The sequence below is a fragment of the Schistocerca gregaria genome, chromosome 4 (genome assembly GCF_023897955.1).
Source record: "Schistocerca gregaria isolate iqSchGreg1 chromosome 4, iqSchGreg1.2, whole genome shotgun sequence".
Classification (NCBI taxonomy): Eukaryota; Metazoa; Arthropoda; class Insecta; order Orthoptera; family Acrididae; genus Schistocerca; species Schistocerca gregaria.
In genome coordinates this window covers 304222025-304366203 of record NC_064923.1, presented here as the reverse complement: position 1 = coordinate 304366203, position 144179 = coordinate 304222025, and the positions used below count along the sequence as shown (strand labels likewise).

The 144179-nt window shown below is 39.8% G+C and overlaps 1 protein-coding gene across 1 annotated transcript; it reads right to left on the bottom strand.

Annotated features, from left to right (window-relative positions):
• Positions 1-46013: 46013 nt before the first annotated feature.
• On the bottom strand, positions 46014-141535 carry LOC126266932 (pyruvate dehydrogenase phosphatase regulatory subunit, mitochondrial). The gene is made up of 15 exons (XM_049971624.1): positions 140329-141535; positions 129896-130108; positions 106301-106464; positions 105889-106125; positions 89601-89711; positions 86211-86380; positions 81428-81620; positions 75184-75348; positions 72165-72340; positions 62484-62632; positions 61199-61406; positions 59723-59812; positions 59198-59377; positions 58761-58961; positions 46014-46354 (listed from the first exon to the last, which is right to left on the bottom strand). The coding sequence occupies exons 1-15, from the start codon at positions 140565-140567 to the stop codon at positions 46142-46144; spliced, it is 2709 nt and encodes a 902-aa protein (XP_049827581.1). The 5' UTR covers positions 140568-141535; the 3' UTR covers positions 46014-46141.
• Between the last annotated feature and the right edge of the window lie 2644 nt (positions 141536-144179).

Genomic DNA, 144179 nt, shown 5'->3' with positions numbered 1-144179 from the left:
TGTTGCAGAATCTTAGAACATATTAATGAGATGTGTTAAACAGAAAGACGTCCTCAACATCAGCCGGCATGGATTCCAAAAAAATTGATAATCTGAATCCTAACTAGCACTTTTCTCACATGACATACTGAAAGCTTGTGATCAAGGCAGTCAGATAGATGCAGTATTTCTTGATTTCTGTCAAGCATTTAACTCAGTAATGCAACAACGCTTATTATGAAAAGTTCGATCATATGTAGTACCAAATGAAATTTGTGATTGGACTGAGAACTCTATGGTAGGGAGGACACAGCATTTTATTTTCGATGATGTATAAGTAACTTTGGGTGTACCGCAGGCAAGTGTGCTGGGATCGTTGCTGTTCATGTTAAATATTAATTACCTTGCAGACAATACTAATGGCAACCTCTGACTTTTTGCAGATGATGCAAGTATCTATAATTAAGTACTGTCTGAAAGAAGCTGCATAAATTTTCAGTCAGATGTTGATAAAATTTCAAAGTGATACAAAGATTGCCAACTTGCTTTAAATGTTCAGAGAGTAAAATAGTGCACTTCACAAAGAAAAAAAACGTAGTATCCTATGACTATAGATTAATGAGCCACAGCTGAAATCCACCAACTCTTACAAAGTCCTGGCTGTAGCACTTTGTAGATGTATGAAATGGAATGATACCATAGGCTTAGAAGTGGGTAAAGTAAGTGGTTGACTTCATTTTACTGGTAGAATACGGGGGAAATGCAATTAGCCTACAATGGAGATTGCTTACAAATCACTTATTGCTCATGTATGTGGGACCCGTACCAAACAAGACTAACAGGGTTCAAATGGTTCAAATGGCTCTGAGCACTATGGGACTCAACTGCTGTGGTCATCAGTCCCCTAGAACTTAGAACTACTTAAACCTAACTAACCTAAGGACATCACACACAGCCATGCCCGAGGCAGGATTCGAACCTGCGACCGTAGCAGTCTCACGGTTCCGGACTGCGTGCCTGACTAACAGGGGATATTGAACGTACACAGAGTAAGGCAGCACGAATGGTCACAGGTTTCTCTGACCTATGGGAGAGTGTTACATAGATACTGATGAAACTGGACTGGCAGACCTTTGAAGATAGATGAAAACTATTTCAACAAAGCCTACTAACAAATTTTCAAGAATCTGCGTTAAATGGTGACTCTACAAATATACTACAATCCCCTATGTATCGTACACATAGGGATCATGATGACAAGATTAAAATGATTACAGCATGTGCAGAGACATTCAAACAATCATTCTTCCCATTCTCCATACGCGAAGGGAACAGGAAGAAATTCTAATAACAGATACAGTTGGATGTACCCTACGCCATGCACTTCAAGATGGTTTGCAGAACACAGATGGATATTTGGACGAAGAGACATTGGAGGTCCTTGCTAAAGGACTAAATTTCGCACCCACTCCAAAAATACTACCAATAGCAGATTACATTAGCTCTCTGGATCCTGGTGTAACTTCTCTCCCAGTGGAACCAGCAGAAGAAGCTTACAGCGAAACCTGTAGAGCACTTACCAAGGTGACAATGCTAAGATCAAACCTCTGCAAGCGAGAAAGAGTAGCACTGAGAAATCTGGTGAGTACAAGGAAACTGTAGTTCTGCCAGCCGACGGGGCAATGATGTGATCCTAATGTTACAAGCGGACTGCAATAAGATGATTTTCGATCTTTGGAATGACTTTGCTTACCGACAAATAGATGTTAGTCCTACGAACAAAATCGAGAGGAAGATGACGACTCTTCTCAATGAGTCAGGCTTGCCATGTATCATCAATAACGTTCTTATAATTACGAGCAGCAGTGCCATCACCGCTACATTGCCTTCCCAAGCTACATAAGGAAAGAGTGCTTCTACTCTCCATAGTTAGTAATATTGGCACACCTACATACCAGCTGATAATACACCTGGAATGCATTCTCAGTGAATATGTGGGAAAGTGCGCGTATCACATCAGCAACTCAGCTGACTTTGTACTCCGTTTCAGTCGACTGCAGTTCCAGGACACAGAGCGTCCCTCTTTACAAGAGTTCCTCTTTTTGATTCCTTGGAACTAATTGCAGCAACATTCGATGACTGTTTCTAGAAGAGTTTAATCACGTTCTGACATCTACTTATGCCTTATTTGACGAAAAATATTATGAACAAACACATCCCATGGTGATGGGTAGTTCGTTATCACCAGACCTGATGAATCTTTATATGTAATACTTTGAAGCAAAGGCACTGGAATACGCCAAGCTGAAAGCAACATGTTACTGTAAGTACATGAAAAACATATTTATAGTGTGGCGCTGTTTAGCGCCCGTAAACCTCAAACACACACACACACACACACCTATAGTGTGGCCACATGGAGTATAAAAGTATCAAAAGTTTCTCGAACATTTAAACCCCACCCATTGTAATAAAAAATTTACGATGAAACCTGAAAATAGCAAGCAACTACATTTCCTCGATATGTTAGTTAAGAGGAGAACAGACGGATCTCTAAGTCACGTTTACACAAAAAACGTGATCTCTATCTCCACACCATGAGTCATCACCATCCGTCACAAAGAAATTCGGTGCTAAAGCCTCTGGTCCATAGAGCTCGAACATCTCGCCAAAGAATTACAACATCTACTAATGGTGTTCCGAATGAATGAGTATTCTGATCAGAAAACTAAACGGTCGATTCAGTCAAAATGAAAATCGCCTGAGAAAGAGGTTGAAATTGAGGACGAGAAAGAGAACAAAAAAATCTCTTATCTACCTTATGACGGCCCAATGTGAGGAAAGATCAGTAATCTCCTATGGAAGCATGGCATCAAGTGCATTTCGCTGCTTCAAATAAGATAAAAAGTGTTCTTTGTAACGTTAGGTACCCGAAAGCCGCATGTGTATCACATTCCATGCATGTGTGGCATGTCTTATGTGGGCCAGACTGTAAGAACTGTCAAGGAGAGATCCAACGAACATGGGAGACATACCCAACTAAAGAAACCGAGCAAATCAGCTGTCAAAGAGGAACAGCACAATTAAGGTGTCTATCGAAACAAAGATGTCAGAAAAGCTAATAAACAGGGACAGTAGGTTCAATTTAAGCAATGTTTGGGGTCCGGCACACAATTTATTAAAATCTCGTCACTCTTCCCATACACTATAGTGGAAAAAGCAAAGAGAATTTGCGTTTCACGGAATGTCAGAGCACGCTCTGAAAAACAAAAGAGCATCAAATGGTGTAGTGGGTGTCGGGGCTCGAATGCGGCTACAAATAGCAGCGTGAGGCCAACAATAGTTCACACTGTGAACTTCACATTCTGGTTGGAGTCCAAGCACTGAATACACATGACACTGTTATGATAACAGCAAAACTCGCAGCAATTGAAGAAAGTAGTTGGGTCGGTTGTCGAAATGTGCATAAACTTTAAAAAGCAACTCTGCAGAACATCTGGAAGCACTTTGGTAATTAAGAAAACCTGAAAGATCACATTACTTTTTGGATGATGGTTTTTCATTAAGCATGAAAAAGTAATAATAAAATGTGCAATCGCTAAGAAATTGTTGCAAGTTAGCGTTGAGCTCAAATTGTGCCCTAAATTTGCTTCTCACCCTCCAGTAGTTCCAGGAAGAGATAGACATCTTTTTGGTTCAAATGGTTCAAATGGCCCTGAGCACTATGAGACTTAACATCTGAGGTCATCAGTCCCCTAGAACTTAGAACTACTTAAACCTAACTAACCTAAGGACATCACATACATCCATGCCCGAGGCAGGATCCGAACTTGTGACTGTAGTTGTCTCGCAGTTCCCGACTGGAGTGCCTAGAACCGCTCGGCCACACCGGCCGGTAGACATTGTTTTCATGCTGTCTGCTACCTCTCTTCCAACATTGTATTGAGACTAATTTCTTTTGTAATGCCGGAAGAAAAAGACGTTGTAGAATTTTTAAAGTTGGTAAACTCTACTTTGGATGTTATGAATGTGAGCCTACTTCTTGGCAAACGAGCTAGGTTAAGTGGTTTAAGAATGCATCTGGAGACACAAGAGGAAGTTCTTTGTACATTCTACTCCATCTTTTAGAAAATTAGGGTAAAAAAGAGCTATCTTCTTTTTATGCCAGTGACCACAAGGGAAATAGCACACTTATTGGTATACCACCAGTAATGATGGCAATAATTTATTACATCACTGACTATAGAACTTGGATAATTGAAAAATAAAGAGTCACTGCTTGGCGATGAGAAAATAAGAGTCACTGCTTGACAGTGAGAAATAAAGTTGACCTAGTATCCACCACTAGAAAGTTCACACAGAGTCTTTGTTTTATCGCTGAAATAGGAATGTCTCACAACATAAATGTCAAGTCGAACGAGGAAGTGGTTCATTGTGAGAATGGCTGCACCTGATGACTGCTGAGCAAGTTGAAGAATGTAGGGAAGCCAGTGTTTAGTGAACTCGTGGCAGCTTGTGAAGCATGTGGAGCTGGACCCACAAGGCTGAGGTTGGTGGCAGCAGTAACTACTTGGGGTGATAGCTAAGCGATTTGGGAGCATATTGCAGAGAGAGCCCTTCAGCTACAGTTGGCAGTGTTATCTGCATAGCTACTCATGGAGACAGTTGGTGGCCAGGACTAATATCCTGCTGATTGTTCATTAGGCAGCTGTTTATAAACACACCCAGCAGAAGGGTACACAATCAGTTTCTAGTTGGCATGTGACCAGTGTAAGAAAATAATTCAGTGATTGCGACGCTGCCTAGAGTGGTGGCGATACTGCTGTATTGTGTGGAGCTTTCCATAAGTCCGCCGGTAAATATGCTTATGTTTATCAACAGTGAGAATCTTTAGTGTTTGTTACTGGCAGTAACTTGTGGCGAGATTGTTGCTAATGGGTGAATGTGTTGTGGTACAGCTAAATTTCTAAGGGTACCACACAAAAGTAAAACATCACTCTCCATTAAAGGAATCACCTCGAGGAGGTGAGGCAAGGGGGGTGAGGATGCATGATGGCGATAAATATACCCTGTGGTACTTCAGCAGAGAAGCTAGTGTGTCTGTGGGACAAGGCACTATGGCAGCTGTCATCATCATGAAGGACAGTGGCAGAGGTGGGTGGGCTGGTGGTAGTCACCCATTGGGAGGCTGCATTGAAGATGTGTCAAGCACCGATTGTGGTGTCATGGTGAGGGTATGAAGCAACACTCTCTCAAGGAAGGAGAGCTATAGTTGCCGTCTGGAGTGGAAGGTAAAGCATTGATCACAATCAGAGGAGGACACGCTGTTGGTAAGGGAGAAGGTAACCATGGAGGAGCACATTTAAGGAGGAGACCAGTGCAAGGCAGGGTCAATGCTGTGCAGAACTCTCTCCCTGAATACCGTACAGGTATACGATGCACTGCGCTGGAATGCCATGTGGTGTCTGCCCTTGGTGCATGACTGAGTGGTTGTGATGCCCTAACAAGGGAAGCCAGCAACAGCTGCCCAGTAGTGGCAGATAGGGCTGGTGGGGGGTAGAGGCTAGGTGCTAGAAGAGAACTTGTGCAGGAAAAACAGGACTGGAACCCATTTGGAAGCCCATAGCAATGCCACCCTCGGGAGGCAGCCAGCCATAGCTGCAACATATGGAGGACAGCATGAGTGTGGGGAAGAGGGTGGCCAATTGACAATAGGCGGGATGTGATGCTGCTGGGAGTGGGACCTCAAGGACAATGGAGCCTCCAGCACATATGGCGTTTGCAGCCAATGGGAGCATTGCCTGACCTATGGTGGATGCTTGGGGGTGGGGGCGCAATACAAGATAGTCCAGCAAGGTAGGTAGCTGGAAGCCAGCCACCAGTGAGAGCTCTGAGAGGTGAGCCACAGGAGTGGCTGGTGCTTGCCTGGAACAGAACCGACTGAGGAATGTACTGCAAGTGGGTGCTGAAGAACTGGGAGAAAGTTTGAGAATGGTGGCAGTGATCGAAAACAAGGTGGACAAACATCGAGAAATGTAAGGAAATACAGGAGGCATAAAGGTGGACCAGTAATTGATTGGGCACAGAAGCACCATGGAAGATGAGAGTGCTCATGCCTGAGGGCTTCCTTGGGCATGGGTACCATTGTGTGTTGGCGCATGTTGGAGTGTGGAGGCGTATGTTGAAGTGTGTCAGAGTGTGGTGGCTCACAATGGAGCATGTCAGAGTATGGTAGCGAGCATTTGAGTGTGTCAGTACACGTTTAAACGTACCTGAGCTTGGTATTATGCTTCAGAGCATGGAGGTGAGCGTTCGAGCATGGTGGTGTATGTTGGAACACATCAGAGTGTGGCAGTGTTTACAGGAAAGCAGTGGAATTCATTGGAGAACATAGGAGAGTGTTGATGTGCACTGGAAGACAGTGAGGGAAACAAAGAAAGAAGATGGCTTGCAGTGATAGAGAGAAAGCCAGGGCCTGGAGTGAGTAAAGAGTAAAGAGAGCAACAGAAGATGGGAGACAGCAACGAAATGAGGGAGACAGCAAGAAAGGTCAATGGTATGATGATGTCGATGGGTAGAGGAAGGTTGGCAGTCTAGGAAGCTGGCACTGTGAGGGCCTGTGTTGTGAGGGCTGGGATCGTGAAGGTTGATGGTTGGTATGCCAGTGGCACTGCAGTTAGCTGATGGAGCAGGCCACACTGGGGTAGGTAGTGCTGGAGCAGGTGGCACTGGTGTGAATGGCGTCAGAGTGGGCGACACCAGAGTGGGTGGTGCCGGAATGGGTGGTGACAGAATGGGTGGTGCCAGAGTAGATGGCACTGGAGCAGGTGGCGCTGGACACAGTGAGAACATGGTGCAAGGCTTAGCAGTGGAGGCAGCGAAGGAAGATGCATCTCCACAGGTTCCTGACAAGCTCCTGTTGTGAGATTCACTGTTGTTCCCAGCACTGCAGAAAAGCTGAGGCCATGGTGTTCAAGGGGATAAGGAGGGCGAGAATCAAGAAAATATTACACACATTAGACTGTCCCTTGTATCCACTTTCTTGTTCATGATCGCAAGGGTGAAAGCACATTTATTTACATGTCACTGTTAGCGACGAACAATACTTTATTATTATCCTGAATTCCATGAGGCATTGGTATGTGGTAAGCTATGGCTGCATGTGGTGATGGCTGACTGGGATGAAGAATGTAGTGCAGGTGGTGTCCAATGAAGTCATGGTTGGCAAGCGAGCAACAGCCATATACTGACAGCACAACAGTTTGTGGAGCGTGCGGACCTGAACCTATGAGGGTGAGGTCAGTGACAGACAGTGACCACTAAGCATGACAGTGAGGCTGTGGTCGGCAGTGCTAACTGCTTGGCTGCACACTAAGAAGGCTGGTGTCCAGGACTGTATCTCCATGTGAACACACACACAGGAACTTGATGGAATGCTGATGGCTATGCGACGAGCAGATGGTTATATGCATACCAGGTGGAAGAGTAGATCAGTTTACAGGCAACATATTACCAGTGTAGGAAATTAATTCTGTGATTGTGGCACCACACAGTGTGATGCTGGGAAGCTGTATTGTGCTGAGTTTTCCGTAAGTCTGCCATAAATATGCTGATGTTTATAAAATGTTCAAACGTGTGTGAAATCTTATGGGACTTAACTGCTGAGGTCACCAGTCCCTAAGCTTACACACTACTTAACCCAAAATTATCCAAAGGACAAACACACACACTCATGCCAGAGGGAGGACTCGAACCTCCGCTGGGACCAGCCGCACAGTCCATGACTGCAGCGCCCTAAACCGCTGATGTTTATAATCAGCGTATGTTGAGTGTCTTGTGTTTATTATAGCATTTGTGTTAACAGCGAAACAGACACCAGTGGGCTCAATCTGTTGCAGTACAGCCGAATTTCTAAGTGGGCACGACCACCGGGATACCTCACTTTCCAATATGTTATACTCATCTCAATACAGTCATTGCTAAGTTATTTTTATGATTTAAAACCTGACTACAATTTGAAATATGTATTAATCTCAATGTTCAACCAGGACTACATTGAAAACTTACTTTCCCAGATAGCAGAGTTTATGACAATCCCTGACAGGCGGAATTCAAAAGCCATTTTTTTATGGTACCTTCATTATGACATTCAGTTACACCATTTTTCACCAGTCATGGCAAAAAGTGATGCAAATTACCTGACTTCCAAGTTGCTTGCAAGATATGGGAATGGCACTGAGAAAGCATTGTCAATGGTATAAGGCAAGCAACAAATGAAAGGGATCACATTACATGATTTAATCGCTTTACCTTTGACAGAGGCTTCAAAGTGTTCTCTAGAGGGTCTCCACTACATCGCTGGATCCACAGACAAATCACTTAGACATCCTAGTGGCAAGACAACAGACGATCAAAAAACGCTACAAGTTCTAGATTCAATGAGAAACAATCTTTTGGTGACTTCGCTCTTTTAGAGTACCGGTAGGTGGTAGAGGTGCTGACTCATCCAGCATGACGGAATGTTTGTCGAACCATCTGCTGAATGCAATGACGTACTTCCGACTACAACCTCGAGAGGTCGGAAGTCTGTGGCGATTGTTATTTGTCTCGGTGTGCACAGTGTTGCTCGTCTTCGGCTACTGCGAACGAATTTGTAATTATTTCCGTCTTTATGTGATATGTTCTTCGTTCTGCTTTTTACTACAGGTAAGATAATGTCTTATATACATTCAGAATCACTGTAGAATCCACGGTTCTTAGATATATTCTGCAGTAAACGATTATTTCACGAATAACTCTGAGTTCGAAATATATACCAGCATACATCAATGTTCCTCCACTATGTTAGATATTGCGTAAACAATGGAAGATTATTAAGTATTTGGTGCATCGTTTGTAGTGTAAAACTGCATGAGAGCATAAATGAACTTCATGTATGTAATTCGAGACATTACTTTCAATTTTAGTTTGTAGTGAATCGCTGTAGGGAAGTACTGAAAGACGAGACAATGGCAATACTCCAGCTAACTGTTCATCAGACGAAGATGCAGATTGTAGTGATGACAACCCACGTGCCAGATGCATACCAAATCAGGGTGGGAAGAGTTATGATAAGCTATACAACTTACAACGATTTTTGTCTATGGTGGGTGACAATTTCAGAATTCCCTATCCTACAAGTGGATGTTTTACGTACCAGGTACTTCTTTAATAATTTTTTTTCATAATGCAGAGCCACAGTCATACAGTAACATATTTCTTTAAAGTCAGTACCACCATTAGACTGCCGGCCTGGGTGGCCGATCGGTTATAGGCGCTACAGTCTGTAACCGTGCGACCGCTACGGTCGCAGGTTCGAATCCTGCCTCAGGTATGGATGAGGGTAATGTTTTTAGGTTAGTTAGGTTTAAGTAGTTCTTAGTTCTAGGGGAGTTAAGTCCCATTTTTGAACCATTAGACTCTTGTTTATTTATAGTGTTACATTTACATCTCCACAATCAGGATTTCAGCTTCAAAGTGCCATTCTCAAGTTTTTTATGCGTTATAAATTGCCTAAGATGGCATACTGTCATATTAAATACACTATTAGACATATTGGCTAAGAGTAATGAGTACACCATTTTAGACAATATGTTTGATAGAGGAATTTAATACGACATTATGACATCTTAGGCTATTTATAACACATAAAACACCTGATAATGGCCCTTTGAAGCCGAAATCATGATTGTATAAGTGTAAATTTAACATTGTAAATAAACAACAGTGTAATGCCGGCACTGACTTTGAAGAGGTACTTCTTTGTTTAGAAAAAAACAAATCTTCCTTCTAAGAACCCGATGCTCATGTGTTGCCAACTCTCCAAAACAAAATAAGCTAAGAAAAGCCAAAAAGGCTGAAAAAAACAAGATGTATTATTGAGCAGTTTTATTTTTGCAACACTTATACAGTATGCGCTATTTAAGTGGAGAGGGGGGGGTATGTATACAAAAATATCTAGTAAGCTAGATATTTCCAGATAGTTCCAACTCTATGAAGAACAATTAGATCAAATTTTACTACTAATCAACTCTGATATTATTTTATTTTTCACTTTGGCTTCAAATTCTTGAAAAATAACTTACTCATATCAGGTGTGAAATTCAGTTTAAAACAAATTCAGGGAATAACTATTCCACAGGACCTTGGATCATACCTTAAGTGTGTATACAACGTTTAATTTTAATGGCTTTAATAGCTGCAGAGAAAAGTGCAAAAGAATTAAAGTTTTGAGCTGTGTCTCTTGCACCTCATGAGAGAAATGATTTGTAGATGCACTAGTACTTCGAATGCAGATATGTCTATAACAATTTGATATTTTATTTCTGTGATAATATCAGCCCATTTCTAAAATGTCGATATTTTGACGAAAAATGAATTTAAATAAAACATCTTTGTGTCAGTTTCTTTCACATAACTTTCTACTCTCATTAAAAATATAAATAATGTTTCTGCTTTGTACTGACAGGACAAACTTCAGCGTACCTGCACTTTAATATTACATTATTTCGCACACACAGCAAACTACTGTATTGAACAAGAGTTTGCTGTTCGTCTCCTCAATTCAGTCGCCGGCACATTTTTTAATACAACTATGAAGCGCACCACTATGACTTCTGATTCATCCTGCATAAATCAAAGTTTTCTGTTCCTGAAACAGCTTCCTTCGTTATTGTGAAGTTGCGATACTTTATTGATTTCAGCTGTGCTCCATCAGCGTTTCCAGTAAATCTCTCAGCTGTATTTTGGAATTACGTTTTTGGTCATATGTAAGTACATGCTGATGAGCCCAGAACACACCAACAAAGCTTTAGCTACTTTTGCTGTGCTTTTTAATTCAGTCTATAGTACATTTTTGCAGAATATTGAAGATAGTTATTAAATCTAAGTTCTGTGTAAATAATTAGGAAATCAGTGTTGTTTGTAATTATTTCCTACTGTCAAGGAAAAAAAGATAGAAAAGAAGCCAAATAATTGTGAAAACGCCATGTCCCCATCTAAATCACTCTTTTGCCACCGAAAAGGTATTAAAGAGGAGCCAGAGTTAGCTCTAAAAAAAAGTTGATTTGCAACACTGAATATGCAGCTTGAAGTGCTGCTCATGGCAGATCCCTCTATTTCTGCAAAAATATATTTTTCATCCAGTACTGCTATGTAACTTGCTGAGTGGTTGTGCAAGTAATGTATGACCACTGTTTTCGAAAAGCTGTTTCGAAAAGCTGTATCGAAAAACATCACAATGTCTGTTAAATATTCTCATTCTAATGTAATTGTGTAATCTTTCATCAGTTTCTTACAAAATTGTTCTACAAATAAAACCCTTGTACAACAAGTAGCGAAATTCATTTCATATCCCTGTATCTGAAAGAGTTAATCACTACTTCACATTAGTCACTTTGAAGTTGTTAAACAGTTGCAGGTGCTATTTTTAAAATTTCCTTTCAGTGATTTGTGTGAAGTTGCTAATGTGATTGAAAGCTGGGCGAGAATTTTAAATGGGAAGTGCTCAACTGTTTCTCAAGAGGTCATTATAATGCACGCCAAGATCAAAACCTTCATCAGGATAAGGTACCCGAATGCAAACTGCACAGGATTAAACAACAGCAGAAAAAAATCACCGGATGGAAAGCTCCTACAGCCACACCATATCAAATTAAAGTATTTTATTTCTTCCTGAAAAATGCTGGAAATAAAACAATCAGTCCTCAACCTTCTGTATCTTCAAGCATAGTAATGTCTCAAGTAAGTGGAATTATAGCGTTTTCTTATTGCTTAATAACTACACGAATAGATGTTACTCACTATTGCCGATTGTGAGGGCACATAATGTTTTTATGAAACTGAAAGTTCCTGTAATTGTGATGTCTTTAGTACTATAGAAAATTGTATAATATTTTAAAACTGGCTGAAGAACATCAGGTCATGAGTTATATTACAGAAAATATTGAGTAGCAGTAGGAGAAGGTGGGGTAAAGTGCGCACTCTAGTTGAAATTGAATTTTCATAAAACCACAGCTAACAGGAGCATCTGCATATACATCTCGAATCTACATAATATAAGGTATCACCTCAAATATTTAGAGCTAAGGTAAAAGTATATTTTATTACATATACAAAAGTTTTTCAGAATGATTACATTGTGGCCACTTTTCCCTACCCAGCGGCGCGAAGTGCCCAGTCCTTGGCCACCATTCCCAAACAGACTATTTAGTTTTAAAAAAATGGGCAGGCTTATAGTTTTTATTTCACAATTGATTATTATTAGGAGAACAATAATACAGTAGAGAAAAAAATGTGTTGCAATACATTGTTTGTACGAAAATGTCAACAAATGAGAAAGATTAATTATTCCTAATGGTGTAAATAGAGAAATTAATGACTGACTATGGGTTACTATTTTGGCCTAATTCATTCACAATTTATCCATGTAGAAACAACATTAAATAATGTACAAAATTTGCACGTGAAGTTGTCATCATCTTCATCACATCCAGCACACAGCTCATGAGCCGAACATTTAACATCTCTGACATTTTATCCATCCTTCATTTTCCTTAGATCTAGAAAACGCTTCCTTTCAGTAAAAGCAATCTGTGTCACTGTCCTCATCAGTAGGATTTATTCCTTCCAGTTCGTCTTGAAAAAGTTTCTTTTCAGGAGAAACTCTTTTAACATTTGGTTCCACTTTTAGCTTTTTACCTCTATTTTGTGTTGTCTTACACAGTAGAATATTGGCCTTATTTGTTTGCTTTTCTTCGAATTTACTTATTTCATCAAAAGCTCTTTATCTTTCTTTCTCTCTTATAGCTTTAGCCAACACATTTGTTTAATGGCTTGAAGTGATTATGGCAGTCTTTCCTTCCTTGTTCCTAGTTTGTCTTTCATTCACTCTATGTTCTACATCATTTGGGCTTACATAGAACCCACCTGTTAGATAATCAGGAGGACGGTATTTAGTGGTCGAATGCTGAGGGGTACCTTACCTTGGAGAAGGATTATCACCTATAATCCGAAGGCAGCTTGCACTTGAAGACAGCTCATAAGTTGGTTCCAGAAATAACCCGGTAGGCCTTGTTGAAGAAGCCACAGCAGTTTTGCGTTCAGAGGGACTAGCACTCACAGAAGACTTAGTAGTTTTGCAATGAGAAGAACCAATATTTGAACATGGCAAAATATTAGAATCCCTACCCAAAGGGATGTCAGTAACTTCAGCTGCAGTATAGTCTTCATCGGTACACACATTAGGGTCTACAGGAAAAATTCCACACTTTCTAAAGCGATTGATTACTATCATTGGAACGTCTGCATAAAGAAATGCTTCACCCAATACTGCATTTATTTGAGCTGTGTAATAGTTGTTCCTGGACTATTGCAAAGAAATTTTTTGCAAGCTTGTGTGTAGAAGGTTTCAAAAACAGACATAAATGCACATGCAAAGGTTGGAGCTTGTGGCTACAGTGTGGGGACAAGCACACAACAGTTGTATGATTTTCTCTCTCCTTCTCAATGAAAGATATGTTCTTAGTATGGTTAGAGAACATCTAATATTAGTAGATCTGGATCCTGAGCAGCTGGTTTTGCATATTTATAAAAATATTCAAACCAACCCAAAAAACTTTCATTCTGGTACCACCCACTAAGGTGGTATATAAATTCAGTTCCCGACAGGGCCCATTTTTACGTTTAATCTTCATTCTTCGCTCAGGGAAGATCAGAGAAGTGGAATGAAATTTCCTCCTGAAGATATGCACACTAAAAAAGTCGACACAAACCTCTATCAGCTGAATTAGCGGCTCCAACTTGTTGTCTCCCTTTGAGTTCAAACACTTTGCTGTTCTTGGACTGAACTGCCAGAAGACCGGTTTCACGTACATTATAAATGCAACGAGCAAGATGAAATCTTTTATCTTGCAGTGTTTTAATGGTATCAAAGAACTTGTCCCAAGATTAATATTAGGATGGCGTTCTCTAAAGCCTGCCATCCAGACTTTGCCTGTCATTTAAAACTCTTTGTTGAAATGATATATTTCGTTACACTCTGCCAACCGAAATGCTAATCACTGCGCATCATTCATTGTAATTCCATATAATCGCTTTTCCATTCAAAAATGTAATTGGATTTCTTGTTCTTGTTCTTCACTCAACACTACCCATAAACTACCCATAATCTTATTACTGTCAACTTCACCTCTGTTTTTCCCTAGTATTCTTCGTTTTAACTTATTACGCGGAATATGAATTGTTTTGATGCTGCTGAAAAGGGCATGCTATCATTCTCTACTACTTCAATAGCCTTTTGCATCGCAACAGTGTCACATGTTTGTTCCTCTGTTTTCCGGATGTATTTTCTTGGCCTCTGGAAGCTCTTGCAAATTATCAGCATAATGAATATTAGTTTTGTGTATAAAACGATTTTTAACGTTTTAATTTCAGTTGTTATACTATGCATAAATTTGGAATTAGTTAATCACTTTGGGATAAACAGATTGAAAATGAACTGTCGGGAATAGTCGGCATCATTTGGGAAAAAGGCCACTTCTTCTAGTGTGTAGCGTGACCAATTTTCCCCATTGGACGCCTTGTCTGTGTCGGTGGTTCACACATGTAACAATACAACCGAAGGAAACGACAGTGACATATATTTATAAGCTAAAAGGCATTGTGTGGCCTGTGATATCGCAAAAACCTATTACTCCACATAAAAGTGAAGCATCTAAAGTAATATAAGTGACTTAAATCAAACGATCGAAAAACCTAAACGTTTTCGCAAAATGATAGTGGAGCAAGCTTGCTTTGTCAACGTCACTGACAACACTAATGGTGTTGATTACATCTACTTTACGAAGCACATGAGTAAGACAGGCCACGCCGCATACATCACAGCATGTGACACTGTAGGTCTTACAAGTGCCAGCACCCATCTCAGGCGGGTAGCGAGTAACTGTTTCAGAGGAATTGAAATTCTTAACTGTGATTTTAAATGCGCTCAAGTTCTCGATAAAAATGACAAAATTAAGACCTTTTGTGAGTACCTTTTCAAATAAATGTTGATTTCCGGTTGATCCTGCATGGAGGCGAACGATCTTGAAGTGTGCATGACACGCCTACTAGCGAGACGTCACAGGTACATTGCAGGTCCCTTATCCCTTGTTGGCCCGGTAGTCTGGCCACTTCTCCGTAGTAGGAAGCATTGTTGACGACATCAGATACGCAGTGGCCACTTTCCCCAACCTGGCCAATTTACCATCCTTTCCCCAATATGTCAACCAGAGCCACAGTATACAGCTTTACTCTTGTCATTCTGCACTAAATAGACAATGAAGTTTTATAGCCAGAGTATAGGGTGACCAAACGACCCCTTTTTCCGTTCTGGTCCCTTTATCTTGCGAGACACTCAACAGGATGTCAAATGTCCCGTTTTTTCGTAATCATAAGAACATAACCTGTTTTAGTTTCATTTTGTGTTTTTATATATTTTTTACGTCGATTGAATGTCATAGACAAAATTTTTACATTTCCTTGAGTCTTGCTTAGTTTTGATCGCAAAGATAGAATAAAGAAGCAATGGATTGGTCAAAGAATGAGAAGAGGTATGAACAGATTTTCCGCCATCGTGCTCAGTGCATGACTTATGCGTGAGTTACGAGATTCATATCGATTATTTGCTACTGGAGAAATTACAGACGAATGTAACAAATTCTCTTTAAAGAACGTTATACGACTATCATTGTTCTACTGTATTTGTAGTTACGAATTAGTAATTTTTCACTGTTAGATGACATAAATTTGCAGTAGATGCAACCAACACGATCTATTTGGACTGTTATAGAGAACAATGTCAAGTATGCGCCAGTTTTAATTCTGGATTAGTTTTGCGCATAATATTCGCGACTGGGAACGTTCAGTTTTGTTTGCGATTCCGTCTCGAACTAGGTCGCTCTTTTAGTTCGTTAGCTCCCATCTCGATTTCCAGAAAGACAGTTCGCTCGCTTTGCTACCGCTACTATACACGCTCTTCTATTCGTTGTGCTAGTCTTTTAAATAATGCCCGTATTATTACAGTTTTATGTCGAGGAATTAGACTTCGAAAGGGCAAATAAACCAGTTATTTACACAAATGGGTAAAATGGGGTAGGCAACTACTGTACATACAGTGCACTAGCATTTTAATTTTAAAATATATTTATTTATTTATTAGTTCATTGTAGGAATATTACTTACAGAAGAAAAATACACTTTCATAAATAATCGACTTTTTTAAAGTTTTGGAAATAACCAACCAAAAGTATTTCTGCTTTAGGTACAGGTTGAGTACTATATGGCACAAACAATTAATACCTTTATCATTTACGGAAGAAACAGTAACACTTATAATTTGTTACCAAACAATTAGATGACTGAGTGAGATCGTATTCTACAGCATACTTTTTGTGCTTTGCATTATCATTCTTTAAATAATCAGTCTTCTAATTTTCAAGTGAAATAATACAAAAATTTACATATTATTATGTAAAAACATTAATTTGGAAACTTTGTTCGTTGATAACAGTGTTCTTCAGTCATTAAGGATTTGTCCCGTCGCCGAAAAAAACGCGTTCGCAGGGCACTGATGTCGCTACTACGCAAAATCTCTTTAACACATATGCATATACATGAGGAAATAACTGACGGCGATCGTGCCACCATTCAAGCGGATCTTCTCGATCTAAATACTCTTCATTGAGGTGTTTATTGAGTTCGGGAATACCGGCAGCAAGTTGGTTATCTGGTCTAGTGATTTTTCTTCTTTCTTGGTCATACTCGTCGCATATAGTCATTTTTATTTTCATTACTGCTTCTACTAGAACAAGACGCCGAAGAGTCGCTAACAGTAGGTTCAGCCACTAAAATGTCTCGATTCTCCCTCTGAAGTAACTGCACTCTGCCAACTTTATTCTTGAGGCGTTGTATTACAACTTCACAAGCTTTTTGATTTCTAAATTATCTCTCTCTAAATCGGGGGTCCAGAATAGTACACTCAGCGTATAGAATGTTATTCTCTAAATCTTTAAAACGGTCTTCCATGCCTTTCTTGAGCACGGATTTCACAGCGACGATTTTTTTATTGTTAGAAGCATTCGTCTGCAGAAAACTGTTGAGCAGGTTACAAAACACAATAACTTTTGGCAAAGTCACATTTCTTTCGGCGCTTATTTCTACCGTTATTTTAAAGCCTACTGCGGGCTCTCGCTCCGTCTCGCTATTGTCCGTCGGTCTTCGGAAAAGAGCGAACGAACTAAGTAGCGAGGTTATCCGTGAATTAGTTCGCCTGTGGGACTGCTCTCCCGAACTAGTTCGTTCGCAAACTACACAAGACTATTCTGGATTTGGCAAGCTTGCTTCAGTGCGCTCCATTGTTTGTTGTTTGCTATGTAAGAAACTAACTCTTGTCCATTAATATGGGGAAAATAAAGTGTTCTTTCTTGAAAACCACGAAAGAAGAGTCCCCTTTCTTTACGGAAACCAAGAGTACGAAGGCAGAACACATAATACGTTAGTCGTTTCTTCCATTAAAATGGGGGGCGTGACGACATAACCCAGCACATACAGAAATAAGCAGCACTTTTTGCCAGTTTCTGCGAGTAGCAGCATAATTTCTTTGTAAGTACGAATAAAGTACAAACACAGGAAGATAAACGTATCGCTGCGGAAAAAGGGCTGTTTGCGTTACATACCACAAAACACATTCATCCTTTCTGTTCAACAGACTGCACGGCTCTTCTCATCAGACACCTATATGAGTAGAAATTCACGTGTACCTAGACAAAATGCGAGTCGATTTTAGTGAATGTTTTATGGCTGTACGCAACGCATGAAGTTATGTGAGAATTCAAAAGATGCTAAGTATGTATGTGTGATGCAGAGGTATAGCTAGGGGATGGCCGAAGGCGCCCCGAGTGCCACCCGTATGGAAGTAATACTTTTATTATTAAATGTCGTTGTTCGTTTATTTTCGTTGAAATTCTGTTGGTGATCTCGAGATTAGGTAGAATACTGACAAGTATATATTGTCTACCCCTCTACTACTACTACTATGTAATGAGCTCACCCCATTCAAGTTTGCGGAAATACACTCCTGGAAATTGAAATAAGAACACCGTGAATTCATTGTCCCAGGAAGGAGCAACTTTATTGACACATTCCTGGGGTCAGATACATCACATGATCACACTGACAGAACCACAGGCACATAGACACAGGAGACACAGGCAACAGAGCATGCACAATGTCGGCACTAGTACAGTGTATATCCACCTTTCGCAGCAATGCAGGCTGCTATTCTCCCATGGAGACGATCGTAGAGATGCTGGATGTAGTCCTGTGGAACGGCTTGCCATGCCATTTCCACCTGGCGCCTCAGTTGGACCAGAGTTCGTGCTGGACGTGCAGACCGCGTGAGACGACGCTTCATCCAGTCCCAAATATGCTCAATGGGGGACAGATCCGGAGATCTTGCTGGCCAGGGTAGTTGACTTACACCTTCTAGAGCACATTGGGTGGCACGGGATACATGCGGACGTGCATTGTCCTGTTGGAACAACAAGTTCCCTTGCCGGTCTAGGAATGGTACAACAATGGGTTCGATGACGTTTTGGATGTACCATGCACTATTCAGTGTCCCCTCGAAGATCACCAGAGGTGTACGGCCAGTGTAGGAGATCGCTCCCCACACCATGATGCCGGGTGTTGGGCCTGTGTGCCTCGGTCGTATGCAGTCCTGATTGTGGCGCTCACCTGCACGGCACCAAACACGCATACGACCATCATTGGCACCAAGGCAGAAGCGACTCTCATCGCTGAAGATGACACGTCTCCATTCGTCCCTCCATTCACGCCTGTCGCGACACCACTGGAGGCGGGCTGCACGATGTTGGGGCGTGAGCAGAAGACAGCCTAACGGTGTGCAGGATCGTAGCCCAGCTTCATGGAGACGGTTGCGAATGGTCCTTGCCGATACCCCAGGAGCAACAGTGTCCCTAATTTGCTGGGAAGTGGTGGTGCGGTCCCCTACGGCACTGCGTAGGATCCTACAGTCTTGGCGTGCATCCGTGCGTCGCTGCGGTCCGGTCCCAGGTCGACGGGCACGTGCACCTTCCGCCGACCACTGGCGACAACATCGATGTACTGTGGAGACCTCACACCCCACGTGTTGAGCAATTCGGCGGTACGTCCACCCGGCCTCCCGCATGCCCACTATACGCCCTCGCTCAAAGTCCGTCAACTGCACATACAGTTCACGTTTCCAGGAGTGTATATTGTGATCTGAGTCTATATCTGCTCCTAGGTACGCCTTACAATCCAGTATCTGATTTCGGAATCTCTGTCTGACCATGATGTAATCTAATTGAAATCTTCCCATATCTCCCAGCCTTTTCCAAGTATACCTCCCCCTCTTGTGATTCTTGAACAGGGTATTCGCTATTACTAGCTGAAACTTGTTACAGAACTCAATTAGTCTTTCTCCTCTTTCATTCCTTGCCCCAAGCCCATATTCTCCTGCAACCTTTTCTTCTACTCCTTCCCCTACAGCTGCATTCCAGTCGCCCATGACTATTAGATTTTCGTCCCCCTTTACAAACTGTATTACCCTTTCAATATTGTCATACACTTTCTCTATCTGTTCATCTTCAGCTTGCGACATCGGCATGTATACCTGAACTATCGTTGTCGGTGTTGGTCTGCTGTCGATTCTGATTAGAACAACCCAGTCACTGAACTGTTCACATTAACACACTCTCTGCCCTACCTTCCTATTCATAACGAATCCTACACCTGTTATACTATTTTCTGCTGCTGTTGATATTACCCGATACTCATCTGACCAGAAATCCTTGTCTTCCTTCCACTTCACTTCACTGACCCCTACTATATGTAGATTGAGCCTTTGAATTTCCCCTTTTCAGATTTTCTAGTTTCCCTACCACGTTCAAGCTTCTGACATTCCACGTCCCGACTCGTAGAACATTATCCTTTCGTTGATTATTCAATATTTTTCTCATGGTAACCTCCCCCTTGGCAGTCCCCTCCTGGGGATCCGAATGGGGGACTATTCCGGAATCTTTTGCCAATGGAGAGATCATCATGACACTTCTTGAACTACAGGCCACATGTCCTGTGGATACACATTACGTGTCTTTAATGCAGTGGTTTCCATTGCCTTCAGCATCCTCATGTCGTTGATCATTGCCGATTCTTGCGCCTTTAGGGGCAATTTCCCACCCCTAGGACAAGAGAGTGCCCTGAACCTCTATCCACTCCTCCGCCCTCTTTGACAAGGCCGTTGGCAGAATGAGGCTGACTTCTTATGCCGGAAGTCTTCGGCCACCAATGCTAATTATTTATCAACATTGTGGCACTGGCGGGGATCGAACCCAGGACCGAAGACGTTTTGATTATGAATCAAAGACGCTACCCCTAGACCACGGGTACAGATACTATTACCACAGCAAATAATCAGCACGAAGCACCGCCAATCCTCGCCCCGGATAATACACTCCTGGAAATGGAAAAAAGAACACATTGACACCGGTGTGTCAGACCCACCATACTTGCTCCGGACACTGCGAGAGGGCTGTACAAGCAATGATCACACGCACAACACAGCGGACACACCAGCAACCGCGGTGTTGGCCGTCGAATGGCGCTAGCTGCGCAGCATTTGTGCACCGCCGCCGTCAGTGTCAGCCAGTTTGCCGTGGCATACGGAGCTCCATCGCAGTCTTTAACACTGGTAGATTGCCGCGACAGCGTGGACGTGAACCGTATGTGCAGTTGACGGACTTTGAGCGAGGGCGTATAGTGGGCATGCGGGAGGCCGGGTGGACGTACCGCCAAATTGCTCAACACGTGGGGCGTGAGGTCTCCACAGTACATCGATGTTGTCGCCAGTGGTCGGCGGAAGGTGCACGTGCCCGTCGACCTGGGACCGGACCGCAGCGACGCACGGATGCACGCCAAGACCGTAGGATCCTACGCAGTGCCGTAGGGGACCGCACCGCCACTTCCCAGCAAATTAGGGACACTGTTGCTCCTGGGGTATCGGCGAGGACCATTCGCAACCATCTCCATGAAGCTGGGCTATGGTTCCGCACACCGTTAGGCCGTCTTCCGCTCACGCCCCCACATCGTGCAGCCCGCCTCCAGTGGTGTCGCGACAGGTGTGAATGGAGGGACGAATGGAGACGTGTCGTCTTCAGCGATGAGAGTCGCTTCTGCCTTGGTGCCAATGATGGTCGTATGCGTGTTTGGCGCCGTGCAGATGAGCGCCACAATCAGGACTGCATGCAACCGAGGCACACAGGGCCAACACCCGGCATCATGGTGTGGGAAACTATCTCCTACACTGGCCGTACACCTCTGGTGATCGTCGAGGGGACACTGAATAGTGCACGGTACATCCAAACCGTCATCGAACCCATCGTTCTACCATTCCTAGACCGGCAAGAGAACTTGCTGAAGCGTCGTCTCACGCGGTCTGCACGTCCAGCACGAACGCTGGTCCAACTGAGGCGCCAGGTGGAAATGGCATGGCAAGCCGTTCCACAGGACTACATCCAGCATCTCTACGATCATCTCCATGGGAGAATAGCAGCTTGCATTGCTGCGAAAGGTGGATATACACTGTACTAGTGCCGACATTGTGCATGCTCTGTTGCCTGTGTCTATGTGCCTGTGGTTCTGTCAGTGTGATCATGTGATGTATCTGACCCCAGGAATGTGTCAATAAAGTTTCCCCTTCCTGGGACAATGAATTCACGGTGTTCTTATTTCAATTTCCAGGAGTGTAGCAGTGATGAAGAGTACGCTGAAGTTCAAGACATTAGTCAGGAAGAATCAATACGCAAAGAAGTGGGATACGGAAGTTCTAAGGAATGACGAGATACGTTTGAAGTTCTCTAACGCTATAGATACAGCAATAAGGAATAGTGCAGTAGGCAACACAGTTGAAGAGGAATGGACGTCTCTAAAAAGGGTCATCACAGAAGTCGGGAAGGAAAACATAGGTACAAAGAAGGTAGCTGAGAAGAAACCATGGGTAACAGAAGAAATACTTCAGTTGATTGATGAAAGCTATCCATTAAGTACTGTTTCGATAAATGTAACTCTGTTTCATGCACACAGATCATATCAAGACGTTTACCATCGCCCACAGTAACTTTCATTGAGCTTTGCACACTGTCCAGTTTCATAAACAGTTTTCTCTTATTGCACATATGCTTGCTAGCACTTGTATCCATGTTTCAGTAATCCTCTAGTTCAACTCCACGATTCATACACATGAAGGCATTCACGTCCTGAGCCTTTTCACCTTCCATCAATTTCAAAAGTCTGCAATCTTTCAGATGACCTCTTTTCTTACTAAAATTGCAGCATTGTGTTTCTCTCTTCATTTTACTTTTAGTCCTTTGCATAATGGCCCTCCTTACCACAAGCATAACAGGTAATTTTTTGCTGCCTGCTTACACTGGCCAAAGCTACCTCCAGCTGATCAGACTGGTTATTTCTTTCTTTCTTTCTTTCTCAATGAGCTATCTTGAAGTTATCTCATTAAGCATTTGCTTCTCAAAGCGAACAGGCTCCCATGCTGAATGGAAATGTTTACATTGCTCTGGCAATGACATTAACACTTTAGTTATTATCTTTTTACCTGAACGTGGTTCACCACCTTGCTTCAGTTTTGTGTTGATTTCTTCTATTTTCAACATAACAGTAACCACTGAGTCATCACCAAACTGGGGCAAGAAAACGTTCTGCTGAAGTAGGTGAATACTCACTGCGGACTCTTTTTAATACACAGTCTTCCATGTCCTGGCTGACATTGGACACAAAAGCAGATGAGTGATTGGTGCTACCTCCACCAGCATCACAAGTTCCTGTGCTTTTGTGTCCTTTCCCAGGCATGTTTTTACTTCAGTTTCTTTCTCCTGTGGTGGTATAATAACAATGAGTTGACAATATCTAAAAGACCTTTTTCTCTGAACATCACTTCCATTTGGAATTTCCACACTGCCCAGTTGTCACCTCCAGACAACTTTAAACACTGAAACTGATGCATAGTTTCTCTATTGCACCACACCAACACTACGCCGATAACATCAAATTTAGCTGTTGCGCATGACACCCCAAACAAATCTCTGCCACTACAGTGAAAAAGAGGCTTATGCACTTGGTCCAATAACCTGTGATCAGGTGCAGTAACTGAAGCACGAAAATAAGCCTGTTTGTGTAGAGTTTATGGCAATGTGTAACAGCTTACAAGTAATAGCAGACAACAACACACACACAGAATTAACAGGAAAAGCCAAAGCATCTAAAGACAGAAGATAAAACAAATCAAAGAAAAACATTGTTGCTTCTTTAAGAAAACATTAACATTGTATCATTAACACAAACTCAAGGGACTTGCCACCCTACGGCATTTCTCTGGCAGGCAGTGCAGCCCATTTAAATTGGGACAGGGTCGAGTACTGGGCTGTCTGTAGCACATGATAGTTATGCGGTGACTTCACTGCGTGCTGTAGTCAACTAGAAACAGTCCCAAACACTCCACAAGGTGGCACCACTCTATGGAGAACACTTCTCCCTACATTCTCTCCTCCCAGAACATTAATTTTGTATCCTAGCTTCTAGGATACGCCATTCACAATGTGACCAATATTGATATTTCAGCAGCAATCATAATGCTTTTGCTTCATTCACATATTTGTTTTAAGGGTAATTGGGAGGAAACGACTTCTCATTGGCATAACTGCATTTTATATGTCTTGCATGTTGTGAATTCTGATTGACGTGAAGTAATTCATTGTTACTTCAATGTGTTCTAAAAGAGCTGAAGAGATTGTAAGAAACTAAAACCAAGTTAAGTGGATAGGATGGTTTAATAATTTGTAACAAAATATATCAATTATGTATACATGTTTGCAATTGCTTTAGGAACTATGATGTAATTCAGGCTGAAAAATACAGCGGCCAGTTGAGTTTGAAAAAAAAAAATTATTATTATTATTATTATTATTATTGCTGGTTTCAGTTAGCATCAAGCTATCTATTTTCAAAAGCTGCATCAGAAATATTTCTGACATGTCTGTGTGAGGGCAGCATGTCACATACCTAAATCATAACAGAAGTGATAATAATCATTTGTCAATTAACTGTAGTATGGTCAGCTTGTCTGTGCTGACAATACCACTTCTGTTAGGGTTTATGTATGCGATTTATGCTACCCAGGCACAAATAAATCATCTATGTAGCTGTAGAAAATGGATGGCTTATGCTAACCCAAAGTGGCTGTCATGTTAACGTATTATTTTCAGTATTTAACATTGCACTTTGCAAACAAAAGTAGCAAGCAATTTTCATTTCATTCTATGAAAATAAGCTGTTAGAGGAACAAACTTTCTGCTGACTAAGTATGGTAGAGCATCGATTATCTGAACTAATTAGGGGAAATGGGTGTTCGGAAAACTAGTTTACGTGGCGGACAGTCAAACCGTATACAGTAGAACTTCGTTTATATAGTTTTGAAGGGAGATGATAAAATAAATGTACAAGTGAGATTAGTAATGTTAAAATGAAACTTCTTAATATACCTATTTGTATTAACTTTAAATCCATGAAAATGGAAGATACATTTATTGTACAGTAGTAGGCAGGCAGTTCTTAGGAGAGGCCAGTGTCTAGCAGTTAGGAAGCTTTAATGATGCACCATGATAATACTTCTCTTGAAACTAAAATATATTATATAGAATCTGTTTGTCACTCACCTTCAGCATGTTTTATTCACAGACTAACATATACAGGGTGAAACAAAATTCGCCCACCTGGGCTTCGCTGCGAGACTCCTCACATGCCAGCGATAAAAAAATGTTTGTCCCAAAATTTTGTCTGGTGAGTACATCCAGCAGAAAAAGGACGTTAAAGAGTGGCAATCTGGCAACACTGTAATGGCATGTATGGTGACTACTTCTGTCAGCACATATTGGTTGTACTGTGCAGTTGGCGCAGTATATAAAGTTTTGAGTTAGCGTGCAGGTGGCGAGGGTTTGACCCTGTGTTGGGGCGCGTTTTTTTTATTTGCTAATTTCATTCTGACATTTTATTCTGTAATATACACCATTTCTTAGGTCACACTTACGCTAAATTTACAACATTTTGTGACACTGAACATATTAAATACATGGTTAGACAAATAAGAAATAGACAGTTGAAACAAATAACCTGTCATAGGTCAGAATGACTATGAAAACAATATCAGTTTCAAAATGATAAAGACGACAGCACAGTACACTTGTAATTTATACTACATGTAATATGAGTGCTCAGACGTCGCACATTAGCACCATTGACAATAATAATGTCCATATTAACGACCACATGACCTTCACAATAGAATACGTTGTCCTCAGAACAACAGATGCTCAAAGCGACCTCCCTCCACGTCCAAACATTGCACAACTCGCCGGATCATACTGCTCTGATCCCTTCGCACCAAAAGTGCATCCACAGTAACAAGGGCAGCATGAACACGCGCTACCAATTCTTCCACATTCGTCGGCGGAGTAGAGTACATGTGCCCCTTCAAGTGTCCATACAGGAAGAAATCCAAGGGATTTAAGTCAGGTGAAAGCAGTGGCCATACAACTGGACCTCCACATCTGAGCCATTTCCCTGGAAATGTTCTGTCCAAATACTGTCGCGCATTAATTCCAGAGTGTGGAGGTGCACCGTCACATTGGAACCATACCCTCTGCTGAACATGTAGTGGAAAATCTTCCAGCGCATCAGGCAGATAGTTCGAGAGGAATGCATGATACCTTCGTGCAGTCAACCGGTCCGGCAACACATGTAGGGCCCAACCATCTGTCACCCAATATTGTGGCCCAGACGTTGATACCAAAGTGAACTCGGTATCCACGGTCATGGGTGATGTGTGGGTTAACCTCACACCAATGGTGGGCATTGTGCATATTGAAGACACTCTCACGAGTGAATGCTGGTTCATCTGAACAAATTACGATGTTCCGAAAGTCATCGTTGGCTTCCTGTTGTTTTTGGAACCGTGCTTCGCAAGACACGCAGCTGCCTTGCTATGCTACGTGTACGTCACTGAGGTTCTTGGTGTATGACCTCCAGAACAGCCTCCTCAGTAGATGTGATACAGCGAGTCTGTGGATGACCTCTGTCATGTGATGGTGGAAGGACACAACCTGACTCCCGAAGGCGTAGCTCCAGATGACAAAACACATTTTTTCTGGATGGAGTTGACGAAGATATCTAGCAGCATATTCATGAGTGCCAACACCAGGTCGGTTATCAGACGCACCAAGGACCAGAAGCATATCCACATATACATCGTTTTTCTATGCCATATGTCTGCCACATTGATTTAGTGATTTACAATGAGAAAATTCGATATGTGTACGCTTGTACATTGGAGTCTGCCACGGGCACGTTACTCCTCTCGCAACTAGTCCCAGTCTGGTGGACGGCGCATACATATAAACATACCGTCAGTCCTGTGCACTGTTCCACCTAATGCACATTACCTTTCTGACAGATATTGTTCTGCATGATTCATCCCGACATGGCTAATTGTGAAATGTTCAGTTTTGAATTACAAGTGTTTCCCAAACAGTAATAGATGTGATGTTTCCACAAGATAGAATAATAATAATAATAATGTGCCATGCAGGGTAACCGCGTGGCCTAGGGCACCTTGTCTCGGTCCGTGCGGCTGCCCCCATTGGAGGTTCGAGTCCTCCCTCGGGTGTGTGTGTGTGTGTGTGTGTGTGTGTGTGTGTGTGTGTGTGTGTGTGTGTGTGTGTTGTCCATAGCATAAGTTAGTTTATATTACATTAATAGTGTGTAGGCTTAGGGACCGATGACCTTAGCAGTTTGGTCCCACGAGACCTTGCCACAAATTTCCATTTCCAATAATAATGCATTGAGATACGTACTAAATAGCATGTGGTTACCGGACTCAATGTTGAAAGGCATAATTAATGGGACTGTGGTGATAATACATAAAAAACAGTAACCGAGTTTGGATATTATTTGCAAAACTCGTTGCTAGTCCTACTGGTAACTTAAGACCCTAACGAAATGTAATGTACCTGAACGAGGCAAGAATGATAATTGGTACTAATCTGTGGGACCATTGGAGGAAGGTTAAAAGAGGTACATCTAGTAGATGAAGTGGTGTGAATAATTCCAAGACCACAATGTGGAAAGGGCTTCTTCCAAAGCTGACCAGTCTTCCATTTCTACGATTGTAGTATGTAAGTGCAAATATTTTATAGAGGACCCGCTGCAATCGCTGTTTATGATTAAGATACCAGCTGCCGTACCATCTAGACTACATTTACCAAATAAAAAATGTATGCCTCAACCCAGGATCAAACCCTCGACCTCCTGCATGCTAACCCAAAGCTTTATAAACTGCACCAACTGCACAGTACAACCAATATGTGCTGACAGAGGTAGTGGCCATACATGTGGTTACAGTGTTGCCAGATTCCCACTGTTTAACGTCTTTTTCTGCCGGATATACTTGCCAGACAAAATTTTGGGAAAGACATTTTTTTATCGCTGGCATGCGAGGTGTCGTGCTGCGAAGCCCGAGTGCACGAATTTCACTTCACCCTGTAAATGAGGTCGGCAATACTAATTAACAATAAATTTTTTAGTTACCTGTACTAAAGATCTAATAAAATAAATATGCCTCAAGGAGTTTATACATCTAAAAGAAAAAGTGGATTTCAGCAGAGAAAAGCAAAACAGGCAAAAACTGATGCACTTCAGAGCATGTCTGGCATCATCATCAAATATATTACAGAAACTGATGATAGCCAAAGTTCATCAAAAGAAACTCATTCTCACATTGATGCTATGGAATGATTCGGATAATATCAGCTATCTTCAGAGAGCAACAGCAACAATACACATGTAATGATAACCCATGAAGGAGATGAATTAGAAAAAAATGCTGAAAATTACTATGATAATACTGATAATGTCATTACTGTGATAATACTGATAATGTCATTACTATTTAATATTGTACTATTATAAATGAATCATTGCAGGACAGATGTCTCTCATTGGAGCATACCTGTTCCTGATAGTATTTGCATTTCGGTCACAAAAAAAGGAAGTAACATTTCCAAAACATAGGAGGAGTATTTTGCACTGTATCTAGGCACAGATCAAAAACAAAATGTGATGTGCGGTACCTCTCAAAGAAGTGGTTTTACAAGGTGATACCTACTGGTGAACAAATTCTGTAGTTTTGGATGGTTTACTCTCCAACTACTAACAATCCCTACAGCTTCTGCTATCATTTGTTTGCTGCCATAAGTAGTAATAACGCAAGATCTGCAGTGTTGACAGTGGCCGACCATGACACTACAAATGAACACCTGGAAAGTCTTGAAAAGTGGAAAAGTTTGGAAGCGAGGCTAAAACTGCATAAACAATGTAGGAAAAGGTAGATTGCTACTTACCGTAAAGAAGACAAGTAAAGTTGCAGACAGGCATGATTAAAAGACACTCACTCACAGCTTTCAGCCACAGTCTTTGTCAGTAAAGAGACGCACGCACACACACACGGGCGCGCGCCACACACACACACACACACACACACACACACACACACACACACACACACACACACACACACCTGGAAGGGTGGGGAAGGGGAAGGGATAGTAGTGTACGGGCGGGGAGAGAGACAAACACTGTCTAATAGAGTGTGAGGTGCAGTGTCAGGAGGTTGTGTGGCAGGGAGGTGGGGAGAAAGGAAAAAAAGAAAAAAATAGAAGAGCGGGCAAAGACGGCTGGATGCGTTGGTAGAGGGCTGCAAATAAACAGGATGGGAGACGAGAATGGGGAGGAGATGACAGGACAGAGGGGGTGTAAACTGTTGCTTGGAGGCTATGGGGACAGTATGTTACCGTAGGTTGAGGCCGGGATAAGTATGGGACCGGAGAATGTTTTGTAAGGATAACTCCTTTCTGCACAGATCAGAAAAGTTGGTGATGGAGGGTAGCATCCAGAAGGCTCGGGTAGTGAAGCAGCCATTGAAATTAAACATGTTATGTTCAGACATATTTTGTGCCACAGGATGTCTTACTCTGCTCTTGGCCAGTTTGGTGGTAGACATTTATCCTGGTAGACAGCTGGTTGATAGTCATACCAATACAAAAAGCTGTACAATGATTGCAGCAGAGCTGGTAAATGACATGGCTGCTTTCACAGGTGGCCTGTCCCTGGTGGGGTAGGATAAACCTGTGACAGGAGTGGAATAGGAAGTGCTCGGTGGGTGGATTGGGCAGATTTTGCACCTGGGCCTTCAACAGGGATATGATCCTTGTGGCTCAGGTTGGGACTGGGAGTGGCATAGGGATGGACTAGGATGTTGTGAAGGTTGGGTGGGTGATTGAACACCACTTAGGCGGGGTGGGAAGTATCTCGGGTAGTATGTCCCTCATTTCAGGGCATGATGACAGGTAATCAAAGCCCTGGCGAAGGACATGGTTCAGTTGTTCCAGTCCAGGGTGGTACTGGATGACAAGGAGACACTCTTTTGTGGCCAGTTTTTGGGGATTGTGGGAGGATTGGAGTTGTGAGGAGCAAATGGCATGCAAGATCTATTTGCAGACTAGGTCTGTCTGTGAAGGCGATTGTGAGACCCTCAGCTTACTGAGTGAGGGGGTTTGGGGGTTTCTGTCACTGCACATATGCTGCCCCTGGGTAGCCAGGCCATATGGGGGGCTGGGTGGGGGTGGGGGTAAAAGGTATGGCAGCTGTTAAAATACTGGTACTGTTGGTTGTTGGTAGGATTACTGTGGACAGAGGTGTGGGTGGAGTCATCTGAGAGGAGAAGGTCAACGTCTAGGAAGGTGGCACACTGGGTTGAGGAGGACCACATGAAGTGGATGAGAGAGAAGGTGTTAATGTTTTGAAGGAATGAAGATGGGATACCTTGGCCCTGAGTGCAAATCTTGAAGATACCGTCAGTGAACTTGAACCAGACTAGGGGTTTGGTGTTTTTGGAGGTTACATAGGTCTCCTCTAAATGGCCCATAAAAAGGTTGCCATAGGAGGTTGCCATGCTTGTGTCCATGGCCGTACTGTGGATTGGTTTATATACCTTCCCTTCAAATGAGAAACAGTTCTGGGTTCGGATAACATTAGTAAGGTGTATGAGGAATGAGGTAGTGGGTTTGGGGTCTGTTCAATACCGGTATGACTTTCCATACCAAAAAATCCCTTCCATATGGCCTGGGTACCTGCAGACAGTGTACCTGCAATGACAAGAACTCCCTGGCTCAGTATGTGGAGGGTCTCATAATGGCCTTCACAGACAGACACTATCCCCCCAGACCTAGTACACAAACAGATCTCCCATGCCATTTCGTCTCACAGCCATAATCCTTCCACCATGCCCAAAAAATCAGCCACAAAGGAGTGTCTCCTTTTCACCCAGTACCACATTGGACTGGAACAACTGAACTACATCCTTTGCCAGGGCTCTGCTTGATTACCTCCTGCCCTGAAATGAGGGATATATCCTACCTGAGATACTTCCCACCCCTATTTAAGTGGTGTTCAGTTGCTCACCCAACTTCCACAACATCCTAGTCCATCCCTATGCCAATCTCAATCTCAACCCCTTGCTACAAGGATCATATCCCTGTGGAAGACCCAGGTGCAAAACCTGCCCAAATCACCCACCCAACACTTCCTATTTCAGTCATGTTACAGGTTTACCCTACCCCATCAGGGATCGGGCCACCTGTGAAAGTAGCCATGCTATTTACCAGCTCTGCTGCAATTGTTGCACAGCTTTTTGTATTGGTATGATGACTACCAACCAGCTGTCCACCAGCATGAATGGCCACCACCAAGCTGTAGCTAGAGCAAAGTAGACTCCCCTGTGGTACAACATGCAGCTGAACATAACACACTTGATTCCAATGATTGCTTCACTACCCTCCACCAGCAGCTTTCTGAGCTGCACAGATGGGAGTAATTACGCCGGTGTCAATCTATAGTAACATACTGTCCCTGCAGCCTCCATCCAACAGTTTCCACCCCCTATGTCCTACCATCTCCTCCCCAGTCCTGCCTCCCACCCTGTTTATTTGCAGCCCTCTGCCAATGCATCCATCTGTCTTTCCCTGCTCCTCCCTTTTTTTCCCCCTACCTCTCTGTCTCACAACCTCCTGATGCTGTGTCTGTTGGCAGTCTAGTCCCTACACACTGCACCAGACAGTGGGCATCCCTTCCCTTTAGCTTTCCCTTTCCCTTTCCCATTCCCCATTCCCACCAGATTGCTGCCTACATCCCACATAATGTTGCATTCCGGCCGGAGATGCTGGAGTTGGCAGTCGTGTGCATGAGGTGTGCTTGCCTGTGTGTGGTTGTGAACATACTGTGTGTGTGTGTGTGTGTGTGGTGTGTGTGTGTGTGTGTGTGTGTGTGTTTACTGACGAAGGCTGTGGCAAAGCTATATGTGAGTCTCTTTTAATAGTGCCTGTCTACAACTTGACGTGTCTTCTTTACAGTAAGTAGCAACCTATTGTTTCTACATTGTTGATATTCCTACCTAGAGTTTCCATTGTAAAATTGAATAAAGCAATAGATGACACAGTCTTGCAATTAATGGATGCTGAAATACTGAAGTGGAAGCATCTTTTATCAAGATTATTGGATATAACTTTCTTTCTAGCTAAGCAAAACCTACCATTTTTTGGACCTGATGAAGTACAAGGCTCTACACATGAAGGCAATTTCTTAGAACTAGTGAAACTACTATCAAAGTATGATGTAGTGTTGAAAGAACACGTCTTGAACTTGGAACATGGTAAATCACAAAAAGTATCTTATTTTCACTAAAAGTACAGAATGAATTTATAAATGTTTGAGCAAACCTCTTAATATCAAAGGCTGTCAACAAAAAAATTTTTAATCATCTAAATGTTTTGGTATTATGTTTGATAGCACAGCTGACATTTCACATATTGATCTGAAGTGATTCATTTCATGAAAATTGATAATAGAAAAGACGAAGTACAAGAAATATTCCTTGGATTGTTTCCTCTAAAAGGATAACATGTGGCTGATCTAAGTGATGAAATTCTTAAGAAGAATAAAGCCATTGTTGTTGGATGTATTGATCATTCACTTAATTTATGTGAACAATATTCCTTTGCAGAAAGTGTATCTTGTGTAACATTTTTTGGAACAGTAGAGACCATAAACATTTTTTTCCTGCTTCCACTATCAAAGAAGCATCTGTTAAAACACTTTCAACAATGTGTTGGAGTGCTCATTGTGCTGCAGAAAAAGTGCTGGCAGAAAATTTTGATGGGTTTGTCAGTGCAATTGATGAATTATGTGACAAACAAGAAAATTTGTACATCAGAGGTGCTGCACAAAATCTTATGCCAGCTGTACGTAATTTCACATTTCTTTGCTATCTTTATTTTTGGAATGATGTGATGAGGGAACTAAATTGTACTCAAGTGCACTGCAAAGTAAAGGCTTTAGTCTTAATTGATTAGTTATAAAAATAGAGGCACTTTGTCTTTATACTGAACAAAAACAAAGTCATAATGCAGAAGAGGCAATATGCCTTGCTGTGAAAAAGTCAGAAGTACAACATTCCAACAGAAAGAAGAATTTGTTATAAAAAACGAATGGCTGGTGACTTGGCCACTGATACAGGAATCAGCCTAAGAGCAGAGCATCAAGAGGATATGTTGGAATATTCTCACCTATTGAACTCCAAACCAGATCGAAGTCCATTCAAGATGTCGTCTCATTGCGTGAGGTTGCACTACTTTTGGCCAACAATGAGGAGTTGAAAGTAGCTGTTTAAAAATGCATTGGTTTTTATGATGAAGTATCAGATGGAGAACTCCATGAGATTCTAAGGCTGACAAGACATTTAAAAGTGGCAAATATTATAGTTTCTGATTGGGCATGCATTAACCTTTCGAATTTATCGTGGAATGGGATTCTAAAGACACTTTTCCAAACCTTACAATCACTCTAAAGTTATTTATGATGATTTGCATATCAGTTTCTTAATGTGCGAGGAGCTTTAGTAAATTAAAATTAATTAAACAATGAGCAACAGAAGGCTAAATAATCTTGCCATGTTAACTATTGAACATGAAGAAACACAGAATATTAATTTTGAAGATCTGATATCAGAGTTTGTAGCTCCTAAAGCTAGAAAGAAATTTTTAGTGTTTTTTTCTTGCTTTAGAAAATAGGTTTTGAAGGCTGTATGTTAATGTATAGAGTAAAATATGATATATTAATTTAGTGTATAATACTATAATTATGCAAATGTATAATGCTTAATAAAATATACTATTACATATTGCAGTTTGATGATTAATGACTCTAAGGCCTTTATTGGTCTTATTTACATTTATACTTAACATCTATCCAATTTTACTGATTTTATGAATTTTCTCTACGTGGTCAACACCACCAATAACCCGGGTGCCACACTTACTAGCTACACTGTTGCTGCGATGGTTAATGTATTAAATCACAAAAGATTAAAGCTAGTGCCAGTTCTATCTAGGTATTACATTCCTATCAAAGGTGTTCAGTGCAAAGTAATCTGTCTTCAGAACACTGGTGGAGAAATAGCAGAATTATTCGCTATGTACTAGACATTTTAAGAAATAAAAATACAGATTGTCCCATACTGTGCAGATAACTGTAGTACCAACTTTGCAGCTAACTGTAGTACCAACTTTGGTGGGTACAAGAGGACACGAACAAACAGTGGTTATTCCAAACTGAATAGTGTTCTCAAGATGAACATTCAAGGCAACAGTTGTGCAGCCCATGTAGTACAAATGGAGTTCAAACAAGTGCAGACATTCTTCCCATTGACACAGAAACAATAGGGAATAAAAATTTTCATTGTTTTCACATTTACACTCTGCATGTGGAGGAAATGAAACCATTCTGTGATTTCGTTGATACTGAATACAACTAAGTTCTAGGTAGTATTAAAACTAGATGGTTGTCATTGTTGCTAGGAGTTTTCTGTCTCAGGATACGAGTCTTACATTGCTGAAACAGTTTTATGAGAATCCATAGTCACTTCTTTGGCTTTATTTCACACAAAGACAATTGATTTTTTTTCTTTTTCTTTTTTTTTTTTCAAAGTCAATCCAGAAGTTGGAAAGAACTATAATTTCAGCAACAGAATCAGCTGAGAAGTTACGGTTGCTTAAAGAAAAAAATCAGTAACAGGAAATTAAGAAAATTTCTAACTTCAGTTATTTCTTCAATTAAGTTAACTTGGTAAAGGAAAGTATTTTCATTCAGTCAAAACACGAGACGATTACCAATTTATATTATGACACTTTTGTGACTTATTTAGAAAAGTGGACTTCTCCATTTCAGCCTCTGAAATCATACCATTTGATAACACTGAAAAATTCTGTTTCTTGGGCTGAACTTTTAAACTGTCCGAAAATTTGTAAGACAGTAGAGTCACGTGCAATATTTCAGATAGATGTTAGCGACAAATGAGTTTATTGAAAAAATTACTTCATCACTAGACAGGAAAGCTAAGGTCACAAGAATATTCTGTGATTTTACAAAAGCATTCAACTCTGTAAACCTAGACCTGATGCTTTTAAAACTCATCAGGTATGGAATAAGGGACATTGGTTCAAAATTTTTTGAATAATCTCTTTTGGAGAGGAAACAAAGGGTAGTAATCATATCAAATGGAGCAGATTACTTCTCAGAGTGGAAATCTATGTCACAAGGTGTTCCTCATGGCTCAATCCTTGGACACATTTTATTCCTGTTCTACGAAAATGACTTGCCTCTCAATATAAATACGCATTTAACTTTGTTTGCAGATGATACTTCTGCCCTAATTGAAAATTAAAATTCTGACAATGTACCACAGTGTGTCTTGAATACGTTAAGTAACTTGAAAACATAGTTCAGTCTAAATGGCTTAAGGCCATGATGAGTTTTAAAACCAAACAGTCATAAACTGAAGAAATCTGTATCACTCACAACAATCAAAAATGGAAGAACTTGACTCAATCAGGTTCCTGGGAATAAACTTACACACAACTTTGAGTTGGAATTCTCATGTAGAATCTCAAGCAAGTAAATTAAAGAGCTTAGCATTTGATACCGAAATTTTAGCCTTTGCCAGTGATTCGGTCACCAGGAAAATAGCGAATTATTAGCTACTTTGAATCAGTCATTCGATATGGCAGGATTTTTTGGAGAAACTCAGGAAACATTACATGAATTTTAAAGTTGCAAAAAAGAACCATTCACATATGTTCTGCACAGCCGAGGGCATCAAGTTGACCATTATTTAAGGAACTAAAATATTAACTGTCTCCATTTTATACATCTTTGAGGTTGTTCTTTTCCAACACAGTAGAGCTGATATATTTTTAAAAAATCAGTTTGAACACTCATACGACACAAGACATAAAGGAAACTTTATGCTCACCTTTCATCATTTAAATCTGTGTGCTCAGACTCCTCAGTATATAGCCATGAAATTTCACAACACAATAAAAGGGTGTAGCATAATGAATATGACAGTAAATATTTAAAAAAGCAAGTTACATGATTTTGTAATTAAATGATGCTACTATTCTGTGGAAGATTTCATGAAGGATGAAGTGATACTCTGAGCTGGATCCCTAAAATGGAATAAAAATTTATGATAGTTATACTGTAAATGTGACAAATTTTAAGTAAGTAAATTCTCCACAAAGTATTACTGTAAGTATGACAAAATTTTGAATAAGCAAATTGTAACCTCGGCGTGTCTCCTGTACATCAGACATATGTTATGAAATTATCTACGTTATGAGATGAATAAAACACATTTCACATATTCTTTGATGAGATAGGATGCGTGAACATAATTGTATCCAAGAAACTTGAGGAATGGGTAAAAGCTGTTTTGGAAACAGATAACAGATGGTGTAATATATTCCACAGACTTAAAAGCAAAGGTACTGCATGTAAAAATAGAGTGTCGCGTGTGAGTTTTGCTCTTGCTCTATCAGGAACAAATGCTGTTTTGGAAAGAGTATTTTCAATTGTGAATTCCCTTTGGATTGATGAGAAAAACCATTTTACTGCTGAAACTATTGAAGCAATTGTTAAGATTCATTATCAAGACTGTATCTGCAAGGAGTCCTACAATCAGCTATTAACTAATTCAAAGCTCTTGAAAGATATTAGACTTCTGGTAAGTACCAACTTAGTAGCAGCAATTCCTGACACTGTAGCTACCCATTCTATAGATTTTTGATGACTGTTCATGTGTTAGAAATCATTTTATTAATTTTTCAGCATTTTGAATTATAATCAGGTATTGGAAAAACAATGATGCAGTGCCATTACAAGTATGTTTTGAAGTGTGTTGTTAAAATGTATGCCTTTTTATGTGTATAAACTTCAGTTTTTATTTATTTTAGCAAAGCGATGCAGTCATATATGCAGAATATTTTCTTTTTATCTAATGTCCCATTTTTATCCTAATTTTTCGCTAGCATCCAATTTTTACATGTGGAAAATCTGGTCACCCTACCACAGAAAGTAGTAACATTCAAAGTCTTTGTATTTATGCTTACATGCACTTCATAATTCATTACATTGCCCTCCACTTTTCATAAATCAATATTCGTTTAAGTGGAATAGTACCAAAGCTGGACATGAGAATATGACTTGCACTGTTACCTCCACGGTGACGTCACGTGGATGCACCCGATCACTGCCGAACACATTATTCTTCCCTCTTCTACGTAGTATGCTTGCAAAACTGCTGCATTGTGAATGTCTTGCATGAGTGAGTCTGCCTTGATATCCCTAAACAGCACCTCTTGGTTTTATATAATAAAGTCAAACATTATTGCTTATTTCGGTACCTTAAAATGTGTACAGTACAAAAGTACAACACTTATTTTTAGTCTTGGATTTGTTTTTCTGTAATCAGTTTTAGAATGAACACTGCACGTCATAAAAGTACTGGCCTATATTAAGAGCTCAGAACATATAAATTTCAGTGGGTTTTGCTAACTAAAAATGTGCAGAATCCTCCACAGGTTCATTTTTCCAACAGAGCAGCCATTGTCTGCAGTACAGCTTGCCTTCCGACATTTCACCAACAGCTTTGTATTATCTGAAGTACATCCCTTCACAACTTTGGTAGTGCCAACATTTTCAGTAATGATTCCCTTCATGTCTTTGACAATCCTGACTGTGAATATCAGCAAATCATCAGGAAACTGATGATGACAACCTGCTTCAAACAAATGAACATGTGGAAAAATCTGCAAAGATGGCTCTGAAATCCTGATATGTGTTTTTAACAACATAGGCTGGGCAGGAAGTAGCCAATTACAGAACTACAGCTCACACGAGTTTTTAGTTTATCCAGTTTGGGCTTACGCCTTTATGCCAGGTCATCCAGTGTCTACTCTACACAATTGAAGGATTCCACAGCCCCTTGACATCCTCCTCTTTATAAATTTGGATGGCAGCTAGTTATTCTAATCATTGTACTTAAAACAAAATGTTAGTTTTGGGGCATAAAAAGTATTTTTCCCACATAATAGTATATAACATCACGAAAGAATAGTTTATAATGTTGTTCACATCAGTTTTATGTGAAACAACATGATACAGAGTTAGGTGATAATAAATACTTTTTGTTGCTGTGATTAGTGATATGGGCCGGTGCAGCTGCATCTTGTGAGATCAGTATGTCGGACAGTAAGTACAAATAATGTTGGTCTTGACAACCAAAATCTCTATATGGTAAACTATTGTGTGAGACTATACCCACATTATAAGAAAAAGTGACAGTAAAAGGGAAACAACTTTACAGTTGCTCCCTCCTATCAGCCAACACACCGAATGTCAGCCTGGGTTCCACAATTATTATTTTTTTTTATCCTGTGTGGACTGAGTCTCTCAGAACAGTTTACCATATAGAGATTTGCGCTTGCCAAGACCATAGAAAGGTTTAAATCCTTTCCCTTAGGTTCAGCTTACTCTGACAGAACAAACTTGCTACCACAGTATTATTAGATTAACAGTTATCTGGTTACTGTAGTTCCCTTCATTAATGCACAATAATGGGATTTCGCCTCTCCTCTGGAATGACTGACATTGATGTACAAAAGATGATCACTGCCAGTGGTGACACATTAACAGGAAATCAACACTAGGAAGGCACGTTGTGCTGCTTCAAGACAACAGTCACAACAGCACTGGTACTTGGTGAGTATTTTAGAGATGAACTTTTTTCTACAACATGTGCTACACACCACAACTTGATCCCAATTTATAGTAATATCTCTAATTTTGTTGTTCTTGGTTGTTAAAGAGTCTTTTCTATTAAATTTTTCTCCCTTTTTTTATTTTTCTGGCACTTATTTTCCCCATATTTTTGACTCATTTATGGCATTTCTGACCTGCTTGCCACCTTCTCTTTCACTTCAAAGTTTTAAGGTTTTCAAATGTTGTCCATTACCAACAACCCACTTTCACACTTGTTCTCTATGGTATTTTCACCTGATCTGGAGTCCTGGTCAACTTTCCTTGTGACAGTGCTTTTTCTTTTTCTTTTTACATCTATCTCTGTGTTCCATCTTCTGGCAGTCAGAAAGTAGGTTTCCTATATGTATAAAATAAACTCTTCTCCATTCATTAACCATTTTCACAAAATATAAGACATTTGACAGACAGCAGAACTACTGACTAACATAAATTACAGTTGTTTCTTGGTGAAAACTTCTTCTGTACCACAGATGAATTATTGAACATAAATACAATCAGTTACAAACCTGTAATGTCATCATGTTTACAAATACATTTTAAGTGGCTCGTTACATATAAAACATTTTGTGAATGTAAGAAAGTCAAGTGTCTCTCCAGTTTCTCTCTGCATAATTGTTGATACAATAATTTGCTAGTGTGGGGCCAGAACTTGATGTTCAATGGGTACAATATTTGGCAGTTAACCATATTCCTATCCTCAGGTTTGCTGATCAACTGCAACCTCCCCCCGCCCCCTGCACTCCTCCCCCCCCCCCCCCCCCCCCCCCACGAAGTTGCCACTCTGAGGTTTGTATGTGGCGATGTATTCTGGAGATGTGTCTGCAGGTACCCTGTATGTCTCGAATGCCAGTCTGCTGTTGTTGCATGGTCTCTCTTCCATTTTTTAATTAAACTCTATGCAGGTTCCCAGTCCTTAATAAGATTGTAGATACTGTTTACATCTACATGTAAATCTACTCTTAAAACCACTATAAAGCATGTGGCAGAGGGTACTTTCAACTGTATCATGTTTTACAGGATTTTGTTTCCTTGTGGGTCTAAATGTGCCTCTAAATGTGTTCATTTGTAAAATATTTTATAGGATTTCTCCATGTTCCATTTTGTATGGATAACTACTTACTAATTAGTAGTTCAAAAATGGTTCAAATGGCTCTGAGCACTATGGGACTTAACTTCTGGGGTCATCAGTCCCCTAGAACTTACAACTACTTAAACCTAACTAACCTAAGGACATCACAAACATCCATGCCTGAGGCAGGATTCGAACCTGCGACTGTAGTGGTCGCGCGGTTCCAGACTGTAGCGCCTAGAACCACTCGGCCACTCTGACCGGCTTTGTAAGTAGTCTCTTTCACAAATAGACAACATTTTCTCAGTATTCTACCAATGAACTGAAGTCTGCCACCTGCTTTATTTACTCTTCAGTTTATGTGATCACTCTGTTTCACATTCATGCAAATAGTTACACACAGGTATGAGTAGACTGAATCCAATTGTCTCACTTATATTGCAGTTGCAGCTGACCAGCTGGTCACTTTATTGTATCTCAACAGATTCTTTAACATGTTAACAGTTGTTGGTTCATTGACGGATGTTTCATGACCATGCCAGGCACATGGTGTTAGGTATGAGGCTCTGCTGTGGCAGACCTTGGCCACACAGCATCAGGCACGTGGATCTGCTGTGGTTGCTGGCAGCTACATGACAGTCACCATGTTAATGAGACTGCCTGAACAGTTAAGAAATCTGTGCCAGTACCATTTTTTGTATTCCTGGCAGGCAGTGCTTTTTGACTGCAGTCTTTTTTGACTGCAGTAGACGTTGAAGCTGCTATTGTCTGTTGTAGCAATTTTATATTATATGTACAGTTTGCTCCGTATGCATCACGCAAAACTGGCAGGAGAGTTAATGGATATCAGGCTTACACACCCCTAGGTCCACATAATTTTCACTGAACCTTAGGTTTTATGTAATGTCTCAGCAACTTTAGAGTAACAATTGCCAACATTCTTGTTATCTTTGATATTATTCCTATTTTTACCATAGTTCCAGTACAGAGACAAGCTGGATGAATTCCTGAGATATTTTAACTTCGTACGTTTGCAGATCGACTTTACCATAAAAGTTTAAGCGAATGAGGTGTTTCTCTTTCCGGATGTTCTAGTAAAAAGGAGAACAGACTGCACAGTAGGGTACAGCATAAATCACAAGAAGACACAAAATAACTTGTAGTTGTATATTGACATTTAATTACCACCGCTTTCCACACAGGAAGGTAATGCTCAAACCATTTGTTTATAGGACTCACATCCACTCTGAGATGGAGAATCTCACCAAAGAACTCAAACACCTAAAGATTGTTTCACATAATAACAACAACACAAAGCAATAGATTTGGCAGACACTATGCCCTACACTGATAGGAGAGGTGGGAAAAGTTGTACCTAGTGCATTTATCCCATACAGTGGCACACTTAATAGAGTCTCTGGGAAGACTTGGTTGTCATATATTTAGACATGTTGTCTTGGGTTGTCTGTGACTGTAACTTGTAGGTTGGCAATGTTTTTGTTATGAATATGCCGTCCTCAGTTACAATATTTAATTTTCCTGTTTCAGTCCAACATGTCTTGTACCTATAACTTCACTCTCGAGCCTTACATTTAATTATTTGGGCATTATTTCTGCTTCATTTTGACACAAAATGTCAATCTGCTGCAGCAATGAAAAACTTACACACACCAAATGAAAAAAAAAGAAAAGAAAAATATATGATGAGAGAGCAAATACTTGATTAATTGTGTACCATATTTACTCAAATCTAAGCTGCCTCTGAAAAATGAGACTCGAAATCAAGGAAAAAAAATTTTTCCCGAATCTAAGCCTCGCCTGAAATTTGAGACTCTTAAATCAAGAGGAGAGAAAAGTTTTAGGCCGCACCTCCAAATCGAAACAAAGTTGGTCCATTGTAATATGAGACACAGTTTAGGTCAAATGAATGACGATACAGCTACAGTAGTTTGGTTCGAGTCGTAAGCTTAGCAGTTAAGCTTTATCAGGTAGCCATTGCTATGCGTCAGGCGCTCTGTCCGTATTTATACGGGTACCCTTCCTTTTTCACATGCTTCGTCTGGTTTGAATTGATTGCTTATTTTTCTTTGATCTGATAAATGCCGTTCTCTTAGTTATATGTGTTTACGTCACTCTAAGCTGAAAACGCATTATTGTACTGTGCCACACACTGTTTGTTGCATTCTGATAATGAGTGTTTACAGCCAGTAATGGGATGGCGAGGCGCGGCAACTCAAGTGCACTGAGAATTTCTCGAGCCTCTAGTTCTCAAGCAATTCTCGAGAAGCTCATGAGAAATGGCTCGGCGGCGGCATGTGCCACTGCGCACCAGTTGGCTGCGATAACATATGCCGCGCCGCTGTTGTTTTATGAATTGAATGCCGCCGCTAGACAAACGCGGTGCTCGTAACTAGTATGCCTCAGGTTTCATTCGAGTAAAGTTGTTATTCAAATCAATATGGACACTCGAAAACAAACATCATGGTGCTGGCACTTGTCATAAAAATCTCCGTCATGTATAAAAAAAAAATACAACGGGCATGATTAGACATCTTAAACTACACAATTTATTGAACAATAAAACAGCGACGTCCGTGGATACAGAGACTCATTCTTCCAATAGTGTGAGGCAGACAAAATATCCAGGTATGTATGGTACAAAAGGTGAATTCCGTGCAAAAGTTCCAAAAGTGTCCGAAGCGGTCCGATATGCTTAAAAAACATTGATTTTTTAATCGTACTCCGATAACATATAACATACCCCAAAATCAAACCTATACTATCCTAGCTTTTTCACGATAAGATATGTAATTTTATTGGACTGGTTTCGAGCATAATGTATACCCAAGCAGGAGCACTGATCTAAATCTTACGTTTCTCTTCATAGAGGGAAGTAAATGGCAACAACAGCTGGATGAAGCCACTAGAGGCCATGATAACAGACGATTTTCAACCGCTTTCAATCGTTGAGGACATAGGTTTTCGACATTTTGTTTCACTGTTGGACCCACAATACTCAATACCAAATCGAAAAAAGTTGCGCCTCATGATTGAGGACGATTACCATAAACAGAAAGAGGCTGTAAACTTGGCTGTGGAACACTCTACTTGTGTTTCTTTAATGAACAATATTTGGACCTCACTCAATAGTGAGGCATATATTGCTGCAACTGGTAATTTCATTAACACTAATTGGTGCCTGAAAGCTTTAGCTCTCAAGACATTCCATTTCCTGGAAAAGCATACAGCGCTAAATATTAGTGAGGCGTTAGATAACATGATTTCAAAATGGGACACTGAAAACAAAGTTGTAAGCATCACAACTGACAACACCAGTAACATGACGGCAGCCGTACAACTTATTCACTGTGGCAACATAGATATGCAACATGTGCCTTGTTTAGCACACACCATCAATTTAGTTGTGAAAAGTTCTTTGAACAGCAACACTGAGCTCTGCATAATGCAGTAAAAGGCCAGAAAAAATTGTTAGCTATTTTAAAACAAGTTGCAATGCTAATGACAAACTCCATGAGATCCAGGATCTAATGAAAAAAACCTGTTCATAAATTGATTCAGGAAACCGAAACATGATGGAACAGTACGTTTTATAAGCTACAACGTCTAGTGGAGCAAAAGGAATGCAGTGCAACCGGTTTATCAACTTTGTATTCAGGTGTAGAGAACCTCACAGCTGACGAGTGGTGAATTTTGAGCGAATGTTTGTGTGTACTAGAGCCATTTGAAGTGGTAACAAGTGAAATCTCAACTGAAAACTATATCTCTCTTTCGAAAGCTATTCCAATAATCAGACAGCTAATCATAACTGTATGCAGTGGGAAGTGGGCTACCACGACAGCTCAAGAGCTGCAGCAACATCTGCACAACTCACTAATAGCCCAGCTATGATTAATAAAAACAAGCAAAATATATGCCGTTGCCACAGTTCTTGACCCAAGATTCAGAACGTTACCATTTACGAATCCCACTTATTCAAAACATGCCATTGCAGAGTGCACAAACGTGGTAGAGACCGTACGATCTACTCATTTGGCTGCCAATGACACTAGCCACGAGTACCATTTCGTACAAAACGCCAGTAGTTCCTTACGGGCTTCTTTCGGTAAAGAGGTTTCCAATAAAAATCTAATGAAAAGCGGTTGCGATAGCACAGACCTGGAGGTACCTACAACGCACGGATAATTCTTTACACTACTGGAAAAAAATGGAAACAGTTACCCAGGTCTAGCTGTCGTGGCAAAAAAATATCTTGCGATACCTGCAACTTCTGTTCCCAGTGAAAGAATATTTTTGAAAACAGGACTACTTATAAACAAACAAAGAAGCAGACTAAAAGGCCAATTGGTTAATAAAATCATATTTCTAAACAAAATTGATTTGAATAACAACTTTACTCGAATGAAACCTGAGACATACTAGTTACAAACACAGCGAGCGTGTTTGTCTAGCAGCTTAGATTCGAGTAAATACGGTATTTCCATTCTGAAAATCTGAATCAAGCACAGTCGGATCAAAGACTGCATAGGTCAGCCATATTGGAACTTATGTTGAAATTCATTTAATTTATTCTGCTCACAAAATATTCGGCATTGTAACATTAATTGTAATTCTTTTAGGTCTACAATGATTTATATTAGCAAAAAAATTAGCTGACAGTGTACTAATTTATGGGAACTTCACAAAGAGCAGTAGAAATCAATTATATTTACTATTCTGAAACCAAAAAACTTCATAGTTCCATTTAAAAAATGAACTTAATACCTGCATCTCATTGGAGCGAGTCTGACACTCCAACTGAAATGGTGTAAAAGCTTGACCTCTGGAAACCATGAACCTCAATAGCAAGAAGAATTGCTCCGTTTTCATAGGCAGAGTCACCGATTTTATAGCTCCATTTCACTTCACAAAATTGTCATTCCAGTAAGGAAATAAGCTCACCGGTCAAAATATTGGTCGCAATGGGCAATTTGAAGCACTTCAGGAGGTGTAGAACCCTGCATCAATGATGTCATTCATGGAAGTGAAGTAGTATGTAAATGCCAGTTGGTTTTTCCAAAATGAATGGTATACAACTTAGTGCCATGTAATGTGGCGTAACAACAATGGTCATAAAAGAACCTAATCATCAGGGACCAAAGAGAGGCAGTTGGATTCAAACCAACAGGAATTGCTGCTTCCAGTGAATTGAGGTCCATATCAACCTGTTTCTGTGTGAACACTGTGAAGAAAACTGCATGAATTTGGAATTGAGTACCTTGCAAAAGGTCATTGCTTGCAATGGCACACAAATCTGCAACATCTGCAGTGGGCCAAACAATACAGAAACTGGACAGTAGTTAACTGCAGGCAAATAATGTGATCTGACAAGTCATGATTTTTGCTCCTTTTTTCAAGTTACGCAAGGCACTGAGTACACCCATGGTCCAATAAGGTGTTTAACTCACACTGTGTGGGGGATGTAGTTCAAGCTGAAGGTGACTCTCTGGTGTTTTGGGGGTCCTTTTGGTACCATGACTTGGACCCACTCCCCCATGTTGCCTTGGACGTGAAACAGGATGTTTACATCAATGTTCTTGGGTGCATCTATATGTGTTAGTTATGTAGGGGGTTGCTGTATATTCTTACCGTCACCAGGACCCACTTTATTAATGGACTTCCTTGGGATAGTTTCTGTTTATATTCAAAGGTCTGCCAGTTCAGTTCCTTCAGTATCTTTGTGAAACACTCCCATGGATTGAGACACTCCCATGGATCAAACAAACCCGTGACCATTCATACTGACATACTCTGTATATGTTCAATATCCACCGTTATTCCTATTTGGTATGGGTCCCACACACTTCAGCAATATTCTAGAAAAGGTCACGTAAGTTATTTATAAGCAATTACCTTTGTAAACTGATTACACTTCCTCAGTATTCTACCAATAAACTGAAGTCTGCCTCCTACTTTACCCACAACACAGCCTATGTGCTCATTCCATTTCATATCCCAGCAAAGTGTTACACCCAGGTGTTTGTATGAGTTGGCCAATTTCAACAGTGACTCGTTGATATTATAGTCATACGATACTATGTTTTATTGTTTTTTTAAGAGCGCAGTTTTGATGAGTTAAAACATTTCTATCTTCCAACATGAAACAGCCACGTTGACAGGGCTGCATGCATGGTTCCCAATTTGATGAACATTCAAGCACTGTATGGCACCTTGACTGGCCTGCTAAATCACCTATACAAAATGTTTGGAAATATTTGGAACAGTTGGTGGCATGCAGCAATCATCCCCACAATTTGGTAGCTCTGCAGGCTGGACATGGCACATAAATGAACTTGTGGGCTTCCTTCCTTGCTAAACTGAGGCCATTAACAATGCCAGACATTGGTGTTACATGGTATAAATGTGAGGTCTTCTGCAGGTGACTAAATTTTTTTTCAGGTGTGCTTAATTTAATGTTACAAGGAATATGTACAGGCATTTACCAAACAATGATCACTAAAGAAAATATTCTGATTTATCCAATGCCACAGACAATGAACTGAAAATGTTCTATCATAACAATAATAAATATAACATCTCAGGTACATTTATGCACACATTTTACCAGTGCCAGCAAATGAGGATCTACCCAGTTACAGCAATGTCACGTGTTGCTCTGTAGGCACTCCTCTCCTTGTCTGGATACTGTGTTGGCAGATTAGGTGAATGTAGATTCACTTTTGCGGAGTAGCGTATGCCAGCAATATCTACTTCATATTGGCCCGACATAACATAATCCGGCGTAACAGGTTGTGCTTGGCCATCATCATCAAAATTCTGTACAAAGCCCAAGCATACCTGCAAAAAGTGCATTACCTGTATCATATTTTGTACTACACATTCATCTTATTAACATATTTTACAGGCTATAAGATGTACTTTTGTTTAGGAAAATGGCCTCCAAAATTCAGGTTCGTCTTGTACATGAAATTAATATAAAAATGTCCAATGTTTGATTTAAAATTTCTGCCAAACCTAAAAATGGCCATATATTCAATCGCACAGGAAACATATCTCTATCTGGCAATATTGGATTCAATGGGCAGCACCTGTTAACCAACGTGATGGACATGTGTTGTGGGGATTTACAAGCTTGCTAACACTTGTCTCCCTCCTGTCCCACCATCACAATCCCAGAACATCTAGCTTATGATGTGTGTTATTGCAGTCTCTGGTTCTTGTTATCAGTAATAGTACAATATTTTTGTTAGTAGCTACTTTCGTAACGGAAAAAATAAAAGGTATTCATGCAATGCATGTTATAAATTGAAATGCAGAAGAACAAGGAAACAGAGCAGCATCGTGGCATTTTGGCACTCTGCCAACAGAAAATACCATTTGCAATTGGCAGGCTAGTAAAAAAGGACTGAAAAAAATTATGAAAAATAAATGTTCAAATAGAGGACTGAATGCAAAATGGCCAAAAATAGAAGAAATGGATTCAAAGACACTGACAAAATGACAATGGAATTAATACAAAAATGATTCAAATATATGCTTTTAAGTTAGCATTACAGTGCAGCTTAACAAACTTTAAGGGCGGAGTTGGTTGTTGCTACAGATTTATGAAGCGTCATGGACTTAGCATACACCAAAACCAAAATATCTCAGAAAATACCACAAGAGTATGAAGAGAAAATATTACCATTCCATCACTTTATTATTTAACATTGTAGGAAAAGCAGTTTGGAACTAAGCCCAATAGCAAATATGGATACAACTTCTCTGACTTTTGATGTGCCAAGTAAAAGAACTGCCAACAAGAAAGTGCTAAAACTGCAAGTGGACATGAAAAAATGCACTACACTGTTGGTCTTTCATGTTGTGCTGACAGAATCTCCAGTGATTATTTCCAAGTGCAAAACAGTGCAAGAACCTGAAATACCAGCAGATGCTGTTGTTCACATACATGATAAGGGTTGGATGGACAAGGCTGATATGAAGTTATAGAGTAACTGAGTGTGGGAGAGAAGGAAAGGTGCTTTACTGAAAATGAGTTCTCTTCTTTTGCTAGATCAGTTTAGAGGTCATTTGAAATATTCTGTGAAATGAAATCGAGACAGGGAAATACAGAGCTTGCTCTTACTCTGGGAGGACTTACTTCACAACTGCAACCTCTTAATGTCTTGATAAATAAATCATTTAAAGTGTATATGAGAGAAGAATGGAAGAAATGGATGATGGGTGAAACCCAATATGAATTCACGGTGAAGGGAGCTTTAAAACTACCTACAATCAAACAGGGGTGTCAGTGGATAAAATAGTCATGGTGTAGGGTTAGAAAAAGACATTATTGTTAAATCTTTCACGAAACTAATGCTCTAAATGGCAGTGAAGACAATCCTACATATCAAGAGGACAACGGTGATTACAAAGAAGAGGAGGAGGAGGAAGAAGAAGAAGAAGAAGAAGAAGAAGAAGAAGAAAGTTCAGATGATTTTCAGGGATTTTAAAGGTCAGTTCGGTTTCATAAACTAAGAATTTTTTTCTAGTCTTGATTTGCAAACTAATAATAAAAATGTTAAAAATATTATTTTATTTAAAAATTAAGGTGAACATATAGTTTTTAGTATCTTATAGCCTGTAAAATATGGTATGACCTTGATGCAGATTAATCATAACATCAGATAATCTTAAATGAGATTACTCATGAAATATATATGAATAAATTACAGCAAATGTGGCTGCTCCTTTTATACAATACATGGATAAAATTCTACAGATATCTTGGTAACTGTGCTCTGTGTGATGTCAGGCTACACATTTGGAGGTAAATGTGTGCAAGAATAATGTGTCACTATTGCATATATGGTTACAGTCAGAGCTAGTCACTGAAGGGAAATCACTAAATTCAAACACTGGATAATATTACTGTAGCAGTGCACAATTTCAGACATTCTGTCAGTGATTTCACTGGTGTGATGTGTCCAGGTCTACTGTTAATGATTTGTTTTGAACTAGAAAAAGTAATAAAGAACCAAACCTAGTAGTGAACTGTAAACTCAACTGTAAAAACTTTCCATCAGACATCTTTGACATTTATTGAAAATGCCTGGGTGTTGCGCACTGGGCTAACAACTTCTCCCATCAAAACTTGTTACAAAATGTCAGGAACATGCAGTTCAAGTAAAGAGCTCAACAGCTTAATGCTCTCCCGAGATGCAATAAGATTACAATTTCTCCAAAACTGTCATTTGTGTGTGAAACAAGGGTAAAATGTATTAAGGACCGGTGAGCCACACAACAAAATACGTGTGTTTATGGACCAGTGGAACATCTAGCAAATAGTATTTATCTTAATGTGTTGTGGCAATGATTATGTCCTCATATTTCAGATTCATCAACAATAATGGAACGAAAAATCACCTTTGTGTAAACTAAAAAATAGCTTGAATTATTACTGATAAAGAGTTAATAAATTTTTAACACAAAGTATGTGTCAGTGTCAGTGCACAGTGTTCACTAGGATGAGGGTAATAATCAAGTGTTGAGTGAAGCGTCATGTTTGTAAAGTTACTGAGGAGTGTGCAGTCAAAAAAGGTAGTGGGTGAATCCAGGTCCAGCCACTTGTTTCTGTTGTATTACACCAGAACAATCACAGATCTTAATGACTTCACTCAACTAGCCATATGCAATAGCCATTGTCACTGTCACGCTCTCCAAGGGAGAAAACGAGTAAGTATGATGATGAATCCAAGACACTGAAATATAAGTGTTTCAGCCTGTACTTCTGTGCTGGGATACATGTGCTAGTGTGTGTTAGTGATGTGGTTACGAAGGTGAGGTGCTAACAAAGTGCAAGGCTTCCTCATTCTGATGTTGTGTTGTAAATTAACAAAACTGTTGGTGCAGACATATTTAAGGACATCTACATATACATACATACATACATACATCACAAGCCAGAGTATGGTGCATAGCGGAGGGCACCAAGTGCCACCACTAGTCATATCTTTTCCTGTCCCCCTCACACAGAGTGAGAGGAAAAATGATTCCATACAAGGCCTTATCTAATTTCATGGTCCTTACATTAAATGTATGCTGATAGCAGCCTAATCGTCCCATAGTGCTGGTTCTCTAAATTTTGTTAATAATGTTTTATGAAAAGAACATCACCTTTCTTCCAGGAATTCCAGTTTGGGTTCACAAAGCATCTCCATAATATTCACATCTTGAATGAACCATCCGGTAATATATGTAGCAGCCCACCTCTCTACCGTTTCAGCGCCTTTCTTTAATATGACCTGGTGGGGATCCCAGACACCCAAGCGGTACTCAAGAGTAGGTTGCACCAGCATTCTACACATGGTCTATCTTACAGATAAACACCACCTTCCCAGAATTCTCACAATAAACCAAAGTTGACCATGCTATTTCACATTACTATGCATAGTTACTCGTATCGGCATGACAGTGCCCAGCAGCACACTGCTAATGCTGAATTCAGCATTGTCCTTCCTGCTCATCTGCATTAACTTACATCATCACACCATCGAGAAATTTTGACTAACTCACCTTGTATCCTCTTACAGTCGCTCAATGATGACACCTTCCCATACCCTTGTCTCTGTTGACCACTCGCCATTAAGGACAATGTACTGGGTTATATTACATAAGAAGTCTTCAGACACTCATATATCTCAGAAACTAATCCATGCTTCAGTCATACCATCATCAACAGTCTACAGCAGGGCACTGTGTCAAATGCTTTCTGGAAATCCAGAAATACGGAATCTGCCTCTCGCCCTTCATCCATGGTTCACAGGATATCAGTGAGAAAGGACAAGCTGAGTTTTGCATGAGCAACACTCTCTTAAATCCCTCTGATTTGTAGGTGGAGGCTTTCCTGTCTCTTCTTCTTCTTGGTGCCATACAATTGTAGTGCGTCAGCTGCTCACAGACGGCATTTCCTTGCTTCTTGAGCCAGCTCTTCAAAGTTGTTGATGCCAGTCCATGTCTTGATATTCTGTGACTGTGAGTGCTTCCTTCTACATGGTGGGTGTTTTCCTTTTATTCTGCCTTCTAGAATTAATTGCAGAAGTTCATATTTCTATCCTCTCATAATGTGCCTCAGGTAAGCTGTCTTTCTTCTTTTAATTGTCCCCATTAGTTCTCTATCCACTCCGGCTCTACGCAGTGCTTCAGCATTGCTCACTTTCTCAAGTCATTGTATTTTTAGCAATCGGCACAAGAACCACATTTCTGTTACTTCTAATCTCTTTATGGGAGCTGCTTTAATTGACCAAGTTTCAACTCCATAGAGTAGGACAAAGTTAATATAACATTGTACCACCCATATTCTCAGATGGAGCAGCATGTCTGTGTATTTCAGCACATTTCATAACTTTTGGAACATTTCTTTGGCAATCTCACAGTGAATCTTGATTTCCTCATCACAATCAAGTTTTGAGTTTATCACAGATTCTAGATACTTAAATTTGGTTACTTTCTTGATTTTACTACCATTAATGACTAGGGACTCATCTCAAAGAAATTTATTTCATTCAGACTTAGAATGTGTTCAAGAATTCTGCAGCAAACTGATGTTAAAGATAGTGGTCTGTAATTATGTGGATCTGTTCTTTAACCATTCTTAAATAATAGAGTCACCTAGGCTTTATCCAGTCACTTGGGACTTTGGGCTATAGTGGGATGATGGACTTCCATTTTCATGCATCTGCCAATTCAGATTTTTTGCATTTCTGTGACGTTCTTCCATGAGTCAAACAAACCAGTGACCATTTGTACTGCCCTTCTTTGTAAACAATCACACACTCACGAGTTCTACGATGGGTCACATGAGTATTTTGTAAGCAGTGTACTTTGTAAACAAACTGCATATTTTCAGTATCCTATCTAGGAAATTAATTTTGCTATCTGCTTTACCTTTGATGGGACCTATGTGATAATTCCAGTTCTTACCCACACAAACTATCACACCTACAGGAGTGGACAAAAACCAAGGAAACACTAAAAACGCACCCCATACGGTGCAGGAAAACCATGGGCATTCAAAACAACTTCCAATCATCTCAGTATGGATAAATAAAGTCCTGTATGGTTTTCAAGGAAGTCTTATACCATTCTCCCACAAAAACAGTGGCAAGTTCAGGTAAAAATAATGGAGATCGATAGTAGTAATAAATTCTTCTCTCCAAAATAGACCACAGATGCTCAATAATATTGAGATCTGGTGACTCTGGTGCTTAGGGGAGATGCAATAATCAATCCTCATGCTCAGAAAAACAGTCCTGGTTGATGCAAGGTATGTGAATAAGGGCCTTGTCATCTCGGAACACCGCATCACCATTGGAGAACAAACATTGTATCATGAGATGTAGCTGATCAGCCAAAATGGTTACATTATCCTTTATAGCAAAGTGCCCTTGAAAGTAACCATAGGGCCCATGTAATATCCATGACTATATTTTATTCAGAACAATATTCACGACAGCATTGTAAGTGGAATTTGAGCAAACATTCTCGTGATCTTAATAAAAAAGGACTTCATCGATACTAAAATAATACTAAATAATTATTGTCAGTGACATATTTAATTTTCTGTGAAACTTATATCTCAAGACAATACTCATAAGATAATGGAAACCTTCATCTTTTGTTATCTATGATTCTTCTAGAATAATTCTTCTTCTTGTTCAAACTGTTATAATGATAGGATGTGATTGAGGTCTTGTAGCACTGAGATCAGTAAAAGACTGTATTATGTTGTTAAGTAATGTTTGAAAAGTACAGTTTCTGTGTCATTGAGATCAATACGTGTGTACGAATTTTATTTTTATTTGATAGTCATCCTATATAAATGTTTTTTCTGTTCAGGTACAATGGAGCGCATCCATTAGAGCGAACATCACGTATCTTTGTGGGTGGGGGGGGAGTTCTGCGCAGTGGAGTGGGGGGAACCAGCTGCCAGCTGTGGCAATGTAGCCACACTATACGTTACTGCTCCATTCGACTGTCAGCTACTGGCCACCACACATTGAAGTACACGTGGATTCAGGAAACGTGACAAATGCAATAATATCTATACGTCTTTGTGAAAAAGGCATTGTCATCGAATCGTCTGCCTTTAAAATATGGAGTTGTATAAAATGTGTAAAAATAAAAAAAAGCTATGAACATTGGTAACAATAATAGACAGACGTGCATTGTTGATTGTGTCTGTTGATCAACATAAGAATACCGTGTTGAGTAATTGGGAAAACTGCTGTGCATTTATTTATCTTTCCTATTCTAACTCAGAAAATACAGTCTTCTTGTGCTGCTTGAAAAATAAAATTTGGAAAGTAGAAAAAACAACGCAAAAAAATGTATACCTACTGATACTCAAATGATTTGTATAATACACATAAAATGTTTTGCAATAGGTGTGAGAACTGGGAAAAATCGCAGCACATAAAGGAGTATTTCTGTCTCCCTTTCGAACCCAGAGAATACATTCACCCTGTGATGCCTTGGCATCTGTAGTCAAAATTATTTATTTGGGTTGCAGGGGAAATATTCAAACATGTGAAATTTTTACATGCCAGTTTTTTTAAAGACCTAAGCAAACGTCTGAGCAGTCTACATGTAGAGCATCTTTCGGCACATAGCTGAAAGAATCATATTTCAGAAAATGTAAAAAGAATCTGTCGTACATTAAAAATCGTTATTAAAAGAATCGAAGGCACTTTCTGTTTCTAGACACCTCACTTAAAACAAATAATTTATAGTAGTTGATATTGTGTCTATTGTACATAGTTATTGTCATACATAATATAAAACAAGTTTCCACATGCTGTTTGTTGGGACTAATTTTTGGGAAAGCAAGAACAATAACTTTTTCAAAAATGAAGACAGCAGTTCGCCTAGTGTAAATACAAACAAAATTTTACAAAGTCTGACAGATAATTCAATAAGAAAATCAACGAGTTTAATCACTGAAGACAAGCTTTAAACAAAGTCCACATCGAAATTGCATAAGAAACTAAAATCTTTTTATAATTACTTTATCGGCCAGGCAAACCTAGACTCAAGATACATAATGTAGGCTTATGATATATGTTTAAATGCTTACCACAACATTGCAATACTGTCACAGGTATCCCAAAAAATGTCTTCATCCTCGCTATCTGATAAAGACGAATCCGAATAGTGAAGATTAATTACGAAAGGCTCCATCACTGAGTCTCTGTTAATTTCCTTTTTAAAATCTTCTTCCTAGAGTGTTTCTGATTGTCTGACGCAGTTTGCCCATGAAGATATGTTTACGTTGTCTACTGCCTCATCTATGAGTCTTTCCACGTCAGCAGTTCAGAAGGTGCTGTTTCTTTCTGAGATGTGGGCTTTAACTTGCAGCCATACCATCTCAATAGGATTGTGGTGGCAGTGATATGGTGGTAACCTGATTACTCGGTGATCATGCTGTCTTGCCAGTTCATCTATCTTGTATGCACAGTATTTAGTCTTGTATGCATTTACAAGCATGAGTAACTCTGCCCTGGCCTGTGACACTGTGTGAAGAGTTCCATTAGAAAGCAACCATTACATTATTTCATCCTTCCTGGTATTTGAAGTAGGACCCTTATTCACCTGTACAGAGTGCACACTTGCGTTGTCCATGACAATACCAGATTTCTCTGCCATGTATGGAAGTAGCTGTTGCACAAACCACCGCTTGAAGACAGCATAGGCCATTTCAGAGTCATCGTCATCTGATTCCTTCATCTTCCATGCTTTAAATATTAATTTACTCTCTGGTATCAAGCCTGTCTCTCCAGAACCAGCGTGAAGCACAATAAGGTGTCTCCCTTTTCCCACAGGAACTTTCAGGTCACCAACATCGTCACTTGTTTTCCAGCACATTTGTCTTGAATGTTTCTGGCGAACATATGTTTCATCGAGATAATAAATACGTGATTTCCTGGCTTGTTTTATCTTGTGCATTTCTTTCAAGAACACAGTTCTTGCTGCTGCAGTGTCACTTCTCTCTAAGAGCAGTTTTCTTACCCCATTGCTCTTTCTGTATTTAAAGCCCATTTCCCTTAATATTCTGAGCATGATAGTATTTCTGCCTTTGAAACGTTCGTCCTGTTTCATGTAGGAACATAATTTATCTGCCGTAGGATATTCACCTTGGCTATACATGTCAAATATTTTTCGCGCCGTAACACATTCTTGCTGAAATCGTCAAGCTCACTTATGAATTTCTTTCAATTTCAGCAACTTACCATGAGATTTAAAAATAGGTGATTCGTTCTCTTCAGTAGATGTTTTGGCTTCACTGGCGATCCGTTCTATAGTTAATACTGGGTGAGATTTGCTGTCACCACTCATATTACCACAATGCCTTGCAGTAACTTCTGAAAAAGCACCGCACGTAATGCTAAAACCAACTGTAAACTTACTCCTCACAGAACGACATTAAGTCGGATGCTCACTATGGCTGACTGACTCCTATAGGTCGGCAGGCAACATGACTTCCATGCTACCGTGCATCCAATCCTCACCCGCCAAGTTACTTGATGCCCACTGTAGCACTATTGATCTACAGCACGGATTATTGATAAAATGCTGAATAATGAGCGATTAACATGGAGAAATACTTTTAAATGTTAATGCATATAGTTACGGTATAGAAAAGATTTAATATATATTATTTGTTGAGAGTCAAACAATGCCTGAACCAAATTTGATAAATGTTAGCCACCATCTTAGTGAAATATTGCAGCGGCAATTTTAAATCAAACTACTAAGGACACATGAATCTTGATGGCCAATTTTCGAAATAATAATTGTGTATTGGTAGCCCAGAACCCTCTCAGAAATCATAAATTCGACTTTTTATGAATATTCTTTAAATATGGTCCAAACAGCATCTTATGTGACGAAATTGTTCTCTGCTAATGTATGAACCCTGATTATTTTGTAAGAACTTTTAGGAAATATTTTTTGACAGGAGGGAATACATTAGCGTTGTGCATGTGTGGTATTGTGTGTAAAAATAGTTCATTTTGTTTAAGGAAAAGTGTTTCCATCTTGAATAATAGTTCGCTAAATTGTGTGAGATCACTCTTGTGAAAAAATTTAGTGGCATTTACACTGCATGACAGACAACAATGGTACACGTTCCTAGGTGGAGATTTCTTTAACAGGATAACTATTTTTATCCAGGAGCGGCAGTGATCAAATGAAACCTCATGTTACACTAATAATAAGTAATTGGTTTTGTTGTAGTCTTGGCCATGATTTGTAAAATACTGCAGTCCTAACTGCACACCACAAATACTACAATATGGCTGCCCAAATCATCACTAAACACCCAGTCCTGGGCCGCCAGCTCCAGAAGTTGGGAAAAGTCTGAAACAAGACTCGTTCGAATGACTTTCTTCCATTGCTCCATAGTCCAGCTTTTAGGCTTCAACACCATGTTTTCCTGACACAGTAATTTGCATTACCAATGTGTGGTTTTGGAATTCTAACTTGCCTTGCAATTCCCACCTTATGCAGCTTGTTTCATGTCTTTTTGATGCTGACACAGTTCACGAGTGCGACATTCATTTCTATAATGACTTTTGCTGCCTTTGCCCTCTTCTGTTTCTTTACAATCTTTTTCAATGATTGTCTGTAATGATCCCAAAACACACACACCCACATTCATCCATGTTATGACTTAGCGATTATGTCCCCCCCTTTCCTTGCATGTGGTAGAAATCCTTGATATGGTACCTGTTGAAACATGAAACACTTTAGCTCCCTCAGTTATGAAAACACCCACCATATGAACACCAACAATTTACCCATGCTCAAATTCACTTAGCTCTGACACAGGGGACACACAGCTGCACAGTACTCTTTTCTGACCATGATTGACACATGAAACATATTGAGAACATTACACAAGTGCCGTTCATGGTCAAATGCAGCCTGCAGACTTGGCTAGCACCTGCATTTATGTTCAAGCATGTGTTTCTCACATGTTCCCCTATTTTTGTCCACCGCTGTAAGTATTTGAATGAACTGACCAATCCCAGCTGCCACACACTGATATTTTCTTTGTAGAAACTATGGTTTTGCATTTTATGAAGTGCATAGTTAGGCATAGTTATACATTTCTCTATATTTTTTGGTTAATACTTAACTAAAGCTAACTGTATCATCTGCAGAAAGTATTAAGTTGCTATTCATTTCATATAGAACATTAGAGGCGCATCCCAACACAGTTCCCAGGAGCATTCCTGAAGTTCCTACATCTGTCAATGACTATCCATCCAAGTTAACATACCGCATCCTCCCTATCAAGAAATCCTCAACACAGTCACAAATTTTGCTTGATACTTCCTATGATGGTACTTTCATTAATAAGTGTTGGTGTGGTACAGAGTCAATTTTTTTAGAAGTCAAGAAGCCCTGTGTGTATTTGCTTGATTCATGGATATAAAAAAAAGTGCAGTTTGGGTTTTGCAAGATGTTGTTTACAGACTCCATGCTGGTTGGCAGAGAGGAGGTCAGTTTCTCCGAGACACCTCATTACGTTTGAACTCAAGATTATTTTCTAAGATTCTACTCCAGAGGAATGTCAACAATATTGATTGGTAGTTTTGTGTCTCACTTCCTAATATCTGCATTACTCAGATTTGCAGTGGAGCAAGAATTAAACTGAGTTGATACTGTTGGATCTTTCTTTTTAAAAGAATGTTTGAAAAGTTCAATATTTGCATGTAATTATTTAAATGACAACATACTGAACCACTCATGTTTTTTCACACTTAGTATGATGCGTTTCAGGAGTCTATTCCCATTATTACTACACGTGACGACTGTGTTTGTTAAGTTTCTATTGCCCTATAGTTTTGTTGTGGTTGTAGAGTACTGTGTCTCTGTCATTGCTCAGAAATTTGCACACACAAGTATACAAAGCAAACAGTGTGAGAGATGGTTTGCAAATGTGTGACTTTCTACTTAATAGGAGGCACAATACTTTAAAACAATAGAAAGACAACTACAGGGCAAGAGAGGCATAACAACACATTTCCTACTCTGAATTTTGGTTCCTGTGTATTCATGAATGTCTGGACATTAATTTTGGTTCCACTGTCAGCCTTACCACATGGCAAGAATTTCCTCACATTTTGTAGAAGTCTTTTCAGCTATACTCTGCTACAGAAGTTGTCAGAGGCTTGATTAACTAGTCTTTTAAACTTGAGGCGAAGTTTATCTACATGGTCCTGCTCAAAGCTAAATTATTCACATTCCTGTCTCTGTCTAGTTTACAGACCATGTACACCTTTGTTCATTTTAGTTACCCTCTAAAGTTTGACAAGGGGTCTGGTGTATTTGTTGTCATTAGATCTAATATTATATTTCCATAATTAGTGCACTTCTGAACTACCTGTTCTAAGTAGTTTTCAGATAAAGCATTTAGTACTATATTGCAGGATATCTTGTTGTTTATCTGTAACTATCGAAATATGTATTTAAATATCCTATTCTATTAAGTTAAGTGGTTAATGGATAAATATATGAGAAATTATACTCTGTTAGTTCCTGTATTTCATCAACATTTTCTTGAAGTGCCTGATGAGTAAGGCTGACCCAAAGAATGAGCATCTTGTAAGTCTCAGGGCCATCTGAATATTATAAAATGCTCTGGACATTTTTCTTTAAGCACTGAAGATCATTTTTGGAAGCGTTGATCCTCTGTTAGCCACTAGCACTACAAAAGTGGACTTCGGTATCTTCTCTCTTTCACATGACTTATACTCCTGGTGTCTGACTGTGCAAAAGTTTTATATTTATATGCAAGGTACAAAACATCAGTATAAGCTGGTCATGTAAATTTCAGTATAAAACAATATATGAACTGAGAACATTTCTTTGATTTTGTAAATAAAGAAATACATTCATTGGTATAGTGAGGTACAGTGAACAAGCAAATAAGCCAACTGATTTAAACAATAAATAAGCATTATTTGATGTAAATGAATAGCCATCAAATTGAGTTTGCATTTAATTGTGTTTAATGTGAGCAATACCCAAAAATAAGTAATAATTGGCCTTAAGAAAGAAAAACGTTGTCAATAGGGTATAATTAATTTTAATTTCACATCACATGTGACGTTCTGATGCATTTTACTCTGCTCTCTTGCACAGAATACAGGTGCATTCAGAAATCAGTTTCTGGATGATGGCTGTGTATCATACTGACCTGTTTCTTGAAGGTAAAGCCATAACCTGTAGTTGTAGTTGCACCGACATAGCGACCGTTTCTAAGAATTGGCTCCCCTCCCCAAGGCCAGTAGTCAACTTCATGGTCATGGTCTTGCAGGAGCAACTGCACATACATTCGCTTTACTCCTTCTTCTCTTTGTTTTAAAAGGGCATCTCGGCCTATGAAATCCAGGTCTTTCTGTTAATTAGAAAAAATTGATTATAAGCTTTAAATTATAACTTCATTACAATCACCTGATCAACATTTCTGACTTGAATCAAAACAAAATTGGTGTCAGTATCATACTCAAGACTTGAAACTTTTCACGGTGTAGCTTAATTTTTGAAGCAGATTTGAATGTATTTTTTGCATATACGCAACTGGATATGAAAAAGAAATGCAGATTCAGAAGATAAATAAAATAAAAAACTCACGTTAAACTTAACACGCCAAGAGCGACCACATTCTAGTGGAGTTGTCGTTGTGTCCAGATCTTGCCCCCAAAATGCATAAAATCTTTCTACTCGGATAGCTCTCATTGCATAATATCCAGCATGTTTTATTCCAAATTCTTTACCAACTTCCATCAGTCTTGTATAAACATGCAGAGCATACTGTTGAAAAATAATACAAGCAGTACAGCGTTAATAAAAAGAAAAGAAACTTAAAATAAAAACAAAAATTAGACAGTGGTCATAACTGTTTACATATTTACCGGTTTAATATCATTTGCTTGAGATACTCAAGAGTCTTGGTGTTATTGAAGGCAGAATTTAGTAAATATTAAAAGTTAAAAGAAGAATAGCATGAAAATTGTAATAATCCTCCCAAAGAGAACTTCTTTGTTTAATATGTTTTTTCTACTAATCAACACATGGTGAGGAATGTGTTATATCATATTTATCCAGACCACTTTAGACAACCTTCTCTATGAGTCATGAATAACTAATATACATTACCTCATTTGGTATGTAAAGCACATAACCAAGTTCTCCAGTATGTGTCAAGTTCATTGCTCGAATACCATTTGCCAGCCCAACATCAAGTTCCTGTGGGGAAAGATGCTAATTAATGAATAATGAACAAGCATATTCTTTGAAATTGAAACAGCCACTGTCAATAAAAACAATTCAGTAAAGTTTTTCATTTCCACCTATGTTGCATTATTAGGAGATAACCATAGCTCATCTACATCTACAAATACGCACTGCAAACTACTGTGGAATGCATCACAGGGATGCTTAGCACCGTAACACATACTAGGTTTTCTTGTCATATCAATCACATATGGAGCACAGAAGAATAACTGCTTAAATGACTCTTTATGCACTGCAATTAGACCAATATTGATGCCATGGTCCCTTTGGTCAAAGGCTTGTGTCCAGTCACTCATCGACTAGTCTGAGATGGCAATAGAAGAAAGCAAGAACAAAGCAGAAGTTTTAATTTCACATTTAAGATATCATTCACACAGGAGGATCATACAAACACCATCATTTCACTGTTGTACTGCCTCCTGCATGGGGGACATAAAAATAGGCATCCCTTGCACACAGAAGCAATTGAAAGAGTCTTAAACAAATAAGTCACCAAGTTCAGAAAATAGTGGCAACTCCAAGCTTTGATTTTATGTGTGAGGCAGTGGAACTGGAAGCTTTGATTTAATTTGTGAAGCACGCTTGAACAGCACAGTTGGTGGTGCACTGTGCACAAATGACAAGAATCTGGGTTCAAGCCCATGCAACTTATACTTTCAACTCAATACAAATGGTCATTGTAGCTTACAATCTACCAAAAACTAAAAATATTGTAACCACAGAAGAATTCATTTGAGTTGGCTGTATTTTCCTAACATACACAAAAACATTTCTGTCTCAGTACCTGATTTACAAGTCAGCTTTAGTAAATCAGTGTTCTGATAGCACATAGTATATGCATAACTTTTAGTTATTTGTTAGCATTTATGCAGGAAAGTTTGAGTTACTGGTTGTTTTTTCATCACCAGATTTGAAAACATAAAAAAATTACCACTAACTTCTCTTTCCAAATAAAGACTGTATAACACCAGACGACACTGAACATTCTCTATCAGAATATCACTAAATGCAAAGTTAAATTTTTTGCTTTCGTTTAACCATCTAATGATATGAGACCTGACCAGAAAATTTAGATATAGCAATGAATGTAATGTAATCAAGTTCTGCCAACATTCTTCAAAATATTACTTCTTATTCTTTTCCTAGGAGTAAATGCATAATTTCAATTAGCTGTGTTTCAATCTGTATTTTCATTTTTAGGAAGAATACGGTTATCAGTCCTCCTTCAGGCATCACACATGTGGCAAATGGAAATGGAATGCAACTTATGAAATGCCAAATGAACTTCCTTTAAAACTAAGATCCGTACTGCATAACTACATTGTAATGTGCACTTACCTTGAATGTGAAGAAGGGGAATGACTTGGGGTTTAGATCAGAATCTGTTAGTAGAGAAAGCAGTTGTTTGGTGAAAGGTCCCATTATACAGATTGCAGTGTACATTGATGTAACATCAGACATCATAACAGAACCGTCAGAGGGCAGGTGTCGTTTTATCCAAGACTTGCATCTAGTTTGTTGGATTGTCGGAGCAATCATCATGTAACTACAAATTTAGAAGTATATACATATTTTTAAATTCTTGTGACTGGAACCCAATGAAAATTAAATTCATATTTACATGGCAAAACAATTCTTTTGTTATAAGCATTGCGTCTTTAAACTTACATTCATTGTGTTAATTAACAAGTTATGTTCAATATAACCACTGTCTAATATCCCACTGTACAGATCAAATACAACTTTGTTTCAATTTTTTCACATGTGGTCAAGATTGTAAATTTAATTTGTAGCAGTTGCAGCAGCTTTCACCATTAACACTTACTTAGTAAGATGTGAATACATAATTCACATGTCAGGAAAAATGGGACAAGGGGAAGGGTTATAGGGCATGAAAAGAAGAGCATTACAGTCAATGACAAACATTCTATTTCATTAAAATGACTGCTTAAACAACTACCAAAACACAAAATTAAACAGTAAAATCAGTTCTTCGCTAATATTTTCTTTTCATTTTTTTTAAAGCAGTTTTTCTCCATGAAGCCTTATTGAATTTATTTCTTGAAAATCTCTGTGGAAATAATTATGTAGCTGTTTGTTACTCAAAGAGAAATATCACAAAGAACTTCTCTGCCACTGAGAATGAATGGAAATCTGAGCAGATTACCATCCCCTGTTTTAATAAAAAAAAATTATTGTCTACACAAAACCTGTACATGACCCTATATATCCTAGTAAATACTTTTGTTACAAAAAATGCTTTTTTTAAACACTGATGATGATTGACAGCCATTTGAAATTAGACTGAAATAAATTCACTGAATGTGAGTAACAACTAAGAGACTACGGTACAAAGACGCAGACAATGTGACATACAGAAGTCTGGATCAGTCCAGGAGGCATGCACTTATAGCCTAATGGCAAGGCTCGTGATAAATGGGAAGTCCTAGTCTGAGTGCTAGCCCGGCACAAATTTTCAAATGTCACCAACAGGTAGACCATCTGTACATAAATCAGCTGACACAAAGTTATTCACATTCAGTGAATTTATTTCAACCTAGCTAATTGTTTAAAAGTCTGGCGCACAGTTTTTCTTTGGTGTGGGATTTTGTGGTCCACTTACTGATTCTCAGCCAGTCTTGCTAAGCTGCAATCATTTTCATAGCCTCCACGTTGATTCTGCATCCCAGTGTGAATAATGCCACCAATAGAAATGTCCACATCATTTGAACACAAATATTGTAAAGCATCCACCACCTCTGTTCCTTTGGACTGCAATACAAAAGGAATCTTGTAAGACACACTGTAAAAAATGTGAATCTGAATTAAACATACGAACCTTTTAAAAACATAATTGTGTATTTTATACAGGAGTGTAATAATTCAATAACATAATTATTGTGCCTCTTTTAAAATAAGTGATACCAGAAGATCCCAACGGTCCTACCTAACATGGGAGAATGACTATTTTACAGATAAAATTACGAATTAAGGACAGATAATTTTGAAATCAGCAGCTGGTTTGCTTAGTTTTCAAGTTTCACATGAAACTGAATGAGACATTAACAAATCACAACACAGTTATTTGTCTATACATTTACCTGTATACTTGGAAAACAATCACCAAGTGAATACTTTAGATCTTACCATATATTAATTAATGGTTCTTCTTAACAACTAGTACAAAAAATGTGTAGAGAGCTGAATGATTTTGCTGAATTTCTCACTGAGAACATGGTATTGATATTTCGTAAGCAGACTGTTGAGTGATACTTGGCATCTTTGTTCATGTGTCTGCCAAGTCAGGTTTTTCAACTTTTCTATAAAGTTATTATTTATTCCAATATTTTTAAATGACTGGCAACTCTTTGTCAGGTCAAGCTCATATGTATATCACAAATGGAAGCAGTATCTAATAAAAGTGTGTGTGTGTGTGTGTGTGTGTGTTTTGTAAGTAATTCCTTTGATAAAGCATTCTGTTATCCTTCTTATACATGGAAACTCTCTCCTTTCATTATCCGCAAGTATGAACACTGAATTATATATTACATAAATTATATTTCATGGAGGATTGGAGTGAGCTGTGTTGTGGACAGAAGTCAATGGTGCACATTTTATTGTGTAATACAATGAAATAGCTTAATTTTATGGTGCTCACCACAAAAATGACTACTCACTATAAAGATGACATGTTGGGTTGCAGACAAACACAATGAAACATGTCATATGTACAGTAGGTAGCAAACTATCCTTTGCATAATTGTTAATATACTTAGAAAGAAACTTCCACATGGGAAAAATATATTAAAAACAAAGATTCCAAGACTTACCAAGCGGGAAAGCGCCGGCAGACAGGCACATGAACAAAACACACAAACACACACACAGAATTACGAGCTTTCGCAACTGGCAGTTGCTTCGTCAGGAAAGAGGGAAGGAGAGGGAAAAATGAAAGGATGTGGGTTTTAAGGGAGAGGGTAAGGAGTCATTCCAATCCCGGGAGCGGAAAGACTTCCCTTAGGGGAAAAAAAGGACAGGTGTACACTCGCACACACACACACACACACATATATATCCATCCGCACATACACAGACGCAAGCTTGTGTCTGTGTATGTGCGGATGGATATGTGTGTGTGTGTGTGTGTGTGTGTGTGTGTGTGTGTGTGTGTGTGTGTGTGCGAGTGTACACCTGTCCTTTTTTTTCCCCTAAGGGAAGTCTTTCCGCTCCCGGGATTGGAATGACTCCTTACCCTCTCCCTTAAAACCCACATCCTTTCATTTTTCCCTCTCCTTCCCTCTTTCCTGACGAAGCAACTGCCAGTTGCGAAAGCTCGTAATTCTGTGTGTGTGTTTGTGTGTTTTGTTCATGTGCCTGTCTGCCGGCGCTTTCCCACTTGGTAAGTCTTGGAATCTTTGTTTTTAATATGTTAATATACTTATACACATGGTGCTCTAAAATTCCCCTTAGGAACTTCCAGGGTTTGTAGAGGGGTCTGATTAGATGATATTTTGAATTGGAGCCCTGGTCTGGAAATGAACCATTTCTGTGGAACAACCATTAAAATGTGTTGGTAATGTGACCACTTTCAGAAGTAATTTATTAGATATGGCCCAGTACTTCATTTGTTTTACAATTCACTCACTGATGACCAAAGAAACAAAAAGGAAACTGCATCAGTTTTCATAAACACTGTTGTTCTGATCCACTACAAGTAAGCTGGCAACCACCAAGCTCAGTGCACACATTGTACCTATGAATGATGGGGTGCAGACACAGTACCATACCCAGTGAATCTCCAAACTGTCTCACATTGACCACAACTCATGCCATCTGATCTTCTGTCTCTACAGGAGTCTTATAAACCTAAATGTTCATTTGACCCCAGAGGAAAAATTCCAATGGAGCCATACCCTGTGGTCATGGAGGCCATGAGACTGGATCACCTTGTCCTACCAATCTGTGTCCAAATTGATGGTCCAGATGTTCCTGAACATGATGTGAAAAGTGAGCGGATGCTGTCATTTCTCTTACACTCACAAACAAATGAATGAGGCTTGGACTAGGTCAGAGAGGTAAGACAGACATCAGATGACATTAGCTGATCTGATGTTATCACCCCCCCCCCCCCCCCCCCCCCGGATCATAAAATGTTTACCCCATTGCATACCTAACTAGCAAACATGTTGTCAGATGGCTGTAGGATGGAAATGGTGTATTTCCTGATGTAAGTTCCAGTTCAAAGATTGTCTTCTCAGTCTGCTCTACAAGTTCTAGAACTTTGTAAAGAGAATTTTAGAGCAGCATGCGTAATCTAATGCATTAATTCTAGGTGATCCTGCAAAGATACTTTTCAGTGGAGTAGGAGCTGGCCTGTAGAATATTCTTTAATTAATTTTTGAACTCCCTCATGACATCTAATATGCTCTGGCAGGTAGCTGAATACATGTTTACCCATATTTTACTCCTTTCTATACTAATGTTTAATTCATGTAGTCTTTTCAGATATTTTTTGTTCCTAGTACTATTATTTTGCTCAAAACTGGAAAAGAAATTAAATTTCTTTTCTGCAACTGGTTGCTTATTATTTCATTATATGTGATTACGGATTCTTAGGATAGATAAAATACTAAAATTAATGTATGTATTGTGAAATAGTTGTCATAATACAAATTTCAGAAGAGGTCTCTGTTGTATGTACTAGAACTAATACCACATATAAATCTCTCAAGACACTTTTTCAGTCTGAAACTTTTAACCATGTAATAATACAATGAAGGTTTCACTGCTGGTATTTACTTCTTCTAAAATTTCTGGACTGAGGGATCATGTCAATGCAGAATATAATTCAGTAACATTTCATTCCTATGAATTCAAGGCCTCTGTAGCTTTTTACTGCCACTGTTTAATCACTGATGATGATGGCGTCCCCCACAGGTGGTAACAAACCTTCTGGGAGTAGTAAGTTTTTATAGAACTTAATCCCTGTAAGTTCTTTTCCTCCCTCCCCCCTCCAACCAAAAAATTATATTATTCATTAGTTAATGGAAATATGTAGAATAAACCGACTTCTTCAGTTTTAAATTTGCTGTAACTATAATCATGCATATTGTAAATGTACAGGGTGTCCATAATAGTTAGGTGAGCTCATCCGTCACTGCAAGGTCGCACCATATTAGATGGGAGAAATTGGTTTCAAATTGTTCTGAGGTTAAAAACCACATAAAAAGTGAAATGGTGTCAGTTTTTAATTTTTCTGGGGAAAAAACTAAGTAAAAAGCAAAATGACATCTAATTTTTACATGAATGACAAAAGACATGTTCAATACAATGGCCACTTTTTTCTTCCACAAGTTGAAATCGAGAAATAGCATATTCCACAACACACTGGAGTGTACTAGAGGGTGTCACATTTGGAGTTTATTACACAATGTGTGACTCCAATTCAGCTGTGTTCAAAACTGGTCCACTTAACATAACGTCTTTTAGATAATCCCACAGCCAGAAGCCACACAGATTAAGATCAAGTGATTTGGATTGCCACACTGTAGGAAAATGATAGCTGATAATCTAGCATTTCCAAAATACCTCTGCAGCAGCACATGACTGGTTGTGTAATGTGCGAAGGAGTACCATCATCGCATTTACCACTGATGGTACAGATAACAGGACATGCAGGACTCATCTCCTCAAAAAAAAAAAAAAAAAAAAAAAAGGTGGCCCTACAAAGAAAGATGCCATTAACCTGCACCACATGATCACCTTTACAGAATGAAATGGTATCAGTTGAAGTGTGTTTGTATTGACATGTTTCTGGAGACAGAAATGAGCTTTATCTGTCTGCAAAATGTTCCATGGCCATTCATTGTTCACTTCCATGTGAGCAAGAAATTTTAGAGCAAATGTTTGTCTTACTGACAGGTCAGCAGAAAGCAATTACTGAACATGGGTGATTTTGTATGGATAGCAATGCAGGATGTTTCACAGGAGCCATGTCCAACATTTGCAGCCCTGACCAACATTCAGCCAATTGCTCATGCACTGCACGTATACACACCACCACTCAACTCCTCCACAGTGCTGTGGCCACACCTTCAACAGATGTCGGATCAACTACTTTCCTCCCTCTGTCACATTGCATTTCAAAAGAACCTGTCTTATCAAATTTTGTAATCAGTTTCTTCAGACCCTTAGCAGGTATTGCACCAATGCCTTTTTTCATGCCCTTCAGTGTCCGAAAGTTCTTACGAATGGTGCACGATCTGTCTAGGAGACAGTCATGTTGGGCATCTCGGATGCAATCTGAGAAACCGCCATGTGCAGTGCATCTGATGGTGTGCATATTCTTATAATAATTTTTTTTTGTTCCATGACATTTCCCAATGCATCCATAACATGCTGTTCAAATTTGGCATCTTTCTGAGCAGTGGTTCTCTTTCTACAGCATTTTGAAACTTGAGCTTTAATTGTGGACACCCTTCAGCTACAGTTGAGCTACAGTGCTTCATTACTTCTAGGGTACTGTATTCTCAATTCAAGTTGTTACTGACAGTAATCTGGAAAAGTGAGTATTATCCACTCTTTGTATTTCATTACTTGAACAGACTGTGATCATAGCTTCTGGAGTTCTATGAATATAACTGAACAAAATTTAAAGATAATCCATTTGCTTTAAGTAACCTTACACATTCTTATTCCAGATATTAATTTGTGTCACATGTCAGAATTTTGACTCACTGATATTTCAATTAATTGGCCTTATATTTTTAGTGATATGCACAACTGTTCATTCCTCTACATCAATGGTTGACTAGAACTACATTCTGCCCTACATTACTGGTGTGATGCCGAGCTTTGCACTATATATTGAAACAGCATTCATCAGAAAACACTTTACTGTAAATAACTGCACACTTTGAAAATGATCTGAAGCTACTGCAGTTGCTATCTACCATGTCATTAATAAGCAAACAATAACACTAGTGCCACTAGTACTCTCCTCTAAGGCTCATTTTACCATCTTAATTAGACAAATAGTTTATCATCACTTTTACATGTAATTCACTGAAGCTAGTTCAGTTCAGAAATAAGAAGTCAATACCTGTTCACTATTACTTTCAGTAGTCATTGGGATCTAAAGTGTACGAAAAATTCTCAAATTTGGACACCAGTAACAAACTGTTCTCAGTACTAACAGACAAAAAATCAAGTCTCCAGTTAAGTCTACATAATCTTATTAATACTCTTAACTGTTTGATGAAACTCCAGATATTTTCTGCTACCATCATGTATACTGTCAGTGCCACAAGCATGTATATTTCCAGATCCAGTGCTGTGGCACAGTGTTCAAAAAGTTATAGTGATTTCAACAGTATTCTGTTAAAGAAAACACATCTTCTTATATTCCATTTGGCAATTGAGTCACTTACAGTGATAAGAGAAATAAATGCTATTTTATGAGGCTGTTATGTTTTGATAAAAAAGGTAAATCAGCCATCACTCTAACGATTGGCTTGAACATCATGATGCTTCACTCAGCTTGGCCCGACCTTTGACCTGGGCCTGCCTTTGACCTTTGCAGTAACACTTACACAGCCAATTACAGGGGACCTCCATTGTGCAGTGCAGCTTGCCATTTCACACACAGAAGATGCTGAAAGAGTGCTGTTTCAGAGGCATGGCTCACTCCAAAGTGAAGTGTTTCACTTTGCTACTACCCCTTTCAGCAGTAACCGTATTTGCTATTGAGCTCTTTCTTTCAGAATAATGTACAATAAAAGGCAGCAAATGTAAAAATTAGAAATAATTGGGTAAGATAATTACTGCTCTGGTGAGACTGGATGCTCTTAGCCAATTAGGTGTGCAAGAAGCTTCTTACCAGAAGCATTCAGATGCAGAACATGAGTTATGTTATATTGTTATAATGTGTAAAGAAATGCCATGATGATTACCAGTAAGAAAATGAAGTTAATTTTTAAAATATTAAAAGCAACACAAGAGAAGTGTAACATAATTACCAATTAAAACATTATATCAAAATAAGAATAGCTGTTGTGCAAGCCAGTTGATCACATTAATCTGTCACTTTTTATAGCTAACTTGTTTCATTTGCATGCATCTGTGCAGGAATCTGATTCACAGGGTGACTGTAAATAAAGTTCCACTCCCCCCCCCCCCCCCCCCCCACCCAAAAAAAATAAAATAAAAAAACCCACACCGCTGCAAATTATGTCAAATTTGAATGGAATATTATCAAAAAAGTGGGAAATGGTAAGAAAACAAATAATATGTAATAAAACTTTTACCAGTAGATGGTACTATAAGCATCATAATGTCAATGGACTTGGCAGAAATGACAGATGAAATGCAAAATGACAGCTATGGTGTGAGTTGCACATTAAACCAAACATACTGTCTAATGGGCATGACAGCAAAAGTTTCGCATTCAACAGGTGTGACACTGTTTGTTAGGTAAGCCTTTCCATCATGACAAGGTCATATAACACTGTATGGGAAAAACTGATTTTTAATTGCCCTGAGGCCAAAAATCGCATTAAAAGCAACAATGACATGGTTTTTAATTGATATGAGATGGGCACAACACATATTCAGTGTGCTGTTCACCATTTTCTGCCACAAGTTGAAATCGGGAAATATCATGTTCCACAACAGATCGGAGTGTCTCAGGGGTCATGTTCAGAATGTGTAGCACAATATGCCCTTCAGTTCAGCTACATTTCTAATCAGAGCACTGAACACAAGCATATTTTCCAGATAGTCCCACAGCCAAAAGTCACAAGGATTAAGATCACGTGATCTGGATGGCCAAGAGGTAGGAAATGGTGGCTGATAATTCTAGCATTTCCAAACTGCGTCTGCAGCAACTGCTACAATGGCTGTGCAATGTGTGGAGGCTCACTGTCTTGCAAAAAATGATCCTATCCACACATCCATGCTGTTGAAGGGTTGGAATTACATTGGTGTGCAAATGGCTGTCATAGCACTTACCCGTGGAAATACAGGTAACAGGACCAGCAGACACATTCCCTTAAAAAAATATGGATCTATGATAAGCAATGCCTTCATCCTGCACTACACAGTTATCTTTGCAGAATGAAGTGGTACCAGTTGATGTGTGAGTGGATTTTCTATTGCACATATTCTGAAATTCTGTGTATTGACTTTTCTTTAGAAATGGAAATGGGCTTCATCTGTCCACAGCGTGTTCCATGGTCATTCATTGCCCACTTGCATGCAAGCAAGAAACTCTAGAGCAAACATTTGTTTTACTAACAGGTCAGCATAAAGTAGCTTCTGAAAATGGGTAATTTTGTATGGACTGAAATGGAGGATGTTTCAAAGAATTTTATGTGCCATGTTCACAGGCATGTGCAAAGTTCAGGCAATTCCCTGCATGTTTGCTCATCACTGCTCAACCCTTTCTGCTAAGCCGTGGCTACATCTTCTGCTGGCATGGGATCAAATGTTTACCTCCCTCTGCCACACTGTAATTCAAAAGAACCTGTTTTTCAAATTTTGTAATCATTTTCTCCAGACCCTTGTTAGACACAGGACCAATGTTTTTTATCATGCCCTCCAGTGTCCAGAAGTTCTGCAGTGCTACTGGTGCAAGTCACCATTCTTGTAAAGGTTTCCCAGCAGTGTGTGATTCTTCACTGAGACGCGGAGTATCTCGGGTGCAAACTGAGGAACAGCCATATACCCCACATCTTTTACTTTGCATATTCTGCTGCTTTCAGCACCATCTTGTGTTAAAATTTTTGTGAATTTTTGTTTCCATAACATTTACCCCTCCTTTGATAATATTCCATTCAAATTTGCTGCCATTATGAGCAGTGGTTCTTTTATTTACAGCATTTGGAAACAGAAACTTTAATTATAATTGCCCTATATATCTGCAGGAATTTTCCTTCTTTTCATCATTTTTACTTCCACCAGTTTCATTGTGAAAACATATAAAAACTTTTGGCAGTATAACCGTCTTATTTATGACTATAATTTAAACATTCATCTTTTTAATAGACACTTTTTTGGGCAGTCAGTTACATTAAAGGATCCACTTTTAGGGTTTTGTATGTCAATCTACAAAAATGGAACCCTTTGCAGTCCTACTGTATCTCTGCCTTTTAAAAGCCCTTTTTCTCAGGAATGGGCAGATGTATCATTTGAAATTCATGGCACATGCTAAGGTCTATGTTTCCTTGGTGGTATACAAAACTGAAGTTTCTAAGCCACTGCAGTCAAAAAATGTGGCCATTTATGTCACATATTTTCATACTCAAAACACTACTCATCAAAACCTATAGGGTATTTCCTGTACAACTAGAATCACGAATTTTTGGAAGAAGCAAGGCTTCAAAGTACAACTAAAGAAAAAAGTCTTAAAACTGTTAATCTGTAATTATATCACAGGGAAAAAAAAATTGCATTTCTTTTCCAACTGCCTGTCTGTTTGTCCGTCCATCTGTTAGGGCCCCTTTTTCTCATGGTCGGGTAAAGGTATCATGTTGAAATTTAATTCAAATATTAAGGTCAAGTGTCCCTCGGCAGTCTAAAAAATATAAACCTCTAACTTAATGCAATCAAAAGATAAGTCTGTCTACGTCACATATTCTGATACTCGCAAATACACTCATCAATACCAGGTACTTCTTGTTGACTAGAATAATGGAATTTGGCAGGAAGCAATGTTTAACATCACAAGTAAAGGAAAAATCTGAAAATTATTAATTTGTAATTATGCTACAGGAAAAAAATATTTCTTTTGTCATTTATTACCTGACTTCAACTGTAAAATTAAAACATTCTCACAAGTCTTGGAAATCATGAGACCAATATCATGCCAGTATCATTGTTGATAACAGGCAAAAATCATCAAGATTCTCAATTCTTGGGATGGATAACCAATCTATATACAAAATTAACTTTGTTCAGAACCCACAGAATGCGAGTCCTACCCACATCTAGCCAATTTTTTAAAAATTGTTTTCACATTTTCACTAGTTGTATTTATCAAGCTGCTGAAATATTGTGTAAAGTTTTATTTGAGGAGTGTCTGTTAGCTATGTTCATGTGTAGATTTTTTTTATCCATCCAATTACATTACATTTTCAAAAATTGGTTATTATTGTTGATGTTTTTCATGATGAGATTTAAATAATCAGCACATTAAATAAGAAATTTCTTTGCTTATTGAAAGCCTCCCAGTCTCTTGCAAATTTGAAATTAAGTTATTTACTGATTTCAAAATTTTATTTTCAATGTCTACATAGTATTTACATACCCACAAATCAATTTTTGTGAAAGAGGAATAATCGCTGAGACCAACAGCCTCCCGACAAGCTGCATATTCTTCACTAACAATATCAAACCAAGGGGGCTTCACAAATGTTCCTGTACGTGCTATCCGAAATGGAATTGTTTTACCTTTTTGGTACCCATGAACAGGTCCACAAGTGTCTGTAAAAGGTGTAAGCATTATATTATTTCCAACAAAACACACTACAAAAAATACATCATTACAAAATGTATTAAATATCAATATTCTCTTACTTTACTGTAATTTGACTTCATAGCTATACCGAGTCATATTTATGGCATAATAACTGCTGCAGAAGAATGACTGAAAAACTTCTGTAGAGTCTTTGTGACAAATTTGGAAACAAACTGTAATTGATAGAAAGACATTCTAAGAAGAAATCCAATCGAACACTGAGTGTACATTGATTCATTAGATGCCAATATAAACACTCAGCATTTTTGATCTTTCATGATGTGGAACAGCCAACACAGTCACAAAAAAAATTAAACAAGGAGGGCAACGATTCTTCTGTTCTATGGTATTTCCATCCAAGTAAGAATTATTATCTCACTCTATCACAGCTTTCATTCTGCTGTCCAATTAGGAATAAGGAAATCATTCCACTCACTTTTCCACAGTAGAAGAATGAATTCATTCAGGTATCTATTCAGACTGTTGAAGGCCGATTGAATAGCAACAAGTCACACGTTCTCCTACATGTAGTCAGTCTCATTACTTATAGAAATTTCAAATTCCAAATATTACCAGCCAAAAATTATATAAGCAATGAGCCGCTATCGACAGAACAAGAAGCAACAATATGGTGAGATGTTCAGATGTGACCAATACCTGCAAATCAAAAACTTTTGTGTGTGCATCAAAGTGTTATGGTAAATCACATCAAAAGTTATTACATTCTCGGAATACACTGTGCAATTTATAAATTGATTGTGTACAGTGACTACACCAAATCTGAGACCTTTTCAGGTCTGTGGACAGGGAGTAGAAGACACTCTCAATGATTATTAAGGAACAGCAGAAAAAATGTAATTCACTGGTTAATGAGAAACAGGAGAAAAAAATAATTATCAACAAACAAGGAATATCCAATGGTGCTGAAAACATTTCAGAACTACTCTCAAATTTGGTATTTGTTGAAGATACTTAATGATATAACCAGTTCCATTTTAGAAATGCAAAAATGCAGAACATGGTATAATTAATTTGAATATCTTACGGAATTCATAAAGCAAGGGCAAACAGAAACATAACATGAATCACAGGAAACAGTTAACGGGAAATAATATTAGAATAATTAAAGGAATATCTGAAGTAATGCACAAGATCACTGAAAGGCCTTAGGCAGGAGCTTACAGTTGAACTATGAGCGCTATGAGAAAAAAATGGTGGAATAACCTGCAAATTTTAAAGAGAGAGTGAAAATTCCAGGATCAAACACAAATTGCCATGAAAAAGTGGGATGAAGTGCTAACACAGAAGACATCAAAATAATGGTAGGTGTGCAGGACAAAACCATTGAGAATATTAAAGCAGAAGAGGTAAGCTTTGGTTTGAATGCAGAAATACCATAGGGGATACGAACAAAGGCTGTGAAACTGGAAGGGAGATACTAATGGGTCTGGTTATTTATACTAATCTGTGTGTGAGTGGAAGGGGTGAGCAGGTACCATGAGTACATTAACTAGAAAAAAAGTGATCGTTCAACAGCTATCACAATTTTCTGAGATGTTAAATGTGTCTGTGCAACATATGACAGTCAACTGTGAGTGAGTGTCTGCCTTTCCTCATTTTTTGTTTGATTCTTCCATCTTTTGACTTTTCTATTATGGTAACTTTTTTAATTTTCTCATTTTCCTTGTCAGAACAAACCCGGAGAAAAAACTGTATGCCATCCCTAAGAATGTGATAAGAAGTTGACTTATTCTCTTTAGAGTTTATTGCATATTTAATATTTTCTCTCAGTTTTAATTTATAAGAGTTCAGTATACTTGTGCAGTGGCTGCAGCAAGAAGAGCTACAATACTGGCTAGAGATTCTCACAGTCAATACTTTACTGAACATCCAAATTGCCTGTGCATGAACTTACTAAATTAGCACTTCTGGTGTCAGGACAAGAATGCTGTCTCAACTCAGTTACGGTGGAAATTTGTATTCATGGCACAACAGCCAACAGCTGTATTAAACTGCAGAAGAACAAATACAAGAACATGGAGTTTAACATTTGGAATCAAGCAGAACATGAAAATCACAAAAGGAGAGAAGACCAGGGTTTAATGTCCTGTTGACTGTGAGCTTATTGAAAATGCCAGCAATAACAGAACAGAATATAAGGGATGAACTGTGAAGAAAAGGTTTCCAAAATTAGCAGAAAAGATGCAATGCAAACAGGGATTAGGTGAAGTAAGTCTAAACAGGGAAAACTCAAGATGATAACAGAAGTAATTGTGTTAATGTACATTACATAGTATTTTGCGAGAAATGAAGCCAATATTGTTAATAAATATTTTGTCAGTAGCATAAGTGAGTAAAATAACTCAGAAGGTGATATATTGTGTGGTTTCAGATTACAAAAGCTTCATCTGTCTACTTTATGATTTCACACATTTGCTTCACAGGATTACGTTTTGTTGTTTTTTATGAATTTTATAGCTTCTGTCTACTGAAAGTACAGTTAACACAATAATGAGCATCTGGTTACAAGGCATATGAATTAACACACTCATCTGCTCTTTCTTCCAAGCAACACTACAGAATTTGGCAGATAACTAATACAAAGTTATGGCCACATATGATATTGCTTTGAGGTGTAACAAATAATCCCACAAAATTTATTCAAAGTCATGGATATGACAAGGGTTACTTTGAAAACAGTGTATATGAGATCAACACAGTTACAATGCATAAAAGAAAAGAATATCTGATATCAAGACACAAAATATATTTACTCTTATATAAGAAATTTGTCATGTTTTTAACTTACCACTCTGAACAGTATTCTCTGGATCAAAGTAAGAAGGCCTCTCATATCCCATGACCTGTCCAAAGACTGCTCCAGCATCTTTCAGCTTTGGATAGATTGGTGACATTCGCAGTTTGCGGCCAGTTTTAAACTCATGGAAAGGGTAGTTAATACCATAATGCATTCCTGAAGAACAGAAAAGGGTGCTCTTGCAGTGCCATTAAAAATAACAGTTCTTTCAACAGTTTTCAAGGAAGCACAAAGTATTATGTTGCAGTAAATAAATGGTTAAGATGCTGTATAAAGTAGATAATCAAAACACATAAACAGGATTAAAACTTAAGATGAAGGTAGGACTCCACTGAGGACTTGTAAGATATCAGCCAGATGAGACACTCAGCCTGCCATCCAGGTACAATAACTACTGGTTGGCATCTGTGGAGCTTGGAGCCATGGGGTGAAGGATGCCATAGGGTTCACCACCTTCTCCTCCCCAGCCTCCATTGTATGTTTGAGTGGGCACTGACTGGACGTGGGTCCATATTGTCACGCTGGAGTGAGAGCAGACATTTGCAGATGTAAATGTACTTTTCAAAGGAAGGAATGACAAAAGGACATGTCCACAGGACACAGAACATTAAAACTTCACAAATAAGGCACAACTTGTCAAGTAAGGGAATGTCTTCTAAGAATAACTTTCTTGGCAGCTGAGTGTGGTCCTCCTACTATGGGAATTGTGGGCATTATTCTGCACTTAAGGAAGTTGTTGCAAAATAGTTTCATTGGCCTGAAAAAGAATATCAGTTGGCCAATCAGATGCATGGTCACATCTCTGCAGAATGTTGGGAGAGAGATAACTCACGTGGGTGACTTTACTTTGAGACTAAACAAGAGACACTTCTCGGCAAGCCTTGAGAGAAGGAATTCCACTTTGAGACTCCAGAGTGATCATCTGAATGGGGACCTGGGTGAGACTTCGCTTGTGAGTGTCACTGCCACTAAAGCCAAACATTCTACTCTGACCACTGCCAAAAGACACACACCTCTCACCACATTCATGCTTCTTCAAACTGATGCTGCCAGCTGACTCCAGCAAGAATTCAGCCATGCCATCAGCAGCCCAACCATTGTCTGGTAAATGACTAACCCTACAGCACTTCCATCAGAGTCCTGGCAGTTTTGTTTGTCCCTTTAGCAACCACAATTAAAACCTCAGTAACAATCCTGAGAACCTTTTTACTGTTAACGGTTACATGATTGTCTTACTGTTAATGGTTACATCATTGTTTTATTTTCATTGGTAATGATATGTTGTGGAGTAGTATTTTGTCAAAATAAATGTTTGTGACAATCTCCTTACATTCTTGCAGTTAGGGTATTCACCATTGCTGAAAAATGTGAAGTCCAAATCATTATTGGGAAAGGAGTACTGAGTGTTTTTTTGAACTGCCTTGGTCTGCAAAACTTCCTTTTAGGGTGTGTGAGGCTGGAAAGATAAAGCACCATGGCAAATTGTCCAACAGGGTTTCTTTGCTTAACCACACCCCAGGTAATTCTGCTGAGGACACACACACCCATTCTGCTTCTTTGAGCTATCATTTATTGTCTCCTCCTGTGGATAAAGAAACGGCTGTCTGGCAGTCATTTTCAGAACAGCAATGAGTGGTTTTTTGAGGCGAAACAGTTTCTAAATAGTAAAAATGCAGATTTATACCACTAAGATTACCACCAAGTTATCCATGACTGGAAAAAAATGTATCAAGTTGAAGGATGTGTATGTACGGGACGATTCTCCCAATCACAGAGCTCCATGATGACAGCTTCTCTCTATTTTTAAGGTGATAATTATAATTTCATGACCACCCTTCACCTGTGTTGGCTTTTAACAGCTGAGAGCCAGTTGTAGGCTTATTCACTTACAAGTCCTGTGTCTGATGTGGTTAGAGTTTGGGCCTTATACCAGTTTGCTTGGATTAGCAGCAAACCTTATACCTTGTTAACATACCTGTGATTGGAAGGCCATTTATGAATGTTAAGAAAAGGAGTGGAAGCAGTTTTGAACACTGTTGGTCTGTGTATTTTATGTTGCCCCATTCTGATTTTAGTTTTATTTATATGTTTCAACGTAACCTTCTTCCTTCTGTTATGAAAGTAAGTCTTCATCGATGAAAAGGGGTTCCATTAATGCATACAAAGTTCTGCTTACCAAGTACACATGTAAGTTTTGCACATTAAAGGCCTCGAGAAGGTCACAGAGTACACAAAAGGATACAGATACTACATAAAGAATACAGAGTGTACAAAAAGCATACTTAGTTTTGGTTGCTCCAACAGGATTTTGTTTGTAAGGTCTTAGACATAAGTTCCTTGACAAAAGCCAAACTGGAAAACAATTAAAAAGTTTTTATCAGAAAAATGAGTCATATTCTATCATAGGCCAAGCTCTCAAAAGTCTCTGAAAAGCCTGGAGGCTGTGAAATGGGTCGGTAACGAGTAGTTGATTGCTTAGAATGATTTTTATATATCGATGGTACTACACCAAATTTAAACTTCTCTGCAAATATGCTTCAACAATTGACTGATCACAATGATTTTACACCTAAAACACCCTTAACTAGAAGAATTGCCAGTTTTTGGTGGTCTGATGATTTTTGTAATCTTCTTAAGGGCTGATTTTTTTTTTTTTAATTGGTATCTGTTGCTGGTGCAGGCAGTGTTTGCCAAAGTAAATCTAATAGTTCTGTCTTTCAGTGTTTATCATTATGATAATGTTTGCTGCCGCTGAGAGTAAATAATCATTCTATTTGATGTCCGATGATTGTAAAGTGGAATGTCACTTTTGACTACTTTATAACACAGTAACAGTATTGCAGAGTTGGCACAGACACTAAATGCTAATGCCTTGTCAAGCAACCATTCTCTTCTGTCACTAGCTGTTCATCTCAATTCCCATGTAATTGTCAGGTCCTATCATCTTCACAATGTGTCTCAAATATTTCATCCCAGGCCATCCTCTTCTTTTCATTGGCAGCACTTTCCCTTCAACAGTATTAATGATGAGACAGACAGAAAATTTTATTGTTCTCTTTTCATTTCCTTTACTAATCTTCTCTCTTTGTTTACTCCCATTTAGACTTACAGGTTAGTTTTTCCTTTTGGCTAGCTCAATCATGTCTTTTTCTACTAAATCCACATTTCAGTAGTTTCAAGTAGATTCCATTCCAGTTGACTCAGCTTCCAACTTTTTCTTCCATAGAGCAGTGTACTCAATAAAAATGATTCAGCACGGGATTCTCTGATACAATTTTTCTTAGTCTCAAATGGCTGTTTTGCCAGTGTAGTTCTTCTCTTCACTTCCATTAAGCATCTATTGTCCTCTGTGATTACACTACCAAAACTGTTTCACCTAATCAGTTCAAATGTCATGGTTTTAATTATTCCCATATTTTTCTGTTCTGTCATTACCTTTGCTTTCTGCTTGTTCACTTTTAATTTCCGTAGTTTAAGAATGTGTGATAGGACTTTCAGCATTCCATTAATTTCATTTAGGGATATCTGTAATTACAAGGGCTATTCAGAAAGTAGGGAACATTTTGGCATTAACAAGAACACTAAATACAAGAAATCCATTTTACTATATACATCTGAAAGAGCAACTGACATACTACTTTTCCACATAATCACCAAATATATGGGGGCACTTATCATAGCGGTGGACAAGCTTTGAAAGACCTTCGTTGTAAAATTCTGCTGCCTGAGATTTCAGCCAGTGAGTCACACCTGCCTGGAGTTCCGTGTCGTCATCAAAGTGCTGCAATGCAAGCCAGTTCTTCATCTTGGGAAACAGGTGAAAGTCGCTTGGTGCAAGATTGGGGCTGTAGGGCGGATGAGGGACAACTTCCCATTTGAATGAATTAATTCAGTGCAGTTTGCTGTGTGAGATCGGGCATTTTCTTGCAAAAACAAAATTTGTGGTACCTTAGCTTTTGAGTGACAATTTCAAACAACAAAGTCCTTGAAACTTGTGGAAAAGAAAGTGAAAGCTCCGTTATTGTGAAGCGACGGATTTAAAGAATTGATTGATCGACTTTACTGACAAGATCGTCAATCACAATACTCAGACGTTCACTCTTCTCTTCATCATGAACGTTGGTTCAGCCATTTTTAAACCAAATACACTATTTAAGGATGGAACATTCACTCATTACATTGTTTCCATACACCTTACACAGTTCACAATACATTTCTCTAGGTTTTAGGTTTTTTGCCAACAAAAACCATATCAAAGATCAGACCTCACAACTGGCAGGATTTTAGATTGCAGCGCCAATTTCAAATTTGAATATCGAAAGAAAACAGATGCCCAGAGACATTATCATTGTCACAGATGGATGCCAACTGAGCTGCCGAGCATGCACATGCCAAAATATACGCAATCAGCGCGTGCCTAGGGGCGTCAGACAGAAACATTCCCTTCTTTCTGAATAGCCCTCATATCACAATGTCATCAGAAAATCTGAAACAATATATCCTCCACCATTGTCTTTTATTCCTTTTGTCTTCATCTTCAAGTTCTGAATAGCTTCCTCAATGAACATATAAATAAATGTGGAGATAGAGGACATCCTTGTGTAACTGCTTTTTTAACCCTGACCTCTTCCTCTACCTTAATGATGTATACACATGTGCTTACTGATGGTTATGTTCATGCTTTGGTCTTTCCAGTCAAGTCCTGTTTCTTCATAGTGCTAAAGAGGAGCTCCCAGTTCACAATGTGAACAGTCTTTTCTAAGTCTGAACATAGGATACCTTTTTCTATTCATTTCCATCCATCCTGTCCAATAGCAATATTACAATGTTGAGTCACAGACAGGCACAACAAAAAGACTGATAAACAAGTAAGCTTTCAGCCAAGAAGGCTGCTTTCAAATTAGGCAACATGCACACACCCATCCACACAAACATATCTCACTGTTAGTAACACCCTTGCACACAAACATATCTCACTGTTTGTGTGTGTATGTATGTCATCAAATCCAGAAGGAGGCCTTTTGGTCAAAAGCTTACTAGTTTAGCAGTCTTTCTGTTGTGCCTGTCTGCAAATCAACATCTCCACTATATGGTGAGTAGCACTATATCCTTTTCATAATAATGACATTATTCCATCCTGGATTATTAATTATTTGACTTCTCTCCAACAGTATCCACAAGGCCTTACTTCCATTGTTCTTCTGCCTTCTCCAAATACAAATAGGTCTTCCCCAGTACACTTATTTACTTTTCCTTTTATCCTCATGTTAACTATATTAATAAAGTATTTTGGAGACTTGATAACATTGATATTGTTGTATAATTGGTGCAGTCAACTGCCTTTCCTATTTTATGTATGGTAATGGTTATGCATTGTGTGAAGTCTTCTGGAATGACACCTCTTTTGTTACAGTCATTTATTACTCTAAATAATTGGTCTTTGAAGATGTTATCTATAGTTTTCAGCAATTCTGCAGGATTGTCATCAGTACCGGTCACTTTTGTTTCTTTGATACTCTGAAGGACATGTTAAAATTCATATCTCATTATTGACAGACATTACATTTCTCTTTCACACTCAATGATGTCTCCAATTAGATTACTTTCATTCTTGAAATCCCTATCATACACCTCTTCCTTGTGTTCTAGCCAATGAGCACATATCTTGTAACTGTCTATCAGTGGTATACCCATTTTATTTTTAACTACTACAGATTTTGTTCTAGGTTTTTACTGGAGAGCACTGACTTTCTTATAAACTTGGTACTGTTTTCCTTTTTCCGGGCCTCCTTCTGTCTCTTCAGCAATGGTTTTGGCCTGTTTCCCTTTCCCTTCTCTGAATGTGGTTGTGATGTGATTTTCAATTCTTCTGTTGTCAACTGCATTGTTTTCCTTCCTGAGCTTACTCCTTTTCCTGAATTTGGTTTAGTATTTCTTTTGCTATCCAAGGTTGTCTGGGTTCTACTATCTTTTTTTCCTAAAGGCTCATTTGTTGCTCCAATGATACTCATCTTGATATTATTCCACTGCACTGGCTCATCACTTTCATTAGCTATTTTATTGGTTCTTTCTTCAAATGCTATCTGTGTTGCTTTTTCTACATGGACATAAAATACAATAATCTCTATCACTGTAGCATGTTTATTTTGTAAATTATGTAAAACAATTTTTCAAAAACTAATCAGTACACAAAAGCTATTAACAAAGAAGATAGTTAAAGAAAAAGATAGTTTACCTGGGACTTCCCTTACACGGTCTCTAAGGAATTTACGATTGTTGTGAAGGCCAAGAAAGCGGCTAATATCTATTTCATACATGTCATACTGTGTTGAGCCATGTACTATCATTTCAGCTGTTGCACGGCCTACTCCACCAGCTGCTGAGATTCCAACAGTTTTCATTCCTGCTGCAACATAGTAGTTCTGAATCTGAAACCAGAAACAACTACTGCATAATTTTGAATACACTGACTTAATAATGCATTACTGCTACAAAAACTGAAGTCATATGGTGCTATAAAAACTGAAGTCATATGGTGTCAGAGGCAGTTACAATCGGTGGTTTCAGTCTTACCTCAAAAGTAGGAGGCAGTTGATTCAAATTTCTAGTAAAGTTGCTCATAAGGTTCTGTTCAGTGGAACTGTGATTGGGTAAGGTGTGCCTCAAGACTCATTTCTGGAACCCCTCCTTCTCTGTTTATTTATCAGTGATCTGTCTAAAGCATTACTTGTCTTGTTTGCAGATGATGCAGATTTCCAAAACCCATCAATTCAAATAATGAGGGATGAAGTAACTGATGTAATAAATAAACTGATTTCACATTTGTACAGTAATAGACTACTACTAAATAAAAACAAAACTGCACATATGCTATACAGTGCCTCCAAAAATGACCCTACCTCTACGGAACTCTCACTAATCATTAATGAAGCAATAGATCAAGCCAAGGAAAAGAAATTTCTTGGGGTGCTGACCAACAATAACATACAATAAAATATTCACAGAGAAAATCAGCTAAAGGAGTGAGCAATCCGTGTAATGCTTTTTGAATTCTTAGTCTGTCCTGCCATATCACAAAACTGAAGATACTTTATTTTGCATTAATACATTCAGTTATCTCTTGTGGCATTCCATTCTGGGGTCAAAAGATAAGAAAACTTACCAATGCAAAAGGGGCTCATAACAAGAATGAAATGGTGTCTCCTCAACACATCTGCTTGGCCAATATTGAGGGACTTAAAAGCATTGGCTATTCCATGAGCTGTGGCCTATGTTAACAGGAATCCACATTTGTGAGAGACTAATAAGTCTGTTCACAATACATGTACCAGGTAAACAATCATCGAACAAGTCAAAAGTTGTACAGGAATCTAATTGGGGTAAGAAATAAGGGCACTGAGCTGTACAACAAATTATACCTTTCAGTTCATGAAAATAACAACACATTCAGGAATTAAGAACACTCCTCTTAATTGATGAATATATAAAGGTCAATTACTTGTACTGTCTCTACTTCAACTTTCATTACACTTATTGTTAGTAATATAATTATTACTTTGAATGGCACAGTGTTGTTACATTGCACTGTGTGACAGATAAGTTACATAATATCTGTTGCGTGCTGTACTATATACTTATAGTATTATAGCTTATTCTTGTACATTATCATATTCATTGGCCACATTTCTATATTTCTATGTACATGACACGTTTTATATCTTTGGTGCACTGTGAAACACAAGATTATTGGGGCCAATATAAGTATCACAGTTAATGAGATGAACACGGCAAAATTAAATTCATCTTTCATAAGTGAATTTAGAACGGGATGAACTGTTTCATAGTACAATTTTTATATAAATCTAAACATCAGGCTATCATCTTGTAATGTTCTCTCCCATTAATGTTCTAAAGTCGACAGTCCAATTACTACTGAAATTTCAATTCTCCAATAAATTTTACAGTTAATGATAAATCTGACATTCAATAAGCTTTGACTTGTTGTTTATTCAACAAAGAGAAAGTCAGCAAATGAGTGTCCAAAGCCTAACACACTTAAACAATTGTTGTTCATACAAATCTACTTCTTGTGTTGTTGTTATGCAGAGTTCTGGTTGTAGACGCAACGGCTATTACCAAGCCTTTAATAAATTACAATTCACTGAATGGCATGAGGTATTTGTATTCAAAAACATTTTGTAACAGTTGCATACAGGGTATTACTAGCTACTACTAAAAATACTCTATAACAACTCCTACTCTGCCTCGTTTCATACTACATAATCTAAATTGGAGCATATTTATACAAATATTATTTAAATAGCCTTATCTTATACAGTTTATTGTAATATAATTATAGTTAATAACATCATTCAAAAAATATGAATTTCCTTATACCTGTAAATATCTCATATGCTTTTTGAACACTGATTTGTCAGATCTATCTATTGTGGAGCAAAATTTAAGTTTTATATGGGCAATAAAATGTTTACCTCAAAATAACTTCCAGGTTGTGACTTCTGAAATTTTCCCGGCGTATTTGTTCTTCTAATAATTTCCGGGTATGCAGCCGGATCCCGTCGACATTCTGGGCCGAAATATCGTGGCAGAATGTCGACGGGATCCGGCTGCATACCCGGAAATTATTAGAAGAACTTCCAGGTTGCTGCATATCAAGTAAGATCAAACACATTTCTATACTTAGGAAGCTTATAAGATGCCTCTAAATCATTATAGGTCATTTTATAGCAAAAATTTACTAATACAGTAGAATTTTTAGAACACACAGTACCACAAAATTTCAGATTATTCTGTGCATTAAAAAGTCCCCAGCAAAATTAAGTACTTGATACAAATCAGTAAAACATAAATTATTGTCTGAATAATAAGAAGCTGGACCTTACAGCTTGTGAAATACTTTTGATATTTAGTAGTTAATTGTTGTGCAAAATGATGTGCAAAAAGAAAACAAAAACAAGAAAGAGAAAACGGAACATTTATTTACCCTTAGCAAGTGGTGATGATCCACTTTGCTTTGTTTCAAGCTGACAGTTGAATTTGAATGGTAAAGTAATGCAACATGTTTTTCTTGCCTGTTGTGATTGAAAAAATGTAGAATTTGCTGTGGGACATCATGGAATATTCCAGCTTCAGCCTCTATAGTTACATGAAGTTCCAACAGGTACTGGCACTACATGTAGTCTTCAAAATGGTGTCTGTATTGGTGATGCTTTCCAAGCAGAGAGCTGTCATCGAGTTTCATTTGGAGTAAAACCAGAGCATCACAGATATTCATAGGTGCTTGCAGAATGTCTACAGAGGGGCATTGAGCTAATAATTGTGAGTCACTGGGTGAGGCATCTGTCATCACCGCAACAAGATCACACAAACCTGTCCAATCTCCTGCACACTGGCCACTCACACACAGCTGTGACTCCTGCAATGTTGGAACGTGAGGACACACTCATTTGAGGTGATCGATGGATGACAATCAAGCACCTCACTGCACACACAACTGGGCGTCTTTGTTGACAGTGTGGTAGTGCTGATACACTCATATACCAATTGGGGTACTCAAAAGTGTGTCCTCACTAGACTGCTCACTGCCTGAGGGAAGACCACAAATAACAATGAAGGACCATCTGTGCGGAATTGCTTGCACATTACAAGGCTGATCATTACCATTTTTTGTTGATCATCATCACAGGCAAAGAACTGGAAACAAAATGGCAATCTGTGGAGTGACCCCACACCACCTCTCCTCCAAAGAAAAAGTTCAAAACCACACCCTCAGCCAATGAAGCCATGCCGACAGTCTTCTGGGACTCTGAAGGGGTTATTCTATTTGATGTCCTCCATGGTGCAGCAATCATCTCTGAAGTGTTTGTACTACCTTCTGGGAATTGAAGAAACAACTACCCTTCTGCATTACAACACAAGGCCTCACACAAGTCTGTGCAATACGAAAGGAGCTCACAAAACTTCATTGGACTGTTCTTCCTCACCCACCCTACAGACTTGATTTCATACCTTCCAACTTCCACCTTTTTGGCCCAATGAAGGATGCACTCCAAACAATGCAGTATGTGGATGATAATGAGGTTACTGATGCACAGCAAGATGTTGGCTCCAACACTGACTAGTACAGTGATACCATGTAGGCGGACAGGTCCTCCCATAAGGTGGCATAAGGCAGCTCTTGCAGTGAATGGAGATTATGACAAGTCGAAAAATCAGGTCTACTGCCGGATGTTTGTGTCGCTCTGGCACAATATTTCGGCCACGTAACTCATTGCCTTCTTCAGGTAGCACCTGGGGGAGGCTCTGTAATGATGAGGAGCATGTGCAGTTGAAGTGATATGGAACCCCTGATACATCTAGATACGGCTCTTGACAGGTGACACTTATGTACACATTCTGTCTGATCACCTGCATCCCATCATGCACAGCAGGACAATTCGACACCCCAAACGTCCAGAATTGCTACAGAGTGGCTCCAGGAACACTTTTCTGAGCTTAAACACTTCTGCTGGCCACCTAACTCTCCAGACACATACATTACTGAGCGTATCTGGGATGTCTTGCAACATGCTGTCCAGAAGAGATCTCCAACCCCTCATACTCTTATGTATTTATGAACAGCCCTGCACGATTCAAAGTGACACTTCCCTCCAGCACTACTTCAGACATTAGTCGAGTCCATGCCATGTCGTGTTGCAGCACTTCTGCATGCTCTTGGGGGCCCTAAACAATATTAGGCAGGTGTACCAGTTCCTTTGGCTCTTCATTGTATATGGCACTTTTCATCATCAGTGCTATCCTTGAGTAATACTTTCATGTGGTAAAATATTGAGCTTCAAATGGGTATTGAACATTTTATTGTATCAAGTTCAGTTGCATCCATTATAGCACCTGTGAATTTTCTAACCATTTTTTATTTGTATTTTAAAACATAAATTTCATGGTTAAGTTACAGTGAAACAGATGCAATCACTACTACTAAAGATATGACATCTAACCTCTGGAGCTTCTCCAACAATCCATTTGCAGTCTGGTGAGAATGCCTCCGGACCATTGCACAGCCTCTCAAGGACTGCATCTCCCAGTGACGGCACTCTGAGAAGTAGTTGTTCCAGCAAGACATGAAAGTGATCCCAGTCTTCTGGCAGCAAGCGTTCTGAAGGGGAATCTGTCACACAGTAAAGAAAGTTTTAGTGTGAGTAGAAACATGCTGTCATACGCTGATACTAGTGCATGTGAGTGTGAGTTCACCAATTGTAGTGGGCTTTAGTTGTTCTGTGTATCACTTATGTTGCACCTTCTGTATTATTCTTTTGTCTTGTTATATGTGGATTCATAAGAGGTTTATTTCCATTATTGTTCAGAGGTTTATAAATAAAGCCATATTTGAGCTTCTTGGATCGATTTTATGTATTACTTGGTTACTACACATGCTGGTGCCAAAGCTAAAGCTAAAGCTAAAGAAATTGTTATGGAGCAATTACTTGATTGTATGTTCATTCATTCATCACACTCTATAGCTCCATAAAGAACAACAACTTCCACTGATTTGGGACAAGCCAAGATGTGCATTGAGAAAAGAAAGCAAAACTTAAAAACTTAGGAATTATACTACGCTAACAATATAGTGTCACTAACTGCTTGATGTTATTTAGCGCCCTGTCAGCTAAACTTACTCAATTAAATTATAAAAGCATTAGTTCCCAATTTATTTTTAGTTAACATATATACTGTATTTTTGGAAAACTGTGCCCTGCCAATCCGGTTTATGGAAATATGAAGAAATTTTGTTCTCTTGTAGCATAAATGTGAAAATTATTGACTGTTCTCATTTGAGGATGCTGGGTGCTTGGCAATTGTTTTGTCATTAAACTGCTTCCTAGGAAAAATGACAAGGGAACACTGACATTTCTTTTTCGAATGAATTCCACCATTGGACTTTGTCAGTGGAATCACAGTGTCGAAATTAGTTGCTAGTATAACACACTTGTTGTTATTCCACTTTATGTTCAAAACTTCCTTCTCTCTGTCAAATCTGAACTCAAAATATCCCCTTTCTTTCTTTTTTATAACACTTTCTGGTGATAGAGGGCACTGCCTTGTTCTGCTTTCTTTTGCAGTTCCACTTGGAAGGAATCACAGTTCCTTCAGTTGGAGAAGCAGGTCGTGACTAGTACCATAAAGTAATTGTCAAAAAATACTTTGTAACTGTTTGGCTCGTCAATAATGAACAACATTTTCAAAACTACTTTGGAATCCAGTGGTAGATTTGCATTGTCATCATTCTGGTCCTTCCCATAATACAGTAAGGAATTGTAACAATAGCCATCCGTATCACACATGGCCCACAGTTTATACCCAAAGCACAAGGGTTTCAGTCTGATAAAATGATGCCCATAGTATCTCACATTTCATCAACTGCCATATTTTCCTGAAATACTCCTCATTTTTGATAATCTTTTTAATCATAGCCTCTGATAATGGTTTTATTTTGAGAGATTTGTCAATCTTGTTTTCATTGGCCTTTTTACTATCATTGAAATGTATTACAGATTTCAGTTCAAGACCTGTTATAACTCATTGCATCTTTCACTATTTTATCACTGAGATCACCACTCTCAGACCAATAATCTTTCACTGGACAATTTATGACAGCCAGTAAAGTTCAAAACCCAACAAATAAACAAATTTCATCAGGTAAAACTGAAAAATTTATTTTATTTTTCAACTTCCTAGTGTGTTTTTCAGTTTCCTCTACAATAATGCTTGCAACTTGGTCTGAAAAGAGTTCTTCAGAAACCTTCACGGTAGTGAGACACTACAACTTTTCTTTCAGTTCATCCAACAGACAAGAAGTTTTCTTCCCTAAGTCAGAACCTGATAACTCCATTAAACTTCCTCTTTATGGGCTCTTGTAGGAGAGACATGAGGAATGTCTTCATTGTCTTTCTCCTGTAATCTTCAGTGGTACCCGCAATATGACTTGGATACGTATTTCCTAACAAGTCATCTTCAATATTTTCCTTGCCAGTCTGGTCATTTACATCTGGAAGTAAAGCTACTAAGTCTGCTTCTATTCCTTCAGGAAATAAGTATTCTACTGCCTCTTCAACACTTTTAAAATCATGGCAAATAAATCTGAAAAGACTGAAAAATGTAACATTTATCATGGAAACATCCCATGCCCTTAAACAAGAACAGCAACTTTTCATGCACTGGGACTCAAAATGTAATAAACTAGTTTCGATTTCATAAGTACCAAACAATATCACAGTACTCAATTACGCAGCAGCGAGAAAATGACATCGATTTTTACCTTAGATGCAGCCACAAAAATAAAAATAGAAATAACCAGCAGGCTCTGCAAAAACACTCCACTTCTGTTAATAGTTTTCAACTGAGTAATTGTAGTAGACAGATAACAATGGTAGCCATTGTTGATGGGAAGCTTACTTTACAACAAAAACCCATTGTTTGTTTGGAGTAGCATACATTGCAATAATGATGGGAAAATTGACTGTCCTCAGTCAAGGACAATGGGCACTAATGTGTTAAGACAGCTGCTACTTTGAAAGGAGGTACTGCTCCTTAGTTATATTAATGTAGTTGTTCCAACAGCCATTTTTGGTTATATAAATTAATAAAATTTCCAGTAGCTAGCTACAAATTGTAGAGGGAGACCAAGAGATGAATACACTAAGCAGATTCAGAAGGATGTAGGTTGCAGTAAGTACTGGGAGATGAAGAAGCTTGCACAGGATAGAGTAGCATGGAGATCTGCATCAAACCAGTCTGAGGACTGAAGGCCACAACAACAACAACAACTACATAAAGAAGTTTTGTATATGTTACTATTCAACAAGGTGCTATTTGTCTATGTTCTTTGGTTAAGTCTCTGTGCTTAAAAACAGACCCTAAAGCTGAGGTATATTTAAACATCTGAGGCCAGCAAAAATTTAATTTGCTACTGTTACAATTCACAGCTACTCAATGTAGGAGAGACGCAGTATGGCTGTTATTACCAAATTCTACTTTGAAATTATTATCTTTAACTGAGGTTTCAAATTACTGATGCTTATGTTTTGTATGATGTTAATAAGCCTTAGCATTGCTAGTCCAGTAAGCTATGTATAAGGTATTCTGTAGATTTTGGAAGATGGGAGAGAGGTACTGACAAACAAACATTTTCATTCACTTATCAGATCATAAAATGAGCTGGAATAAGTTGATAGGATTACTGCCAATAAAAAGGAAGAGAAGACAGCTTCAATATCCAGTGTGGCACAGTTTTATTTTGTTGACTTTTTGTACACACAGTATGTAAGAACATAACGCTTTATCACTGGCATTTAAAAAAATGAAATTGAATTATTGTGAATTATATTTACCAGGAATAATTCCATCTTCAAATGCTGGTTTGGCTACTGGCTCAAAACCACCTGCAAGCAGCCTTCCATCATTTTCCCTGAGATAAATGTGGCCATCTAAGTCTCGGACCACTGAAAAGGTAATAAAGTTAACAAAGTCCAAGGCAGAACACTCAGTTACACTAACTTGTGTAAGCAACTCCAAGACGTCTATGACACACAAGAGTAATTTTATTCAAATCTTGAAATTCTGCTGAGAAGGAGTTTGTTACTAAACAGGGAGGTTTAGACGGACATCATTACAGGTTTGTCCCTTTCTAGGTAACATATGGAAATGATACAAACTCAACATTCCTTTACAATTTATGAGATTTTCAGATAGCTCACTGAAAATTTTACCATATAGGCCATTTCGTATAATATACAAGCAACATACACAGAAACCTAACAAGATAAAACTGTCAGTTCTTTCATATTTAGTTTGAAAGTATCATATTAACTATTACAATTGTGTTTAATAATGTATTACAGATTTCCACAGTCCCCAACTATATTTTTTCATGCATGGTGAAACATGCATTATTTCCTATGAAGAGTGTTCACATTCATCTTGTTAACAAGATGGAAAATAGTTCTTCAGCATTGCAGTTTATCTGCCCCTTTAACATGTTTACAGCATCTCTCCAAAGCAACATAATCTGCAGTCCTTACCTATTACATTTATTTTAAAGAATGTAAGGGTTTTCATGATGAAGATACATGCTAAAGGAGAAATACCAGAGATTTTGAATAGAGTGGTACAGGAGTCTCAAGGTTTGCGTTCAAATGTTATTCTAATTGCCCCATATTTAAGACAAGAATGTAAGTAGGCATTACATGTGTTTGTTATTGTTTTCTCACTACAGCAGGCTTTTAGTGAGCAAAGAAGGTAGCATTCTTGCTCAGTTTTCTGTTAAGGTATAGTGTGTTTATTACATTTTATAATATGGCAATCAAGCAGTTTCTGTTTAAGGTCGTTGCTGCAGCCTATCTGCAATGTAACATGATTCTGATGTGGGTATATAAGCACCAACACACAGGCAAGGTATTAGCATGGATGTGTTTGTGGTAAATGCAGAAATGTGAACTATGGCGTCGTTATTACCAAATGCATTCAAAACAGGACGAACATGCTGTTATTCTTTTCTTGGCTGCCAAATGACAAACAGTGGTAGACATCCATCCGACAATGAAGAAAGCATGTCTGTTGAAAACCATCATTGTGGAATGGTGCACCAAGTTCCATGCTGGGCGCAATTCGACACAAGACATCAGCTGATCTGGGAGGCTAGTGTCATCTACTACAAATAAATTCATGTGTTAGACACTTGAGTAGCTGCACTATAGTCCTGATCTCTCCCCATAAAATTTCACACCTTCTGTCCTTTAAAAAAGACTGAAGGATTGACGATTCCTACGGGACAAAGATGTGCAGCAAACAGTTACAGACTTCTTAATGCAGCAGGACGAAGTGTTTTACTAAACAAGTATCTTCATCCTAGTGCATCAGTGAGACCATTGCCTCAATGCTCATAATCATCATGATTTTGGACTGTAAAGCCTTCGATGGAAACATTTTGATCAACCGTTATAAATTACGTAGCAGCCATAGACATAAGAATTTGGTTTCCGTACTGTTACCCATTGGTTCATTATTGACAGAGACAAATAGAATTTACCGAGTTGCTAATTTGTTTTGTGTCAGTGTTTATCGATTGCTATAGTTCTTTCATACCTCCCCCTTTTAACAGAATAGTGATATCATCTGCAAATGTGTTCATTTTATAAGCATCCACATTTAAGCTTGGATCATTTTTAAGAGACGAGGCACCATTACTAGTCCTTGGTATACACTGTATTTAATTAGTCTGTATTTTTGACAAGTGTTCAGAAATAAGAGTTTATGTTGATATTTGCACGCTTCATGCATACTGCCTGCTTATGATTTCTTGGGAAGGAAATGATCCAATTACTGGACAGACCTCAAATACTACTGATCTTATTTTCGATGGTGACAACAGTAGCCTTAAGAGCATGTTAGAACCTAATTTATGGTGTAGCAAACAAATTTCCATTTCAGGCTGCTTTATCATAGATTTCTATTATAGCTGTTATGTCCTACAAAAACTAAAGTTGTGAATCACACAAATAAAAGTATCTGGGTCAGAAATAGCACTGTATTTGTTACATACAAATTATAACTATTCTACAATAAGATTAAAATAGTGAACTTAATTTTGTCTTCATCAATTACTGTGAAGAACCTACGGGTTGATGTATGAAATGTAATACCTAAGAGCTGACTGAATCTTGCCTAACAAACAGGAAATAGTTTATAGTTCTAACAGACTCTAGTGTGTATATAGCTCACAGCCACTGCATTAGATTCTGAACTGGAGTTATTCCTCTTTCTTGTACATGTAAATGATAATTGTGTTGTTATAAACACAAAACCTATGAAGAACTAGAGATCTGCTGCAACAGTGTTGTAAATGAAATAAGGCAATATTTTAATAAGAGCCATCTAAGTTTAAGTATTAGTGAAACATTAATTATGGAATTTAACATAGGGTCAAAATCACAATGGTGTAAAAGCATACATAGGAAAGGATATTGTAAAAATGGGGTAGAGAGAAAAATTTCTAGGAACAGCCATACAGGATAACTTAAAAAGGAACATTTGTTTACATAACTATATATATATTAAAAACAAAGCTTCCAAGACTTACAAAGCGGGAAAGCGCCGGTAGACAGGCACAATAAAATAACACACAAACACACACACAAAATTTCTAGCTTTCGCAACCAACGGTTGCTTCTTCAGGGAAGAGGGAAGGAGAGGGAAAGACAAAAGGATGTGGGTTTTAAGGGAGAGGGTAAGGAGTCATTCCAATCCCGGGAGTGGAAAGACTTACCTTAGGGGGAAAAAAGGATAGGTATATACTCGCACGCACACACACACACACACACACACACACACACACACACACACACACACACATCCATCCATACATATACAGACACAAGCAGACATATTTACAGGCAAAGAGTTTGGGCAGAGATGTCAGTCGAGGCGGAAGTGCAGAGGCAAAGATGATGATGAATGACAGGTGAGGTATGAGTGGCGGCAACTTGAAATTAGCGGAGATTGAGGCCTGGTGGATAACGAGAAGACAGGATATATTGAAGGGCAAGTTCCCATCTCCGGAGTTCGGATAGGTTGGTGTTGGTGGGAAGTATCCAGATAACTCGGACGGTGTAACACTGTGCCAAGATGTGCTGGCCGTGCACCAAGGCAAGGCATGTTTAGCCACAGGATGATCCTCATTACCAACAAACACTGTCTGCCTGTGTCCATTCATGCGAATGGACAGTTTGTTGCTGGTCATTCCCACATAGAAAGCGTCACAGTGTAGGCAGGTCAGTTGGTATATCACGTGGGTGCTTTCACATGTGGCTCTGCCTTTGATCGTGTACACCTTCCGGGTTACAGGACTGGAGTAGGTGGTGGTGGGAGGGTGCATGAGACAGGTTTTACACCGGTGGCGGTTACAAGGGTAGGAGCCAGAGGTTAGGGAAGGTGGTTTGGGGATTTCATAGGGATGAACTAAGAGGTTACGAAGGTTAGGTGGACGGCGGAAAGACACTCTTGGTGGAGTGGGGAGGATTTCATGAAGGATGGATCTCATTTTGGGGCAGGATTTTAGGAAGTCGTATCCCTGCTGGAGAGCCACATTCAGAGTCTGATCCAGTCCCGGGAAGCATCCTGTCACAAGTGGGGCACTTTTGGGTTTCTTCTGTGAGAGGTTCTGGGTTTGAGGGGATGAGGAAGTGACTCTGGTTATTTGCTTCTGTACCAGATCGTGAGGGTAGTTGCGGGATGCGAAAGCTGTTTTCAGGTTGTTGGTGTAATGGTTCAGGGATTCAGGACTAGAGCAGATTCGTTTGCCACGAAGGCCTAGGCTGTAGGGAAGGGACCGTTTGATATGGAATGGGTGGCAGCTGTCATAATGGAGGTACTGTTGCTTGTTGGTGGGTTTGATGTGGACAGACGAGTGAAGCTGGCCATTGGACAGATGGAGGTCCACGTCAAGGAAAGTGGCATGGGATTTGGATTAGGACCAGGTGAATCTGATGGAACCAAAGGAGTTGAGGTTGGAGAGGAAATACTGGAGTTGTTCTTCACTGTGAGTCCAGATCATGAAGATGTCATCAATAAATCTATACCAAACTTTGGGTTGGCAGGCTTGGGTAACCAAGAAGGCTTCCTCTAAGCGACCCATAAAGAGGTTGGCATACGAGAGGGCCATACTGATACCCATGGCTGTTCCCTTTAATTGTTGGTATGTCTGGCGTTCAAAAGTGAAGAAGTTGTGGGTCAAGATGAAGCTGGCTAAGGTGATGAGGAAAGAGGTTTTAGGTAGTGTGGCAGGTGATTGGCGTGAAAGGAAGTGCTCCATTGCAGCAAGGCCCTGTACATGCGGGATATTTGTGTATAGGGAAGTGGCATCAATGGTTACAAGGATGGTTTCCGGGGGTAACAGACTGGGTAAGGATTCCAGACATTCGAGAAAGTGGTTGGTGTCTTTGATGAAGGATGGGAGACTGCATGTAATGGGTTGAAGGTGTTGATCTACGTAGGCAGAGATACATTCTGTGGGGGCTTGGTAACCAGCTACAATGGGGCGGCCGAGATGTTTGGGTTTGTGAATTTTAGGAAGTAGGTAGAAGGTAGGAGTGCGAGGTGTCGGTGAGGTTAGCAGTTTGATAGAGTCAGGTGAAAAGTTTTGTAGGGGGCCTAAGGTTCTGAGGATTCCTTGAAGCTCCGCCTGGACATCAGGAATGGGATTACCTTGGCAAACTTTGGATGTAGAGTTGTCTGAAAGCTGACACAGTCCCTCAGCCACATACTCCCGACGATCAAGTACCACAGTCGTGGAACCCTTGTCAGCCGGAAGAATGATGATGGATCGGTCAGCTTTCAGATCACGGGTAGCCTGGGCTTCGGCTGTGGTGATGTTGGGAGTAGGATTAAGGTTTTTCAAGAAAGATTGAGAGGCAAGGCTGGAAGTGACAAATTCCTGGAAGGTTTGGAGAGGGTGATTTTGAGGAAGAGGAGGTGGGTCCCACTGTGATGGAGGATGGAACTGTTCAATTTGGATAGTGTCTTGGGGAGTTGGATCATTAGGAGTGGGATCAGGATTATTTTTCTTCATGCCAAAGTGATATTTCCAGCAGAGACTAAGAGTGTAGGGCAGTAAATCTTTGACAAGGGCAGTTTTGTTGAACCTGGGAGTGGGGCTGAAGGTGAGGCCTTTGCATGGGACACAGGTTTCGGATTGGGAGAGAGGTTTGGAGGAAAGGTTAACTACTGAATTGGGGTGTTGTGGTTCCAAATTGTGTTGACTAGAATTTTGAGGTGTTGGGGGGAATGGAGCTGGAAGTGGGAGATTGAGTAGATGGGAGAGACTGGGTCTGTGTGCAATGAGAGGAGGTTGACGTTTGTTGGAAAGGTTGTGGAGGGTGAGTGAGTTGCCTTTCCGGAGGTGGGAAACCAGAAGATTGGATAGTTTTTTGAGGTGGAGGGTGGCATGCTGTACTAATTTGCGGTTGGCCTGTAGGAGGATGCTATGAACAGCCAGTGTGGACGTGGGAGGGGAAAGATTGAGGACTTTGATTTGGGATAGGAGTTGACGGGTGTGTTCATTGCCGAGTCGATGTATAGGTGAAGGATTAGGCGGGTGAGGGCTATGGATTGTGAAGTTTGGAACTGGTATAAGGACTGATGGAAAGAAGGATTGCAGCCAGAGATGGGAACTTTAAGTGTGAGGCCTTTGGGTGTAATGCCAAATGTCAGACAAGCCTGAGTAAATAAAATATGGGAGCGTAATCTGGCTAGGGTGAAGGCATGTTTGCGGAGGGAATGTAAATAAAATTTAATGGGGTCATTGTGGGGGTGTTGTGAGGGTGACATGGTATTAGAGGGTGGAAAGTGTAACATGAGGCTGAAATGAAAATGAAAATATATGGGGAGAGATAAAGGTGAACTAGAAAGCAGCGTTGGTATGTTGATAGAGACAATAAACACACACACAAATTTCAAGCTTTTGCAACCCGAGGTTGATTCATCAGGAAAGAGGGAACGAGAGGGAAAGATGAAAAGATGTGGGTTTTAAGGGAGAGGGTAAGGAGTCATTCCAATCCCAGGAGCGGAAAGACTTACCTTAGGGGAAGAAAAGGACAGGTATACACTCGCACACACACACAAATCCATCCACACATATACAATATACAGACACAGGTAGAGAGAGAGAGAGAGAGAGAGGGAGAGAGAGAGAGAGAGAGAGAGAGAGAGAGAGAGAGAGAGAGAGAGAGTAGTTAATATGTTAACCTAGAATTTTAACTTAGTATGAATTTAGTATGTTAATCAAGTACTTTAGGGACACTTTTACACTAAATACTGCAAGTAATTCATTACCTTCTTCAAAAATTAACTGTGTAGTAGAAATGAGTGGTGCAACAATCCAATTTTTATTTATTAATTTATTTACTGTACATATAATAATCACTTTTCAGACATTGTCATAGATACAGTTCATATGTACATTGAGATACAAGGTTGTACTAATTTTACTTATCTTACCAATGAGAGATAAACATATACATTGATGTAAAAAGTGAAACTCAGAAATTATTGGTTTTTGTTACAAAAATAAATTTATAGCTACACACACCACATACTGGCCTCAATGGTCAGAGACAGTGGTCATGTGTATGTGAGCTATGCTTGTGTGAATGTGAGTGTGTTTTCTACTTTAGAACAAGGAAAACCACTTCTGTCACAGAACAGCTTGCATATGAGGTTATGAACAGGTTTGTAGTGGGTAGTGCATGCGTAAATGTCACACCATGAGAAAATAAATCTTTAATTTGCTCTTATGTCAGTGTATCCTGCTTCAAGTGCCCACACACCTACTGTGTCCCCCTCCGCCCTCTCCCTCAGCCCTGATAGAATTCAGTGTGCAGTTCAAACAAAGTGCTAATTTAGAAGAAGCCCTTTTAGCTGAGAGCTCACATATTAGAAGTCTTTTTGTTGTGACCATCTCAACTCAACATCTCCTCTATACTGTGAGTAGCAATCTATCCTTTTCATAATATTGTCATTACTCCAGCCAGGATTTTCCATTGTTTTATATATACTAACAGTCTTTGAAGGAGACATTACAATTTTAAATCTTCTGTGGAACAACAGAATTTCTCTATTAACAAATGCTTCAGTTTACTATTTAAAAGAATGTAAACACCACCTAGGAATATCACCAATGTAGGAAAAAGAGAGCTTGCTACTTACCACAAAGAAGGCAAGTTGCAGACAAGCACAATTAAGACAAGCTTATACAGAGCTTTCAGCCACAGCCTTCATCAGCAAAACACACACACACACACACACACACACACACACACACACACACACACACACACACCATTCACAGACACAAGCAAGCATGGCATTCTGGCCTGAGCTGCTGGAGTTGGCAGTCATAAGTATGTGAGATGTGCTTGCTTGGCATAGAAATGATGTTTGTTTCTCTGTTTCTGTTTTGCTGATAAAGGCTGTCGCCGAAAGCTTTGTGTAAGTGCCTTTTAGCTGTGCCTGTCAGCTACTTAATGTGTCTTCTCTATGGTACCACTCTATCTTTTCCTACATTTACCTTTCATTTTGATTTGCAGCTCCTTGTATTGGCCGTGTTTGCAGTTAAAATTGTTGGATGTGAGGTCCACCAGTTATGAAAAATACTGTTTTTCTCAGTACTCAAACATGTTTCGACACGATTGTGCCATCATCAGTGGGTTTTCGTTTTTATTTATTCTTTACATTTAGTGCGCATGAAATTTCTGGATCACTTGTGTGTTAATTACTACAGGCAGCTTGTCATGTTTTCATGTAGCAAGTACTTCCATTATCTGCATTATGCTGAGGTGGTGTGATGCACATGTAACTACAACAAGTATTTTTCACAAATAACATAGTAAAACACTTTTCACTTCACTAGAACACAGTGATGCACACCAAATGTAAAGAATAAATAAAAACAAAAACCCACTGATGACGGCACAGTGTTGCCGAAAAATGTTTGGGTACTGAGACAAACAGTGTTTTGCATATCTGGCGGACTTCACATCCAACAATTTTCCTACATTGTTGTCAGTTTATTATATCTTCTTCTTCTTCTTCTCCTTCTCGCACATTATCTATGGTTGATGCTGCTGCTCATCCCCCAGTTTTCCTTCTTATTCAGTCTCAACTTTTCTCAGCCTTCATACACGGTCTGGTCATATTAATGTGACTATTGTCTATGTTCAATATCAATATGCAGTGACTATGCATAGATGGTATGTGGCAGCACTAGCAGTGAAGGTATATGAAGTGTCTCATCACCATAATGTGGAAACTGAGCAATTTATGATTTCCAAAGGGGCTTGACCATTGCCTTGTGGGCCAAAGATGGAAACAGTTATGAAACAGCTAAATTTGTAAACTGATGCCGCTGTGGTTAAAGTATACTGTGCATGGCCAAATGGTGCTATCTGAACCAGCAAGCATGGTGCACTACTGGCCACAGCTAACGGGGGTGAACAACAGCTGTGGAGATGTGTATGGGTGAACAGACATGCAACTGTTTAAGCAACTGACTGCCCAGATGAACTGAAGGGCCGCCAACAGCATCACCTCAATTACCATTAAGTCAATGTTGCTGCTTATGGACCTCCAGAGCAGGTTCCTAGTTCATGCACTTATACTGTCTGCTGTTCATTGGCGACAAAAGCTGGAATTTGCATGCCAATATCACAACTGGACAGGTGGCCTTTTCCAATGAATCAAGATTAATGGTAAATGGAACAGACGGATGTTGGCATATATGATGTGAAATGTCTGAAAGCAAACACTGTGCAACAGTCTTCGGAAGGCTCCAGGCTGGAGGGGGAAATGTTATGGTCTGGGGAATATTTTTGTGGCAGCAGGACAATGCAATGTGTCACACAGGTTGCAGTGTAAGTGCATTGTTTGAAGAGCACCAGAACGCATTTACCATACTCCCCTGACCACCAAACTCTCTGAATTTAAACCCAATTGAGAATCTGTGGATCACTTTGACTGGGTTCTTCACGCCAAGGATCCTCAACCGTGAAACCTAGTGTAGCTCACCATGGCAGTGGAGTTGGTATGGCTCCACATCCCTGTTGGCACCTTCCAGAACTTAAGTGACTCCTTTAGGCTTTTGACACATTAATGTGATTGGACAGTGTAATCCTTGCTTCCATCGCCTCCTCCTTGTCATCTTGCTAGTTGCCCTGTGGGTCACTGCTTTTCTTCTGCTACGATGGTATCCACTGAAGTATCCTATTTGGTAATGCCAGCCTTATTGTATTCCTCTTTAAGCTTTCTTAGGATATAGCTCAGATAATCTTCATCTTCTGCTACAGAAATCTGGTCATCCACAAAATACAAGCTAAATATCTTGCTGTCCTCTCTACTGTTACTCTCATAACATGGCATTTTCTATGCCATTTCTGCAGGCTTGCTTCTAGATGCAGCTTAAACAGGATCGGTTTCAACCCATATCGCTGCCACAGACCCTTAGTCATCTTCAATTCTTCTGTCCAGCTATTCTCAACACTTAAGCTTGCTGTTTTATTTTAATTGAATCAGCTGTGGGTTACTGGTGAAACATTGTATATTAACTAAACAAACACTGTTTTTTGCCCTTTGGAAATCAGTAATGTACTTGAAAACAAGCTTATAAACTGAAACCTAGGTTGTGCTGCAACAATGATAAAATTTGTGAAACAAGACAGAAAACAGTGCTTACTATATTATTTTCATATAATCTTTCAACCAGCTCCGCGTCTTTCAACTAGCCCCCCCCCCCCCCCCCCCCCCCACGCACACACACACTTGTTGGTGGTCCCTTTATTCTAGGACAATCACTGCAATATGTGTCTCCAGTCCAATCTTCATGCATTTTTCACGAGACAATATTCATTATTGGCGTTCCTGCTTGGAATCCTGCTTGCTCTTCTTGCTGCTTGCGAGTTGGATCTTTCTCTATCTGATCTCCAATTCCTTCGAGTACAGTCTTCCAATGAAAGGGGTCACTGCAAGTCCCTTACAATTTTTTGGGTCATTGTATGTCCCTTTCTTACACACCGGTGTTATATAACATGTTGTCCGTTCTGTTGAAACATCACCTCCATTTAATGTTCTTTCACACAGCTTCCTTAGCATCTCCAACAATTTCAGTGGTCCACACTTCACCAGGTCTGGATACATTCATCTATACCTTGCTGTTTTCTTCATCTTACAGCTGCCTACAGCCTCTTGAACTTTTATATCTGAAGACCACAACTTCTCGTATTGCTTCCTTACCTCACAGACTGATTTTCGTGGAATTAATGCTCAAAATACTTTGTGCATTGATTTTGACCAATTTTACTTGTGGTGTCACCGCCAGACACCACACTTGCTAGGTGGAAGCCTTTAAATCGGCCGCAGTTCGTTAGTATTCGTCGGACCCGTGTGTTGCCACTATCAGTGATTGCAGACCGAGTGCCCCCACACAGCAGGTCTAGTCTAGAGAGACTCCCTAGCACTCACCCCAGATGTACAGTCGACTTTGCTAGCGATGGTTCACTGTCTACATATGCTCTCATTTGCAGAGACGACAGTTTAGCATAGCCTTCAGCTATGTCATTTGCTACGACCTAGCAAGGCGCCATATTCAGTTACTATAAGTACTATTCAAGAATGTATTCTGAACAGATAATATTGTGACTCATGTACCGTCAAGAGGGACATTCGTCATTAATCGATTAAAGTTAATTATCAAACTAATTATGTCTGCTTTCTGAATTCTCATTCCTTGTCATGTTCCAGACCTCACGTCAGTATAGTTCTTCCCTCCTCACACCCACCAGCATGAGCTAAAATGCGTGCATTTTGGCCTCCACTCGTAACATGGTGTTGGCTCTTCTGCTAACAAAAAATTACTATCATGTCACTTGGCACTAGTTGACACTCTGAGCTCCATCAATCATCCTATCCTGATATCCACACTTTTCTTCCCAAGCCTTATTTTTTCCTTTTATTGACACTTCTCTATTTTAGATACAATACCTACCTCTGCTTTGTCATTCATATTCAGGAACATCAGTAAGCTTTGTTTTCCTTTCAGTCATTTCTGTTAGTTCTACATTCCAACAACCTGGTTCCTTCTGTTTTTCAAATTTTCCAACAGCTTCTTTTGCTGCTACATCTATGGCATTCTTTATAAGCTAGTACGGAGGACCACGATGAGGATGCTCCAGGTAAAATGAATGAGACCACAGGTATGCAAATGTATAATTTATTGCTTGGCAACAATACACAAAATGCATACACGTGTTACAGAGCACTCAGAAAGAACAGACTCCAAAGATTGTCCTACAGCACTGCTGACCCGAGTGTTTTTCCTGTGTTAGCTGATGTAACGTTGCTGAGTCACTTTGAAAACTCACAAAGAACTTGTTTTGAGGAGCCAGGAACATGTGACTTGCTATGCATAATCCACATGTGGTATCGTGTAAGAATTTGCTTAATTGCATGTCCTGTAGTTGTGCTTCTGCTAGTTTGTTATGGTCAGTATATACCGAGAATCTGTTGATCTGGAAAGATAATCTGCCATGACATTGTCTGCACTGTGAAAATGTCAAATGTCTGTTATTAACTGTGCAATATAAACTAAATGGCAAAAACACCATGTGCAGCAATACTTTGCAGAATTGCGAATGGAATCTGCCGAAGGCCAATGATCCGTATAGATGGTCAAAGCCCTGCCCTCCACATTGTCTTTATAGTGCTGTACTGCTTTGTACACCACCAACAATACCCTGTTGTAAGCTGTGAGCCAGTCAACTTTTTGCAAAAGAAGTGTACTGGTTGCTGTATTCCTGCCACTCGAGTCCAAGAAGTGATTGCATATGAGGTGATGGACAGGTTTGTAATGAATGAGATTTTCACTCTGCAGCAGAGTGTGCACTGATATGAAACTTCCTGGCAGATTAAAACTGTGTGCCCGACCGAGACTCGAACTCGGGACCTTTGCCTTTCAGGGCAAGTGCTCTATCATCTGAGGTAGGAGACGAGGTACTGGCAGAAGTAAAGCTGTGAGTACCGGGCGTGAGTCGTGCTTCGGTAGCTCAGATGGTAGAGCACTTGCTCGCGTAAGGCAAAGGTCCCGAGTTCGAGTCTCGGTCGGGCACACAGTTTTAATCTGCCAGGAAGTTTCAGGTTTGTAATGGGTAGTGCACGCACCAATGTCTCAGAATGAGGAAGTCAGTCTTTAATTTACTCTTATGTTGCATCAGCTAAGTCCACTGAATGTATCTTTCACCTATTATGTGTTGCCCTGCTAACTCACTCATAAGTGATGGCTGGATGGTTACTGGATCACAAAGATGTTTGTGATAAAAATTTACCATGCCAATCAATTGGGATTGTTCTTGAAAGCTCTTTGGCTGTGGCAGTTGTCTAATGATCTCAGTCCATTGTATTGTATGCCACATGCCTTTACTACTAAGTAAATGACCAAGGAAAGTAACTGCTGACTGTCACAGCTGAGATTATTGTCAGTGGTTATGACATCAAGTTTACGTAAGGCATCTAAAGCTAGTTTGAGATGCTCGTGTTCATGTTGAGGAGTAAAGAAGACTAAACATTATCTAAGTAGGTGTAGCACATGGAAAACCTGAAAATAAAATTGACTACAAACCTTTTCCAAGCCTATGGTGCTTTTTTGAGGCCATATGATGTAAAGGAATCCATGTGAAGTCCAAAAGGGGTGATAATAGCTATCTATCAGCTCAGATCATGGAGATCAGCTGTCAGATCATGGTATTTGCAAAAAAGACTTCTTTCAGTCCAACACACTGAACATAGAAGTGCCTGCTAAATTGTGAAGAAATTTCTCAATATTCGGAATTGGATAACTGTGCAGAATGGTGTGGGCATCATTGAGAGACCTACAGTCACGACACAGTCAATATGTGCCATCCTTCTTAGGTACAAGGCAGACGGGAGAGGCTCAAGGACTATTGACCTGTCTAATAATACGCACTTGGAATAACTCCTCTATAACCAACCTGGACATGTGAATTTTTTTCTGGAGCTAATGTACACACTTTATCTGGACAGAAGGGCAAGGTGTTGTGTTGATTTTATGAACAATACATTGCAATAGCACTTTGTCTGAACCGCACACGTGAATCCATCAGGGCTGGGGAAGAGTGCAGAATCATGATACACTGGACTAACCTGTGTCAGCACTGGTGTAGATAGTGCAGGTTGCTCTGATGGTGTTTCTGACTGTTGCCAGCTGCCCCATGTTCGCTGACTCATTTTTGATGGTAATGTCAGAATGATGAGGTTGCTCTCTAGTGAGCTGCTCCAGGTATGCATGTGAAGCCGTGTGCTTGTCTGCAGATGCGCAAATTTTTTCTCATATCAAGTGGTTATCTTTGCGTAGGCAAAATGTTTTTTGTTTCAGGTCGAGGTAGCACTGAGTGAGTTACATGTAGCACTGAGTGAGTTACTCCAGTTTCAACACTGTTGTCAGGCAGCCTCAAAGTATTTGTTGATTCTGTATGAGTGTGTTGGCAAAAAAGAAGAGTTGCAAACTGGAGTTCATGCAATGAGGCAGATCCGGTAATTGTTGTTTGATGAAGTAATACATTTTTGATGTTGTAACATGGTGAGAAGTTTTATCTGCCCAAATTAGTTTCTTTTCTAATGATTCACTCTCATACAATATCATTACTAGTTGTAACTGAAGAGATAACTTTACAATCCACAGTGTCCATAGGGTGTGGTTCAAAGTAAGTGTGGCACCGATAATATCTGAAGGTGTCTCCAAATTTGAGACAGTGTCTTGGTGCCTAATCATTGATTGTTATTTGCCTAATCATTGATCATAAATAACTTGGCACATTTGCTGTTCATCACAAATGCCATGGCTGAAGAGAATCCACTTGGCAGTAGCAAACCATGTAGCCAGTTGCTCAAGGATGGCAGTTTGGGTAGTAGACTGTTTGTATTTTTTTTTTTTTTTTTTTTTTTTTTTTGTTCTAATAAAACCCCATGTCATTCCAAGCATGTGTGTCAATTTGTACCTCTCTATCTACATTATTCCGTGATTTATTCAGTTTTCAAATTTATACTGACTTTTTGATCGCCCGGTATATTAATGACCATGCAGACAATATTAATAGCAACCTCAGACTTTTTGCAGATGATGCTCTTATCTATAATGAAGTGCTATTTGAAAGAACCTGCGTAAATATTCAGTCAGTTATTAATCAGATTTCAAAGAGGTGCAAAGATTGACAACTTGTTTTAAATGGTCAGAAACGTAAAACTGAGTATTACACAAAATGAAAAAAATGTGTCGTTCTATGACTGCAATATCAGTAAATGACAACTGGAATCTGTAAACTCATACAAATACCTGAGTGTAATACTTTGTAGGGATGTGAAATGGAATGATCACATAGGCTCTGTTTTGGGTAAAGCAGGTGGTAGATTTTGGTTTATTGATAGACTACTGGGAAAATGTAATCAGTTTACAAAGGAGATAGCTTACAAATCTCTTGTGTAACACATTCTACAATACTGCTCAACTGTGTGGGACCTGTGCCAAATAAGACTAACAGGCAATACTGAATGTATACAGAGACAGGCTGCACGAATGGTCACAGGTTTGTTTGACCCATGGGAGAGTGTCAGAGAGACACTGAAGAAACTGAAATGGCAGGTTCTTGAAGATAGACATAAATTATCCTGAGGAAACCTATTTACAAATTTTCAAGAGCCAGCTTTAAATCATGACTCTAGGAATATACAACAACTCCCTATGTATTACTCCCATAGACATCGTGAGGACAAGATTAGATTAATTACAGCATGCACAGAGGCATTTGAACAGTCATTCTTCCTTTGCTCCATACATGAATGGAATGGCAAGAAACGTTAATAACTGATACAATGGGGCATACTGTTTGCCATGCTGTTCACAGTGGTTTGCAGAATAAAGTTCTAGATGTAGTCTGCAAATTTTCATTTACATCTGTTGTTTTGTATACTGGTTACTACTTTTCATTTCCCCATTTCTTAAATTTATCATAATTGAATTGTCTTTTATGTATAAATATATCACTTTTTGTTGAGCCCACATTTCTTACATCAATTCCATGATAAAGGCTCTGTAATCAGATATGTAGTTTTCTTAAGTTGATTATGTTTACTTTGTCCTTTTTCATGTTTGTGATCAATGCATGTCTGTGTAATTTAATAGGGTACTGATCCCACATATAAAAAGAGTGGTTTACTCAGTCAGAGCCTTACCACTAACCATAAACTCTAATCTATACCATGATACAATGAGAACCAAAGAGAAATACCACAGAAAAGCACTGTATGGGAAGAATTTACTGTTGAATGAAACAGACAGCAACTGTATTGTCTAGTGTTATTTTAAGTCTTTCAATGCTGAAGCTGCCAGTTTACATTGAAAATTTAGTAACCAGAATTATTTTTACACCCTTGAAGATTACTATCAGTACTCGCATGTGGCACCCGCAGCCTACTTAAATTACAAACACAGGCATTGATTACATTCTCGCAAACATAACAAAGATGAAAATAAACATAACCATAGAAAATAAACATAACCATCACAGAAAACTACATATGACTACAGAGCCCTTACTACAGAAACTCATGAAGGGATTGTAGATATAACAAAAAGTGATAGATTTATACATAAAACATAATTTAATTACGAAAAACTTAAGAAGGCATTACAGAATAATAAATGGGAACCAGTATACAATGCAACTGATTTAAAAGGTAATTGGCACAACTAACTGCAGCTATAAATCATAAAGATGAGAATTTCCCTCTTGAAATCATTGAACTGAGAGAGAACTTTTATACACTCTTTAGGGAGACTAAATTTTAGTATTTTTTTTTTTAACAAAATACAAACTACACAAAAAGTACACAGGTTCTTTGACTAACCTTACTTACTACATGCAGAATAAAAATCTATGCAGGAAAAAAATATCTGACTGAATACTAAAAAAAAATTTTGTTTTACTTGTTCTGGCGAATTTTAAGTCACAATTCATATAAAAAATTGTGAAACTTTTACAAGGCAGAATACATTGATTTACTCACCAGGCAACATTGGATCTAAGCCGGGGATGGGTTTTGTATGGAGGTAATAATGTTCACAAGCATGAAGTGGCACTTTGACATATGGTTCACTTTTCTTGCCTATGTGCCGTGCCCAGAAACCTCCAGCATTCACAAAGAAATCACAGTCTATCATACCTCTGTTTGTTTCAACAGCAACAACCTTTCCATCCTGGTTAAGAACACTCTTCACAGAACAGCCTTCAAATACTTGGACTCCTGAAACACAAATTACAATATTTTTGGAGCGTCTCATGCACATTGTAGATATTTTCACACAAAGATGTGTCTTGATAGGACAGTAGTAAAGTTTAACAAAGGGGGTTGGGAGCTTGAAGTGGATATGTTATTTTATTCAATTGCTAAAAAAAATTGCTTATGTACAAAAACACACCGCCTTTTTTGGCAGCTTCTATCAGTGACAGACAAGTCTGATAAGAATCCGCAACACCATCACCAGGTATCCACAGCCCTCCAAGAATATCATGTATGGCTATAAATGGACACAATTCTCTTGCTTCTGCTGGGGATACAAGCTCACATTCTATCCCCCAGGGCCTGAAACAGAAGATTAATTTTGTAAAGAAAGAAATAGGTCTATTCTCCCATACATCAATTTTGTTATGTACTAATGAGTAACTCACAGCATCCATACAATTCATATTGTCTATGGAGGAATAAACAAATAACTTACATTGAGTTATTTCTCAAAAATGGTAATAAAATGGTAAAGTAGGTGTACTGCCATTACGACCAAAGTAATTTCATTAATATGTGCTTCTTGTAGAAGCAATAGATGTAAATGTCATGACATCATGCCTGATGCGACAGTTTTACTGCACGAACTGCAAAAATGTATTAAGTGATAAATGTCTTCCCTTTCACTATTTTTCAGGGCTTGTCAGCAAGAAAAAGTTTCATAAAGGTTTGAAATTATGTGCAAAGGTTGCTGCAAGTCACTACGTTCTGTCAGGCTCAAATACCGGATAGTGCACATAGTAGCTATACATTATGCGGCACATATGTTATGCAACAGATAATGCGGAAGTATGGAATAAACACACTGAAGATTGTATAAGCGTTGTATTCATTACTTTTGAATCATATCACATAGGACATCTCAGCCAACAGGGTGTATACGTGGACGAGGAAAAAAAGTTCCCGGATGTTTTCCGGATTTTCCGGTTAAAAATACACTTTCTCCCGGATGAAAATACACTTTTTCCGTGTTAAGTAACAGTATACTTTCCCTTGGAACTGTAAAACTTATTAATCCTTTCAATGGTTGTGGTTTTATACACCGTCGTAGAATTTCTCAACACTTTAGAAAACTAAAGTCAGGGGGAAAAAACACGTTTTGGAAAGATGTCTGATGTGCAGCAACATGTACGCTGTGTATTTTCGTATTACGAAAGTATAAATTGGAATTCCACCAAACATGTTACTCTCCAAAGGATTGTGATCGAGATTGGGATGCGCTTTGTAAGCCGATCGTAGCTCATGTCAAGTGATCTCGCCAGCCGATGACAGCAGATATTCAGACCACAGGACACGCGATGTGGTCAGCCAATAGCAACATCACTTTTAAGTAGCGCGAACACACAAGCAGGAAAAGTTAATGGTTTAAATTAATATACATAGTATTGCTACAAGAAAAGAAAAGCTTTTACGTACCCTATAATATTGGCATCTAAGATTAATAAGCTGCAAGAGAAGCTAGGCTTTCACACGTAATGTTGATCTTTTTGCGCATGTTACACTTCAAGATACATCACAGAAATGTGACAGCAAATTTTTTAACAACGGTATAAATGTCTGATCTTCTGGGCTCGAAAATATTCTAAATGGTCATTATCAAAGATTTGAATTTTGAATGAGAGTCAAACGCTCTGTGATTTAAGGAATTCATCGGACATTCGCACACAGATTTCATCTTGTGTAAAAGGAAATTTACTTTACTTGAAAGTAACGCTTATCAAACAACCATTCGGGATATTTTCACATGACCTGTTAAATTCGTTTAGTAGTTGCACTAGATGACAGGCGTCGCCGCGCCATCGCAGATACGATGACGCAGAAAGCCCGCGCGTTCGTACGTGTAAAACATTAAAAGATCTTACATTATGTTATAAAAGAAACAAGATGTTAGAGGATACTCCAAGAGCATGGGAATTTTGTGAACCCTACTAAAATGCATCATTTGGCTTAAAGTGCACATTCGTATGTCCAGATTCAGATGTACCAGTACCGCATTATCTCATGTTTGGTTCTTTATTATGGCATAATGCCATATGTCCTAGACCATGAAAATGTGCACTTGAAATGTAGCGAGCAGTTGAAACTAGGCAACAGTGTGGAATTAAACACTTTGTTTCAAATAAATTGACTGCCTCGGCATAAAAGATTAATAAAAGTACAATTTCTTTAACAAACCGACAAAGATAACTTCATTGTTCTGCAAGGCGATTTACGCTTGACTGTCAGAAAGGTAGAAAAAATAAAATCTGAAACTAATAACTTATTTTAGCCTTCCATAATTATGAGTATGTATTTTGTATTAAAAACAAAGATTCCAAGACTTACCAAGCGGGAAAGCGCCGGCAGACAGGCACATGAACAAAACACACAAACACACACACAGAATTACTAGCTTTCACAACCGATGGTTGCTTCTTCAGGAAGGAGAGGGAAAGACGAAAGGATGTGGGTTTTAAGGGAGAGGGTAAGGAGTCATTCCAATCCCGGGAGCGGAAAGACTTCCCTTACGGGAAAAAAAGGACAGGTGTACACTCGCACACACACACACATATCCATCCACACATACACAGACACAAGCAGGAAAGACTTCCCTTAGGGGAAAAAAAGGACAGGTGTACACTCGCACACACACACATATCCATCCGCACATACACAGACACAAGCAGATAAAGGGAAGTCTTTCCGCTCCCGGGACCGGAATGACTCCCCACCCCCCTCTCCCAAAACCCACATCCCCTCGTCCCTCCCCCTCCCCCCCGAAGAAGCAACCATCGGCCGCGAAAGCCAGCAATTCCGCGCGTGTGCCCGTGTGTCCCGCCCATGCGCCCTATGAAATCCCAAAACCACCTTCCCTACCCTCTGGCTCCTACCCTTGCAACCGCCCCCGGTGTAAAACCTGTCCTATGCACCCTCCCACCACCACCTACTCCAGTCCTGTAACCCGGAAGGTGTACACGATCAAAGGGAGAGCCACGTGTGAAAGCACCCACGTGATTTACCAACTGACCTGCCTGCACTGTGACGCTTTCTATGTGGGAATGACCAGCAACAAACTGTCCATTCGCATGAATGGACACAGGCAGACAGTGTTTGTTGGTAATGAGGATCACCCTGTGGCTAAACATGCCTTGCCTTGGTGCACGGCCAGCACATCTTGGCACAGTGTTACACCGTCCGAGTTATCTGGATACTTCCCACCAACACCAACCTATCCGAACTCCGGAGATGGGAACTCGCCCTTCAGTATATCCTCTCTTCTCGATATCCGCCAGGCCTCAACCTCCGCTAATCAAGTTGCCGCCGCTCATACCTCACCTGTCTTTCAACAACTTCTTTGCCTCTGTACTTCCGCCTCGAGTGACATCTCTGCCCTTACTCTTTGCCTTTAAATATGTCTGCTTGTGTCTGTGTATGTGCGGATGGATATATGTGTGTGTGTGTGTGTGTGTGTGTGTGTGTGTGTGTGTGTGTGTGTGTGTGTGCGCGCGCGAGTGTACACCTGTCCTTTTTTTCCCCTAAGGGAAGTCTTTCCGCTCCCGGGATTGGAGTGACTCCTTACCCTCTCCCTTAAAACCCACATCCTTTCGTCTTTCCCTCTCCTTCCTGAAGAAGCAACCATCGGTTGCGAAAGCTAGTAATTCTGTGTGTGTGTTTGTGTGTTTTGTTCATGTGCCTGTCTGCCGGAGCTTTCCCGCTTGGTAAGTCTTGGAATCTTTGTTTTTAATACATTTTCCCATGTGGAAGTTTCTTTCTATTTTATTTACATCATCATTGAGTATGTATTTTAATTCACTTGATAGCTCCTGACCACAGAAATCCATTTTGTTTTCATTTGATGTGAGAGCAATAAACGAAGAGGAAACAGCAAAATTACTTAACGTAAACACGAGTCACGTGGAGGCTACCACCTCCCCACTACAACTTAGACTGCTCTGTGCTCCAGGTCCGGATCTGCGATATTTCCGAACCGAGCCAATATTAGATAGTGGCACTCCCCATCCTTCGAGCATTTGAGGTACGACGCAAAAAATTTTAAAAATCGACTTTTCAAAAATATCTACACATAGTAGCGCACATCTTTCTGAAGCATCTGATACATAAAACATATATGATCGAGGCAACGTAAGACATGTTATTTGGTCGTAAGTGTGCCGAAGTGCAGTGCCATGCCTCTTCACACAGTGTTCTTCCATCGCACGCCTCTCTATTTCGCTCTGTGGAATTCAAACGCGTAATATTTTTTAATGGGTGCCATCAAACTGTATACAGGACAGTGGAAATTGTCCTGTGGTGCCTCTCCTGCAGTCGGCCGGTTTGTCATCCTGTCCCGCTTAAAAAAAAAAAATCTCACAATTAATAGTGGATGGGATTATTTGTAACTGGGAGAACAAGAACTCTCCAGAAAATCTACAGTCTTTACTGCCTATTAGCTAATAACTTGCTGTTCTGTGTGACATAAAATTAAATATAGGATACATAAAACGAGTAAAGACAAGAGACAAGCAAGACAGTACACATTTATTCAATCCTTAAGTTCCAGCTTTTCTTTTCTCTCTAATCTTGCCACAGCTTTATATTACATACTTCCCTTTCTGGCAAAGAATCTATTACACCATCAAAGTTCGTCAACGTTTTGCTACATGAAAAAACGAAATGTCGTTGTCTAATACCAGAAAAGCTGTTAATACAAATAGTACCCATGACTGGTGTGGTTTCTCGATCTGATTATGTGTATTTTGTCACTGTCTGCTAGATAAAATGAAATAGGCCTGCTTAATATTGCAGCAGTTGTTACATACACCAAATAAACGAGACTGTTTTGGTAAAAATGATCATTTTTATAACATATATATATATAAAACAGAAAGAAACTTCCACATGGGAAAAATATATTAAAAACAAAGATTCCAAGACTTACCAAGCGGGAAAGCGCCGGCAGACAGGCACATGAACAAAACACACAAACACACACACAGAATTACGAGCTTTCGCAACTGGCAGTTGCTTCGTCAGGAAAGAGGGAAGGAGAGGGAAAAATGAAAGGATGTGGGTTTTAAGGGAGAGGGTAAGGAGTCATTCCAATCCCGGGAGCGGAAAGACTTCCCTTAGGGGAAAAAAAAGGACAGGTGTACACTCGCACACACACACACACACATATCCATCCGCACATACACAGACACAAGCAGACATATTTAAAGGCAAAGAGTTAAGGGCAGAGATGTCAGTCGAGGCGGAAGTACAGAGGCAAAGAAGTTGTTGAAAGACAGGTGAGGTATGAGCGGCGGCAACTTGAAATTAGCGGAGGTTGAGGCCTGGCGGATATCGAGAAGAGAGGATATACTGAAGGGCGAGTTCCCATCTCCGGAGTTCGGATAGGTTGGTGTTGGTGGGAAGTATCCAGATAACTCGGACGGTGTAACACTGTGCCAAGATGTGCTGGCCGTGCATCAAGGCATGTTTAGCCACAGGGTGATCCTCATTACCAACAAACACTGTCTGCCTGTGTCCATTCATGCGAATGGGCAGTTTGTTGCTGGTCATTCCCACATAGAAAGCATCACAGTGCAGGCAGGTCAGTTGGTAAATCACGTGGGTGCTTTCACACGTGGCTCTCCCTTTGATCGTGTACACCTTCCGGGTTACAGGACTGGAGTAGGTGGTGGTGGGAGGGTGCATAGGACAGGTTTTACACCGGGGGCGGTTGCAAGGGTAGGAGCCAGAGGGTAGGGGAGGTGGTTTGGGGATTTCATAGGGATGAACCAAGAGGTTACGAAGGTTAGGTGGACGGCGGAAAGACACTCTTGGTGGAGTGGGGAGGATTTCATGAAGGATGGATCTCATTTCGGGGCAGGATTTTAGGAAGTCGTATCCCTGCTGGAGAGCCACATTCAAGGTCTGATCAAGTCCCGGGAAGTATTCTGTTACAAGTGGGGCACTTTTGGGGTTCTTCTGTGAGAGGTTCTGGGTTTGAGGGGATGAGGAAGTGGCTCTGGTTATCTGCTTCTGTACCAGGTTGGGAGGGTAGTTGCGGGATGCGAAAGCTGTTTTCAGGTTGTTGGTGTAATGGTCGAGGGATTCAGGACTGGAGCAGATTCGTTTGCCACGAAGGCCTAGGCTGTAGGGAAGGGACCGTTTGATATGGAATGGGTGGCAGCTGTCATAATGGAGGTACTGTTGCTTGTTGGTGGGTTTGATGTGGACGGATGTGTGCAGCTGGCCATTGGACAGATGGAGGTCAACATCTAGGAAAGTGGCATGGGATTTGGAGTAGGACCAGGTGAATCTGATGGAACCAAAGGAGTTGAGGTTGGAGAGGAAATTCTGGAGTTGTTCTTCACTGTGAGTCCAGATCATGAAGATGTCATCAATAAATCTGTACCAAACTTTGGGTTGGCAGGCTTGGGTAACCAAGAAGGCTTCCTCTAAGCGACCCATAAATAGGTTGGCATACGAGGGGGCCATCCTGGTACCCATGGCTGTTCCCTTTAATTGTTGGTATGTCTGGCCTTCAAAAGTGAAGAAGTTGTGGGTCAGGATGAAGCTGGCTAAGGTGACGAGGAAAGAGGTTTTAGGTAGGGTGGCAGGTGATCGGCGTGAAAGGAAGTGCTCCATTGCAGCGAGGCCCTGGACGTGCGGGATATTTGTGTATAGGGAAGTGGCATCAATGGTTACCAGGATGGTTTCTGGGGGTAACAGTCTGGGTACGGATTCCAGGCGTTCGAGAAAGTGGTTGGTGTCTTTGATGAAGGATGGGAGACTGCATGTAATGGGTTGAAGGTGTTGATCTACGTAGGCAGAGATACGTTCTGTGGGGGCTTGGTAACCAGCTACAATGGGGCGGCCAGGATGTTTGGGTTTGTGAATTTTAGGAAGTAGGTAGAAGGTAGGAGTGCGAGGTGACGGTGGGGTGAGGAGTTTGATGGAGTCAGGTGAAAGGTTTTGTAGGGGGCCTAAGGTTCTGAGGATTCCTTGAAGCTCCGCCTGGACATCAGGAATGGGATTACTTCGGCAAACTTTGTATGTAGAGTTGTCTGAAAGCTGACGCAGTCCCTCAGCCACATACTCCCGACGATCAAGTACCACAGTCGTGGAACCCTTGTCAGCCGGAAGAATGATGATGGATCGGTCAGCTTTCAAATCACGGATAGCCTGGGATTCGGCTGTGGTGATGTTGGGAGTAGGATTAAGGTTTTTCAAGAAAGATTGAGAGGCAAGGCTGGAAGTGAGAAATTCCTGGAAGGTTTGGAGAGGGTGATTTTGAGGAAGAGGAGGTGGGTCCCGCTGTGATGGAGGACGGAACTGTTGCAGGCAGGGTTCAATTTGGATAGTGTCTTGGGGAGTTGGATCATTAGGAGTGGGATCAGGATTGTTTTTCTTCGTGGCAAAGTGATATTTCCAGCAGAGACTACGAGTGTAGGACAGTAAATCCTTGACAAGGGCAGTTTGGTTGAACCTGGGAGTGGGGCTGAAGGTGAGGCCTTTGGATAGGACAGAGGTTTCGGATTGGGAGAGGGGTTTGGAGGAAAGGTTAACTACTGAATTGGGGTGTTGTGGTTCCAGATTGTGTTGACTAGAATTTTGAGGTGTTGGGGGGAGTGGAGCTGGAAGTGGGAGATTGAGTAGATGGGAGAGACTGGGTCTGTGTGCAATGAGAGGAGGTTGACGTTTGTTGGAAAGGTTGTGGAGGGTGAGTGAGTTGCCTTTCCGGAGGTGGGAAACCAGGAGATTGGATAGTTTTTTGAGGTGGAGGGTGGCATGTTGTTCTAATTTGCGGTTGGCCTGTAGGAGGATGCTATGTACAGCCGGTGTGGATGTGGGAGAGGAAAGATTGAGGACTTTGATTTGGGATAGGAGTTGACGGGTGTGTTCATTGGCCGAGTCGATGTATAGGTGAAGGATTAGGCGGGTGAGGGCTATGGATTGTGCTGTTTGGAACTGGTATAAGGACTGATGGAAAGAAGGATTGCAGCCAGAGATGGGAACTTTAAGTGTGAGGCCTTTGGGAGTAATGCCAAATGTCAGACAAGCCTGAGTAAATAAAATATGGGAGCGTAATCTGGCTAGGGTGAAGGCATGTTTGCGGAGGGAATGTAAATAAAATTTAATGGGGTCGTTGTAGGGATGTTGTGAGGTTGACATGGTATTGGTAGGTGGAAAGGGTAATATGAGGTTAAAGTGAAAGTAGAGAGAGATTTATATAGGGAGAGATAAAGGTGTGAAAAAAGTCGAAAAAGTGTTGGTTTGAGATGAGCTATGTTGATCATGTGCTGAACTTAGGTTGGTGAACAACAATGGGTGCAAAGGTTGGGTAGTTATGTTGTCTCCAGATCACGTTAAAGGGTGGGGAAATTCAAGAAAATTTCGAGAAATTCAAGAAAATTTCGACAAAAAAATTTTTTCGAAAAAAGTTTCGAAAAAATAATTTGCGAAAAATTAAAATTCGAAAAAAATTTTCGTATAAAATCTCGAAGAATATGTGTGTAAATGTATTCAAAGGACTGGTTATGTACTGGCAGGTTATGATAATGAGGCTAACAATTGTTTGATGAAGAAATAATAACGTATAAACCTGTGGGAAGCTGCTAAAAAATGATCGGTTTTGTGGGAAAAACGGGAATGGAAATAAAACGAAAGTTGTTGGAAAAAAGAAACTGAGATGGTTGTGTAATGGGTGAAAGGAACTGAAGCTGTGAAATAGTATTCACGAGTTTACACGAAATGTTTGTAAACTTGGAACAATGGATTTTATAGCAGCGGTTATGTTGAAAGCGTTGAAAATTTTAGGTTATGGTTTGGAAGTAAATTACGTATTATTGAGTATAATTAGGCAGGATAAAATGTATGGTAGATTACGGAAAAATGGAAGATGAATACAAAGTGGAACTTCTTGTACAAACGAAAAGAGAAAGTAAGACGATAGAGAAGATTTCGAAATGCAACAGAGACAATAACAAACGTAATTGTTGGGTTCAAATTAATGACGATGTAAATAAAACAGAAAGAAACTTCCACATGGGAAAAATATATTAAAAACAAAGATTCCAAGACTTACCAAGCGGGAAAGCGCCGGCAGACAGGCACATGAACAAAACACACAAACACACACACAGAATTACGAGCTTTCGCAACTGGCAGTTGCTTCGTCAGGAAAGAGGGAAGGAGAGGGAAAAATGAAAGGATGTGGGTTTTAAGGGAGAGGGTAAGGAGTCATTCCAATCCCGGGAGCGGAAAGACTTCCCTTAGGGGAAAAAAAAGGACAGGTGTACACTCGCACACACACACACACATATCCATCCGCACATACACAGACACAAGCAGACATATTTAAAGGCAAAGAGTTAAGGGCAGAGATGTCAGTCGAGGCGGAAGTACAGAGGCAAAAAAGTTGTTGAAAGACAGGTGAGGTATGAGCGGCGGCAACTTGAAATTAGCGGAGGTTGAGGCCTGGCGGATATCGAGAAGAGAGGATATACTGAAGGGCGAGTTCCCATCTCCGGAGTTCGGATAGGTTGGTGTTGGTGGGAAGTATCCAGATAACTCGGACGGTGTAACACTGTGCCAAGATGTGCTGGCCGTGCATCAAGGCATGTTTAGCCACAGGGTGATCCTCATTACCAACAAACACTGTCTGCCTGTGTCCATTCATGCGAATGGACAGTTTGTTGCTGGTCATTCCCACATAGAAAGCATCACAGTGCAGGCAGGTCAGTTGGTAAATCACGTGGGTGCTTTCACACGTGGCTCTCCCTTTGATCGTCTGTTACCCCCAGAAACCATCCTGGTAACCATTGATGCCACTTCCCTATACACAAATATCCCGCACGTCCAGGGCCTCGCTGCAATGGAGCACTTCCTTTCACGCCGATCACCTGCCACCCTACCTAAAACCTCTTTCCTCGTCACCTTAGCCAGCTTCATCCTGACCCACAACTTCTTCACTTTTGAAGGCCAGACATACCAACAATTAAAGGGAACAGCCATGGGTACCAGGATGGCCCCCTCGTATGCCAACCTATTTATGGGTCGCTTAGAGGAAGCCTTCTTGGTTACCCAAGCCTGCCAACCCAAAGTTTGGTACAGATTTATTGATGACATCTTCATGATCTGGACTCACAGTGAAGAACAACTCCAGAATTTCCTCTCCAACCTCAACTCCTTTGGTTCCATCAGATTCACCTGGTCCTACTCCAAATCCCATGCCACTTTCCTAGATGTTGACCTCCATCTGTCCAATGGCCAGCTGCACACATCCGTCCACATCAAACCCACCAACAAGCAACAGTACCTCCATTATGACAGCTGCCACCCATTCCATATCAAACGGTCCCTTCCCTACAGCCTAGGCCTTCGTGGCAAACGAATCTGCTCCAGTCCTGAATCCCTCGACCATTACACCAACAACCTGAAAACAGCTTTCGCATCCCGCAACTACCCTCCCAACCTGGTACAGAAGCAGATAACCAGAGCCACTTCCTCATCCCCTCAAACCCAGAACCTCTCACAGAAGAACCCCAAAAGTGCCCCACTTGTAACAGAATACTTCCCGGGACTTGATCAGACCTTGAATGTGGCTCTCCAGCAGGGATACGACTTCCTAAAATCCTGCCCCGAAATGAGATCCATCCTTCATGAAATCCTCCCCACTCCACCAAGAGTGTCTTTCCGCCGTCCACCTAACCTTCGTAACCTCTTGGTTCATCCCTATGAAATCCCCAAACCACCTCCCCTACCCTCTGGCTCCTACCCTTGCAACCGCCCCCGGTGTAAAACCTGTCCTATGCACCCTCCCACCACCACCTACTCCAGTCCTGTAACCCGGAAGGTGTACACGATCAAAGGGAGAGCCACGTGTGAAAGCACCCACGTGATTTACCAACTGACCTGCCTGCACTGTGATGCTTTCTATGTGGGAATGACCAGCAACAAACTGTCCATTCGCATGAATGGACACAGGCAGACAGTGTTTGTTGGTAATGAGGATCACCCTGTGGCTAAACATGCCTTGATGCACGGCCAGCACATCTTGGCACAGTGTTACACCGTCCGAGTTATCTGGATACTTCCCACCAACACCAACCTATCCGAACTCCGGAGATGGGAACTCGCCCTTCAGTATATCCTCTCTTCTCGATATCCGCCAGGCCTCAACCTCCGCTAATTTCAAGTTGCCGCCGCTCATACCTCACCTGTCTTTCAACAACTTCTTTGCCTCTGTACTTCCGCCTCGACTGACATCTCTGCCCTTAACTCTTTGCCTTTAAATATGTCTGCTTGTGTCTGTGTATGTGCGGATGGATATGTGTGTGTGTGTGTGTGTGCGAGTGTACACCTGTCCTTTTTTTTCCCCTAAGGGAAGTCTTTCCACTCCCGGGATTGGAATGACTCCTTACCCTCTCCCTTAAAACCCACATCCTTTCATTTTTCCCTCTCCTTCCCTCTTTCCTGACGAAGCAACTGCCAGTTGCGAAAGCTCGTAATTCTGTGTGTGTGTTTGTGTGTTTTGTTCATGTGCCTGTCTGCCGGCGCTTTCCCGCTATATATATATATATATCTGTTTCCCATGATCCAGTTTTTATTAACTAAAGCTTATATGGTGCCTATGAAAACCCATTAAAAATCAGGTTTACAGATTTATTATTTGTGTAGATTGTACAAAGGTTCACTGCTAATGACATGGAGTTGATGCATTGGCATAGGGTGGCACACAAAGAAGGTGACAGGACAAATGGCGTGGAAACAGTCGGGAGGTGGATGTGGGGACAGTATGTTACCATAGGTTGAGAGTGGGATAATTCTGGGAAAGGAGAATATGTTGTAAGGATTACTCCCATCTGCACAATTCAGAATAGCTGGTTGCGGAGTGGTGCATCCAGATGACTCAGGCAGCCATTGAAATCAAGAATGTTTATTAGCTGAATGTTGTGCCACATAGATACAGCAGTGTTTGTATGTTGCAGTCGGCCCAGCTGCTGATGGGGAAGGATAAACCTGTGACAGGGTTGGTATAAAAAGTGCTGGGTGAGTGGATTGGGCAAGCCTTGCACCTGGAACTTCAACAGGGATACAATCCTTGTGGGAAGTGATTGGGATTGGGATTGGGACTGGTATAGGGGTGGACTAGGATGTTGTGGAGATTAGTTGGGTGACAGAATACTACATTAAGAGGGCAGGATCTTTGGTAGGATGTCCCTCATACAAGGGCGCGATTACAGGTAATCAAAACTGTGGCAAAGGATGTAGTTTGGTTGTTACTTTCTGGGGTGCCATTGGGTGATGAAGGGGTACTCCTTTGTGGCAGGTTCTTGGGGTTAATGGGAGTATTGGGCATGTGCGGAAAATGGCATGGGAGATCTGTTTGTTGACTAGGTCTGTGGAGTAGTGCCTGTCTGTGAAGGCCTTGGTCAGACCCTCAGCATAATGGGCATGGAACTTCTTGTCACTGCAAATAAGCTGTCCCGCTGGTGGCCAGGTTCTCTGGCAGGGATTTTTTGTTGGGATGATAGCTGTCGAATGAAGGGATGAAGATAGGGTGTTGTGGCCCTGAGTTAGGCCAATAAAGCTGAAGGAGACTAGCAACTTGGCATCATAGCAGGCTAGGGAGGTCTCCTGTGGATGGACCATAAACAGGTTGACGTAAGAGAGTGCCATGCAGCTGCACATGGCTGAACCACAACTTGTTTGTGTACCTTCCCTTCAAATCAGAAGTAGTTGAAAGTTAGGATAAAGTTAGTAAGAAGTATGAGGAATGAGGTAGTGAGTATGGAATCTGAAGGACTTTGGGAAAGGTAGTGTTCAGTAACAATAATACCATGGGCATGAAGGATGTTGGTGTATTGGAAGGTGGCATCAACAGTGACAGTGGCTCCATACACATCTGTGTTCACATTAAAACCGCCAACAGTGCCTGCATTTCAACATCTCTGATGGCTCGATCCACACCTCTAACCACATTAAATCTTCCAATCACCATCAGTACCGTCATTTCAACAGCTGTCATCCCTTACACATCAAGAAATCCCTCCTTTATAGCCCAACCACCTGTGGATGGGCTATCTGCAGTGACAACTTGTCACCAATACTTTCATTGACAGGCACTATCCCCCAAGACCTAATCCCCAAACAGATCTACTCTGCCATTTCCCCTCAAAGTCCCGATACATTCACACCTGCTAGAACCAGCCAGAAAAGAGTGCTCCTTTCATCATCCAATATTGTCCCAGACTGGAAAAACTGGATCAACAGGGCTTTTATTATCTCTCACCATGCTTTCTTTGCTGTCAGTTGATTGACCTGAGGGAGGGGACCAAACAGCGAGGTCATCAGTCCCATTGGATTACAGAAGGATAGGGAAGGAAGTCGACCATGCACTTTAAAAGGAAGCATCCCAGATATCATCATGCCCTGAAATGAGGGACATCCTACTCAATACCCCTCCCACCCCTGCTAAAGTGGTGTTATGTCACCCACTCAACCTCCACAACACCTTAGTCCATCCCTCTTCCACTCCCATCCTTGCCACAAGGATGATATACATGTGGAAGACCCAGGTGCAAGATCTGCCCAATCCACCCAACCAGCACTTCCTATTCCAGTTGTCACAGGCTTATCCCACCTCATCAGAGGCCAGGTCATCTGTGAAAGCAGCCATACAAGCGCTGCTGCAATCTTGCACAGCTATCTATATTGGTATGATTTCCAACCATTTTTCCACCATGATCAACGGCCACTGCCAATCTTGGCACAACATGCAGATGAACGTACCATGCTCGATTTCAATGACTGCTTCACTATCTCAGTCATCTGGAGCCTCCCCTCCACCATCAGATCTTCTGAACCACGCAGAAGGAATTATCCTTACAGCGCGAAATTTGGCACGTACTTCGATGCGAGATGCCTTTAATAGGTTCCACAACGAAACATTGTCTCGAAATTTGGTAGAAAATCCGAAGAAATTCTGGTCGTATGTAAAGTACACAAGCGGCAAGACGCAGTCAATACCTTCGCTGCGCAGTGCCGATGGTACTGTTATCAACGACTGTGCCGCTAAAGCGGAGTTATTGAACGCAGTTTTCCGAAATTCCTTCACCAGGGAAGACGAATGGAATATTCCAGAATTTGAAACACGAACAGCTGCTAGCATGAGTTTCTTACAAGTAGATACCTTAGGGGTTGCGAAGCAACTCAAATCGCTTGATACGGGCAAGTCTTCAGGTCCAGATTGTATACCGATTAGGTTCCTTTCAGATTACGCTGATACTATAGCTGCCTACTTAGCACTCATATACAACCACTCGCTCACCGATAGATCTGTACCTACAGATTGGAAAATTGCGCAGGTCGCACCAGTGTTCAAGAAGGGTAGTAGGAGTAATCCATTTAACTACAGACCTATATCATTGACGTCGGTTTGCAGTAAGGTTTTGGAGCATATACTGTATTCAAACATTATGAATCACCTCGAAGGGAACGACCTATTGACACGTAATCAGCATGGCTTCAGAAAACATCGCTCTTGTGCAACGCAGCTAGCTCTATATTCACACGAAGTAATGGCTGCTATCGACAGGGGATCTCAAGTTGATTCCGTATTTCTAGACTTCCGGAAAGCTTTTGACACCGTTCCTCACAAGCGACTTCTAATCAAGCTGCGAGACTACAGGGTATCGTCTTAGTTGTGCGACTGGATTCGTGATTTCCTGTCAGGAAGGTCGCAGTTCGTAGTAATAGAGGCAAATCATCGAGTAAAACTGAAGTGATATCAGGTGTTCCCCAGGGAAGCGTCCTGGGACCTCTACTGTTCCTGATCTATATAAATGACCTGGGTGACAATCTGAGCAGTTCTCTTAGACTGTTCGCAGATGATGCTGTAATTTACCGTCTAGTAAGGTCATCCGAAGACCAGTATCAGCTGCAAAGCGATTTAGAAAAGATTGCTGTACGGTGTGTCAGGTGGCAGTTGACGCTAAATAACGAAAAGTGTGAGATGATCCACATGAGTTCCAAAAGAAATCCGTTGGAATTCGATTACTTGATAAATAGTACAATTCTCAAGGCTGTCAATTCAACTAAGTACCTGGGTGTTAAAATTACGAACAACTTCAGTTGGAAGGACCACATAGATAATATTGTCGGGAAGGCGAGCCAAAGGTTGCGTTTCATTGGCAGGACACTTAGAAGATGCAACAAGTCCACTAAAGAGACAGCTTACACTACACTCGTTCGTCCTCTGTTAGAATATTGCTGCGCAGTGTGGGATCCTTACCAGGTGGGATTGACGGAGGACATCGAGAGGGTGCAAAGAAGGGCAGCTCGTTTTGTATTATCGCGTTATAGGGGAGAGAGTGTGGCAGATATGATACACGAGTTGGGATGGAAGTCATTACAGCATAGACGTTTTTCGTCGCGGCGAGACCTTTTTACGAAATTTCAGTCACCAACTTTCTCTTCCGAATGCGAAAATATTTTGTTGAGCCCAACCTACATAGGTAGGAATGATCATCAAAATAAAATAAGAGAAATCAGAGCTCGAACAGAAAGGTTTAGGTGTTCGTTTTTCCCGCTCGCTGTTCGGGAGTGGAATAGTAGAGAGATAGTATGATTGTGGTTCGATGAACCCTCTGCCAAGCACTTAAATGTGAATTGCAGAGTAGTCATGTAGATGTAGACATTAACCACATCCGAAATTAGCCCGTCCTGAACCTATGGTAACATACTGTCCTCACGTCCTCCAACCAACAGGTTCCCTCCCTTCTGTTGTATCGCCTCTACCTTATTCCCATCTCCCACCCTCTTTGCATGCTACCCTCTGCCAGTGCACCTGCCTACCTTTCCCTGCTTGTCTCCTTTTCACTCCTTGTTTCCCCTTCCCCACCTCCCAGCCCCAAAGCTTCCCCATGTTCCTGATGGCATTCTAGCCCTGCACACTCCACTAGACAGCGCTCTTCTCTTCTCACATCTGTACACTGATATCTCTTCCCCACCCCCTCTAGATTGCTGCTTCCATTCTATGTGACCATTGCATTCCAGTCCGAGCTGCCGGAGATGGCGGTCATGTGGGTGTCAATGAAAGTGTGTGTGTGTGTGTGTGTGTGTGTGTGTGTGTGTGTGTGTGTGTGTGTGTGTGTGTGTGTGTGTGTGTGTCCGTGTCCTTTCCTGAAGAAGGCTGCAGGTGCAACTGTTTTTCAATTATGCCTGTCTGCAACTTAATGTGTCATCTTTATAGTAAGTAGCAATCTATCTTTTTTCCTTACTTTGTTGATATCCCAACTGACTTTCTCCTGCTATGTCTGTGTAGCTTTTCAAATCTCAATAATTGTTGGCACTTTGTGCTATTTCCTCTCGTCATATCCTTAGTCTGTCTACTAATAATTAATTGTCCTTCTAGATGTTTGCTATATTTTGAGAAATGAAAGAAGTTATAAAAGCTAGTGTTTCTGTGATACACTTACACATTTTTTAAAAGCAGAAGCACCAGTGGCAGCAGCTGTTCACTATTAACTGATTAAAATTACCCCAACACAATGCATTCTTTCAACATCTGCTAAGATTGGGCATTCTGCATAGAGCTACATTTATCTAATGCATTACTCATAATATGATGTAGAACCGAGAAATTAAATGACGAAAGGTAGTGTATCAACTATAGCAACTTCAAATGAGCTGAAAGGTTGTAGCTATTTCAAACATATATTTTTGTGGTGCACTTTGCAGCACTTGTTGCACTTATGATAAATACAGTAATTAATAGACAGCATAATTATTTTAATGGAATCAATAAAATACATGAAAATGACATGAATGGATTGATGGGAATTCAATAAAGGAAGAATAGTGTCATGAAATCATGATGTCAGTGCATACTGTTCAGATATGCTGCACCTCCCATGCAGTCTATACTACTGTGTTATGAAGACATGTCATTGTTCAATGTTGTTACCAAATATCTTGAAAAGCTCATGATCAATTTATTCAAATTTTTAAATGATATCCTAAGGAACATTCCTGACCTAGGTTATACATTTTTTCTATGACAATGTACAGGTATTCTGGTAAAGTGACTGTGAGAAAGAAAATGTGCTGTGCTGTGAAATGTGTGGTTTCATTTTCTTCTTGCAATCAGTTTCAATTATAGTAGCAAGGCATGTAATCTATGATCTCAATGAATTCATTTTAAGTGACTTCAGTTCCTAATGAAGAGTTTGTTTGGGATAACAATAAACAAGACTCACGATCAGAGATTGAGGCAAAGGACATAGTGGTGGGGGGGGGGGGGGGGGGGAGATGCATGTAGAGATGGGACAGGTGATGATGGGCAGAGGGGGATGTGGGGTAAGAAGTTTAGGATGTATATCCAATTCCCAAACATATTTAGCAGTTATAGTGGAAAGTGAAAAATTGTACAAGAATGGGAACTAAACCTGGACTTCTTGATCATTTCTAGCAGCTGCATTAATAATTATGTTATCTGAGGAAGCCTCAAACTGTCACAGTCATTAATTTTTCCGCCTATGATTTCTGAATGCTGCTACCACAGGGTATGTTGGAATTGCAGCACTGAGGGAACAGTGCTACAGCTTTCACAGCCACAAGAGAGAAAAGGGGGGGGGGGGGGATATTTGAATGAAATGCAATAAAATGAAATGAATAGATTGGTGTAGATGAAATCAGTAACGAGCAATGACATGAAAAGTTATCAGTGCAAACCACTGAAAATTATGCTGGACAGAAAGTGAGTTTGATGAGGAGATAAGCTCAAACAGTCTGATGGTTATGGTAACATCTATCGATAAGCAGATATCAACATTGGAATCCTGGTTTCGTACAAATCTCTGCTTGTCACCAGGTATCAATAACTTTGAGATTACTTTTAATAATTCTCCTTTTCCGTGTGCCCTTGTTCTGTGTCCATGAAAGGTCAGCATTATTATTCACATATTTGGCATGGTTAGTTTGTGGAACAGCCCTTCCTGTTGTCACTCCATTATCCCCCAGGACAGAATGTGTGTACCACAACTGTTTACATGTAGTGTTGTTCATGTGAAAGTGAATGAAAGTATTCTAAATGTTTGCAACTGAAGTAACTGAGGTGGGAGTTCTGTACCAGCTTAGTATTCATTTAGTGGGATGTGGGAAACCACCTAAAAACCAAACCCAGGCTGCCCAGTACACTGACCCTTGTCATTAATCCGGTGGGCGGATTTGATCTGGGGATGGCATACCATCCTTTCTCAGATGGAGTGCTTTAACATGCACAGCTATCCTGGTGTATCAGATTGCTTCTAATAATTACTGAACATAAATATGAATCTTATCACTACCCTAGAGGGATCAGTTTTACACTATCTTTAAATGCACTGAATGTCAAATCCATGTGTAACATGACAGCAACCATGTAGGGATCCTGTTATGTTTTGTGTTCTTTGTGACTGTGAATATGTGCTTTGCTAATTCTCAAAATGTGCAGGTAGTGTAGGGATGTAAACTTTGCTCTCAAAAAAGTCACACTTGAGAGATCCAGTGTAGCAAAGCTAATGCAGTGAGCGCTCAGCTATGGTCTACTCTCTTCTGCAAGAAGGAAGTCAGTACCAAGACTAAGTTATCTGTGTACCGTTCAATCTTTCGACGAACTTTGTTGTATGGGAGTGAAAGCTGGGTGGATCAGTAAGGTTGAGGTTACAAATATGAAAGTAGCTGGGATGATTCCAGGTATTAGTAGATGGGAACAATGGCAGGAGGATGTCCACAATGAGGAAATCAAACAAAAACTGGGAATGAACTCTATAGATGTAGCAGTCAGGGCGAACAGGCTTACACGGTGGGGGCATGTTACATGCATGGGAGAAGCAAGGTTACCCAAGAGACTCATGGGTTCAGCAGTAGAGGGTAGGAGGAGTCGGGGTAGACCAAGGAGAAGGTATGTGGATTCGGTTAAGAATGGTTTTGAAGTAATAGGCTTAACATCAGAAGAGGCATCAATGTTAGCACTGAATAGGGGATCATAGAGGAATTTTATAAGGGGGACTATGCTCCAGATTGAATGCTGAAAGGCATAATCAGTCTTAAATAATGATGATGATGATGATGATGATGATGGAGAGATCCAGTAGGAGGGCTCATCTTGTGTGAGTGATGTGTGTGGTTGATGCAACTTCTCAGTTTTCAATTAAAGTACTGCTAGAGATTTGTGTGGCAATGTGGTAGGGATCTGTCTTGTTAGAAAATGAACCCTGTCCTCCTTCCTGTGATATCATGTAAACTATGTTCAAACATGTTCAGGTACATATGGCATGTGATAGTTCTCTTTGTGGCAATCTAAAATACTCACAAGACATAAATCTATTTACTGAATATTCGGGAGCAGCTTACACAAGATCCAGTGCAACTGTTTTTGAAGAATCTTCCTTACATCTACATGTACATACATACTCCACAAGCCACTCTATCATGGGTGGCACAGGGTACCTTGCACCACTACTAGTCATTTTCTTTCCTGTTCCAGGAGGAAACAGAATGAGGGAAAAACAACTGCCTACATGCCTACTCTCGAGCCCTAATTTCTCTCATCATATCTTGGTGGTCCTTGCTCGAAATGTATGTTGGTAGCAGTAGAATTGTTTTGCAGTCAGCTTCAAATGCTGGCTCTACATTTTCTCAATAGTGTTCCTTTGAAGAGAGTGTCACCTTCCCTAGCAAGATTCTCATTCGAGTTCCTGATGCATCACTGTAATACTGGCATGTTGATCTAACATGCAAGTATAGATCTAGCAGGCTGCCTCTGAAATGATTCGATGTCCTCCTTTAAACCACCCTGGTGGAGATCCCATACATTCGGGCAGTAGCCAAGAATGTATTGCACTAGTGTACTATATATGGCCTCCTTTACCAATATACACACTTTCCTAAACTTCTCTCAATAAACTGAAGTCAATCATTTGTTTCTGATTACAAACCTTACATGCTTGATCCATTTCATATCACTTTGCAATGTTATGCTTAGATATTTAATCATATGTGACTGTGTCAAGCAGCACACTACTAATATTGTATTTGAATGTTATTGGGTTGTTTGCCTGCTCATCTGCATTAACTTAAAGTTTTCTACATTTAGAGCAAGCCACAATTCATCACACCAACTATAAATTTTGTCTAAGTCATCCCATATCCTCCTACAGTCATTCAAGGGAGACATCTTCCCATACACTGCAGCTGATGGTTCTTTGCACTGATGTCTGCAAACTTTATGAAAATGTTCATGCACGCCGTAATCCAGTATGTCCACTTACACTTGCCTACCAGTGTGTCGTTTTTCTTAATAATGGAGGCAACTGTGGTCAAGAAAATGTATTATCGTCTTCTCGATGATGTCATACCATTCAAATTTCTGTCTACATGTACATAAAACAACAACACTATCTCTTCATGTATACTCAAGCAAACATCTGAAATAATCCATTACTAATACCACAACTATTGGCAAGAAAAAATTCCAGTAACAAAACCTCTAGTCAGGCTACCATCCATTAGGAACGTGGGTTCATTCAGCAACTGTTATGTGATGTATAACTTATAGAGCACAGCAATCAGTCGCCCTTTTTTTGTAGATTTTACTACACAAATCCATATTTCGGCTAATGCTCAGCCATTATCAATGCAAAATTTTATAATCTCGATGCGTGTTACTTCCCTGTTGTTCGGGCGTCAGTCACAGTTCTTTGAATACTACTCAATGTGTAGTATTGTATTCAAAGAACTGTGACACACACCCGAACAACAGGGAATTAACATGCATAGAGAGTATAAAATGTTGCACTGATAATGGCTAGGCACTAGCCAAGATCTGGATTTGGGTAAAAAAAAAAAAAGGATGATTGATTTCTGCACCCTATAACTTATAAAACCTCTTGTGTTATCAGCCAAGTGTCAATTTCATCTTAAAACAATATTTTACTGACTTTACTACTCACGTTTTCAAGCAAAACGTCGAGTTCCTTGGGAAGTTATCTCTTACAGTTACTGGAGTGCTGCCTTCTCTGCTAAAGTATCTTTGGTGGGCTAATTGTGCTACTGGAAAGAAATGTTGCAGCTTTTGATGAAGTACCAAGAATGTAAAACTACAACTGTGTGTAATAATTTGTACTGTTCTAGTGGTAGGTAGATAGTACGGGTAGAAATCAGCACTGATGAACACACAGACCTCCACAATGAAACACTTTTTGATAGAGCAAAAGAATTACAGTAAGGTATTATAACATTTCATTTTGATGTATGCTTGTGTCATTCCTTTTTAATAATGGCTATGCTAATCCCTACTTATCACACTTGATGGGCAACATATAAATGTATGACTATATTTTTTTTCTATGAATGAGATTTTTTTACCATATAGATGTAACACATTGATCATCTTGTTTCTATGTTAATAAGCCTTGCATACCACACCACGAAGTTGTGATTCTGAGAGCTCGATGTTTTGTTAGTGTAATGCATGGTTTTAGTCTGCCTTCAACATTTCACAGCATTATCTGTAATGAAATTCTGCAGGTCTCCTGCATAGTCGATACAGTATTCACCACCTTGTGCAGGTTACTAGTCATGCAAATGGGTACCTTATTAATGCTGTATTTTTGCTTATAATATTTAATCACAATAATATCAAAACATTAATTAACATTTTTACGAAATATTTAATTTTTGAAATTGTCTGTATTGCAAACTTCTCACAATATCTGCCTTTTGGGATTGACTACATGTTTACATTACATGTGGAATCTGTCACAGTTCTTTGTAGAAGCAGCAATGATACACACTAACGTAATTGTTTTTAGTGTAATTAACAAAGTGGATAACTTGAGACTGTCCATTTATACACGCTTAGCAAAAAACTACTTTTGGTTTCAACGAACTTGTTACAACTAGTTAAATGGTTCTTAGTCCTCTTCTAGCAGAAATGTTCATGGAGCTCATTACTTCTCTAATCTAATTCCCTGTTCTCTCACAAGAATATATTTTGCATGGCAATACACACAGGCACACGAACATGCTGTTTTCCTTTCAGTGGTGCACCATCTCATACCTGTTTCAAAATCTAAAGGAGATTTCTTGATTCAATTCTTCCTCAAGACACAAATGCTGAAACTTATATCTTAGCTCTACCTCTACTGGTAATCAAATGTTTGCAGAAAGTGACGTACAATCCCAATCTTATGACTGAAATCAGAGAGTGTACCTACAGCACTGAAATCCTGCAACCATAAAATTTCCTACTCTGTGAGGAACTAAGGCCCAATTACAAGACAGAAGCAGACTATATAAAATTAATTGGCTAGATCGTAATAATAAGTTTTATGTTGGTCAACAAGGCAAAGACATGCAATCAGATGGGCTGAACATGAACATAGCTGGAGGTTGCAGAGTTCTGATTCTACAGCAGCTGATTATGTATTAAGTGAAGGTCCCAATTTTACCAGTCAAAATTCCAAGCGCTCCATTTGGCAAACAAAGAGCCAAAACTGAATCTTTTGGAAGCCCTGTAGACCAATAAACTTCTGGCACACAGTCCTCAACTAATGCCAAATGATCGGCTCAGTGTAATACTTCCCCCTCTCCTAAACTTCACTGACATCCTCCTTTCTCCAGTTCTTTCCATTCAGTCAGTTCCAGACTATTTCTTTACTTTCCATTTATTTTATTGTGACTCTTAACATATCCCAAATTGTTATATATTCTGTAGTTTTATCATATATACATCCTCCCTACATTTCTTCACACTCACTTTTATACAGTTTAGCTTACATATTTCCAACTACATCATAACTGTCAGTATTTTTTATTCTGTTTGTGCATCACCTTCTTTATGTAATACATTTTCAAGATATACTGTGATACTCTTATGTTGTGTTTTTAAAATTGGAATTGTCAATTTAATTTAAGCTGCTATATAGGTTATTCTGTTGTTTTCCCACATGTACAACTTGTCTTTCGAGGCTTTCAATTCTTTGGCACATTCTCCTCCTTTGTCTCATCCATAAACACAATGTATTTTCTCTGAGGTAAAATTTTTTGCATATCCCTTTTACAATTATTTAATATTTAACATTTTCAACTATATTACTACTGCACTGTCAAATATGACATTTACTCTGTTTTTACACTTCACTCTCCATGTGTAATGTCTTTTTCAGTGTTGTTCATAAATATTGTATCCCCTATGACGGCAAGTCAGTTATAACCTGATGATGAACTTGTATTAAGCCCAGCACTGGTTAACTAAATAAATTAATACTGCAGAACACCCATAATTTTGTGCTTTCTTCATTTAGACATAAAAAGTGTAGTTATGTCTAATGCCAATTCCTTACTGCACTGTATACAAAAATGTTATTCGTCTCCCTATTAAATGCCATAACAAATTAAGAAAAATTAATCACCACTCCATTTAAAATAAACATATAAAAAGAATCATAGAAACTAACAATAATCTCCTTAATATTCTCATTTAATATGGCTTTAAGTATTGTTTCATACTAGTGTAAAAATAATAATTCTCTGTATTCACAGCTATCAATAGTTAGAATTATAAGCAGAATTATTATACTTTAAAACACACACACACACACACACACACACACACACACACACACACACACAGAGAGAGAGAGAGAGAGAGAGAGAGAGAGAGAGAGAGACTAATTTTTAAAATTTTATATGTTGCGCCAGTAAGTATGATACTAACACTGATTGTGCCTTCATCCTGCGGAAGACTGTCATTCTATCGTGTGTTCTTGCAAGGCACAAGCTGCCACACATTTTCCAACCTGTTTTAAGTCCACTTTCCTCCAAATGCTTATAGAGTTGAACACTTGACTGAGTAAGCTTAACCTGGGTCAATGATGGTTTGAAAACGCCAACCAGTCCCGACAAATGCCATGTTGTTCCACCTCCACACCTATATAGAAAATGCAAAAAAAAAACATCTCACAATTCCTATAAAAGTAATTTTTCATTAAACAATGTCAGTTATAAGGAAATTTATTTCACTCTCCTATGTTTAGTCATATATGAATTATTGATTCAGGTTCTGAAAACACTTAAGAGTTAGCATGTCACTAAAGTCACCATCAGTCACTGCATCACTATAAAAAAATTAAAAAAATACTCTCTACAATGTAAATGGCATTTATTAAAATGAAACTCACTTTTACAGAACAGAACCAAATCTAAGAAGGAAGATTAATTGGAGAAAGTGAGTAACTTTATTGTCAAATAAAGTGAGATAATTACTAACTAATGACGTTGTTTAGCAACTGAAATATGTGCACGACATTGCTTTTTCTATATGGCTAACCACCACTAAACTGGCCTAATGCTTGAATGGTCACTGAAGAACTGTTCATCTCGTTACCCAGAACCAAGTTGCTGAGCATGCTATATAACTTGACTCATGAGACCTGAGTGCCTATTGTACCACACAGCAGATTTGGGCCCTTCTATGCAGTATCAGTTTCTCTGAACTCCAGAGATGGGTACATCTTATCAAATATATCATTCAACCTCTCACTCTCCTTGGCTCAGCTTCCATTGCTAGCTTTTGAAAGAAATCGCCTGACAAGCTAGAGTACATATGTCTTCCTCTCTCTGTCACACACACACACACACACACACACACACACACACACACACACACACACACACAGGTGCCGTGGTGGCAGTTGTGGTTCAGCAGGTGAACGTAGGATGAGGGCTGTGATGACAGGGGTTCGGAGGGGCAAGATGGCACAATACCTGGGTTGCAGTTCAGCATGTGAACTTGGGTGAGGGGGAGAAGGGCTAAATGAAGAGGGAGGAAGGGAGAGGGGGGACAGACAGAGACAGAGACACACACACACAGAGAGAGAGAGAGAGAGAGAGAGAGAGAGAGAGAGAGAGAGAGAGAGAGAGAGAGAGGAGCAGGAGGGGTTGGGGATGGGTAATGACTGGCAGGGGGGCATCAGGCAGAACTGCTGTCTATCTCCAAGCCGCTAGCAACCAATCCCCAAACCCTCTCTTGCTCCCGCCTCTTTCTCCCTCTACTCACCCCATCCAAGTCAATATCCACGCAACGTCATCTGGTGAGCTACAGTCCTTGCAGTGGGTCCAGCCAGCACACTGTAGGTGCACAGGCAGGTAGGGGAGGGGTTGAATGGGGGAGGGGGAGGGAGGGAGGGAGGGAGGGAGGGAGGGAGGGAGGGAGGGAGGGAGGGAGGGAGGGAGGGAGGGAGGGAGGGAGGGAGGGAGAGAGAGAGAGAGAGAGAGGAGTGTTCATCATTTATGTGGGTGCCTCTCAACTACTCTTCTACTATTGAATTCCTAGAAATTTATTAGTTACTTTTTTTTTCATTACCTCTCTTCATTTTCCTGTCTCTGTCCCTTTGCTTTCTATTTCTTAATGACAATAATTCTTTCCAACTTTCTTTTTCTCACCATCATCTGATCCACCTTTACTTCGCACCCTGGTCCTCGCATCATTAAACTGAAGCTAGCTCAGTGCATACTAATGTGTGAGAGACATCCAGTAAGTAAGTTTTTAAACAATTTATCATGCTGAAACAATTTTATTGACATTTTAGTATACTTCTGTTACTTTTCTACAAAGCTGCCATTTTTTTCCAATAATTTTTGGTAATGTAACAAAAGTTTTTCCAAACTAGTGTTGTACCAAGCCAGGTGCACTGCTCGTAACCAGCTCTTCACTGTTGATGTGACTTCATCATTAGTGTTGAAGAGCTTACCTCCACAATGACCTTGAGTTAGGGGAACATGTGAAAGTCACTTGAGGCAAGACTGCTGAATATTGAGATTGTGAGAACACTTCCCAGTTGAATCTTGCATACTCTGCCTGGCTCATTCAGGCTCTATGATGCCGAGCATTGTCTTGAAGGAAGAGAATTTTGTGAGACAAAAATCAAGGACATTTTCTGTTGATGGCAGCTCACATATTCCTCAAGTTATTACAGTACCTTTCTGCTTTCATTGTGGTGTTGCAAGGCAGGAACTGAATGAGTAAAACCCCCTGATGGTCCCAAAAGATGGCTGCCATAACTTTTCCATTGCCTTTCCTGGAGCACTTTCGTCAGATTTCTTCCACATCATGTCCTGATGGTTTGACTCGGGAGTCAAATCACGAATCCAGGTCTCATCTCCAATGACAAGCCATCTGACGAGCAGATCTCCCTCTATCTGATGCATTCCCAGAAACATTCTGCCCCGATCCTTCCATTTCCATCTGTGGACATCAACCAACCATCTTGCATACACTTGTTGGTAGTGAAGACGGTCTGTCAGGACCTTCATGATGGATGCACCCAGTTGCCTCAGGAGGTAGCTACATTAGGAGATTATGAATGGTAATGGGATGATCTTCCTCCACAATATTACGAATTGTAATCATCGCGTTACTGTAGTGGATCTCCTTGTGCGCTGTCATCATGCACATCTTCACATCTTTCCACAAACTGCACACACCGCAGAACAACCATCTGAATGTTCATACAGCTTTTGCATAAACAGATGTTAATTTCCACTGGCTGTTGACAGTGGATAGCTGTTTAGCTGTGAAAAACAAATGACAGAGTTCAACTCACATGCAGACACATTTTGTAGTGGGAACTCCATCTTAGCTGGCAGTGTACTGGCAAGATGCTGTGGTATGCTTCGTAAGCTGGTGTGAGTGTTGTCAACACTTACCAGTTGAACTCACCAGCCCTTTCATCCTGGGAAGTACATTTTGCAGAGAAATAAAATAGGGAAACTTCCGTATTGCACGATTCTCATATTACCTTGGACCATCTACATTTCATGATACATTTTCATTCATCTTTGCCTCATTTCTTCCTCATAACTTGTGGCCCCCTATTAACCTACAATCTCAGAGACTTGGTGCACCCCTTATTCCTGAAGAAGACACCCATTTTTCCAAATGCTAGGAGTACCATTTCCTATTCAAGGGATTCTACTGGTAGTATTTGGAGATGTAGCATATTAGGATAAGTAATAGTCAGCATTTCTGTCTGATTGGAATTGAAAAAAGCTTCTGGCACATGTGCTTCACTTGCAATAGTTAAGTGTTGATAAAGATTTGGGTGAAAATTGACAGAGTAACTATCATTTGCCCCATGTATGCATTTCACTATTTATGCTTTATAGCTTGTTATCAGGCACTACTAACAGAACATTAAACACTAATCTTCCTTCTATCGATCTACAGCCCAAATTCTGCGATAAGTAACTGTAGAATGCTTTTCTAAACTGTTCTCCACAGGTGCCTTCCATCCTGAAATAGGTACAAAATTGACTTAACAGCTTGAAGTTGTACATTGCTCAATTTTTCATTTCCTGTTAATACTGTCACCATTTGGATCTCACAACAGATTTATATTATTGTTCATTATTATTATTACTATTATTAATACAATATTCTTTGCCCTTGGATCATTTTGTTTAGTGTAAGGGACACTTCAAACTATGAGGAATTGTACAAGCTTGTAAACAACACAGAAAGATTTGCCTAGAAAGAGAAATCAGCTTCACACTACACTATAAGTAACTGATATCATAGTCATGTAAATAAAATAGAAAGAAACTTCCACATGGGAAAAATATATTAAAAACAAAGATTCCAAGACTTACCAAGCGGAAAGCGCCGGCAGACAGGCACAATGAACAAAACACACAAACACACACATAGAATTACTAGCTTTCGCAACCGATGGTTGCTTCTTCAGGAAGGAGAGTGAAAGACGAAAGGATGTGGGTTTTAAGGGAGAGGGTAAGGAGTCATTCCAATCCCGGGAGCGGAAAGACTTCCCTTAGGGGAAAAAAAGGACAGGTGTACACACACACACACACACACACACACACACACACACATCCATCCGCACATACACACACACAAAAGCAGACGTATTTAAAGGCCTTTAAATATGTCTGCTTGTGTGTGTGTGTGTGTGTGTGTGTGTGTGTGTGTGTGTGTGTGTGTGTGTGTGCACGCGCACGCGCGCGAGTGTACACCTGTCCTTTTTTTCCCCTAAGGGAAGTCTTTCCGCTCCCGGGATTGGAATGACTCCTTACCATCTCCCTTAAAACCCACATCCTTTCGTCTTTCCCTCTCCTTCCTGAAGAAGCAACCATCGGTTGCGAAAGCTAGTAATTCTGTGTGTGTTTTGTTCATTGTGCCTGTCTGCTGGCGCTTTCCCACTTGGTAAGTCTCGGAATCTTTGTTTTTAATATATGATATCATAGTCATATGTGTAATTACACTTACATTAATATGAAATTAATTTCTAAATTCACTAACTCATATTTTTCTTTTTTCTCTTCTTCATTTCTTTTAGTTCTTACTGTTTGAGAGTTCTTTGGACGGGGACAATAATTCTTCACTATCAGGCAGAACAGGCTTAGTCACAGCCAGTTTATCCTCATCATACGCGCCTGACCGCTGGAATGCATTCAGGAAGAACAGGCTTAGTCATAGCCAGTTTATCCTCATCATACGCGCCTGACTGCTGGAATGCATTAGATATGGTACCACGTCTGCATACTGAACAAAATAGGAGCATACTGAATATCAATTAATCTTCATATTGGACTGAAGAGTTCCTGGCAAGTAGCCATGGAGAAAAATCTTCAGGTATAACATGATTTCATGCCTGCCCCAGTGGAGTATCAAGGACCATTGTTGCTGTTGTTGAAGTCTTTGGCCCAAAGACTGGTTTGATGCAGCTCCCCATGATATGAGCATTACTGTTCGCGATATAGATAAATGACGTAGCAGATAGCTCTGAAAGCCCCTTGAAGCTGATTGTGAATGATGCTGTTATATAGTGATAAAACAGCCATATAAAACTAATCATAGAAATAGCAGTTTCAAGACAAAATGTCACTGGATTTATCATCAGGTTGGTACCTCACTCATGAAGAATGTGGCTTAAAAAATCCTTGTAGAAGTGATATGGGTTTCTTACCAGATTAGAATGAAAGAGGAAACAGAAAAGAGGACAGCAGTACATTTCATTACTAATTCATTTACTAAGTACCAAAGTGTCACTAAGATCCTCATTCAACTTCAGTTCCAGTCACTATAAGACCCAGTGCATTACAGTTTGATTTGCTGCTAAATTCCAACAGCACTGTTCCAAGAAGTGTCAACCAATAAATTTTTTCCTCCTACATATATCTCATGAAAATACCACAAAAGTAAAACACCGAGACTTGAGCTCACATGAAGTCACCAACACTCATTCTTCCCATGTAATATCCACAATTGGTGCAGGAGAGGGGAGTGACAGTGTTACACAAGGTGTCCATGGGGTGCCTTACAGGGTATGGATACAGATGTAACTATCTTGCAATTTTGTTTCTGTTCTGTGTTACTGATATTAGTTGATCTTCCAGTCATTCCAATACAAATATTTCTAAAGCCTATTTAGATTTAGTATGATCCCAACAATGAGTGGATTTTCTTTATGCACACTAACAAAAACTCACAATGATTGGATTTTCCATCAACCTGTACACACACAACATTACATCCACTACTTTCACTTCAGTAAACACCAGCTCTCCAGACCCATTCCCGGTAGACAACTAAAAAAATGTTGCAGCTCACATATTCATTTAAACCCTCTGTTGTGTTTGAGGTAAATCATTTGTTTGAGTATCAGACATTGTATATCAGTTGCTACCATACTTTGCAACATAGTATTTCTACTCCTGCATGATTCTCTGCCTCATTATGACTGGGTGTTGTGTGATGTCCTTAGGTTAGTTAGGTTTAAGTAGTTCTAAGTTCTAGGGGACTGATGACCATAGATGTTAAGTCCAATAGTGCTCACAACCATTTGAACTCCTACATGACCACACTGTGCAGTTAACACTTAAGTGCCTAACAGAGGTCTCATTGAAACACTTTCACACTATTTATCTAACAGCAGACAGCAAAAATCATTCTGGGTGAGCTCTGATTTCTCTCACTTTACTGCAATGATCATTCATATGTATATAGGTGTTCGTCAATAGCATACACTCCTGGAAATTGAAATAAGAACACCGTGAATACATTGTCCCAGGAAGGGGAAACTTTATTGACACATTCCTGGGGTCATATACATCACATGATCACACTGACAGAACCACAGGCACATAGACACAGGCAACAGAGCATGTACAATGTCGGCACTAGTACAGTGTATATCCACCTTTCGCAGCAATGCAGGCTGCTATTCTCCCATCGAGACGATCGTAGAGATGCTGGATGTAGTCCTGTGGAACAGCTTGCCATGCCATTTCCACCTGGCACCTCAGTTGGACCAGCGTTCGTGCTGGACGTGCAGACCGCGTGATATGACGCTTCATCCAGTCCCAAACATGCTCAATGGGGGACAGATCCGGAGATCTTGCTGGCCAGGGTAGTTGACTTACACCTTCTAGAGCATGTTGGGTGGCACGGGACACATGCGGACGTGCATTGTCCTGTTGGAACAGCAAGTTCCCTTGCCGGTCTAGGAATGGTAGAACGATGGGTTCGATGACGGTTTGGATGTACCGTGCACTATTCAGTGTCCCCTCGACGATCACCAGAGGTGTACGGCCAGTGTAGGAGATCGCTCCCCACACCATGATGCCGGGTGTTGGCCCTGTGTGCCTCGGTCGTATGCAGTCCTGATTGTGGCGCTCACCTGCACGGCGCCAAACACGCATAAGACCATCATTGGCACCAAGGCAGAAGCGACTCTCATCGCTGAAGACGACACGTCTCCATTTGTCCCTCCATTCACGCCTGTTGCAACACCACTGGAGGCGGGCTGCACGATGTTGGGGTGTGAGCGGAAGACGGCCTAACGGTGTGCGGGACCGTAGCCCAGCTTCATGGAGATGGTTGCGAATGGTCCTCGCCGATACCCCAGGAGCAACAGTGTCCCTAATTTGCTGGGAAGTGGCGGTGCGGTCCCCTACGGCACTGCGTAGGGTCCTACGGTCTTGGCGTGCATCCGTGCGTTGCTGCGGTCCGGTCCCAGGTCGACGGGCACTTGCACCTTCCGCCAACCACTGGCGACAACATCAATGTACTGTGGAGACCTCATGCTCCACGTGTTGAGTAATTCGGCGGTACGTCCACCCGGCCTCCCGCATGCCCACTATACGCCCTCGTTCAAAGTTCGTCAACTGCACATACGGTTCACGTCCACGCTGTCGCGGCATGCTACCAGTGTTAAAGACTGCGATGGAGCTCCGTATGCCACGGCAAACTGGCTGACACTGACGGCGGCGGTGCACAAATGCTGCGCAGCTAGCGCCATTCGACGGCCAACACCGCGGTTCCTGGTGTGTCCGCTGTGCAGTGCGTGTGATCATTGCTTGTACAGCCCTCTTGCAGTGTCCAGAGCAAGTATGGTGGGTCTGACACACCGGTGTCAATGTGTTCTTTTTTCCATTTCCAGGAGTGTATTTTCACATTCAGAGGAGAATGTTGGTATCTGAAATTTTGTGAACTGATTCTCAGTCAAACGAAAACGCTTTTGTTTTACTGATTGCCACCACAACTCACATACCATATCCATGACATTATCTCCCCATTTTGTGACTTTACAAATTAAGCTGCCCTTCTTTGAACTTCTTCTATGCCCTCTGTCAATTCTATCTGGTATGAATTCCATGCTGCACAGCAATATAAAAGATAGCACCCAAGCACAGTGTAGATAGTTGCTTTAGATGTAGTCTTACTCTGCTACTTATCATCAGCAATGCCCAAAAAGATAATTTCAATGTTCTTTCTGTTTTTCTAACATTAACTTTAGGAACTACGCACAGCAAGATAATGATGTATTGGACCAGCACTTTCACTTGATTTACGTATGGCCTAAGCATGAGCTTGAACTCCTCTGATTTTCCTGTCATGGTCATTTCACAAGATGTACACGGAAACACAATGTGATGGCTGAATATTGACTACACAATATAATGGTAAGGGAAAGAAGAGAAAGTTATGAACAACAATGACAGAATTGAACGATTTGAAACATGAATTGTTAGAACCTCATCTCAGCCAACAGGTTTGATCCTCTGACTTCCACTTATTGCCTCACTTAAGGAAATTTGTGACTGGAAAATATTTTGAGTCCAGTTATGACACCCATAGATGTAGGACTATATGTTGTAGACCCCTCAGAATCAACTTCAGATATGGAACCTATTCACAGAAAAACAGTGAACAAGATGCATAGTTCCAGAAGGGGAAGTTGAAAAACAAAGTTCTTTGGTGCGTAAACATTCTTTCACAATCATGTGGACGTTATTTTTTAAGAGAAAACAATGCTTCTTCTCAATAATTGTTGTTTTAAATATAAATATCTTATTAATTAATAAACTAAATCTACAGTTTAGTTTAACAGAATATCTTGCTGCTATTTGTCTTTAAATGGCTGTTGTGGAGGTAACACACTTTAATCCAGTATGTCTCATCATATGAGCTGATATGTTTCAGTCATTCAGTTATTGGAAGAAATGTTAACAGGCAAAGGCTAGTAGAAATTTGCGTGCATATAAAAAGACTGATATGCAGCGTGTACAACTTTCAGTGCATTACTGTTCGTTAGAACAGAGATCTTATGAGAATCCTAGAAAAATTTGGTCCTACGTAAAATAGGTCTAGAGCAATAACAGGAGAGAGCAAACTGAAAGCTGATGTTTCAAATTTAGTATTCAGGAAGTCTTCCATGCAGGAGGACCGTACTAACATATCATCACTTGACTGCTGCACAAACTTGTGCATGATGGACATAGAAATGGACAACCCTGGCAATGAAAAGCAACTAAAGAATTGGAGATAAATAAGTTAACAGGTCTGACTGGAATCCAAATTCAGTTTTACAGATATCACTCTTTAGCACTATCCTCTTAGCTTGCCCTGATGGCAAATCTCTTACCCATCACAAGGTACCAAGAGACCAGAAACAAGTACTCGTGACTCCTACATTAAAAAGATGAAAGAATGTACCTTCAAAATGACAGATAAATACTCTTCATATCAGTTTGCTGGAATACAATAAACTCCCTTGAGAGCAAAAAGCTTTTGTTCACAAATTGAATTGGATTTAGAAAGCATCACTTCTGCGATACTTAGCTTGACTTGTTCTAGTATGATATCCCACAAACTGTGGATGAATTGCAACAGGAAAATTTCATTTTCATAGATTTCTGCAGAGCATTCTGCACAGTGCCCCCACTGCAGTCTGTTAACGAATGTCCAGGCATACATAATAGGTTCCAAGTTAAGTGAGTGACACAAAACTTTTTAAATAATGGAGCTCAATATATTATCATGGATGGTTAGTGTTAATCAGTCAAGTGTACATTCAGGAGTACCCCAGGGAAATATCATAGGACAGCACTCTTGTTCTCTATGTACATAAACGATATGTTACACACAGTGATCAGCGATCTGCAACTGTGCTAATTATGCTGTAGTGTCTGAGAAAGTTACATTTTGCTCACATTTGATGCAGTTTGTTCTCAATATGTGTAAAGCACATAATTTTAAGCCAAAATTATTATTATTGAAAAGGTATCTGAAATATTACCTCAGACATTGATGATTATTACTTTACAATGGGCAAAATACTCTTTGTGTAAATAACCTGCAGATGAATTACAGTTTTAATAGGTACCAAATCATTATTCTTTCACATCTCACAACAAAAATTATAAATATGTACGTCTGGTTTCAATTAATAGATATTAAGACATTAAATTAAAAAAAAAAAACAAGCTATTTGAATTGTAGCACAGATGTGTAACTGAAAACTTAAATTTTTATCTACTTTGTAAGAAGATTATTCCACAACGCAGTAGCGAACTTTTAGATGTTCATATCTAATATATAAACATTAATGCTTGCTCCTTACTTATCCTATGTATGCAGCACTGTTGTTCCTTGTGGAATTTTAGTTAATTGATACTGGTTAGCACCATCAGTTTCTTGGGCCAACACTAATAACAATGATAGTTTGCTTCCGCCTAAATGAAGTATTATTTGTCAAGACTTGAGTAAAAGACACTTCTTTCATTCTGTATGTTTCCAAATTCAAAACGTGCAATAGAAACTGAAAAAAAATGAAAGTAATTCTTGCTCACCTGCCTTGCTCTATCAAAACTGTGTGTTGTCCCCAACCCATTTCTGCTAAATGATATGCTACTGCTGCTCCCATAACACCACCTCCACAAATTACTACTCTTGCCCTCTTGGGGGGTGAAGGAAGGAACTCATTAGGTTTATTCAGATGGTTTGCAAACTGGTAAGGAGCATATGATAAACACTTTGCTAGGTTTACTTCCACTAGCTTCCAGTGTTTAGTACACGATACCAATGCCATTTCTTTTACTTTGGTCAGCTAAACTGCCAAACTTAGGTCTGTATTTATTAGAATTAAACACTCTACTTATTACACAGCGTTTGAAGCACAATTAAGAAGCTAGGTGAACTAGAGGTCGTATATCAAGAAGACAAACACAGTGGAAATACTAGCTGTAAGAAAAGGCGAAGGGCTTCTTTCAACATACAACTACTCATCAAAATAAAGAACTTATTCAGTACTTGCGTTGGTTAAAAATACCTTAACGTGAATAAAAGGTACGCTAAATCTGTGAATGGGTCACTGGATATCAAACAAATCTTTCGGATGTATTACGCTAAATCGAATTTAAAGTGTTTGCAGTGCAGTAAAGACTTGGCACAGCGGTAAGCAGTGAGGAGATTATTTTCGACCTATGACATATTCTTTACTGTGGCGTACAGTAGAATATAAAAATGTACACAGAAAATATAAATTTTGCTTTGTTTGGGAATGTGACAACCCCATTTTTAATAAATTTGCAACATCATCTACTATTCCATGCACATACAATCATAACATCTCGCAGACTACCCATCCCACTGCTACCAAAAGCCACCCCATTTGTTTTCTTTAGGCTACAATGCACAGTGCACACTCCCAATCAAGCTGCGTTCCACACCAAGGAAAACTTGCACATGCGTCACACCAGCCAGTAAACCGAACTTCGAAAACATGCGACAAGGCTACTGTCAAGTTAGCTGGCATGACAGTGAGAAACTAAAAGCAGTTTCACTTGTCTCGTGGACCTTCCCATCGCCGTCTAAATACTTCAGCGAATGCCATTAAGTGGACTGCTCTCATTATAATTTCCTTCGTTCGACACTGTAGACCATAAGTCATCTGTGTACGTGAACAGTAACGCCATGGCAAAATACCGCTTTGTCCGCAGGTTGTAAATAAATACTTCGTTAAGTAGGGAATCTCATTATAGCCTACAGCAAATCCTTTTAATCATTTGTTTGTATTTAACTGGACGTCTCCGCAAATCGTTGTATGCTCAAGTAAAGTCACCACATCACTTTTCGCAGCCCAGTGGTGTTGTGAGACGTCATCTGTGATAAAATAAAACGAAATATAGTACCAGTATCTCAATTAAGAAAGCAGCAATGACACCGTAAAGTTTGTTTACAGCCATGCCAAAATTTACAATGCGTGTTCTTGAAAATGTTATACCTGATAATAAACTATTGAGTAGCTCGTACAAATAATTCAAAATATCGACGTTATATATACTGTTCCACAAAACTTAACTCTCGAGCAGGCGCGCCAGCGCAGAGAGTGTCCCAAAATTTATATAATAGGCGTATAAAAAGTGTTGGCAACAATGGAGACCTTAGAAACTCAATATATTATACTTGTTCTAACGAGTGTTATGTGCAGTGCAGAAACTGCCGGTGCTAAGGAATCTGTTAAACGGAGAATTTAGTGTAACACTGTCACTTGTGGAAGCCAAGCAAGCACACAATCTCAGAAGTATTAATAAATACACCAGTAAGTGCAAAGCAGCATGAACACTGATAAATAGTGTCACCAAAGGTAAAAGAAGTGACAAAATTAGTATCTCTCCCCAGGAATTTAATGACTTTTTTTATTAAATCAGTTGAGGAAGTAGGAAGTGCTATAATTAAACCTGAAACCAGCTCATCACAGTTACTGTCAAAAAATATTGCTAGGTCATCAACAAACACAAGTACCTTCAATTTTTCTGAGGTCTCACCTGGTTTTGTGTTAAGAATAGTGAAGCAGTTAAAATCATCAGACAGTGTAGACATATATGACCTGTCTTGTAACATGCTGAAGAAAGTAATAGACTGTATAGTGTACCCCCTAACAAATTGTATAAACAAGTGTATACTGGAGGGTTTTTTCCCTGACGAGCTTAAACTGTCTAGGGTAGTTCCTGTAAATAATAAAGGAGATAAAAATTCTGTCTCAAGTTACAGGGCAATATTCATAGTCCCAGTTTTTTCAAAAGTTCTAGAATGCATAATTTACCAACAATTATCTGTTTACTTTGATAACGTAGGATTAATAAGTGGATCACAGTATGGCTTTAGGAAAAATCTGTCAACCATTGACAGATTCAGATTCAGATTCTTTATTGGTCATTCAGCATTATTACATGCAATAGACTTCGTCAGTTCACTTAACCTAATATTTTTATTAAATATATTTAACACATTTAACTTAAGTTGATATTGGGTATTTCTAAAAATTCTTCTATTGAATAGAATGGGTTCATTAACAAGAAGCTGTGTAGTTTTTCCTTAAACAATTTGATTGGCATGCTTCTGGCATATTTGTACAATTTGTTATATATTTTAACTGACATGTACTTATGGCTGTTGTTTGCTTTTGCTAATCTATTCTGTGGCAAGATCAGAGAAGTACAGTTTCTTGTATTGTAGTCATGTCTTTGATTCATTACACTTAAATTAGGTAGTTCCGCAAGTATGAAGTTAACACTATCAAGAATATATAGATTAATAACTTTTAAAATTCTATATTTAATGAACAATGGTTTACAATGTGTCCTATTATCTACCTTTGCTATTACTCTGATTGCTTTCTTCTGGATCACCAAAATTTCATTTATTTTTTTGCTATTTCCCCAGAGCGTTAGCCCATACCTTAAAACAGACTGAAAAAAAGCTGTCCTTACATATTCCGATGTCACACAGAACATCAGCCTCTTCAACAGGTATATAACTCTTGACAGCCTAACTGCTATGTGTTCTGCATGAGAGTCCCATGTTAGTTTGTTGTCCAGGATTATACCTAAAAATTTTGCACTTTGTTTTTCTATTTTTGTAGTCTTTGATAGACTGAACCACATGTTCTGGGTCTTTGTCTCATTTAATAGTAGCCCATTTGCATTAAACCATGATGTTGCATTTTCTTTTGCCAAATTCATACTGCTTACAAGTTTATCAAAATCATGGTTTACAGACAGCAGAGTTGTATCATCTGCATACATATATGTCTTTACATTAATATTTGCCGGTAGGTCATTTATATGTATGAGGATTAGAAGTGGTCCTAATTTAGATCCCTGTGGCACTCCATGTTGAACCTCACGTGTGTTTGACACATTACTTCCTGAGCTTACCACTTGCTTCCTATTATTAAGGTATGATTTGACGAGTTTTAAACTTTTGCCACATATTCCATAATATTCGAGTTTAGAGAGTAAAACAGAGTGGCCAACACAGTCAAAGGACTTGCTCAGGTCACATAAGGTTACCTGTATGTGAGCCTGGTCCTCAAATGCTGCTAAAATGTCACTCACTAAGAGTTCTATGGCATGTATGGTTGACCTTCCTTTCCTGTAACCAAACTGTGATGTACTCAGCATATTGTTTAGTTCTAGGTACTCATAGATCTGCTGATACATTATGCCTTCAAAGACTTTGGCTAGTGTTGGAATTAGTGAAATTGGCCTGTAGTTAGCAGGCTCAGCTTTGCTTCCCTTCTTAAAGATTGGAGTCACCTTGGATAGTTTGAGAGAATCAGGAAAGACCCCTTCTCTAAGACACAAGTTTATAGAATATGTTAATGGTGCTGCAATGTAAGGTATTACTTCTTTCAGTA

What these genes read in the sequence shown, in the direction of transcription:
- LOC126266932 (XM_049971624.1), bottom strand. Translation starts at nt 140,567, where the DNA reads ATGGCATTGGTATCGTGTACTAAACACTGGAAGCTAGTGGAAGTAAAC. An exon ending in TGAAGATGGAATTATTCCTG is followed by an intron (nt 86,381 to 89,600) that starts GTAAATATAATT and finishes ACTGTGTGACAG; the next exon opens with ATTCCCCTTCAGAACGCTTG. An exon ending in AGAGAATACTGTTCAGAGTG is followed by an intron (nt 72,341 to 75,183) that starts GTAAGTTAAAAA and finishes CACCTTTTACAG; the next exon opens with ACACTTGTGGACCTGTTCAT.